Genomic DNA, 142,784 nt, shown 5'->3' on the forward strand with positions numbered 1-142,784 from the left:
CCATCGAGGTTTTCGACCTGGCGGAGAACCAGGACATGATGTCTCCTGAGGACATGGACCCCGAGAAGCTGGCCCACAAATTCAAGGAGGTACAAATATGAGTACATATATTTTGCCAGGTTTAGTCATTAAGGAACAGATTCATGAGCTCTGCTGACTTTTTAGTTATTTTATTCATTCATTCCACTTGTAGTTTAATGGTCACTGACTTCTATCTGGGATTTATCCCCCCCCCCCGTCTGCAGCTCCAGATTAAACATGCAGTAACGCAGGCGGAGCTCCAGCTGCTGAAGAGGAAGGTAAGAACCCTCAAACATGCAGCTTCTCTTGCAGAGGAGAATGTGCACGAGCATGACGTCAGTTCTTTTTGTGTTTGAACGATGACTTACCACTCGCTCTCCCTCCCACGCACCTCCCCCTCCCTCCCACGCTGACTCCCCCTCTCCTCCAGCTGGCTCACGCGGAGCAGGACAAGTTGCGTTGGCGGATGGAGCGAGCTCAGCTGGAGCAGAACATCCGGGACAGCAAAGAGAGGATGGAGAAGCTGGAGGGCTACTGGATGGAGGCTCAGTCCCTGTGCAAGGTAACTTGTGAGCTTCATGGAAGAGTTTGGTTTGGAAAAGCACAACTAATAAATTAATTGTTTACTTTCACTGACCGTGTGTGTTTGTGTGTTTGTGTGTTCTCAGGCAGTGGATGAACACCTAAAGGAAACCCAGTCTCAGTACCAAACCCTAGAGAGGAAGTACAGCAAAGCCAAGAGGCTGATCAAAGAGTACCAGCAGAAGTACGGACGGACAAAACAATAAAGCTTTGAGAAGTGTAAATGAAACCAAAACTCAAGTGTGTGTCTGTGTGTGTCTGTGTGTTGCAGGGAGATTGAGCACCTGAAGAAGGAGACAGCTCAGCGTCGGGCAGAAGAAGAGAGCGATGCGACGCACAAAGAAGAGACGGACAACCTGCAGGACAAGGTCAATGTCCCTCTGTGTTTCATAAAGATCCAGTTCTTCACATTAATCTTTATTTACATGTTTTTAACTCGGATCCTGAGCTGGTGTCTCTCTGGATCATAAATACTGCAGCAGTCTTTTTAAAATCTTTTTAATAACCCGAACGCTGACTTGTGCATTTTCCCTGAGGCTTCATCACTTCTCGTTTTAACGGTGCCTCTTCACTCTTGGCAGTGACGTCCTCTTCCTCCTCTTCCTCCTCTTCCTCCTCTCCCTCCTCTTCCTCCTCTTCCTCCTCCGTACGCTGCAGTTCCTCTGCAGGAGCTCATTTAAAACATGTTCAATATAGTTTTCGTCCACATCTATGAGATTATTGTCTTCTTTTTATTATTAATATTATTATTATTATTAAAACTTTAAAGATTCTTAAGTCCCTGACAGACAGAAGATGGAGTATATCTCAGTCCAGGCATCACAGAGGGAAAATAAACATTCCTCATCTATTAATATTGATAATTTAACAAGATCTGCAACTTTAAACAGACTGACTCATCCTCCACTTTGTTGCTGTTCCAGATTTCAGACTTGGAGACCAAAGTGGACGCTCTGAAGACGCCGCCCAAAACCTCCTAAGCTGCTGCTGCTCGCTGCCTCCTTCCTGTGAGGAAGAGGAGGGTTCTGCCTTCATCACGACCAGGACTGTATTTCATTCCAATCAACCATTTACTGCACAGACAGGGAACGACGGGGGGGGGATTAAATGATGACAACTGTAAGAGAGGAAGAGGAGGGCGACGCACGAAGAGGAAAGAGCTTCTCATCTGTCAGTAACCAAATCCCTGAACGCACCAATCGGTATTACCCACAATCCTCCTTGTGTGTCCACCTGGCGACCGGCTTGACCATCAACACAGAAAACCACATTCAGCAGCTTGTACTTAACTTGTGGATGATTTGCTTTTCTTTCACGTCCTCTCATCTCAACGGACTCCAGCTCAATTTATTTTAAAAAAGCGCTTTTAATAACCAGGCTTGTCACAAAGTGCTTTACACAGCGGGCGAGCACGTGAGTCAGAAGAAGAGGACGGAAGAGGTCGAAGGTCGCGTGGTGGTCGTCGTGCTGCTTGGGAACCGGACTGAAGATTCTCCTGAAGATTCTCCTGAAGATTCTCCTGAAGATTCTCCTGAAGAGGACACGAGTGTTGTTTCATAACTGCGAGGACAAGTGACCCCCTCATTTTTAAAAACTCTCATCCTGGGGCGGAGCCTCTGTGGTCGGGATGACCCACGATGAAAACTCTTTAAAGGAAAAAGCCACCACCGAGGAACTGAGGAGCAGAACAACCGATGTGTTTCTGATCGGTGACCAACTGGGAAGCGACAGAACTTAGTTTTTCTATTTCTCTGGGAGCGATGGAAGGAAGCAGGCAGGACTGTGAACTGGTGGCGTTCTGTTTGTACATATTCTATACGTGTATTTAAAAGTGTTTAAACGGCTAAAGCAATTGATCGGGTGTGAGGTGGAGCTGTGAGCGAATGGGCACGTTGCAGAAGGTTCAGTGCGTTTCATCTCTTTCCATCCACACGAGGGCCGACAGGGTGTGAAAAGTCTCATATGTGCTTCTAGAGCTTCTGTATATTAGTTGGTGTTTCTCTGTGGGTTTACATGCACTCCAGCGTCCTGAGCTCCACCATCGCCCTGCACCACATTCCTGAGATGTCGCAGGAAAACATCGATTTCTCTTGAAAGAGCAGAATCCGTTGGGTCTGTTGTTCTGAGGCCACGTCCCGAGCTCAGGTTCCAGGGTCGATGGAGAACATCCACTGAACTCCCACAGTCAGAGAACTCCTCCGAGTCAACTGTTCAAACGTTTACCGAGGCAGAACAACTCTCATTGGTTGAGGTAAACGTAAGTGGGCGGGGCCAAATGTTCCTAACCAATAGTGTTTCTGAGTCAGATATTGATCATCAGACTTCTGATAACAATATAATTAACAGTATTCTCTTTTTCACTTTAATATGCTGCAGGAAACAAAATGAAATGTCATTATGATAGATCTTGTCAGTGTTGTCTTCATGACCTCAAACATTAGTGTTTCTGTTTCCTTTTACTAATATTACGGAAATGAATTAATACGCATATTAACTCATAATAGCAACCAGGTATTTGTGGACATTGGACGCTTGAATTATTTTGAACCTTAAAATAAACAAATCAAGTGAAATCAAGTTTTTGCCAGCACACCACATTCAGTCTGACAGTCAAATATGATATCCTATTTTGCGTCTCTACATTTTGTGGTATTTCAATTTTAATATTCAGATGTTGTCAAATGTCAAAAGTATGTTTTCCCTTATTCATAAAGTTTAAATGAAGTTGAAATGCAGGCGATCAGAAGCTGACGTAAATCAACTAGAATATTATTCCAGTATTTGACCTGGTTACACAGAACATGTATTTATCTGTGATATTTCATCCTAACGGCCGGAAGCATCAAATTCAATTGTCATGAAAGAAAGTATTAAAGAAAATATTTGACACTAACAATCAGTATTTGTACATAAATGACATAGAGAGTAGAGATTACAGTAGATTCTGACCCTTTGTAGATGTCACATGTTTCACTGAGTTAAATGTGATGATTGAACCCGACATATATTTTAAATTATTGAAAAACAATGAGTACAATCAACTTAAAGAAATATCTACACTAAACTTCACATATATTTTAAGATCTAGATCAAATTTATTTTGTGCAACCACTCAATGATAAATTGAAGAAGTGTAGTAGATTCCACATCGTTCCTCACGTGTCGTCCTTTGATCCACAGAACCAGTTTCCCCACAACAGAATGGAAGATGGACCAGTAGGGGTCCAGTTGTGCTCCTGTGGTGACAGTAGTTTAAATATTTTATCCAGTGGTTGATGAGGTTCCCAGTTGTGTGTCGATGGTAAATGGTGCCTAGTCCGTCAGTGTGTGTAACTTACACAAAGTTCTGAAGAGGCCAGTTGTGTGTAGATGGTAAATGGTGCCTAGTCCGACAGTGTGTGTAACTTACACACAGCTCTGAAGGGGCCAGTTGTGTGTAGATGTTAAATGGTGCCTAGTCCGACAGTGTGTGTAACTTACACACAGTCCCGAAAGGGGCCAGTTGTGTGTAGATGGTAAATGGTGCCTAGTCCGACAGTGTGTGTAACTTACACACAGTTCTGAAGGGACCAGTTGTGTGTAGATGTTAAATGGTGCCTAGTCCGACAGTGTGTGTAACTTACACACAGTCCCGAAAGGGGCCAGTTGTGTGTTTTGCTGCTGTGTCGTGTCGTTGTGATTCTGAGCTCACATCCTGTGACGGCGAGTCGACTTCTAGAACTTCTCCAGCTTCGTGCTCTTCACAGAAACCTGATGTTTCACAGTGTGTGTTATTTGTCGAGCTTGTGACTCGGTCCAAACTGAAATATCACAAGTGTTGACGGGGCACAGATGTGAATGACTCCAGATCTTTTGTGTTCATGAACACTCCAGTGGACGTCTGTCAGTATTGTTTGTTTCATGTCTTCATGCTGAAGGAGAACACGGTGAACTTGAAACCTGCTGATCGTCTTCATTTCCTGCTTCAGCGTCAACCTCAAAGATCAGAGCAGTTCACTTCCTCTACACTCTGTCCCGGTGGAAACCTAACATCTGAATATCCTGCAAACACAAAATAACTCCAGAATATGCTGACAGCAGATCATGTTATTGAAATAAATTTAAATTGTGTAATTTGAAAGCTTGAAATTGTACAAATTTTTCAAAGCTGCATTGACCGATCCGTCCGGCCTCCAGCCTCGAGCCTCGAGACCTCGAGCTGCAGAGTCTGAAGCGATTCTCTGAACTGACGTGAATCCAGGCGTCAAGGAGGTTCACGTCTTTCTCTGCATGTCCGTGTTTCCTCCAGGTTCCTCGGATGGGAACGAGGGGCGTCCAGAGCGAGAGGACGTTTTTTAAAGGAATGAAAATCAGCCATAAGTATTTGTTTTACTTCTGTTGCAGTTTTATCTCTTTTAAACCTGTGAGCTGTATAGTTGCTGTTTCTCTGGCTTTACGATCTGACCTCGGTGACCCCTCTGCCTCCTTGTGGTGACCTTAGTTAGTTAACTTGCTGCTTTTGCCTTTTTCAAAGCCTTCAGACGTGTGTGTGTGTGTGTTTGTGTGTAGCTGTCGCTGACCGTCACAGTTGTGATCCATCGCTCATAGCTGCATGAAACACACAATGAGGGTGTGGCGTGTTCAAGGAGCTTCCCGGTGATCACAGACAGACGACTGACAGATTGTAGCACTGCAGCAGTTCACTGCTACAGACTGAAGACGGGTCGATGCTTGTGACACGTCCCCCCCCCCCCTCATGTTTGAATTATTTATTAAATTCCACTCCTTCCCTTGCTTTGCATTCTGGGAGCTGTCTTTTCGAAGTGAGAGGGTTTAGTGCCTTGCTTAAGGGTTAAGGATAATGATTGTCGTGAGCAGCCTGTCCCCCGGGTTCCACTGTCAGCTCCTCATTAGCTGGTGTTGATGAGCCTCCTGGTCAGAAGTGCATCGAGGTGATTGGTTCTTTTCTCCTGGTTGAAGCTCAGAGTGGAAGACGAACTGGGGAGGATGCTGGTTCTGACCTGTGACCACTGGTGACCAGTCTAAACACTTCAGAGCCAGTAGAGCAGACGCCTGTGACAAGCACCAAGTAAAGAGTCATGTGACGTGTTACACAGCTACATTTAATAACCTGGAAAACTGGGAGAACGTTTCAAAATGCAGAAAATCACTAAAGGAAACTTGGAATGTTTTTTTAATGAATTTTGTTTGTTAGAATTTTAGCATTTGCATCATTTTATTAGATCAAATACACAAAGTCCATCTCATTTGAAACCTGAATGAGCAGCGAGCTGGAAACAGATTCTCCTCCTGGTCTTCTTCTTTGGTTGTCGCCGCCATGTTTGTCTGAACCGATACCCGTCTGTCTGTCAGCATTAATAAAATAAACATGAACAAGAGGAAACTTGATGCAAGAGTCCATTTGTGGTTCACCTCATTGGTGTGAATAGGAAAATGTTCTCGACCCACTATAGGAATCTGTCCAGTAGTTTTTACATAATCTTCATCACAAACAACCACGTGTGAGACATTTCAAATTAAAAACAAACTCCACAACACACAGATCTTTTCTTTCATAGATCATATTTATTCAGATTAAGTGCTAAAAATAAATACAAAACATTTTTTGGAACACATCTGGAGCAGTGACACGGACCTGCTTGTGTCAGGTCTCTGCTCCTCAGGGGAAAGGGGTTCGATTCTCTTCTGCAGATTGAGATTTTTCTTCAAGTGTAACATGTTTGAACCGATTTCAAGAGCAGCTGGAGAGTGAAGCTGCGACTGAAGGTTTGAAGAAACTAAATATAAATACAGATATGTGAGGTTGAAAGGGATGGCACACATTGTTATATGGATGACTCATATATATATATATATATTTCACAGGTGCACTGTTGTAACAGTCAATTCACTAGAATGAGAAAATAGTTCCCAAATTAATTCCAGTTCAACTTTAGCAATTGGGAGATTTGACACTAGATTAGCATTTAAGCGCTTTGGTAACCACTCACACGTTCAGCTAACTAATTGTGTTAGTAGCACATTCACACACAACTTAAAAAAAGGACACAAACTGAGGTTCGGGTTTAAACGTGCACTCGGATACACAAGTTAATTAGCTGCTATTAATTAGTAACGTTGGGCGTGATCATGACCCGTGTGTCCACCGTCCTGTAGGAGGCGCTGGCACTCAGCACAATCTCCTTCACTGGCTTCTATGAGACATTCAATGCCAACAAATATCAGCAGGGGGGGGGGGGGGGAGACGTGACTAAACAGAGGTAGTAGACCTACTCAGAAAGACCAGAGTAAAAAACTGAAATGTGATTGGCAGCAGTCGTCACGCAGACAGGCAGGAGTCCAGTGTGAGTTCCACCAGAACCGAGGAACCAATCAGCAGCTGAGCTCAGACTCAACCTTCACATGTGTCTTCAGTCGTCTCCTGTGTCGAGCTGCACTCAGAGGACTTTGTGTTTGTACTCTATGATACAATCAGGGCACTGGAGCTCATGTGTGGATGTGTTTATCATTCATCTGTGTGTCTGGAGACGTCATAAAGGCAAATGGGAGTGTGTGTGTGTGTTTGTGTGTGTCTGTGTGTGTGCGTTGTTCAGTCGTCCACTCCTATGTTTCGGAACAGGTAGGACATGGACTCTCCGTTGTGGATGCGGCGGATGGCCTCTGACAGGATTATGCTGATGTCCACAGTTTTGATTTTGGGACACTGGAGCTTCTGGAGCTCGTGGGGAATCGTGTTGGTCACCACCACCTGGAGAAGAAAGGACATCATGAGACGAGAAGACGAGAAGACGTGAAGACGAGCCTGGGCTCTGGTGAAGGTGAAACTCGCCTCGTCGATTACAGACTCCTCGATGAACCTGGGGGCGTCGGAGGAGAGGATGCCGTGCGTGGCCATCACGTAGATCTTGTACGCTCCTCGTTCCTTCAGCGTGTCGGCCGCCGCCACGAAGCTGCCCACGTCATCGATGATGTCATCCTGCAGGAACAACAGAGCCGTCTCAAACACCAATCAACACGTGAGGCTATAAGTGAAGTACAGTGCTACTCAGTGATGGTTGTTCATCGGGGGGGGGGTGTTTCCACAGACTGAAGGCGGATGAGCTCTCACCACGATGATGGCGATGCGTCCTCCTACATCCCCGACCACTGTGATGGGAGGTTTCTCTTTAGGGATCAACACTGGAGACAAAAAGAACACAAACATCTGGTTTAGTACTGACCTGTGTGGACTGAGCAACCTGTTGGAGTCTGTTTACTTTGGGCTTGTGTGTGTGTGTGTGTGTGCGTGTGCATTACATGGTATGTCCATGCTGGGGTGAATGGCTCCGGTGGACTTGACGGTGGGTGGAGAGTGTCGCCCGTCCACCTGGTCGGATTCTGCATCCTGAGCTTCACCGTGGATCACGGCCAGACCCAGACGCAGTCGCTCTGCAAACGACTGAGCCCTGCTCACAGAGAGATGGAAACACAATGAGTGTCAATACAAACGTACTGAGCTCCTTTGAGAAGAGGAAACCGTGCATCAGGGACAATCATCTCAGTCTGGTGGGAGAGGGAACAACAGTTGAAACGATTGAGGATGAGTTCATCAGATCAACGTGTGCAGAGAACCGACCTTTTGGCGGAAGACGGGGATTTGGCCACAATCACAGCATTTCTGTAGTCGGGGATCTGGAGGTTCGTGGGAAACAGACACACACATGAAGGTTCAGATATGTGCACAGACACGTTGGCTAGGTCCTCTTTGAAAACCTTAATATCACACAGCAGTAAGTTAACGAGAGGCAAATGTACAGTGACTTTTAAAGTCGTGTTCTACCGGTGAAGGTTGCGTTTCTCCCAACACAATTAAAAGGTAAGAAAACAGTTGTATCGTGGTGGTTGTGTTGTGCAGGAAGTTGTGTGTCTCTACCTCCTCCTGAATGTACTGCAGCAGGAAGGGCGACGCTCTCAGATTGTCCACTGGGATTTCAAAGAAGCCCTGGATCTCTTTCTGATGCAGGTCCATGGTGATCAGGTGGGTGAGACCTACACCAACAGAACTCACGTTTACAGACAACACATTTCCACATGCGATGGACACACACACTCTCACACTCACACTCACCAGCTTTACACATCATAGAGGCCATGAGCTTGGAGACGATGGAGCCCCTCTTCCTCATCTTACACTGCTTGCTGTAGGGGAAGTAGGGGAGGACTCCCGTGATGCTTCTGGCACAGGACGTCCTGCAGGCGTACACCATGATCAGCAGCTCCATGATGGTGGTGTTCACGTCCCTGGTCCGGCAGAGGCAGGGAGAGACGGTGTCAACAGAACATGTGACAGGAGACGATTCAGAGGAGAACTGGGGAAACTGGGAAACGTCTTACTTGGACACTGTCTGGATCACAAACACGTCTTTGCCTCGCACCGACTCCTGGATCTGAACCCGTGTTTCTGTGGAAGCAGACGGAGACGACAGATAAAACATTTCCACGAGTAAACAGAGATTCATCACAGGGTCCAACCTATGGACTTTAGTTTCTATTTATTTATCGCAAGCAAGTAAATCTGCTCCACGTGCACATAGTTGCTTGTATAAACTAAGTATAAATTATTTTTGTTCTTAAATATTGGAGTAATAGTGATTTTAAAAATCTATAAGTCTTTGAAAACTCGATCTCAGTGAGATTCCATAAAGGATTCATATAAGTATATCATGAAGTCATGAATAAGAACTTGATTCTTGTGGGACATGGTCTCACCTCTGTTGGCTTCCTGGTACACCTGCACCTTCCCAAGCTCCACCCCTAACCGCCTGAGAGAGAGAGAGAGAGATGGAGGGGAAGAAGAGAGAGAACTTTAAAAACAGAAATAAATGTTGACGCTGCAAGTTTAACGTTTGAGCCTGTTGCTGTTACTACAGAGAGAAGGAATGCTAACAGATATATCGTTTTAACTCTAAATAAATGTACACTGTGTCGTGTATACACAGATTTGTTGTATTTGTTTATTCTTCCCTTCCTTTATTGAAAGTTATATTAACATGCTGTGTTTTGCTCTTTCCATTTTCTCACACCCGTGCAGACAGAGCCTGGAATTCAGTGTGTGATAAGCGCGGCTGAATATTTGTTTTACAAACACGCACAGCCTCTCTGTCCTTGTGGAGTCCAGGACCGAGTGCATTGTGCGTCCTCCTCCACTCGGCTGTGCACTTCATGAATGTTGTGTTTACACATAACGTGAGGAATGGAAGTAGCAGCTCATGATTCACGTTATTTTCAGGATGCTACAGATTTAAAAGACCTTGCACGTGTGAGCAGCGCAGGAGTCTCAGTGTATTTCTATGATTCTTTCAGTTCCTCGTTTTGTTTAACTTTACAATTTGAGCATCATGAATTCCTAACGTCTCTTTGTCTCATTCCTCTTGTGGAGGGGACACGTCCAGTCGCAGGGTGAATGTGGTCGATGAGCCGGCCGCACGGCTCCATTGTTTTGAGTGGGTCCATGAAAAATAGCCACGTTTCCCATAAACACTCTTGTGAAGCACCAGCGTCCTTCACTTTGCTCACTCATCCTCTGAGTTCACTCTGGATGTGAAGATGTTTAGAGAAGCCCGAGGAGAATTAACCCTTCAACTACAAGGACCACAACAAACATGTTCTCAGTTCAATATATTTACAGACAAACTTTTAAATTTATGACATAGTTGGACTATTATCTGACTTAGAAAAATGTGTCTAAATTCACCAGGTCCATGAAGTAGGTGGTCTTAAGGTCACTTTATGTTTCCTCACATTAATAATAACTTAAATGAATAAATAGAAATATTCTGTCTGCCCTGCACAAGCAGAATTCTGTTTCACAGTCGGCTCTAAACTCTGCAGAACCAAAAGCTCCGATGGAAACACGGCACCACCAGACTTCTCTTTCAGGAAGTGTGAGTTAAAAGCTTTTGTTTTCTTTTTATCCTGCAACAGCTTCTTCTTCTTCTTCTTATCATATTTATTAAAAACAGACGGCAGCAGCCTCGTTCCCACATGGTTGTGTTCCCCCGGCATCACTGTGCAGACCTGCTGTGTCAGCGCTGCGTGTTTGAAATGTGAGCTACGCCTCTTGTACTCACTCTGCGATCCTCTTGCTCATTTCGCGGCTGGCGGGGTGCGAGTTGCCGGTGAAGATGACCAGGCCGCCCTTCCTGTGGTTCATGTCCCCTGGGCCTCGGCCACTGCTCTCCCCACACTCGGGCAGTGGGTCCCTGGGAACCCACGCTGCACTGAGACCTTCCTGCAGCGGAGAGGGAGGATCGGTTACTTCCTCTTAAAGGCTACAGTCAACTTTCATTTCTCCAGCAGCCGAGGAAACAGGAAACATCACGGCTCCTCTTAGAAAACGAGCAAGAAGCCACGGATACAACCAAGAACAAAGGAACCAGTCTCAGAGCTGTGGCAGCTGCTGAGAAGGCTGTGATGTGTGATGGCTTTACTGGTGTCATTTATTACATTACATGTCATTTAGCTGAAGCTTTTGTCCATTTTAAGTACACTCAACATTTATGAGGGGCCATTCAGGGGTTCAGTATCTTGCCAAGGACACTTCGGCATGCAGATGGGGAAGAGTGGGGATTGAACCGGCAACCTTCATGTTTGAGAACGCCCACGCTACCCCCTAGGCCACACCGCCCCATACACTTGGCCCTTTTGTCTTTCAAAGGAATTGTATTTCACTTCTGGGGCTTCCTCAGGGCTTAGCCGTAATCAAATTCTCACCAAAGTATTATTATAATAACAATTATTATATCAAAATACTAAACTTAAATGGAGAAAAATGAAACTAAACCAAACGTATTGTGCAAAAGGTAAAGTGTGTTTTTTAATGTTGATTTTTAAACAATAATAAAAACCAAACGTGATAGAAGCAGTAACAACAACATCACATGTCGTCTGCAGCCATGTGCAGCCACAGGGGACCCGCTCCCCCCCCCCCACTCCCCGGAGCTACACCGTCAAATATTCATGTTATTATTATTGTTATTAAACACGGATTAGAAATGTGTGTTTTCTTCCATTTGACCGATTAATGAACAAACTCTTGGTTTTAATAAACAGAAGAAACTGGTTGAGCGTCGTTAGCTTCTTCACGTTGCTAAGCTAACGACGCAACAGCAGCTGCGTGCTTCACTTAAGTGCGTGTGTCTGTGTGTAAGTGCGTGTGTGTGTGTGTCAGTGAGTGTAACGTGTGTTAACATATTATTACATAATAGTATATATTATATATTATATAAAAACGCTTGTGCTGATTTAAACTAGCTCGTATCAGCTGTCACGAGCTAACGGACCAGGCGACAGTCAGAAATAATCCCGGGATGCGTGAGTCGCCTCCCCGACACAACACAAGGCTTTTAGAAAACACAACAACGAGAGTTTAACACAAACTAAAGGGATTCGAACACACGCTCACCAGTTTGGATGTCGGGTTCGGTTACAAGACGTAACCAACACAATTAAAGAGAATTAAACGGAACTGAACTCCGCCTCGTCTCAACCTGCTCCGCGCGACCTGCTCCCACTTCCGTGTCAAGCTGTGATGGACGTGCGAGTCAGCCACTCAGAGGCCAGTATATGCTAACAGGGAGGGACTGAGACGCGTTCACGTGTCCGTTACGAGCTCGTAAATATCAGACTTTTATTTTGTTTTAATTGGACATGGGCAGACAAACAACAACAGCATGGAAAAGTTCCTCAAAAACAACAGAGCTCATTAATCATTAGGAACAAATCCATATTTGATTATTGCTGTTCATTGCAGTTGAAAAGTGATGAAACATATTAGGACTGAGGGAAATACGATCAAGGAATAAAATAATACAAAAGGAAAAACATAAAAACGAATGAAGACCTATAAAAATCACTGTTATTCACATTATTTGTGCAAAATCCCGTCCTTCTTCTTCTCCTCTCCTTACCTGGCCACTTCCTACTCGGGCTCCTCCTAGCGGAAGTTATACAGGAAGTCACCAGTTCCCACCTCTGAACACACAAGGCTGAACTCATGGTGATGGCCCCCTTCCTTAAGCACTACTATATTCAATGTGAGTTTGCCTCGTTTGATTAGTGTTGTTGTTTTTTATGTTTGAGTCATGTAGATAGAAAGATAGCTAGCTAGATAGATAGATTTATAGTTAGATAGATAGATCGATTTATAGTTAGATAGATAGATTTATAGTTAGATAGATAGATAGATAGATAGATAGATAGATAGATAGATAGATAGATAGATAGATTTATAGTTAGATAGATAGATGGATGGATGGATAGATAGATATTTAGATTTATAGATAGATAGATAGATAGACAGATAGATAGATAGATAGATAGATAGATAGATAGATAGATAGATAGATAGATAGATAGATGTATAGTTAGATAGATAGATATCTATCTAGTTTATTATGTATTCAAATGGGCACAACATGTCTCTTTGCATGTTCTCTGTGACCTTCTCATTTGAACAAACAACAACGATGGTAAACACAACGAGCACTCGTGGGACTTGTAGTCTGTGTGACTCTCCACTGGGGGGCAGTGTTTTTTAGTGCATGCTTCAGCCTCACTAGAAATCTTGACCAATGCAGTTGACGTTCAAGTTTAAAATAAGCCTGGTTGATGAGAACATTCCAGGAACCAGTTTGCTTTTTAATATGTTTATGATACAAACAAATCTTTGATAGTTATGATAAAGTAACATTAGTTCAGCAACCACCATCCATTAAATATGGATCTGAGAAGTCATTCCCCTGCTGCTGCTGCTTCTTCTTCTTCTTCTTCTTCTTCTTCTTCTTCTTCTTCTTCTTCTCCTCCTCCTCCTCCTCCTCCTCCTTCTTCTTCTTCTTCTTCTCCCGTTTCCTATATCAAACATTTTCAACAAGGCCTCTTCTCCTAAAACTGAAGGTCCTGGTGGTGGCTCCACATCCATCAGTCCCTGTCTTGTTTGTTTGATTGAGCGTGTGATGAAAGGGTGTGTCTGCCATGCTGTTAAAGAATTCCATTCCCCCCCATCACCAGTACACAAGCATTAAAACTCACACACACACACACACACACACACAGAGAGAGAGAACAGACCTCTCTTTGATGCAGATGGGTTTGACTAAGTGCCTCATGAATCTACAGTTTCCTCCCTCAGACATATATACTGAATCCTGTCTCAAACCCAGTGTTCCTGTCTCACAGCAGAGACACAGAGACAGGTGGGGGGGGGGGGCTGTAGAACAACATGTATGTGTAGTGACAATATCAAACTTCAGTGTTGTTACAGCTCCAAGTTCAGTGATCCTGCTCCTGCGTGAACACACACAGATTTATTATTATACTCCCGGTACCATATGGGTTACTTTCTATTGTCGTTACATAACTCGGTGGATATGTGGAGGAGGCAGAGAGCAGCTTCCAAGTACTGATACTGCCCACACAAAAACACACACACACACACACACACACACCATGGAGGGGAGAGTGGTGGTAAAACTCTGGAGGAGGTTGGACAGAGACGATGTTGTCAAACTCAGTGATATGTGTTTGTCTCTAATTGTATTTATGATCAGAACAAACTGTGCATCAGCGTCAGGCTCATGTGTGAAATCTACAGGTTCATAGAGAAACTGAGGAAATCACCACCTGGCCAAAGAGTTTCTCACTGATCACTGAAGAGCTTGTTGTATAGTGGGACAGTGTTCATAATTGTCTATGAGATTGTTGATATGGATTTGAATCATTACGTTTTTAATTAAGTAAATGTTATAATTCTAATCTTTAAAATGTGTAATTACATTTAACCCTTAGATGTTCACAACCTGGTGCTTCAGTCAATCGAGTCCAACAAGTGATTGAAGGAAAACAACAAGACGAGTAAATAAAGCTACATTTTACATTTGTTATCGATATCTCAGAATTTGGATATTAAATATTCCTGCTAACTGTTACTGGTAAAGTACATCTCCCACAAAGCTTTGGGAAGAGAGAGGGGGGATATATATATATATAGAGAGAGAGAGAGGGGGGGGGGTAGAGCGAGAGAGATAGAGAGAAAGAGAGACAGAGCTGGAGAGAGAGAGGGGGGGTGAATAGAGCGAGACAGAGCTGGAGAGAGGGAGAGAGAGAGAGACGGGGAGTGAATAGAGAGAAATTGAGAGAGAGAGCGGGAATGAGAGAGGGGAGGGGGGTGAATAGAGAGAGAGAGAGGGGGGGGGTGAATAGAGAGAGAGACAGAGCTGGAGAGAGAGAGAGAGAGAGAGAGGCGGGGGGAGCACCACGCTCTCGTTCCGCCCCCGAGTTGCAGAACGAGCCATTTATCTGTAAGAGCCGTGCCAGCTGTAGAGCGCGCGGGCGCGTGAACGTGCCCCCCCTCTCACGCGGAGGATCCTACCAAACAGACCCTGAGCGCACGCGGGGATGTGATGGCCGCTGCACATCTGGATCGTGTTTACGACGCTGCGCACGAGAGCGGAACAACCTCCGGAGAGACGCACACTGCGCGCACTCGATTTTTCTCTCACACGCACAATGATGTGCGCGCACTGAGCTCGCGAGTCTCCGTTTGACGCTCGTGCTCTGGATCTGTCTCTGGCTCGGTCGGTGCGCAGCTGCGGGAAGAGACGAGCCTCCGGGAGGAACCGACACCGTCCATCCCGCAACCGAACACCACGCACGCCCCGCCAGCGCGCTCCCACTGGAGTCTGCAAGGGCCCAGTATCCTCCGCTCCCATCCCCATCCAGCGGCGCCGCGCACGGGGGATACCCGAGAGCATCCCTCCCTCTCCCAGCCGCACTCACCCCCATCATATGGTCGAGCCCCCAGAAGGCTCGGATCCAGTGGGGGAGGCGGAGGGAGGATGCTGCGCGAGTAGCGCGGCTCGCAGAGGAAGATGGGGAAGGACCAGGAGCTGCTGCAGGCGGTGAAGACCGAGGACCTGCTCACCGTGCAGAAGCTGCTGCAGAGGCCCCGGCCCGGGAAAGCAAGTAAGACCCCCCCCCCCCCCCCCCCCCATCTCCCACATACCACCACTGACTGATGCTACCGTGTGTGCGTGTGTGTGTGGAGTGGGAGGATGCATTGAGGTGTATCACTGGAGATTAGCGGTGTGATTGGAGACTGACAGCCCGGCTCAAGACCCGTGTCTGAGTGTACTGCAGCAGAGAGAGAGGGAGAGAGGGAGGGAGTGGGGTGAGAGAGTGTGTGTGTGTCTGTGTGTCTGTGTGTGTGTGTGTGTGGAATTAGAGCTGATGCCCCTGGCCTTGTGATGGTTAAAACACACACACAGAGAGAGAGAGAGGGGTATGCATGGCTGCTTGGGAGTAGAAGCTCTCCAGTCTCCTCTGCTGTGTGGCTGCTCCTCTAATGGTTTGAGTTCTGCAGGCCATGTTGCCCTTCAACATCCCAGTGTTCCTCTCCCACTCTAACGTGTGGGCAGAGCTGCAGAGAGATGACTGTGTCGAGGCCGGCCGCTGCCTCACACTGATTTATGCACTGATATATATATATATATATATATACATTTAACTGGCTGATGTGGTGATCAACACACAGGGAGGGACTCTGTGGAGGCTGGAGGACGGATATGACCCGAGCCCCCGGACATCTCTCTGTCTCTCTGGTTATCACTCACAGTGTTTGAGAGAGAAAGGGATGAACATCTTATCTTCCTGAAATATGTTGGAAAACAGCAGAAGAATGAATCAGTCGTTTTCAAATTTGTAGCAGAAAATGTTCTCCTGAGAAAACGCGTCCTTCTGCTGGAGTCTTGTATTTAAATAGATTTCAAGATTAAACTGTCAATCTGTCTTTCTGTGACACATTTACTGGTGGAGCCGGTTATTGCATCTGACAGGATGTGGGAAGGGGGGGGGGGATTTCTGCATATGTCCACGTGCTGTTATTCAGGTGAACTTCTCCGTGGCCGTGCCCCTGATGGCAGAGCTCCCTGTGCCGGGCCTCAGAGCCTCGGCCTCAGATCAGTTTGTGGGAGCCGGTGGGCACCGGTGCAGACTCTGAACGCCGGGGCCGAGCACAGGAAAGCCCTCGGATTAAACCCAGTCTGGAGAATGTCTGCTGCAAAGAACACTCAGGCTTCCTTTGACCAGAGGAGAGGAGAGTACAGCTGCTGTCACTGTACTAGAGCTGCTACTGACATCACAGACAGGGACCAGGGAGACGGGCTCCAGCACATAGTCCGATCCGGTCCCAGCAGAAGTGATTCTCTCTTTGATAGCATGGGAACCAGACCTTTATTCTGTCAATCTCAAGGGACTTTGAGGGCCTCTAGGGGCCCCCGTGCTAAAGGGACCCCTGCAGTAGTGAAGTAAAGTAGTAAAGTTTAACTACATCCCCACTCCAGGTACACACACACACACACACACACACACACACACACACACACACACACTCATCCTTAACAGAACTTGTAAAATGACTAAGCAGGAGCTGGAGCTGGAGTCACATGATGGGGCCTCGTTAGGGGCTTTTCAACCTCCTGTAAAAGATGATCAGTGAAGTCCTGACGCTGTGGACTGATGTAATGACCCCCCCCCCCAGTACCACAGTACTTTACATTGTGTTACCTGTAACGTAGGGAAATGATATAAATATATGTATTTCCCTTGCTGTAGGATTAGATAACATCTCTCTGTGCTGCACCGCTGGATTTCACCTGGAGCGCCAGCGGCTGACGGCTCATCGTCGTTTCTCTGTGAGAGTTGTTTGAAAACCTTGTGGGAGTCGACAATCGCATCTAAAAACGCACACACACACAGTTCCGTTTTATCACTGTCTTTCCATCGCTGCACTGACTCTGATGATCAGGCTGCGAAGGAGCTGGAGGTTTGGGTTTGGGAGGTCTGGAGGGGGGCTACCTGCAGGACACTGATATTACATGAGGCGACCTGTGCCCCCCCCCCTCTCAGGAAAAAACAAAACACAAACAAACTTGGCCGAGGGAGTGTAATGACAGAGAGGAGCTGAGAGACCCAGACAAACAGCAGGGGACTCTCACGTCAGGCTGATGTTAACACAGACCTGTTTGTCATCTAGCACAGCTGTGTGTGTGTCTGTGTGTGTGTGTGTGTGTGGGTGGGTGAGTGTGTGTGTGTGGGTGGGTGGTTTGTGGTGATCATGTGGTCGAAGTGTGTTCACAGAGGTGTTTACTGTATGTGTGTGAAGGAGAAGCTAAAATTGTGTGTCCATGTGTGCCTGTGTGTGTCTCTGTGTCTGTTTTTGCGTGTGTGTGTGTGTAAGTAATGGGTCTGGCAGAGGCTCTGCCCTGCTGCAACTCATTTACTCCCACTCAGGCCAGACTCAGAGTCTGCAAATATTCACCTGCATCACACACACAGACACACACACAGACACACACACACACACGCACACACTTTTGCAGACACATCTGGCACCATCTGGAGAGCCATCATCAGTTTGCTGTCACTCGCCTTCAGCACATGGCAGGAGACAAGGTCATAAACGTGTGTGTGTGTCTGTGTGTGTCTGTGTGTGTGTTTGTTTGTACACAGTGCATGGAGCAGACCTTGAGTGTGACCTGAGGTCTGTGTTTGTTAACTGACCGTTTCAGTGTGTGTGTGTCAAGGCGGGTGCTGTAATCTGTATCGATGGTTGTTTATTGTCTCATTAGAGGGTTTGTGTGTGTGTGTGTGTGTGTGTGTGTGTCTGTGTGCATGTGTGAGTGTGTGTCAACTCTTTCCCCTCTTCCTTCTTACATCACAACACTACCTGTCTCCCTCCATTTCTGTCTTTGAAGCTGCAAAAGATGCTTACGCTCACACATACCTCCCCCCCTCTCTCTCTCTCTCTCTCTCTCTCTCTCTCTCTCTCTCTCTCTCTCTCTCTCTCTCGCTCTCTCTGAGTTGATGGCAGAGCACAGTTTCTGATGATTGTGTCCACACCACTGCACACTCACAAAGGAGCAGCAGAGAGGAAGCTTCACAGACTGTCAGAGTCCTCACACTGTAACACTGAGCCTCACTGACAGAAACACAGTGTGGAGAAGCTCCTCTCATCATTTCTATCACCCATGTGTATGTAGCACACATTTTGTAATTATAATTCACAGTACAAATGATCTTATGTGTTATTATCTGCTTAAAAAGCTCCTGTAGCTTCCATTTATCTGGTTGTATTTGTGTTTTCTGTCTAATTATAGTTTTAATTGCAGTTATTTATAACAACGGTTATAATACAGCTGTAAAATATCTGGTAGAAAAGCTGCAATAATATTAATTGCCATTTAAAAAAAAATATATTCTTTGTAAATCTGTAAATTGATCAGATTTTGATTCAAACCTGGATGAGTGAATCTTTGTTATCACTTGGGGGAAACAAGCAGAAATTAATATGGAAATGAAATATCTCTTATTAGATTGATGTGGTGAACTTGTTATCATCAGTTGCCTATTTACACATAATACAGACCAACATTAGCTTTAGCATCTGGATGTTAAGGCACTACACTTAAAAGCTGCTAGTGCACAGTTTGTTGTATGATAGTGTTTTGACACACTTCTTCTTCTTTGAATAATGTTTGGGTCTTTCCAGCCGGTTTTATAGCAGAATAAACTTTCTTGTTTATAATAATAAACAGTTCTATAAACTGCAGAAGCCGAAAGACTGTGACAGTTTGATAAGTTCTGAGTCTCATCTTGAAAAGTGGATTAGAGAATGATTCAGTCCCGGTGAGAGGACGGAGGATTGTCTGGATGAGTTCACTGCATTTTCCTCCAAAACATCATCACTCACTGCTGCTGCTGCTGCTGCTGCTCCGTGATTGAATTACAGGACAGATGGAGAGACAGAGGGAGAGAGGGAGAGAAGGAGAGAGGGAGAGAGGGAGAGAGGTAGATTGATGTTTTTGCTTGGAGGAAAACAGGGACTGGCAGGAGGAGTTGTGGACAGAAAAGAAAGAGGAAGATGGAATGATACGTGGTGGTCAGAGGAGGAGGAAGAGGAGGAGGAGGAGGAGGAAGAGGAGGAGGAGGAGGAGGAGGATATGTTGTGACGAAGAGGGAAAAGTGATAATAGGCTGAAAATGATAAAGGCGATAACGAGGGAACAAGGTGATGAAACGAAGAGATGGCTGAACTGCATCATTTCCACTTCTATTCCATTTGACAACACACCAAGCATCTCACACACACACACACACACACACAAACAAACACACACACTTACACACACACACACACACACACACACACACACTTACTCATCTGCATGATGCACTGCACCAAAACTAACAATCACAGTTTAATGGGTCAGTGGCAGGTTCAGGCCGGAGAAGAAGGAGAAGAGACGAGGAGGAAAGAAAGAGAGGAAAGTAAACATGGAGGAAATGAAAAGCAATTTCCTCCATGTTAGAATTAAACAAATAGAATTAAACAAGTGGAAATTTTAAACAAAAAAAAGAAGAAAGGGAAGGAAAGAGAATGAATAAAGGTGAATAAAGGAAAGTAGAAAGTGAAGACAGGAAATGTGAAGGTGGGTTCCAGGTCCCCTGTTCTAATCTGTTCTGTTGAGACCACCCGCAAAATCAGAAGGACAGAGGTGTGAGACCACCCCCGTTCATCAGCCCCGGTTATAAGGGGGGGGGGGGTATTACCCACTTACTGCACACACACACTAACACACACACTAACACACACACCATCATACGACTGGCACAGAGACGTACAAGGCTGGAATGTGACACAGTTGACTGTCACGGTAAGAAAAAGAAAACACAGCTGAGATTTTCTATGTAACTCATACAGTAGTTGTGTGCATGCGTAGGTGTGTGTGTGTGTGTGTGTGTGTCGTGAAGCGCTGCTGCAGAGTGCGACGTTTCCTCTCTCGCCCTGGATTCGTACCGTCGGCTGTTCTCTCTCTGCTCCAGATAGATTCATGTGTGATTCAGGAAATTGTGCTTTTTTCAGGGAGAACTTAAACCAACAGGATCCAGACATGGTTTCACTGCACCCCCCCCCCCCCCCCCCCCCCCTCCACACACACACACACACACACACACATGTCAACGTGAACACATTCTGCGTCGCTCTGGACTTTTCTGAATCAATGCTCTCGCTGTGTGAGCGTCCCGGGACGGAGTCTGGGTGTGTCTTGGGAAAATGTGTCGCACACTACCACACACCCTCAGGACTGTGTGAGAGTATCTGGTTGTGTTACAGATGTGATCAACAACCCTGTGTTATTAAGAAAGAAAGGATTATGGGTAATGTCATGGTACAGACTCAGTAGGGTCCCCATCAGGTAACACAATCCCAGCCTCACCGTCCACAACACGTGTGCGTTCGGCCTCGTGCAGGAGGCAGCGATCTGAGCACACAACAGGACAGATGGTGAGTCTGGCCTTGTGTGTGCGTGTGTGTGTGTGTGTGTGCGTGTGTGTCTGTATGGACTGTGGGCTGGTACATGTGTGATCCAGCAGCTGGACAGATGTTCGATGCTGGATCGCTTCCCACACAGCTGCAGATCTGCTATAGATTCCATATACCTGACCTCTGATACATGCACTTAAGGTTTGTGTGTGTGTGTGTGTGATGTCATCTGACGTGGGCGTGTTGTCAGCTGGGGGGGGGGGGGGGGGGGGGGGGGGGCCTTTCTGTTCGAATGGAGGAAATGAATGAAGCCCTTCATTTGGTTGCGATGGCAACACCATGATGGCATCAGCATCTTCAGGCGCAGTACTCCACAGTACTACAATACTACAGTACTACAGACAAATATCTTACTATACTTTATTCTAGTATTTGTGTCTCTTTTGTAAACTAATGTTTAATTAGCTGTGAAGCTCGTTTGCTATTGGCTGCATTGTCTTTCTGTAGGAAATGTGTTCTTTTGTCATGAAACTGTGAAGGTGACTTTATTTGTGTGAATCCTTTTTTAGCTGTAACACATGATGTAATGAACATGTTAACACAAACCTCTGATAGTAAAGAGCTGTGAAGCCGGAGGCCCCCCCTTCACCTGACTCACTAACACTGGATTGGGCTGCGTGGAGTTCTCTCCGGTGATGGAGTCAGACCCTCAGAGCCTCAGATCCTCAGAGCCTCAGATCCTCAGACTCTCAGAGCCTCAGAGCCTCAGAGCCTCAGACCCTCAAAGCCTCAGATCCTCAGATCCTCAGATCCTCAGATCCTCAGACCCTCAGAGCCTCAGAGCCTCAGAGCCTCAGAGCCTCAGACCCTAAGAGCCTCAGACCCTCAGAGCCTCAGACCCTCAAAGCCTCAGATCCTCAGAGCCTCAGACCCTCAGACCCTCAGACCCTCAGAGCCTCAGAGCCTCAGAGCCTCAGAGCCTCAGACCCTAAGAGCCTCAGACCCTCAGACCCTCAGACCCTCAGAGCCTCAGAGCCTCAGAGCCTCAGAGCCTCAGACCCTAAGAGCCTCAGACCCTCAGAGCCTCAGAGCCTCAGACCCTCAGACCCTCAGAGCCTCAGAGCCTCAGACCCTCAGATCCTCAGAGCCTCAGAGCCTCAGACCCTCAGAGCCTCAGATCCTCAGACCCTCAGACCCTCAGAGCCTCAGAGCCTCAGAGCGAGTTCCCTGGAAGACGCTTCGTGAAGGAAGGAGATGAAACCTGAGAGTGAATCTTGACCTCAGGGATTTCAGTGTCACACTTCTGTCTCTGAACTGAAACGTCTCTGTTTGCTAGATCACCACCGACCTCATGCTCAAACATGTGATGCAGCCGACACACACACACACACACACACACACACACACACACACACACACACACACAAACACACACACACATACACACACACAGTGATTGATCGCAGCGTACTTATTCCAATCTCATAAGGTTCTGGGATTGATTTCTTCCACTGCAGCCATTTAATTTTCCACAGTCGCTGCAGAGTGAGAATTATTTTCTTCTTCTGCTCGTCAGCCTGGCTCCGCCCTCGTTCACACGCAGGGCTGTGACCGCGATGCTTATGGTCACATGCTGGTGGTGAACATGCCTCGAACCCCCGACACAGACTCGACATAGAGATGGAGGACATGACAGCTCCGTGCAGCTGAGAAGACAGAAGCAGGTGTTTCTGTCCCTGGGTCCTGAATGGTCTGAAAAGCACCAGCTAACATCTGGAATTCTCTCTGCAGTAAGCTTATTTGGCAACACGGTGAGGTGAGGCAGCGACTCAGATGTCGGTCTGGACCTTGAAGTTAAGGCAAGATTTAAAAGATATTTGAGCAAAGACGAGAAGACGAAGCCCACATGACAAAAAGCTACGTGATGAAGTGCACGTTCTGTCTTCCAGGGACGGATCTACTGCCTCATGTGCGTCTCTGTTTCCCCGTGTCTCGCCCTTCACGTCTGCCCAGTGAACGAGTCTGTCCGATTAGTCATGGTGAACTGGGCCAGGATCTGGATGTCCCGACGTGACAGCAGGAGAGATGGATCCTGGAAGATTCCACCAGAGCAACAGCTGCCTCCTTCTCTTCTTCTTCTTCTTCTTCTTCTTCTTCTTCTTCTTCTTCTTCTTCTTCTTCTTCTTCTTCTTCTTCTTCTTCTTCTTCTTCTTCTTCTTTGTCCACACCAGCCTCGATGATCCCGTCACATCTGCTTCATCTACTGAAGGAGAATGTGTTTGTGAGTTCTGAGAACATGTGACTTTGATTTACTGATCATGTGGTTGGGTTCAGAACTGTGCTGTTACGCACATTTGTTTACAAGTCGGTCTCACAATCTACACACATGAACATTTGCTTAGATGTGTGTGTTTTTATTGGCGAGACTTCAGGGACGGCATCGAACCACCGTTCTGGTTTAGACTCATTTTCATTTGACTGTAACAGAAGCACAGAAAAAAGCAAAAAGACTTAATAACATTTTCATTTTTATATTTAGAAATCACCACAAAATAACACAATGGATAATAATGAATACTTGTGAGCACACATGAGCACATGCGTGTGTTTATTTTGTAACATCCGTGTGCGGTGAGCTCGTTTCCTTTGATCCCTCTCATGCAGGAGGTGTGTGTTACTCCGGGCCAATCAGGCGGTTGTTTTGCAGCCTGTCAGCCAATGATGGAGCAGTAGTGGCGTCTCTGAGCCAATGAGCACTGTTGTTTGTATGTTCTGGCTTATTGGGCCGGTTGTATGCAGCTGTGCAACACATGCAGAACATGTGGTTTGGTGTGTGTGTGTGTGTGTGTGTGTTTGTGTATTTTTGTGTTATTGGTGCCAAATCAAGTGGTGGCCCCGCCTGGTTCTGGTCTCAGTTTTCGTTCACTTTATTTTCCATACCTCCCCCTGTCTTCCTCTCTCTCTCTCTCTCTCTCTCTCTCTCTCTCTCTCTCTCTCTCTCTCTCTCTCTCTCTCTGTCTCTCTCTCTCTTCCTCTTTCTGGAACAGTCTCCATGGCAACAAGCATGCAGGGCCAGCCAGGACATTTCTGGATCAACAGTTATTCTGGTTCAGCTCAGCTCTGTGTGTGTGTGTCTGTGTGTGTCTGTGTGTGTGTGTGTGTGTGTGTGGCTGTGTGTGTAGGATTACATTTTAATCTGACAATACAAATAGGGACCTCCTGGCCCACTGGCTATTATACATTCATAATCCCTTCTCTCTTTCTTTTTCCAGTTTTCATTCTCTCACTCTGAGATCATCGTTATCCCTCCATCTCTGTTTCCTCTCTCTTCTCTTCATTCATCCCCTTCTGTTGTTCCTGGGCCTCTCCCGCCCTCCATCCCTCCCTCCCTCCATCCCTCCTTCCACCTCTCCTTCCCTGAAATCAATGCTTTTCATCTCTGCATTCATCATTCATCCTTTTCATCCCTCCCTCCTTCCCTTCCATCCTGATCTCTCTGTATGTATCCCTCATCCTTTGCTCGGCTCATTTGTCTTTTCCAGTTTGACTTTTCTCATCCCGACGTTTCTCCCGCTGTCTTCCCCTCCCTCCTCCATACCTCACTCCTCTCCTCTCTCATTCATCAGAATCTCTCTCTCGACTCTCGTGGGATCAGATATAAGAAATTTCGTCTTTGATGTCGAAGACTTGTATCTTACTTTGCATCATTTCTCTTTCCATGTGTCTCTCCTCTCTCCCTCTCTTTTCGTCTCACCCGACCCGGTGGGGGAACCCTCGGCCTCCTCTGCGTGCCACTCTGGCTGCAGGGCCCAGTGCCAGGATGGGGGGGGGGGGGGGGCTGTCGGTTGAGTTCAATCGAGTGCAGTTGTAGATCAGGACAGTAAATTCTGCTCATTCTCCCTCCCGTTGATTAATTGGTTCCTTTTGCTGAGTTTGCTCATGACGCAGCAAAACTGCTCCAACGCACACACAGATTTCAATGCTGCAGAAAAACTTCCTGTCACTCTTTGGAGAAGAAACAATTATTCTGATATCACGACATGGATTATGTGAAGCTTTAATAACTTTAAAGTTAATAAAGCAAAGTGCTGTTGGATTTCTCTTTCGTTTTTAGGTCCTATAATGTTAAAATTGAATTGAATACCTTTTATTCATTAGTTTTTTTGTCATGTATTTTGTGAAGTGCTTCGAAACCCTGTTTAGATAAGTGCTACACAAATAAAGCTGTTATTATTATTATTATTTTATGTATGTTTATGTTTATGTAAGAAACATCTCATCACAGAAGTAAAAGATTCAGAGAGGAAGAGATAAATCAGCTCAGTGCACAGACACAGACAGAAGCTGAGGACACAGGTACAATAGGGCTGTTGTTTTCCATGTAACTCTACCCCCCCCCCCCCCACACAAACACACACAAACACACACAAACACACACAAACACACACACACACACACACACACCTCGACCTCATAGTCTCTCTCTCTCCTTACCTCCTCGTCATATTCACACACTCTCTCACATAGAAGCTTTGAATCTTGTTTCTAAACTTGTAAAATGACATCGGTGCTCTCAGTGCACTGAGAGAACTGGGACAGACACACACACAAACAAACACACACACACACACACACAAACACACACACACACACACTGTGTCACTGAATCAGTCCGGAGCTTTCCATTGGTTAGAGCGTATGAATAGGCGAGATACAAAGAGACATTTAATAGGTTGACAATTCAGAGTGAGGGAGAGAGAAAGAAAGAAAGAAAGAGAGAGAGAAAGAAAGAGAGCAGTCTGCTTTCAGCTCAGCTCTTTAAAGACTCAAGTTTGAAGCTACTTTATCTTTTAGTGCCACAAAAGTCCCATAAGAAAGTCTGTGTACCTAAACTCTGTCTTTAAACTAATAAGTTATTTGTGTTTATAAAAGAAAATACTGATGATAATCACATCATCAAGTTAAATGGCTCAACTTTGAAATTCAAGTTTGCTAAATTTGGAAGGTCTTCATCATCGACGTTCAGGTCATTAACCCGCCCTCCTCCACGTTATTGGATGGGACATAGACCAAACTGAAGAGTCCCACAGAACCAGTGTGCAGATCCTGACCAGTTCAGTGGGACCAGAGAGGTCGGCCCCTCTGGAGCTGGATCCATCTTTCACCGTCTCCTCGTCCGATGGTTAATCAATAGCACTGAATCAGTGAATCATTGAATCAGTGAATCAGTGAATCAGTGAATCAATGAATCAGTGAATCAGTGAATCAGTGAATCATTGAATCAGTGAATCATTGAATCAGTGAATCAGTGAATCAATGAATCAGGGAATCAGTGAATCAATGAATCAGTGAATCAGTGAATCAGTGAATCAATGAATCAATGAATCAATGAATCAATGAATCAGTGAATCAATGAATCAGTGAATAAGTGAATCAATGAATCAGTGAATCAATGAATCAGTGAATCAGTGAATCAGTGAATCAATGAATCAGTGAATCAGTGAATCAGTGAATCAATGAATCAATGAATCAGTGAATCAATGAATCAGTGAATCAGTGAATCAGTGAATCAATGAATCAGTGAATCAGTGAATCAGTGAATCAATGAATCAATGAATCAGTGAATCAGTGAGCTGCTGCTGCTGACGCTGCGTGATATCAGCTCATCACACGCTCCAGTGGACTCACAGTTAGTTCAGAGCCTGTCACCTCCTCCTCCCCCCCGAACCAACCAATCAGAGACCTCGTGCTTATTCACCGATTTCCATCTGATAATGGTCGGGCCAATCAAAAGCTTTTATTTAGGATGACATTGACCCTTAATGGCGTCCAGTTCTATTTCACAAATAGACGTGAAAGTAATGTTGTTATAAAACTGCAGAACAAGAATTTAACAATTAGAGCTCAAACTGAAGAAAAACCTTGAAGGTGTTCATTTGATTTAAAGCTTTGTGACAAATACTTATTTATTATATGAATTTATAATAAATCTAATTAATTGATGAAGTATTAATTTAAGAAACAGTCTCTCCATCAACCTTTTTTCAACACAGCAACCTCTACACTTCTTTCCACCTCTCTCTCTTTTCAGCCTCCCCTGCACAACCCCGCCCCCCCCCCCCCCCCCCCCCCCTTCCTGACCTCATTTTAGTTCTGAGGCTCTGGCCGAGTTTTGGCCTCAGCTGATATTTTTAGGTATAAATATCATCACATTCATTTTTACTGTAGAACGTCACGTTCCAGCAGAGCGACGGTTCGATTCCCTGGAACCGGAGCAAACGTCTCCAAACGCTGGTGCTGATGATTTATTGATGTTTTTAAATGCAACATGTAGCGGCTTCAATAAAAGATCAATGTTGAGCTGATCTGTCTTTAATCTCCTCTTCCTCTTCTTCTTCATTCCCTCTTTTCATTCATCCACTTCTTCATCCCTCCATCATTTCTCCTTTTCCCTCATTACTCATCTCAACATTCGTGTCCTTGTTTCCCAGCAGTGAGACAGAAATAGTTCTCTACCGAGTACCAGTAGTCAACTGGAATAGATCCATACCAGGACCTCAGTGTGTGTGTGTTTGTGTATGTGTGTGTGTGTGTGTGTCTCTGGGCGTTCTCTGTTAGAAACCTGACATTTACACTCGCAGGAGGAGGATGCACCATCTTGCACATCTAACCCATCCTAAACTTCTCCTGCTCTCTCTCTCGCTCCCACACTTTCATTTTAATACCAGACTATTTTAAGTTGAGTTATTTTTGTATTAGAATATGCAGGTCAGTTGTGTTTTGATTCACTCTTTATATATCACCCTGTCTTTATATATCACCCTTTTATATATTACACTGTCTTTATATATCAGCCGGTCTGCACAATCTAAGCTTTAGAGGGGAAAGGCCTTAGCACTTTAACTTTTATGTATTTATCAATATATATGTCTCAGTGAAAGGTGTATAGAGCTTTATATATCTTTATTTCAGTCTTTAGTTTAGTTTATTTCACACAACATGAACACAAAACACATGAATTAATATTTAAATACATGTGGATGTGGAAGAAACCAGTAATAGCTTCTATGAAAACCCAAATACAACAAAAACATGAAATACAATCTATAGGAAATCTTCAACACAGACTATAAAAAAGAAAAGTGGACATATTTTAGTTTAACAGAAATATTTCTGTATCCAACCGTAATTAAAAGATTTCCAAAATGATGTCATGCGCGGTGAGGTCATAGGATTCAGGTCCACACCCTCATCACCAGATTCTTCAGATCACATTGAAAACTTCTCATAATGACTAACGTGTACTGAAATGTGTTTTATTGTTTGATGCTTCAGGAATTAATACGCAAAGACACACGCCTGCTCAAACACACTCTTTGTTAATTATGTGAGTATAGTGGCTGGGTAATTTTCTGCTGGGTAATTGATCTGCACAATGATCAGAGGTACACACACACACCTGCTACACACCCACACACACACACAGATCCAGTGTTGAATCAGTGCAGCCTGGTTTATGAGCTAAATTAAGAGTCACATCTGAGTCTCTCTGCAGAATTGGACGCTCTGATTGTTCCGGGACCGCTGATGTCACTGTCACGTGTAATATGTGTTGTTTGTGTGTGTGTGTGTTTGTGTGCAAGTTATTACATTTTCCCAATTGAGTGTTACCCTGAACAGCAATTATCTAACTCTAATGCTCAGTCAGGCTTTGGATTTCCGCTAATGTTGAAGTGTTGTTCATGGAGCTGGAGAGAGACACTCCACATTTAAATAGAAGGCGTATTTTTATTTAACTGTTTCAACACAAAAAGAAGGAGAGTGTTGTTAGAGGTGTGTTGGTCCGGTGCTGGTGTTGGTCCGGTGCTGGTTTTGGTCCGGTGCTGGTGTTGGTCCGGTGATGGTGTTGGTCCGGTGCTGCTGTTGGTCCGGTGCTGGTGTTGGTCCGGTGCTCGTGGAACCACAGTTCAGAGAGAGCAGAAACGCTTGAACATTAGAAAATGCTCCTTCACAAGTACAATTTGAATGCTTGAGAATTTTGAGACAAAATAAACGCCATACAATTTGAGCAAAGATAATTCCTCCAGTAAATTAGTTTGTAGTTTTTGGTCGAGACGTCTTCAGGCAGGATTTCATATCTGCAGGACATTTGAGCTTCACTTCTGGACGGTGGGAGGAAGTGGAGACACATCGTCTCTCTTTATTTACAGTAGACGCTTAACGATCGATTCCTTGTGTTTGCCTCTTCGTGAACATGCATTGTTGGTTTATTGTGTGCATCGCGTGTGTGTCTGTGTCTGTGTGTGAGTGGGGAAGGGGTTAACTTAGCGCTGGCGGTTTTCCAGAGCCTGAGAGTGGGAGATAACAGGGAGCTGCTCGGAAAGGGAGTAAGAGGATGACAGAGAGAGGCACTGGAAAAGTAGCCAGGAGAGAAAAAGGAAACTGCAGTTTGCAGGCCAACCCGGTGTGATGGTGTGAGAAGATGAGGGAGAGAGAGACGAGAGAAGAATGTGAAAGAGAGAGAGTACGGGAAGAGGAGGAGGAGGAGGAGGAGGGAAGAGAGGATTAGAAAAGGGAGAAGAGGTAGAGATGAGAGCAGCGGAGGATGGGAAGAGGAGAACCCTCGACAGAAGAGGGAGGAGGAGAAGTGTGGATCTGGAGGAGGGTGTTTGTCGTGACTCATGCCCAGGAAAGCTGCCCGCTGCTGGGGGAACCGCTCACTGAGAGTCCCAGGCTTCTAAAGGCCTCCTGGAGGTGTGTGAGGTCAGCGGGGAGAAGAGGGACAGACAGACGGACGGACAGAGGTCAAAGTGAAACTGGGACACAACTGTCCTCTTCCTCTCCTCCTCCTCCTCCTCCCTTTTTCTTCCTCTCCTCTTGTCTCGTTCCTCTCAAATCCCTTGTTTCTACTCCTCTTCCTCTCCTCTTTCTTCCTCCTCCCATCTCATCTCTTGGCTTTCCTTTTGTCTCCTCTCTCTCGTCCTCTCCTCTTCCTCTTCTCTTCCTCTCCTTTTTCTTCCTCTCCTTCCCTCCTCTCATCTCATCTCTTGGCTTTCCTTTTGTCTCCTCTCTCTCGTCCTCTCATTTCCTCTCCTCATCCTCTTCATCTACTTTCCTCTTCCTCTTCTATTCCTCTCCTCTTTCTTCCTCTCCTTCCCTCCTCCCATCTCGTCTCTTGGCGTTCCTTTTGTCTCCTCTCTCTCGTCCTCTCATCTTCTCTACTCTCCTCTCCTCTCCTCCTCCTCTTCTCTTACTCTCCTCTTCCTTTTCTCTTACTCTCCTCTTCCTCTTCTCTTACTATCCTCTTGTTCCTCTCGTTTCCCCTTGTTTCTACTCCTCTTCCGCCCCTCTTTCTTCCTCTCCTTGCCTCCTTCCCTCCTCCCATCTCCCGTCCTCTCATCTCCTCTCCTCTCCTCTTCTTTTTCTTCTACTCTCCTCTTCCTCTTCTCTTCCTCTGCTCTTCTTCTCGTCTCCTCTCGTCTCCTCTCGTTCCTCTCGTTTCCCCTTGTTTCTACTCCTCTTCCACTCCTCTTTCTTCCTCTCCTTGCCGCCTTCCCTCCTTCCATCTCTCTCGTCCTCTCATCTCCTCTCCTCTTCCTCTCCTCTTTCTCTTCTCTTACTATACTCTCGTTCCTCTCGTTTCCCCTTGTTTCTACTCCTCTTCCACTCCTCTTTCTTCCTCGCCTTGCCTCCTTCCCTCCTCCCATCTCTCTCATCCTCTCATCTCCTCTCCTCTCTCAGTAAAGCCTTACACACACACACATTTGTTCGGCTTTATTAATATCCCGGGGCTAACGAGCATTACGTGAAAGGTTGTACACGTTTTTATTTTTTACATCTCACTCCATCTCTATTTTGGTCTTTCCATCTCACTCACTCTCTCCATTTCACCTCCCCCTCTCCTCGCCCTCTCCTCCTCTCACAGTCTAAATGTGGTGAACAGTCACGATACTCCACAACCGCGCGAGCCCACGCTGGTCGCTCATCGGAGAGAAGAGGGGATGGAAGGAGGGAGGAGAAAGAGGAGATATCCACAGTGGATGGGAGGAAGCTGAGAGGAGGAGGAAACCAGCAGGAGGAGGTGGACTTGTTGTTGTTGTGTTTCCAGCTTGCAGCTCGGAGTCTGTTCTCTAATCCAGCGCCGGCTTATTCTCGGCCTTGTGCTGAATTTGTCACCTCCTTCCCCCATCTCACTTCTACTCCTCCCCGCTCAGCCTCCAGCGTATTCTCCTCCTTCTCCTCCTCTTCTCCTCCTCTTCTCCTCCTCTTCTCTTCTGTGCTGTGCTTCAGGAACATTTACACACCTTCGTCTATTTGCTTTTTATCTGGCAGCAAACTGGGGATTTGAGTGAATAGAGTGAACATTAGCATTTAGACCAAAGTACCACTGGGCTTGATTGTAGTGTGTTTCCACTCAGTGAGTGTGTCTGTGTGTGTCTCTTGTTTACTAGACAACACACACAAACATTACAATCAATGCAATTCTCATTAACACACTTTAAAGCACAATTAAGGCCTAAAAATCAGATGATTAAATTCTAGACTGAGTAGAAACTCTGCTGTAAGGAGGATTGACCTCGTGACCCCTTGACCTTTCACCTCAGGTGGAAATGTCTCCTGCAGCAATTCTTCATTTTAAAAAGCAGCTGCTTGAATTCTCCTGTAGTTTTATAAGAAATGGGACGTTGCTGTAGGACAACACGTGATCTCTGTTTATCTGTCTGTGTTGTTTAACATCACTTCAGTACAACAGAGTCGCTGCCTTCAGCTTCTCCTGCGATGATCAGAGCAGAGGGGACAACACTTACAGCTGTACACACACACACACACACACACACACACACACACACACACACACACACAGATAGATACACAACCCCCCCAATCCAGGCAATTACCCTGTTCGGCTGCTTAAAACGTTGTGTGAAAGGTCGGAGGCCTATCTGTGCAGCTCAGGGCCTGATGCTGTCAGTAGCAGATTCACACAACAACAACAACAATAACAACAACATGTGACCCTGGCTTTTAGTTTGACAGCAGCGGTGATCAACACACTGTGACAGAAGTGTAGCTGCGTGTGCGTAGATTGTGAGACTAAACAAACGCCTTCATGCTTTGAAATCAACGAATCAAAGAGATTAACTTACTTCACCGTGACGGCCTCTCGTCCTCGGGGGGGGGAACATGGCGTCTCTCACTTGGACTCTCCAGGTCCTCAGCTGCCAGCGTCCGTCCCAGACGTCTTCACTGAGCCGACAGGACGACTCGATGGAGTGGAATCATCTGAGCCCAGAGAGCAGCTGGACATCGAGGAGCGACTGACCAACTAAACATCCCCACGAAGAAGTGATGGTTTTAAACTACAGACCCGTTGTACAACAAGCATCTGGAAAGACATGATCCATAATATTCCTGATAGATTTATCGATAAGCAAACAGGCGCTGGACCCTTCACTTCATTTGGGCTCAGGACCCAGATGAATTATTGCACTGGATGATTCAGACAGTATATCAGGTTTCTGAGGACAGGAGCTGACGGAGCAGGAAATCTTCCCTCCTCATCCCGGTGAATGAATTACTGAGAAATGCAGCTTCAGCATCCTCCTCTGGATGGGTTAGAACAAACTGACCCAGATCTACTGTCAACTGCACATCTCACACAAAGTCAGGTTTTCAAGTTAGAAACACGACAACGTCTACGCAACCCTGAACCTGTGGAAGCAGGTTTGTGTTCTCTTCTTATTTCATCATCATTCAGGGTTTTGTGCTGTTTTTTATTCATGAATCCCATTTTTTGAATAAATCTGGTTTGAACTGATCTCTGTGGTAGAAGAGATGGTGGCACGGTGGTGCGGTGGTTAGCCCAGCAAGACGGTTTGAATCCCAGAGGATAAGAGGTTCAGATGATGGACTCACAGTTTCTAGTCTGAGTCCAAGAGGGTCTGGACATCTTTGATTCTTCATTCCCGACCCAGAGAGAACAAACGGGGACTAGTCAGAGGATCTCAGGCTCTGACGGTAGAAGTGGAGAGTTAGTGATTAGAATCTGTTAATTGAAGATCAGGTCTGAGGAGACAGAGACGTCATTCAAGAGGAGCAGCTGAGAATCAAGGAGAATGGAGCAGAACCACTGAGAGTGAAAACCAGACAAGAGAGAAAAGAGCAGCAGTGAAAACAGAGCGACAGGCGGAGGACGCTCTCTCTCTACAGCAGACACATGCTCCCTATTGATCACTGAGACATGTGACTGTCCCCGGGGTCGCAGGGTCTCCTGTAAGCCCCCCCCCCCCGGCTGCCAGCATGCTCTTCTGTCTGCGTGGGCGCCGTCACGCCGTCTGTGTGTCTCAGTGCGTTAAGCATTCAGGGATCGGATGTGTTGCTGTGACTGCACCTCGTTGTGTTGAAGTGTTTTTCAGGCTAAACAAGGTCAGATGTGAAATGACAATCACGCTGAAGTGTGTTTGTGTATGTGTGTGTGTGTGTGTGTGGAGGGGGGGGATTTCATTATATGTTACAAAATCATAAATGGCTTCAACAGGCTGTCAAGGTTTTCCTCCGGGTCTTCACAGAAGCACAGGGACACTTATTTTTGAAGCACAGCTAAATAGAATTACTCTCAATCTGTCTGTTCCGGGCCAGGATATTTGAACAACCACTAATCAAATATAATGATATATATATAATATAATATAATATAATATGAGATTTCTCTTTGCACAATCATCTTCCTCATGATTTCAGCTTCTAAATCGAATCAAACCTGAAGTGGAGAAACGTCTCCATTCAGTCCCGTGTCCTCGACTCCACGTTAATCAGAAACGTTGAATGTCAATTTCCAGTTCAGGACGTTGCATCATCGGGGGATTTTTTACCACAACATCAAATCACACAAACCATCTACACACTCGACTTGTGTTTGTCGTCCGGGAGATGACCTTGATAACCGGCGTGGAAGCGGTTGCTAGGTAACTGTCGGTGTATCTACGTGTGTGGCGGTTAAAACGCCGCCGGCACAAAAAGTCTCACGAGCAAAGATAATCAATTCCTGCAAAACATATTTCATCTCCTCAGCAGCAGGGTCCACCTGGAAGCGTCCTGCTGCTGCTGCTGCTGCTGGTGGAGGTGGAGCTGAGCCTCCACCAGCTCAGAGGTGGAGCTTCATAATGAGACCTCTGTTGGATTAGAATCAGTTTGAGGTAGAACACGATGAAGGAGAACGTCAAGAACTTTAATGTGTAAATAATGATGCTCGGGTCGGATGACAGTCGAAAACACGTCTCTGGTTTCAGGACGACTTCAGCTGCATTCAGACGAGAGACACGATTGGCTGATAGAACATTACATCATATTTCCTTTGACATGATAAAGAGCAAAGTCTAAAGCATCATTACGTCCACTTTGATTTATGTGAGATAGATAAGCTGCTCATTGTCTCTGGGTTCTTATTTATCCTCAAGACGAGGACGAGGACGAGGAAGAGGAACCAAACCCCCCTCGTCCTCTTGTCCCTCCCCCTCTCTGCTGTAATGATGGTCAGTTCAAACACATCAAGGTCAACAAGACGCCGTGTGTGACCTCCCAGCTCTGTTCAGCTCATCTCACTGCTCCATTCTGAAGAAGTGAGCGTCTCTGGTGGTGAAGTTTCAGAGTTGTCTCGATGAGTTCAGATCCCCGTCCTGCTCCTGAATCCATGGAGACAGGCTCCCCTGGTGGTTGAGTGTGTGTGGTCAGCGCCGGGGTTAGAGTTTCATGTGTTAAAAAATAGCAGCTTATAATGGAAAGAGACCCACTGTTCTGGTAAAGGTCTTCACCGCACCACAGGCCGCTGCTGCCACCACCACAACACACTCATCTGCTTCCCTGTCCTTCCACTTTAGACACTTTGGCTCCAAAAGAAGAATAAATAGAGACGTGGACGGGTTCGACTTGAAGGAGGTCAAGTGTCTAGAGCCTGAAGGGAAGATGGAGCGTCTGTGTTCTCACTGTTTTATAACAATGTCCAAAGTGAAGTCACTGTTTTTCAGTGTCTCTGATTGGATGGTTCCATCTCTAGATTGTGAATCAAACAGGTGATCAGCGAAGGAGGATGAGTCATCTTCACAAATCTAAAAACACACAGCTGAATAACATACGTATTAAAACACCCTCAAATATTATCATGCACATGAATTTAGACTCAGTTTTTCTCTTGAAAGGTTGAAAATATCAGACACTGGTGAAAACCTTGGTGCAGATCATGATATAGTTTAGCAGCAGTGATGCGTCTCAGTCTGCTGCACTGATTGGTTTGTCTCGTCCTCATTTCCTGTGTCCGTGTCTCTTCCTGTCCCAGCGTCTCTGTCTCTTTCCCTCTGACGCTCCTCAATCCATTTGGAAACTTTCTCCGGTCTAATTCAATCACCGCACATCCTGTTAACCTGCTTCTGAAGTCACATGTGTGTGTGTCTGTGTGTTAGTGTGATTGTGTGTGTGTGTCTCTGTGTCTCTGTGTGTGTGTGTGTGTTCAGCTGAGCAAATATGGATCGGCAGCTCGGAGCTAATCACTACTCGTCATCCTGTTCCGTGCACTTTGCCAACTGCTGTGCACACAAACACACAAACACACACACAACAACACTGTGAACCTGCAGGCTGTTGCAACATCTACACACAAAGTGGCTGTAACTTGGTTTGAAACATGGATTTAAGATATAAGATGACTTGTTTGTACATTCATATCTAAGAGTTGAATATAACAACAATAGTGCTCCTGCTCTTTCACATCCATTAAGGAAATGAAAGTGCACGACACGATGAAATGGAACGGTGTTCATTTATTGACCCTTTTCTGAAACTCGGGCTCTTTCACTGCTGCTGCTGTGTTTTATTCAGATAAGTGCACGTTGCCTCACATTAGTCTTTCTCACTGGATTCAAATGGAAGCTCTTCATTTAGCCACAGAAGTGAACAGAGCAACATTAAGACTTCCACTTGTAACCCAGAGCTGCTTATTCATTTACTGGGATTACAGAGTTCAACACAATGGTTCCACAAGTTTAAATCCCATTTCTAAAAAAGAGATTCTGATTATCAGCCATAATGTTTTAACCATCCTAGTAGATTCACCACAAGCTACCAGATTGTAAACCATTCTGTTTGATCTACTGCATTTCAATGTACTGGGGAGGAACCACACTACCCACAATCCTCAGGTGTAATAGAGGCGGCTGTGATTAGTGCAGCTCGCTGTTACCTTTTCCTTTATTCTGTTTTCAAATATTAGTTTTAGCTCGATTCATCTCGAAGCTGCTCGGCCTGGTTCCGGGTTTTAAACTCTTCTATCAGGATTTATGGAAACGACAACAGAGAAACTGGAGAAAGGAGAAATTTACTCCCTGAATCCAGAGCTGCTCTAAAAGTGGCTGCTCACTGTGACGCTCTGTAGTTACTCTGGAAAGACGAGCCTGCAGGACATTAGGTCAAATCTGCGAGTCGACTCTGTTTCACTTCCTGATTCCTGACGTGTGCAGGCAACGTGACCGCACATGACCCAAACTCTCACATGGACAGGAAGGGAGAGACAAAAGGGAAGGAAAGGCAGCACTGTAGGGAGGAGAGGAAAAGAGGAAGGGAGGAAGGATGTAAGGAGAGAGGAGAGGAAGAGGAGGAGAATCAGAGAGGAAAGGAGGCAGATATGGAAGAGAGGAAGAAAAAACGGGATTCATTGATCATGCAGGTATAATGGAAGAAGAAAGATGGGTCGCTCTGTTGGCTTCATCAGTTAGTCACACACAAACACACACACACACACACACACACACACACACACACACACACACACACACACACACACACACACACACACACACACACACACACACACACACTCCCACTTCCTTCATCCTGTGTTTTCTTTCCGTGCACTCTGATCCTCCCTTCTCTGTCGGAGGCCTCAGAAACAGATGTGCCAGGATCACACGTGTGAGGGAGCACAGAAGTGTCTCAGTGTTTGTGTGCGTGTGTGTATGTGTGTGTGTGCATGTGCGTGTGTGTGTTGGGTGTGTGTGGGTGTGTGTGTGTGTGTGTGAGCTAGCCAGGGTGTATGTATTTATAGTAAATGAATTCAGCTTGCTGCACCTCTGACTTCCTGTGGCACGCTCTGAACAATGCTCATCTGTGTGTGCGAGTGTGTGTGCATGCTTGTGTGTGTGTGTGTGTGTGTGTGTGTGTGTGTGTTGGCTACGTGCACTCTTTGTTGTCACATGTGTTTATGATGTTGTTGTGTTGACATTCCAAGTATGTGTTTACGTGTTGCGATGCGTCCATCATGTGACGTCATCCAGTCTGACAGAATGCAATTATTGACCTGTCTCTTTCCCATGATGCACCTGTCAATCAATGGAATGGTCTGGGATCAGTTAACGAGCAGAGGAGAAGACGTGTGTTCTGATCGCTCGCTCATCGGTTTTTAAAAATTACTGAATGTTTCTAAACTTTGTCTGAAACGATTTTTGGGCCGATGCTGAAACACTGATTTGATTTTCAACATTTCAACATTGGGCAAACTTTAACACTGATGCTAATATGTTCATAATTTGTATACGTATCTGATTAATAAAGTCAGCTTCATGTTCTCTAACCTTTCATTTGGGAGCTGTGCATTGAAACTATCTGAGACCTGATGAGTTCAGACAGATTCCACCTCGTCCACTGGACAGCGACACGTCAGAGACACAGTTATTATGAAATGAACATTCTGTGATTTCTATTAATCAAAAGTAATTAATGATTGAACAGTAACTGAGCTCAGCTGATCTGGGACCAGGTGCCGGCTGAACGTCTCCATCACGACTCTTGTTCACTCACAGTCACTCTGGAAGAAGCAGATGTTGCACACACACACACACACACACACAAGCACAAACACACACACACACACACACACTGTCACTACTGTCACTACACTAATGTGACTCTCTCTCTCTCTCTCTCTCTCTCTCTCTCTCTCTATCCGTGTGTGTGTGTGTGAACATTTGTGTCCCTGCATGTGATTCATCTTTGTGTTACGTTGTGTGTACAACACACTACTCCATGTGTAGGCAGAGCAGGAGGATGCTTGTTGCCTGGCAACCATCTCTACGCAACCCATTGGTCCTTTGTGCGCTTGTGTGCGAGTGTGTGTGTGTGTGTGTGTGTGTGTGCTTGTGGGTGTGTGTGTGTGTGTGTTATGCTGCAGGCTGAGGTTTTGCAGCAACATCATGAAATCAGTATTTTCCCAGAGTTCTGCTGCGGCAGGCTACAAAATAGTGAAGTGATTCGGTGTGTGTGTGTGTGTGTGTGTGTGTGTGTGTGTGTGTGTGTGTCTCTGTTTAGGTGAAGGCTTCACTCAGTTGCTTTGAATTTGGATTCATTGTGATATTGGATCCATCATCTATATTTGAAAAAAGAATATATATATCATGTCATGGATTTCAGGTCGAATCCCCCCCCCCCCCCGATCTGTTTCTGTCTGAGCGGTTCTTACTGGGAAGGAAGCAGCAGCAGATGTGGAGCCAACCCCAGAATGACTCCCAGTTCCTGCTGCTACACACCATCCCTGCCTGCTCTCACTATTTGGCAGGACGCTGGACTTCCAGCTGTGCTGCACATTTGATCTGTGAACGTTTGATTCTCTCTGGATGCAAAGTGCTTGTTTAGTTTGAAACAGAGTCCAGTGTTCAGCTTGTAAAGCAGCGTCAGATTTAAAAGAGAAGCAGGAGGTGTGAGTGTGTAAACATGTTGTTGAGTGTATGCTCAGTTTATGAGCATTTTAATGACAAAGGGTCTGTGAGCGTGTGTGTGTGTCTGTGTGTGTCTGTGTGTGAGCCAGGAGCAGATGGTGTGTGTGTGCGCTACCTGCTCAGAGAGCTTTGAGCAGGAAGAGTTGAGGAAGCCGAGAGGGTCAATGGAGATCAAACAGCTCCTGCAGCTCCCATGTTCACACTGACACACACGTACGCACACGTACGCACACACACACACAGACACACACAGACACACACTCGCAGGTCATCCGTCTGGTTGTATTTACATGCAAACTGATTATTATTGCTAATTATTTATATTGAGACATCAGAGCTACAGACTGCAGTGCATGTGTGTTTGGTTTGGTCACTGTGTGTGTGTGTATGTGTATGTGTGTGTGTGTGTGAGTGTGAGTGTGAGTGTGTGTGTGTGTGCATACATCTGGCAGGCAGAGCATGATGTTGGCAGAGCTCCTCTTCTTACCCGCTCTGTCCTTATATGATGTCTTTTACAAAGCCTCTGTCCTTATTTGATGGCAGGGGGGGGGGGGGGGGGGGGGGGTGCAGCTCTGTATTTTAATGATGTCAGAAAAGAGGGGGGGGGGTGTCCAAAGCAAAACAAGACGCTCGAGCAGACATGAGCACACAGGCAGGAGGAAGAGAGATGAATGCAACAGGCGTCCAATCACAGAGCTTGAAATCTCAAACCGGAGCCTCACGTGAAGCATTCAGACTTTTAGATGAATTTCTGAAACTGATTCATGGTTTCAAGCAGATGAAACAGAGAACCTTATGAGAGGTTAAACCAACAGGAGGTTCTGGTTAAAAGCCTTTCTGACTTCTGCTGGGTGAACAGGGAGTCAGCCTGAATAAAGCAGGAGGAGGTTTAAACACGGCTCCTGCTACAACTGCTGCCAGAGTCGGTTCAGGGCGTCAGTCGAGGAAGGAAACGACTTCACTGAAGAGAAGGTGAAGAGGAAGAGAGGGAGCGGGGAGAGAGGAGGGGAGGTGGGGACAGATCGATCAGAGCCAAGACAACAGGTCCACTTTCAAAAAGCTCTCCAGAGTCCTGTGCACGGTTTTCCATCCTCACTGCCAGAGAGAGAGAGAGAGAGAGAGAGAGAGAGAGAGAGAGAGAGAGAGAGAGAGAGGGAGAGAGGGGAAGGATCCTCTCCTCTCCTCTCCTCTCCTCTCCTCCTCCTGTAGAAGTCGTCTTCACTCTCGTCTCGATTGTCCCCAGGAGAGACATCACATGACAGTGAAGCTTATCATGAAAAGCCTGGATGTTGTTTTCTTCTTCTCCCGTGAGGAGCAGATCAGTCCATATTTGCAGAGCGTAGAAAAACAAGATAATCTTCAAGAAATGTTCCCCTCAAACAACTCATCCTCTCTGGTGTTTAAGATATGAACATCTCTGACATTTTTAAACATGCGCTGCTGCCATTAAAGAGCCCCCCCCCCCTCACCTCTGACATTCAGCGGGCTGTGGTGACCGGCAGCGATCGATCCCCCGTCAGGAGAACAGAGCAGAGTGAACTGTGCTGTTGAACTCTCTCTGGGTCGGTGGTTCCGGTACCTCTCACACACACACACTCTGAAATGTCACCTACATAAATTGGGAGCCAACCTGTAAAGAGAAACTCGGACATGTGTAATAATGCAGGGGTCAACAGGTCGGCTCACTCTGGTGAAAACCTTCCTGCTGCATGAAATGTCAGATCTCTGGTTGTTCCTGAAATCTGCAGCTCCAGGCCGGAGGCACTGTGGATTTATTTTGACATGAATGTGTTAATTCATGTCCCCAGTATCTTGTGTTTACCCTGTGTGTATCTGGTGAGTGTGTGTGTGTGTGTGTGGGTGTGTACCGTTGGAGTGTGTGAAGAAGTGTGTCCTCAGCTGACTGTCCTCGTCCAATAACCATGGCTTCACTGTTTGTTGTGTCTGTTCTGCTGCTGCCCAGCGTCACCGAGCAGCACTGACGCAATAGAACAGACTTGTGTACCAGGTGTGTGTGTTTGTGTGTGTGTGTGCATAACCTTTGAATAGGGTAATATTACATATTTATGAACTACTAATTTTACTGATGTACTTACCTGTGTAGAAACATTAATGATTCACCATATGTGACTCACTCTGAGTTTAAACTCTTTACATTTAAGAAACTCATTCCAGTATTACACAATCTCTTACTTTGCATATATTAAAATCATTTAGATCATAAAGCTCCACAGACGCAGCCGTTGTCTTAGCGAGCTTCAAGTTCACGGAGTTCAGGGACGTTCCCTCTGAAGTACAGAGGTGCATTGTGGGACACGTGTGATGTTACAACGTTCCAGACGAGGCAGCCGGAGCAGAGAAGAGGATCCAAGGTGGAGTCTTCCTGTGACTCGTGAAAACCAGATGTGCCGACTGGAAAGTTTTACTCCCACTGGCTCGTGGTGAAGACACCATTAGAGTGAACCAGTGGATTTCTGTCCCGTTGTCCCGTTGTCCCGTTGTCCCGTGACAGACCAGGGTCACAGAGAGGCAGGGGTCACATCTGATGACGTCATGGGGTCAAGAGGTCAAGAGGTCAGGGCCGGCTCCTGCTGGACAGATGTGGACGACCCTAAACAAAGACGGGTCTGTGGGTGGGTTGTCTTCTCTGGGAGGGAAACGTTTGATGGAGCTTATCAACCCGTCTCCAGACATGAGCTCCTGGAGAAGGTCCTCACAGCTCACACGTGAAGAACACACACATCACTGGGCAGGAGAACCTCTGGAGAACCTCTGGAGAACCTCAGGAGAACCTCTGGAGAACCTCTGGAGACTCTGACTCTGACATTTGTGTCCTCGCCCCTCGGAGATTGTGTGGATTTCAGTGCAGCTTCAGCTTCCGTCTCTTTTCTCTCATCACAAGGACGTCACATTTGAACTCTACACACATGAGTGTAGCTGCAGTGTGTGTGTGTGTCAGTGGATGCAGATCAGGTTGTGTTGGCGTTGGGAGTGAGTCCCTGGATCCAGTGGCCAGAAATAGTCTGTTAGGAAATCAATGTTTCTCTGAGTGGCGCTGGGAGCTGTCTCCTCCACAATAGAGGGACTGTCCTGTTCCCTGCACCCTGGAGGGAGTGAGTGTGTGTGTGTGTGTGTGTGTGTGTGTGTGTGTGTGTGTGTGTGTGTGTGTGTGTGTGTGTGTCTGTGTGTGTGTCTGTGTGTGTGTGTGTGTGTGTGTCTGTGTGTGTGTGTGTGTGTGTGTCTGTGTGTGTGTGGAAAGAGAGAGAGTGCAGGCTCACAGTTCACAGTCCTCAGTTCTGCATCATCAGGAGACATAAAAACTGAAAACGACAACTGTGTGTGTGTCGTTGTGTTGATGAACATGATACAAACATCTTGTACTTTCTGACGTCGTCTCTCTGTGAGAACATCGAAGCTGAGCTCTGAGGCTTCGTCATGTCAAACCTGAAGTGTCACATCATGTCAAAGTCAGATTGAGATTGTTCACCAGGCGAGTGAGTGGATCTGTGAGAGAGAGAGAGAGAGAGAGAGAGAGAGAGAGAGAGAGAGAGAGAGAGAGAGAGAGAGGAGAGAGAGAGAGAGAGAGTGGGAGAGAGAGAGACATTCAAACCTTCATGTTAGTCCTGTTATTTAAAGCTAAACTACCATCTGCTCTCTGTGTGTACGTCTGATTAAAGTTTACATTTATTTAAATAATAATTAAGAGAACAAGGGGGATTTATCAAACAGGTTTTCAGTCCCAGTGCTGGTGAGTGATTGTGCACACGACAACATATCATAGGAAGATTTTGACATGCAAAAATAAATACATATTTATGTGCTGATATCTGTGAGTGTGGAATTTGCTGCAGCTTCACTGAATTCAAGGAAACTGTTGTCATGGGGGAAATATCTCGTTTTTTATCTTGAGACAAAATGTACAATGAAGGTATTCAGCTCTTTTTTCTTTATTTGGTGTTTCCAGTCCCATTCATGTTAAAGGACTCTAACCAGTAAACCCAGTAGCAGGCAGGCTCTGAGTGATGTCACTCTGAATGACACACATTATCACCACGGGAGCCTGAAGTCGAGGAAACGAAACTCCTTCCTCCAAACAGCAGGCGAGGAAACACGACACCGACATGCGTGTTTCATTCAGAGGAGAAAGAACGAGTGACAGATGTCGCCTCACGTCCTCGAAGACAGATTCTCAACATAAACAATAAACTGTGTTATATCATAAAAAAAGACATCGACCTGGACGTGTCGCCCCCCCCCCCCCATCCCCGAGAAAAATCCATTCACGTTCCTCTGTGTTTGTGTTTCAGAACTTCTCGGTTCTGCAAAGAAAGTCAACGTCAACTTCCAGGACACAGACGGGTGAGTTACCGTCTCTTACTCCTCCCACGTCACCTGTCAATCATTTCCATCGCTGTGTGTGGGTTGTCTCTGTGTACCACCCCCCCCCCACCCTCCTCTTCAACATCCACCCTCCCACTCTCTCCCAGACCCGCTCACATAGAATCGGTCTTATCAGGGATGTTTCACACTGCTCTACTCACATGTGTGTGTCTGTGTGTGTGTGTGTGTGCACAGTGTTAATGATATGATTTTATGACATCAATATTTGATTAATATCTCGTTGTGACCTCTTGCGTCACATTTGTTATTAAAAGCTTTTAAAATGACAGAACGTTAAAGTGAAGATCTGTGGCTCACACTCGTCAATCTGTTTTCACAAAGAGCTTTAGAGAGGGTGGCGTCCACAGATCCATCTCCAGCGGGGGGGAACTCAGGCCAAAGTTATAATTGTTGTGCCCCTGTTGTTTGGACAGAATCATCATCACAACACTTTTTCTTGAAATTGTATAAATGTGAGAACAAAAACGTCCGAGTCAGTTTCCAGAGTTCGAGTTTGAAACCAGCTTCAGAAGAATCCATGACACTGACTCTGTCCCACGTGCTCCTGGTGCACGTCCCTACTCCCCCCCCCCCCATTAATCCTGCACTTTGTCGTGTCCTCATCCATGATCCACGAGTGTTTGCACGACTAAAAGACAGACACACAAAACTGCTTCCACCAGCCCTCACACGAACAACTCAACCTGAGCTGAAAGAATCCAAACGCTGCAGAGAGAAGAGGTTTGTGTGAAGATGAAGATCAGAGAAGATCAGAGAAGATCCTCACAGAGCGGCTCAGTTTAATCTGATTAGTGTGTTTGCTGTTATTGCTTCTTTGCCTCTTAATTCCTCACCACAGAATCAACAGCTTCATGTGGCTGCTCGTGTTCATCCGCTGCACAAACAGATGGTGAAAACTGTTTGTGAAGGAAAACGCATGGATCATGTTAAACGTTAATCCATAACGAGCGTTTTCATTTCAGATTAATTTACTCCTCCTGTAAATCACTGGTAATGAAATCACTCTTTAGAACCAGCTCTGTAATTGGGATGTGTGTGTTTGTGTGTGTGTGTGTGTACTAAATAGAAATACTTAGGTAAGTGGTGTCAATCATGCGTTTTCGCAGAGTCATAAAAAAGCAGGTTATTAACAAAAGCTGGTCAGCATTTTAATGTTGTTAAGATAATTAGAAACCAGTCGTAGTAGTGGGAGAGTTGGTGGAGGGAGGGAGGTGATGGAGAGAGTAAATATGAAAGTAAACATCCACCTCCTCGTTCACTACACAACAGAAATGATACTGGTTCTCAATTAAACATGATAAAAACAGTAATAGTGATTTTACTAAACTTGCTCTTTGTTTTACAGAACGTGATATGAGACGTGACGAGCCGTCCTTTATATGAGATTACACCAAATAAGAAATAATGTGGTTAAACAAACAGGAAACAAACAGTTATACAATAAAATGTAATAGTCTGCACTTTATATCAGATTAGACAAAACAAGATATGAAAGACTGCAGACTCCAGATACATAAAATGGCGGCGATTGTATAATAATCTCAATAAATAGCAGATCAACAAAGAGGTGATTTAAAAAGAAAAGTTTTTCCTCTGTGCTCATCTGATGAGATGCTGTCAGCTGAGGGGGTTGTTCTTCCTCCTTCATCTTCTTCTTCACCACCAACGCGCTTCACATCAGTGTGACTCATCTTAACACACGGCTCAGGAAAGGTTTTATTATTAATGTGTGTGTGTGTGTGTGTGTGTGTGTCTGTGTGTGTGTGTGTGTTTTATGACCTGAAGAAACCTGGAGAGACACACATGTGCACAGGCTGACTGACAGACACTGATTAGCAAACAAAAGACATGTGATATATGAGCCACACACACAAACACACACGCACACACACACACACACACACACACAGACACACACGCACACAGAGGCTTATCTGAAGTGCACACCAGCAGATGGGAGAGAAGAGACATCGACTGTCTTCCTTCCTGTCCAGTGTGCGATTGTCGGAGCTGTGTGTTTCGTAAAGAATCTCTCATTACTGAAGATAGGTGTGTGTGTGTGTGTCTGTGTGTGTGGTAGATATGTGTGTGACAGTTGAAAGAGACTGGTGTAAAGATTTCTTACATGGTAATCATGCGGCAACAAAGCAGCGGACTGTGTGTGTTCGTGTGTGCGTGTGTGCGTGTGTGTGCGTGTGTGTGTGTGTGTGTGTGTGTGTCTGTGTGTGTGTATGTGTGTGTTACCTCCATCGCTCTCCCTGCATTTCCTGTCTGCAGTGAATCTACTGTAAGTTTAGAACAAAGGAAAGACGCCAAAGAAGAAGTATCACATCTGATTGTATACAGTATCTCACACCTTTTCTTACATTAAAGACACACATGTGATAAATGAAGAGAAATGAGAAATGAGGGGCGAGTGGGTAAGAGGAGAAGGAGGCTGGAGGAGAGAGAGGATGGAGCAGTGGAGGGAGGAGAAGAGAGGGATCTGGAGGGAGATGGAGAGACAGAGATGTGGAGGAGAAGTGGAGGGAGGAGAAGAGAGGGATCTGGAGGGAGATGGAGAGACAGAGATGTGGAGGAGAAGCGGAGGTATAAATATTGAATAGCAGGTTTTACTACTTGGCAAATGCGAGGGCTTCCCTGCCCCTCCCCCATACATGTACCCCACTGACACACTCTGCAGTGCTGTATTATTCAGGCCTGTGTAACTGTATCCCTGGTTAACCCTGCTGGGAGAGCGGGGGGGGCGGGGGGGGGGGGGGGCGTGAAGAAGTCATGAGATGCACAATTCAAACGAGAGATTAAAATCCCTGTTTCCTCTTCCTGTGATTCCTGGACATATTTTTGAAATGATTCCGATCAAATGTGATTTGTGTTGACAAGCGGAAAAACCAAACTCGACCTTTAGGAAATCAGTATCACGGTTTGTGCGGTCGGATTCTCTACACACACATACACAACACAAAACTGAAACTGATATTTCAGACCCATGGTGACCCAAGTACAACATTATAGAAACTTTATTTTACAGTGCTCTGAACAAGCTGTACTTTCTATCAAACTGCAAATAAAGTCTTTTAATAGACGGGAAACAAACACAGCTCTGCTCCAATACGATGTAAGAGAGGAACCTTCCAAACCAGAGGAGCCGGGGATCGAACTACCGACCCTCTGCTCGGTGGACGACCAGCTCCACCTCCTGAGCCACAGACGCCCACAAGCAATCTGTAGTGAATGAACCAGAGCATGTCACTGTGGGATACTGCACTGTTTAGTATGCTGCTCCACACACACACACACACACACACACACACACACACACACACACACCACACACACACACACACTCAGTTTCCTTTACATAAAATAACTCTTTTCATCTCCCCTCACCCCAACTTTGTCGCCTGCTCTTTTCCAGAAGATCCACATCAGACGTTTGGTTTTAATCCTCTGCTTCTAAAGCTCTTCGTCATGTTAAGCTTTTACATTATAACACGACATCACCACATGACACGCGTGTGTGTGCGTGTTTGTTTTTTATTGTGTGGTCTAGTTTTTACACGATTCTTTGGTCCAAACCTATCTTGAGTCTGGAGGCTTGGCATCTTAGAAAGGATGGTTAATAAGTAAATTCACAAATGTAACCCCAACGTGTGTGTGTGTTTGTGTGTGTCTTTGTGTGTGTGTGTGTGTGTGTGTGTGTGTTTGTGTGTGTCTTTGTGTGTGTGTGTGTGTGTGTGTGTGTGTGTGTGTGTGTGTACTGCAGGTTTTCTCCGCTGCATCATGCAGCCCTCAATGGGAACCTGGAGCTCATCTCTCTGCTGCTGGAGTCTCAGGCTGCTGTCGACATCAGAGACCAGAAAGGTGAGAGGGTAACACACCCCCATGCACCCCCAACACACACACACACACACACACACACACACATTTAAACACAGATAAAGTGTGTGTTCATGTGTGTGTCTGTGCAGGTATGCGGCCTCTGCATTACGCAGCCTGGCAGGGGAAGGCGGAGCCCATGAAGATGCTGCTGAAATCTGGTTCGTCCGTCAACGGCCAATCAGATGAAGGACAGATCCCTCTGCACCTGTCAGCGCAGCACGGCCACTACGACGTGGTGAGTGGCAGCGACAGAGAGACAGAGCGAGAGAGAGACAGAGAGACAGAGAGACAGAGAGACAGAGAGACAGAGAGACAGAGAGACAGAGAGACAGAGCGACAGAGAGACAGAGAGACAGAGAGTCAGAGAGACAGAGAGACAGAGCGACAGGGCGACAGGGCGACAGAGAGACAGAGAGACAGAGAGACAGAGAGACAGAGAGACAGAGAGACAGAGAGACAGAGAGACAGAGCGTCAGAGAGACAGAGAGACAGAGAGACAGAGAGACAGAGAGACAGAGAGACAGAGAGACAGAGCGTCAGAGAGACAGAGAGACAGAGCGTCAGAGAGACAGAGAGACAGAGCGTCAGAGAGACAGAGAGACAGAGCGTCAGAGAGACAGAGAGACAGAGAGACAGAGCGTCAGAGAGACAGAGAGACAGAGCGTCAGAGAGACAGAGAGACAGAGAGTCAGAGAGAAAGAGAGACAGAGAGACAGAGAGACAGAGCGACAGAGAGACAGAGAGACAGAGAGTCAGAGAGACAGAGAGACAGAGCGACAGAGCGACAGGGCGACAGAGAGACGGAGAGACAGAGAGACAGAGAGACAGAGCGACAGAGAGACAGAGAGACAGAGAGACAGAGAGACAGAGAGACAGAGCGTCAGAGAGACAGAGAGACAGAGAGACAGAGCGTCAGAGAGACAGAGAGACAGAGCGACAGAGAGACAGAGAGACAGAGAGACAGAGCGTCAGAGAGACAGAGAGACAGAGCGACAGAGCGACAGAGCGACAGAGAGACAGAGCGACAGAGCGACAGAGCGACAGAGAGACAGAGAGACAGAGCGTCAGAGAGACAGAGAGACAGAGCGACAGAGAGACAGAGAGACAGAGAGACAGAGAGACAGAGCGTCAGAGAGACAGAGAGACAGAGAGACAGAGCGACAGAGTGACAGCGACAGAGAGACAGAGAGACAGAGCGACAGAGCGTCAGAGAGACAGAGAGACAGAGCGTCAGAGAGACAGAGCGACAGAGTGACAGAGAGACAGAGAGACAGAGCGACAGAGCGACAGAGCGACAGAGAGACAGAGAGTCAGAGAGAAAGAGAGACAGAGAGACAGAGAGACAGAGCGACAGAGAGACAGAGAGACAGAGAGTCAGAGAGACAGAGAGACAGAGCGACAGAGAGACAGAGAGACAGAGCGACAGAGCGTCAGAGAGACAGAGAGACAGAGCATCAGAGAGACAGAGAGACAGAGAGACAGAGCGACAGAGCGACAGAGCGACAGAGCGACAGAGCGACAAAGTGACAGCGACAGAGCGACAGAGAGACAGGGAGACAGAGAGACAGGGTGTCAAAGAGACAGAGAGACAGAGAGACAGAGCGGCAGAGAGACAGAGAGACATAGAGAAAGAGCGTGTGCCACTCACAGATTCAGATCATCATCCATAATATTTTAACCATCCATGGCAGACTCACCACAGGCTATGAGGTGTTTCAGTCACGATGTGACACTACCCACAATCCTCAGGTGTAATAGCCATGTCCCTGATTGGTGGAGCTCGCTGTGACCATGAGAATCTTCACCTCAATCGTTTTGAGCATCTTCTAGCTCGTTGTTTCAGTTGTGTGTGTTTTTAAATACGCCATTGTGTTGTTTCCAGTTGCAGCGATTCTCAGTGAGTCTTAACTGTGCAGCTTCACCAGAGAAACAACAACACAACAGAGTCACCACAGCAGTGAACTGAACCCGGGGGGGGGGGGACTCACAGGCTCAATGCTGAAGAAGCTTCGACCAGATTAAATAACTGTGTGTTAAACTGGGGCTTAACTTCTAATCCACAGTGTTCAGCTGCAGATTAAAACAAAATGACAGTGAAACCGACTGCAGACTAAAACATGAATCATTTAACGTAGAGCAAACAGTATTTGAGGGTTTCTATCCGAGACGAAGGAATCTCATTAAGAGTCTTCTTCTCATTCGTTCCATTTTTAATGTACATTAAAAAAAAAGCTAAAAGCACGATGAATGAATTCCTCTTTGAGGACGTTAAGCTTTTCCTTGATTTTCACGGTCGTGCGTTTCCACAGAGAAGAATTCTCTTTAACTCACAAACTACACAATTTAATGTAAACATGTAAACACACTCTGAGGAAATGCACCAGCAAACATTAGAAGCCCGTTTCTGTAGATGCAAAGCTGAACAGCTTATTAATACAGGTCTATTAGCATGTTCCTGCAGAACCCGACATAAAGATGTCCTCTGATCAAGTGTGTGTGTGTCTTTGAAAGCGCACGTTAGATAAAGACTTCCTTGTCTTCCTGTGTCACCAGTCTGAGATGCTGCTGCAGCACCAGTCCAACCCGTGCATCGTGGACAATGCAGGGAAAACCCCTCTGGACCTGGCCTGCGAGTTCGGCCGAGTCGGGGTGAGAACCTTTCATGCTTCTTTCATATCAAAACATTTTAAAGATTTTAAATGTTTTTCTATTTGCTTTTATTAATGTTCTAATTTATGTTAAATTTTAAAACAACTTCCGTCTATGCAAGTGTTGTTGGTTCGAATCAGAGATAATCTTGTATGTGTGTGTGTTTGTGTGTGTGTGTGTAGGTGGTCCAGTTGTTGCTCTCCAGTAACATGTGTGCTGCTTTGCTGGAGCCCAAAAAAGGAGACACCACCGACCCCAATGGGACGTCTCCTCTCCACCTGGCCGCCAAGAACGGACACATAGACATTATCAGGTACAGACACACACACACAGACTCTGAATAATGGACTCTGAGTTTCTGAGACTCTGAGACTCTGAGACTCTGAGACATTGAGACTCTGAGACTCTGAGACTCTGAGACTCTGAGACTCTGAGACTCTGAGACTCTGAGTTTCTGAGACGCTGAGACGCTGAGACACTGAGACTCTGAGACTCTGAGACTCTGAGACTCTGAGACTCTGAGACTCTGAGTTTCTGAGACTCTGAGTCTCTGAGACTCTGAGACTCTGAGACTCTGAGACTCTGAGACTCTGAGACTCTGAGACTCTGAGACTCTGAGACTCTGAGACGCTGAGACGCTGAGACACTGAGACTCTGAGACTCTGAGACTCTGAGACTCTGAGACTCTGAGACTCTGAGACTCTGAGTTTCTGAGACTCTGAGTCTCTGAGACTCTGAGACTCTGAGACTCTGAGACTCTGAGTCTCTGAGACTCTGAGACAGACGAGAGACGAATGTAACCAAGTGAAGAAAAGAGAGGATTTCAAAACTCCAGAGCGAGAGCCTGAAGTCGACAGAGCAGAGTGTTCCCCTCCAGAGGTGACAGTGATAAATGAGGCTCATTAGTGTTCTGGAACACTCACACTCACATAGACACACAACCACTGACACACACTGACACCAACCAGAACACGTGATATTCTATATTCACTGTATCATGAAAACACACAAACAATTAACGTCCTGTTGTGTGTTTACTGGATTCTGTGACATTGACATACGACGACGCAGGATCTGTAAACACGAGGCCAAAATAATGAGTTGATCTTTGCTTTTCTAAAATTACACTTTACAAATACACTGTAGCGGCGTGCATTAAACTATTTAAGGTTCCATCCATCATCGGTTTCTGTTTATCTGGGCTCTGGTCGCGGAGGAAGCCGGGCAGGTGGGGTCTCGCCCAGAAGCCCCTCTGCTTAGCCAGCAGCTCTTTGTCCAGAGGGACACGGGTTCGCCTCTCGGTTTCCTGACGGTCCAGGATGAGACCTGACGAAACCAAACCTCCGTGACGGAGCTTGCTGCCTCTCTGGGACCTTCAGCGCTGTGGAGACTGGTTTGTACTCGCTCCCAGAAGAAGCCTGGAAGCAATTTGTTTGCAGAGGTTCTCATCAAATGTGCATTAATCTCCAAATATGCACTGTTGATTCCAGTTTGAGTGACGTTTGCCAAACTCCTCAGGAAATGAGACATTTCAGTGAAGAGTGAAACTGTATTTTAAAGACTGACTCTTCAGAGCAGGAACAGATTGACTCAGAGTCACAGACAGAGTCACAGACAGAGTCACAGACAGAGTCACAGACAGAGTCACAGACAGGAGGCAGACGTCTGAATCAACTGCTTGGTAGGTTCAGGTTTCTGTGTCTTCATCTGTGTTTCCTCTGACACGTCTCACCCCCTCCTCCCCTCCTCCCCTCCTGCTCTCTGCTTCATCTCCACCTCCACCTCCACCTCCCCTCCCTGACTCCCCCCCCCCCCTCCAGACTGCTGATCCAGGCAGGTATCGACATCAACCGACAGACCAAAGCTGGCACTGCTCTGCATGAAGCTGCTCTCTGCGGCAAGACGGATGCCGTGAGACTCCTGCTGGACGTGAGTGTAACTGAGCTGATGAACCACATGACACGGATCCAGTTCAGCTAGAGGCCAAGTCCCGTCTGAGGGGGGAAGATCCAGCCTGATGCTTTTATACCAGCAGCAGTGTTCTCAGTCAGGGCTGCTCGGGAAACGATTTGAATAATCTGGTGTTGACGTGTTCTGGGTCGTATGAAAGCCAGCGAGACAAGAAACTAACTCTGTCCTTCAGATCCCGGGCCTGTGAAAGGTTACCAGTCTTTGCCCTGAAGCGTCTTCAGGCTGAACTCAGACCTCAAGGAGGCGACTCGCCTGAAAATAAAAACCTGGGGAGGTTGTAATTAGAGGCAGAGCAGCCGGGGCCGAGCGAGCTCAGATTCTTCTCTGTGACGCCCTGAGGTGTTTGATTAGCGTGAGGGGACTCTGATCTCTGAGGAGCTGGATAGAGAGTTTTCTTTTTATTAATAGTTCCAAGAAATGGTGCTAACGTAAATTGACAATTACCAGTAACAGGTCAGAAATTTGAACCCTTGTCTTAAAATGATAATAATAATAATTTCCCCCCCACAGAGCGGCATCAACGCGGCAGTGAGGAACACGTACAGCCAGACGGCGCTGGATATCGTTTACCAGTTCAGTGCCACGCAAGCCAGCAGAGAGATCAAGCAGCTGCTGAGAGGTTGGATTGAAGGATGGATGATGGAAGGATGGATGGATGGATGGATGATGGATGGATGGATAATGTTGAAGGTATAATTCAGTGTCCCTCTGTCCCTCAGATGCGTCCGCGGCTCTTCAAGTTCGAGCTCTGAAAGATTACTGCAACAACTACGACCTGACCAGCCTGAATATCAAAGCAGGAGACGTTATTACGGTAACACAAACACACACACACACACACAGACACACACACACATACACACACAAACAAATGGCAATTCTCAACATCAAAAACAAAATACAAACAGTTGTTTTCTTGGTCGTTATTACTCTGTCTTGTTGAGCATTAAGATCAGAGGATTCTATTAACTTCAGGTTTATTTGCATAGCGTCAAATCATAATATACTTTATCTTCTGGCACTTTACATAAAAGGTCAGAGCTTAAACCTTAAAAGGTTGTTGCACCTTGTTAAACTCCATGAGGCAGATTGTGATTTATGGTTATGAGCCGTAGAAATCTTAATAAGTCAGTCCAGGCTTCAGGAGGTTGTGATATTGATACGCTGTCACAGGTAGATATGAATTTATATGACATGCAGGTCATGTGCAGTAAATGTTTGAACCTCCTGGAGTAAATCACGGCCCCTCGTCCTGTAAGTTCTCTTCCCTGCCTCTAGGAGGAGCTACAGGCTGCGTTCAGTGGGACTCAGTCCAGATTGTGTGATGGTTCAGTTCCCTCTGTCTCTGCTGGGAGGAGATATGTTTTTACAGCTGTGGTATTCTGTCGTCCACTCATGAATGTTCATGATTATCACATTATCACATTCATAAAGATATTTACAGAAGGTTCCCTCCTTCAGGGCCGGAACTTATCATTCCTCTGTTCTTCTCTCAGCCTTAGTTTTACAATTCAGTTTTTACTTTGCTTAAAAATAATATTATTCAGTTTGAGACATAATTTAGACACAGTATTTATACATTAAAACGTTAATTTAAATGTAAAGATTAAGCTCCTCCCCCTCACAGGTTCTGGAGCAGCACCCCGATGGACGCTGGAAAGGCTGCATCCATGACAACCGGACAGGAAATGATCGGGTGGGCTACTTCCCGTCCACCATGGTGGAGGTCATCAGCAAACGCACAGGTGTGTGTACCCTCCTGTGTGCGTGTGTGTGTGTGTGTGTGGGTGTGAGTGTGTGTGAGAGTTTGAGATGTCTTCACGGGGAACACACCACACATATTTGGATTCAACACAGAAGAGGAGTGGAACCAGTGCAGTGGAGAGAAGGGGTTTGAGCTGATGAACCTGCTGTAGTGAAGATCACAGCCTCATGATCGTGAACCATCTCAGCTTCACCTCCACCACAACATGAACGTCTCTGTGCCTGAACCTCAGTGAGAGCAAAGAGCTTCGAGCAGTTTGATGAAAGAGTGAATTCACCTGTTAAGAGATGAGAAAACAGACAAAATGATCCGCGTGTGAATCGGAGCAGTGGCTTTTTACTAATTTACTAAGATCTATTAAAAAGGGACAGTTTACATTAATTGATTCAGTCTCTATGATTAATGTTCATGTTGACGTTAAAAAGAGAAGAGACAAACAAAGAGACAGTGAAAGACAACAAACTTTTATTTACTTTTACATAAAAAACAACAACATACACTTGTTGCACTAACAGGCCCATAGTATTAATATCTTTCTACATGTAGTAATTCTCAAAACAAAGCTTCACAAATAACAACGAAAGGGAAAATACATTAAAACAATTAAAAACACAGGAAATGTGGTTACCACCATGTTGATTCTCCTCATTTAGATCTGGATCTGGGACAGTTTTATTTCTAATCCTCTTTGGTTTTAATAATCAATTAATTTCAGAATCATGTAGCCAAGGTCTCAGTCTCATACTTGATTCTGTGTCTCAGTTCAGCAGCTGAGTCCTTCAGAGGACACGTCCACAAAGTCCGTCTCTTCCTTCGGCCGCGTAGATCCGCTCACGCAACTCGTGTCGCTGCTGAATAGGCGCCATTACCTCTTTGTCACTGAAGTGAAATGAATTCTGGGATATGTTTGGCCCGAAAGGATCCACTCGTTGGAGGCTTCGTTTCTCAGAGATGAGAGGAGGCATTAGCAGGAGCTTTCAAAAGGAAGCAGACTAATGCAGATGCTGAATTTAGATGCACCTTATATATATATTTATATTTTAATCTTTAAACCAAGCCGGTAATAAAGTCAATGATCGACAGAGATACAAATAAATCTGTGTTTCATAACTTAACAGGCTAGAGAAGAGCCGCCGGTATCAAGGCTCCACCTCCATCCTCCATCTTAGAGCAACACAATGAGCTAAATGTCTTTGTGGAGACGCACATGAACATCATCACCGCCACACACAGCCTCACATGTTCCTAACTGGTGTGTGTGTGTGTGTGAGTGTGTAGATCTAGTTGTTCTGACCATCTGTCTGTCTCTCTGTAGAAACCTGTCTGCTGGTCTCGTCTCTCTGTAACTGTCCGCTTCACAAAACTCTCATTATCTGTCCTCGCGTCCGTCCTCGTCATCATTCTCTCTGCGTCCTGTTGGATCCGTCCACCGGCTCCACGGCCGAGTCGTCCTCACGTTCAGATCCTCGCTGAAGAAGCACAATCAGCCTCAGTGGTGAATCTGTGAACTCATACACCGGCTGCTCTAGAGCCAGGTTTCCTCTACTCAGCTGTTTTTCATCCATTTTGAATTATTGTTCTCTCCCATCGTTCCTCCTCAGTCGCTCGTCGTGCAGCCGTCATCACAGTCAGAGCAGGAAACCACCCGGAGGCTTTTCATTTTAAAATCCAGCTCATAAACTACGATGAGTTAGTGACAATAACAGTTTGAAGGTGAAAGAGAAAGAACAAACAACCACAGGGCAATAAAGAGGCATCTGCTTCACTATTATGATTTATTTAATCATTCTCTACGATTAATTTATTCTTGTTAATGTCCAACTTTTATCTCTCTTAGAATTATGACTTTATTCACGTTATATTACAACTTCATTCTCGTACAGTTCCTCAAGCTTCACGTTCCTGCTCAGCATCTGTCTCTTCAGAAAAAACGTGTTCTTAAAGTTATTGAACAACAGTTGGTGATAGCATTTCAATGAAAGTGTAATTCATCCATTTGAACACTTTAAAACGCACAGAAATAAATATTATATGAACGTGCCTTATGAAAGCTCAGCTCATGTTGATCCGATTCTTCATCTTCACGTCCATCTCATTATCGGTGGCCATGTTTGTTCTTCTTCTCGTCCTCTAAACGTTCTTCACCACTTTTGATTCTTTTGTTTAATTTTGTGACTTCAGCCTTTGTTTTTAATTTTGTGTTTTCCCCCTTTTTCTTCTTCTGTGTAACTCTGTGTTCTGTTGTGTGTTTGTGTTCCGTGGTGCTGGTTCACCGTCGGCTGGCTGGCTGGCTGTGTGCGTGTGTGTGTGTGTGTCTGTGTGTGTGTGTGTGTCGGTGTTTGGTCAGCACAGTCATTTGCACTCAACAGTTTCAAAAGATACCGCTGGTTCCCCCGGCGACGGTTGCCCCGGCGACCAGCGCGGTAGTCAACGGCAACGACACCACGTTCCATCAGATCCATATCCTGCCTCCGCCCCCCCCACCGCCGCCGCCGCCACATTCCCATCAGCCACTGCTTCCACTTTTCACTTCCTTTGGCTATAGCAGGTCGCCCGTGACAAGCCCACAGGGAGACACACCCACTTTCCCAGGTACACGCCCCCTTTTCATTATTATTATTATTATTATTATTATTATTATTATTATTATTATTAAAACTTCAAGGGATGCTTTCCGCTGGAGTTTCTTTTATAACGTGTCCGTGAGGATAAAACATTTCCATTGGTCACGTCAGATTCTAATCGGTGTTGTAAATGTCGGAGGCATCCATTAAAGTTTTATTGTTATGGATCATTATTTATGTGATTTATGTGTTGCTCATACTGTTTAACTTTTGTTTTTCTGTTGTTGCTGTTGTCGTCTTCATTAAAACGAGAGCCAGGGGCAGATTTCAGATCAGATTCTAACGTCTGTAGGACACTTGTTAGTTTTTGGCTTCATATCTTTGTAGCTGATGATCAGATATGAAGGAGAAATGTGTTTTTATAGTTGACACTTGAGGTCACACAGCACAGAAAGGTCAAACTTTTTATGCAGTTGACATTTAATACGCTAACACTTATCTTCTGTAATTACTTCTCCACGTAGTCGTTTTTATTCTTAGCCTTAGAGTTTTTACTATCATGTTAATCAGCTTATAATAGAGCCACAGTCAACCAATGTCTGTCAGTAGGAGAAGATATATATATAAAATACAGTATTGTATTATAGGGCCATCAAAAAGATATCTGAGATGTAAAGAATAAAGTAAAAGTTTTACATGAATAAAGTTGTAATATCACAATAATAAAGTCATGATTTTACAAGAAAAAAGTTCCATTTGGACTTGGTTCCAGATTCCACATCCAGAAGGAACCTCCAGATAGTTCTGGTTCTCCTTCCTCATGTTATGAAAGATTTTGTCTTTTAATTACGACTTTATTTTTGTAATATTACGAATTTATCCTGCTAACATCAGAACATTATTCTTTTCTATCTGTGATAGAGCCGTGATGTGTCGTAGAGCACCGTGTTGTAGGAGGAAGCTTCTCAGTTGATAAAGTAACGTTGTTCAGTTCATTAGTGATAAACAGATTTCAGGATTTGAAAGGGGGGGGGGGTGATTTTAAAGAACAGATTTCAGGATTTTATTTTCAGGATTTTACCTCAAATCCTCATTTCACCTGAGTTGAGCTTCAGTTATTCGTCTTGGATCAGTTTATTTTGTATCCCTTCTTTCCTTTGTTTGTTTCCTTTGTTTGTTCCTTCCTTCCTTCCTTCCTTCCTTCCTTCCATCCTTCCTTCCTTCCATCCTTCCTTCCTACACGCTCACAAACCCAACACACAACTTTCCCACCGGACAGTGTCCTCTGTTCTGTCCTTGTCCCGCGTGTTACTGTCATGTCTGATCATTTTAATGCCACTTCACCACCGTGCACTTTAACCTTCAGTGTGTGACAGAGTGTGTGTGTGTGTGTGTGTGTGTGTGTGTGTGTCTTTCTATGGTTGTTGGGACATTTCTTCAGACCTCAGGTTTCAGGGTGAGGTTGACCTGAGGGTCGGGTTGAGCAGACATCCAGCTGTGATGGGTAGAGTTAGGGTAAGGGGCTAGGGAATGTCCTCACAGCAATAGAAAGACAAAGATGTGAATTGGTTCAGGTTAGGGTTGTGTGTGTGTGTGTGTCTGCGTGTGTGCGGTTCTGGTGAAGGGCGGGAATAACTGAATGAAACTTTGTGCTTTAAAAGGTGAAAATGTCTTTAACGATCATGAGTTTGTTGAAACAAAGAGTTTCTGACATGAACGGGTGATATTTCCTGTAACACTTATATTTCTAATGAGAATATTCTCATTAGAAATAACTTCTGAAATGATGCATTTACAATATCAGGAGTCAAATCTCGAGCTTAATTGTGTAAAAGACACAGATGTGTTGTGAGGAAATGTCACCCTGAGTGTGTTGCAGGTAAGGTCCTGAACTCTGAACTCCGGGAACCTTCACTCGAGGCCATTTTGTCTCCTCCAGGAGATTCACACTAATTTTCCTGTCGCACAATTCGTCTAGAAACACAAATGTTGCAGAAGGAAAATAAAACGACTGACAAATTCAGTTCTTTGATTTAAGTCGAATCAGAGGAGGTTAAAACAAAGGGGTCACCTGGAGGGATATGCAAAATGGCCACAAGAAGGCGCTGTGAAACAAATGGAGTATTTTTTATATATGTGTGTGTTTCTCCAGAGCTCTGTTGGTCACTCCTATAAACCATTCATATACCCTTGTTAAGGTTATAATGGTTTATGACACTCTCCAAATGCACTACAGCAGCTCCATTCAAGGCTTGACATATATAATCACACACTAACGGATGCATTATATATGTATGTGTATGTAAACAGATATTCATGTTATGGATTTATTTATGTACTATGAGTATATAAATGTTTTCATATATCTATACACAGTATATGCTGTATTATTTCTGTGTGTTTGTGTGTGTGTGTGTGTTTGTGTGAGTATGAAAGTGTGTGAGTATGAAAGTGTGTGTGAGTGTGAATCTCCTTTAAAAGGCGTCTCCTCCTCCGTCAGCTCCTCCTCTTTCGGCCCCTTTGTGTTTTCAATCAAACTTAATTTACCCTCGACTTCCTAAAAAGTTTTTTCATAAAAATAAGTTTGAGTTGGAGCATCACGTCCATGATTCTCAAATCTTAAATATAAATGTAACCGTCGAGGCATCGGAGTCAGATTTATGGATACGTGATGTACGACTATTGGACGAATATTATTATATATATTATATATATATATTATTATGGCCGAGGACATTCTGCGATAATCTTTATATTTATTTGAAGAATGGATCAAATGGAGAATGGTCTCTAGGATTTAACTCTCAGCTCCACTGAGCTTTAGCCTCTTTTAGCTTCTTTTCGGTTTCAGTCCCCGTCGCTTCAGAGTGAGATCGTTAACCTCATCTCATCCCAGCTGGCGTCGGGCGAGAGGCGGGGGGGCACTCGTGGTCGTACAGAGACAAACAACCAATCACGGTAGATCTAGAGTCTCCAGTTAAAACGATGCATGTCTGACTTGGGGGAGGAAGTTGCAGAAAACCCCATGCAAACACAGAGGGACCCCGGCCGAACTGGGATTCGAACCCACACAATAACGATCACGAATGGCAGCAGCGTCAACATAAGACTTAATGTCCCCAGGAGACAGGGACGCTGGTTTTGCACTGTGTCTCCTGGACGCTCACCAACACACTGTCATTTAGCTGAAGAAGAGGATGAGATGTTTCTGTTAAGTTTTTTCCGTTGCCCCGAAGTGGGTTTGACCAAACGACAGATCTGCTTCCTGGGCCAGTTCAGGGTCGCTGGTGGCTAACACTGGTGTTCTGTGTTGAAGGTTGTCGCGGTTCAGAGGCAAGTCCTCACAGCTCCCCCACGCCGTCCGGCGGGCCCCACGGAGGCTCCAATGAAGAGATCTGGGTGCTGCGCAAGCCAGTGGCAGGTAACAAGGCCGCGCTGCGCTGAGCCCTCCTGACCCCCCGACGCTCGAGCAGCGGTCAAACAGTATCTGACATCCAATCAAAAACCTTCTGACTGGCTCCGCCTCTCACGGGTCTGCGGCTCCTCACGATCAGAATCCATCCGTTTGTCTGTGGGGACGTGTGAAGGCTTTCAGATACTCTTTGACCTTTGACCTGCTCCTGACAGTCCCATGCTTATCCCTCCATCTGAACTCAGCTCAACTCAGAGGCCTCAGTGTGTAGGACTGCAGCTATCTGCATTGGTCGACAGTCTGTGTGTGTGTGTGTGTAACTGGACGTGTGGAGAGAGAGTGTGTGTCTGTGTGTGTGTGTGTGTCTGTTAAAGTAAAAAGTTGAGTCTTGGTTACGCCTCTTCTGTTTGTCCTCCAGTCGTCCTCCAGTCTGTCCATCGAGTCCATCAACACATGCTGCCCAGTGCATTTCAGTGGAGAGTCACACATGTTACCACGTTGCTTTGGATGTTAGCTAAACCACTGTGTGTGTGTGTGTGTGTGTGTGTGTGTGTGTGTTTGTGTGCGAGCGTCCATTCATTTGTTGCACGTGTGCATTTGTAAACACAAAATCAATACATATTGTTTGGGCGGTTGCATGCGTGTGTGAATGCATGTTTGTATGTTATCTGTGTGTGTGTGTGTGTGTGTGTGTGTGTGTGTGCATGCATGTGTGTATGTTTGTGTGTGTGTGTGTTGCAGGTGGCGACCGCAGCAGTGTGGGCAGCTCTGGCAGTGTCACGAGCGTGAGGTCATCAGGCAGCGGTCAGAGCGCCAGCAGCACCTCACACAACCTCCACCCACAGGCTGAAGGGGTTAAGGTATAACACACACACACACACACACACACACATACACACACACACACACACACACACACACACACATCTATGTATACACAACCCAGGAGCCCTGACGTTGTTAGTCTGAAGCTTCTGTTTGACATGTTCCACCTGGATCCTGTTAAGAAGCTGCAGGAGAAGCAGTTTTTTGAAAAGACTAAAACATCGACGCAGCAGAATCAGAGCTCAGTGCAGCTCAGTGTGTCTCCGAGCATCTGTCTCCTCTGTCTCCTCTATCTCCTCTGTCTTCTCTGTCTCCTCTGTCTCCTCTATCTCTTCTGTCTCCTCTGTCTTCTCTGTCTCCTCTGTCTCCTCTGTCTCCTCTGTCTCCTCTGTCTCCTCTGTCTCCTCTGTCTTCTCTGTCTCCTCTGTCTCCTCTGTCTCCTCTGTCTCCTCTGTCTCATCTGTCTTCTCTGTCTCCTCTGTCTCCTCTGTCTCCTCTGTCTTCTCTGTCTCCTCTATCTCTTCTGTCTCCTCTATCTCTTCTGTCTCCTCTGTCTCCTCTGTCTCCTCTGTCTCCTCTGTCTCCTCTGTCTCCTCTGTCTCCTCTGTCTTCTCTGTCTCCTCTGTCTCCTCTGTCTCCTCTGTCTCCTCTGTCTCCTCTGTCTTCTCTGTCCCTTCTTTCACTTCTCATCACCTGAGTGTCATTTCTATCGCAGCTCTCTCCCTGGAAGCTTCAGAACTGAATATGAAACATCAAGCCGGCGTCACATTGTTTAGCTAAACTCATAAATAACCACATAAAATCAATGTTTCTGAAGCAAACACAACAAGTTCCAAACCAATTCCTTTCCCGGACGAGGGAACTTTCTTACGTGAGGACATCGATGTTCTCTGGGAGCGACTGCAGCTGATTAATTGTATATGAACAGGTGTTCTGAGTTTCCTGCTGACCGAAGACTAAATAATAAATGAGGCTACATCGTGATTTACTGGAGATTGAAACAGCCTGAAAGGAAAATCATTTAGTGATCATTTAGTGATGTGTCGTGTTAAAGTCAAACAAGGTCAATAACACATTTATTCTCTAATAAATAAAAAAGTAGAATCAAATGTAATCAGCCTCGAGTGCAGCTTAACTTAGAAGCTTTTGTTTAGTTATTTTACAGTTTAGTTATGAAGTTCGGTTAATTTATGGTTCTTGTATATATATATATTGTCCAAGACGTCTCACACAAGTGCATTTACAGAATAATACAAATGTAAAAGCTGCAACACAAAGATATTTTCAGGAGCTCGAGTCAAATTCTTTACATTTTCAGTTTCTCCAGGATACGTTCATATATATCGTAGTGTTTGTGTGTTTACAGGTTGTTGTACTGAGTGTTAATAGAGTTTGTGTGTCTCTGCAGCTTCTCGCCACCGTCTTGTCCCAGTCGGCCAAAGCTAAGGAGCATCTCCTGGATCAGTCCAAGTCCGTGGACCAACCTGCAGGTAGGACGGCTTCATGGCGACCAGACTTTAACACAGAGGACGGATGAAACCAGTGAGAGAACTGGGTTAGAAAAACAAGAGTCACGACTTTAAAGATGTCCTCAACACACACACACACACACACACACACACACACACACACACACACGCATCCTGGCTGCTTTAACAGACAGATGGCCGAGGCAGGGCCTGTAGGAGGGATTGTAGACGGGAGTGATTGGTTGAGAAGATGTATTATATCTTGGAGAGTGAAAACTGACCAGAGACCAGTTCCTCGATGACTGAACCCATCTGTTGATCAACGCCTCGTTGGTCACATCTTGAAACGGGCCAATCGTATTTCTCCCAGCAGGTTCTGCCAGCTCCTCTCGGACATCGAGCCAATCGGGGTGTCCGCTCCACGAGGCGCCGCCTTACGACGCCACGGCCACCAGGAAGGGGGAGGGGCCAGTCGAGGGGAAGGTAGGACAGTCCAAAGAAATCCTCAAAGAACCAGTGAGGAGAAACTCACCAGCATGAACCTCACCACTCTGTAACTGCAGCGTGACGACAATGTAGCTCCTTAGTCACTGACACAGCGACGCTCTCCCACTTGCACATGCACACACAGACACACACAGACACACACAGACACACACCAAGATGTCCCAGTGGTTTCTATCGCAACTGGCCTCGTCCGTGCTGCGAGTGTTCGGATGCAGCCACGATACGGTGAGTGTGAGCGGGGGGGATCCTTGTCTGTGACCGAGGACTCTTCTGTGTGTGTGTGTGTGTGTGTGAGATAATCCTGTCCTTCTTCTCGTTTATCTACGACCTGCTCTCCATCATTATTCAATCCTTTTAGTTGCAGCTTTTCTTCTTCCATCGCAGAGTTTTTCTTCATTTGCTGAAATAAATATTCTCAGATTCAAACGTTGCTCTATGCACCTCAGGCAACTCAGCGTGTGTGTGTGTGTGTGTGTGTGTGTGTGTTGGCTGGCAGGTGCCCAGCAGTAAACATAGCGTGTGTGTAGTTGGCAAATCGGAGCTCACACCATGTACAGTAATCTGTACAGGAGCGTGTGTGTTTTATATGTGTGGAGACATTTATGTTCATGTCTCGTTGTGTTAAATCAAGAAGCATTTTTCAATAGCAGGTGGTTGTTGTAGTTTTGTGTGAATCGCTTGCGCTTGTGTGTGTCTGTGTGTGTGAGTGTGATGTAAGCCATGTTCTCATGGCCATCTGTTAGCTACAGTCGTGGTTCCTCAGCTTCCTAATATTCCTGTCGTCAGGCTAAAGAGGACGAAAGAGGAGATGCAGAGTCCTTCAGCTTCTAGGGACAAGGTGTCAAAAGGAGAAATGAGGAGAAAGAGAGAAGGAGAATGAAAAGAATGAAAGCGTCAGGAGGAATGTGGGAGTCATGTCGAGGTTTTACCAGCGTCAGCATTAAGAGCAAAACGTTGTTATCATACCAAGCACATGTGAAACATCTGCTCTCAGAGTCCTCTTCGGTTCTTGAACCTTTTTATGCAACGAGATTGTCAAAAATTCAAAATGAAACCTTGTATCTTATGGGAACAGAACCAAAAACAAGGGCGGGGCAACTGCATTTGTCAACACTACACCGGATATTCTATTGGTCGGGGATTTGGACGGACTAGTTGCACAGAAGAATCCAAGAGCAGACAAGACCAGATGTTTCACCTGATAAGAGCTGAAGCTGGAGCTCAGGTTATCTAAAGACAAGCAGAGGATATTTGAGTGCAAGCGCAGTGTAGAGCGAGAGCAAACTTAATGTGAACTGACTAAATGCCCGAAGCAGCTAATGCTAGTTACTACACCTGACAGTCCTACGCTGCTCGGCCCTGTTGAGGAAGCAGACACCGAGCCAGTGACCCCACCCCCCTGTCTTCTCTCCCGTAGAGCTCAGAGGCCGTTGTCCAATGGCTGAGCGACTTTCAGCTGCAGGTCTACGCTTCGAACTTCGTGGGCGCTGGGTATGACTTGCCCACCATTAGCCGAATGACCCCAGAGGTAAGGCCACTGAACCCTGACCCCCTGAACCTCAGAGAGGTCGCAGCCACCTCCAAAGACCCCAATGGAAAGATTTGGATTTGTGCTGTCCTCGATGTTTTCAGGATGCATGTGACCACTCAGACAAACTCCCTCAGCTGTTGTGTCCCTGCCTCCTGCCCCGGTTGACCCTGGTGTTCACCGTCTGACCCCGTGTGCCCTTGAACCTGTCGTCACTGCACCGGTAGTCGAAAGAAACCTGATCCAGATCAACACATTTAAAAGCTTGAGAGCTGTTGTTGAAGCTTCTTGACATTTTGAAAGTTGAATTCTAATATGAAGCTCTGCCCATCACAAAGAAATAGCTTAATATCTCATTGACAGTGTCGTTTAACTCTTCACCAGAATCCAGAACTTTGTCTTTTCTAAATCCTCAATCTGATGTTTAACAGCCCAACAAAACAAAAATTCTTACAAAGTGAAATCAATGAAAAGTAAATTTAGGTTTCAGGTATGAACTTGATGTTTTCAGTTCCAGGCTTTCTTCAGTTGAGTCTCTCACTGGCCTCACGATATATTATGAGATTTACAAAATGAGTGACAGTAGATAAAAGCTGAGCATTAGCATTAGCTCTAAAATATGAATATATATGAAATATAAGCTGCTTTAAACAAGTAAACCGTATCTGACAGGTTGTGTTACTGCAGGTCGTGAGTTCATGCAGCTTGTGGAACTGTGACACCTGTCTGCTTCATGAAAAGATAAATAAAGTTATATATATAAATATATAAACTTTGACCCCCCCCACCACCACCCCCACCTCTACCCTACAGCCCTTCGAGGGACGAGATCGACCCTGTCACACTCACCTCCTAACAAATAATTTATAGCCTTTATAAATTATTTATCTGGTTGTAGTATTGCATGGTGAAGAGTTCATGGCTGAGCTGACCTAAAAATAAGCTTTGTTATTGGACAGTAAAATCCTCGTCCCTCCCACTGTGTGTGTGTGTGTGTCACATCTGTATCTTATCTATGAGTAATGCAGCTGTGTAAGTGTGTGTGTCTGTGTGTAACGGGTGTTGACTGTTCTTAGTGTCTGTTTTCTTGTGTGTCCACCACAGCTACCACTGAATTACAACAAACAAACTGAAATCATCAGGAAGATGCAGTTCACTAGTTTCCGATGTCGTACAGCGTCTCATTCTCTTAGTTTGAATCTAGACGACATCGTGGAGATTTGATTTCTTCTTCTTCCTTTTCGCTGAAACATTTTTCCTTTGCTTCCTTCGCTTCTCTGCTACATTTACATTTCTGCCCAGTAGCTTCCATTAGACGTCACTGGTTTCTCTGTGTTCAGGGTTTTTCTCTGTGTGTTTGTGTGTTGATGATTGAGTGAGAGACATGTGTGCTGGAGTGTTGGAGACACTTTGCTCCTCATGTCACTTGTGTGTCTGCGGTTCTTCTCATGTGTGTGTGTTTATGTGTGTTCAGGATCTGACTGCGATTGGAATCACAAAACCAGGTCACAGGAAGAAAATGACCTCAGAGATAAACAAGCTGAGTGTCACAGAGTGGCTTCCTGATCAGAAACCTGTGAGTAGAACACAACCCACACACACACACACACACACACACACACACACACACACAAACACACTCTAACGACCAGAGACCTTTCCCTGGTATAGTGACGCACTAATTAGGTTAGATCGTAGCCTGTGAGTAAAGAATAACGACCACTATCCAGAAGAGATCATTCTGGAGTTGTTGTACCAGTTGGTGGAGAAGGAGTTAGTAGAAGACTTACTTGTCTTTTTAAAGATAAAGGACGACCGGACATAGACTGTGAATAAAGATGGACAACGCGTCTTCACTTCCTCCTACGATACAGAAACGAAGCCAAATTATCGGAATGGGTGCAGTGGTGATCGGTATGCAGGTCTCACTGGTTTATGACCTTTACTGCAGCCAGCCATTGGGGGGGGGGGGGGGGGGGGGGAATCAAGACACTTCATGTTTTGGGAGCAGTCATGTCGCTCATCTTTGTTTACAGTCTATGATTTATATAATACTTCTAATGCTAGATGTGTCCATTGGTTGTAAGTCCGATCCCTGTGTCAGTGATTGGTTTACTGCTGCCTCGTCTGGTGACCAGTCATATTTCTGGTGTTCCTATAGGCCAATCTAGGAGAGTGGCTGTCTGCCATTGGTCTGAACCAGTACCACCAGGTGTTAGTGCAGAACGGCTACGAGAACATCGACTTCATCACTGACATCACTTGGGAGGACCTGCAGGAAATAGGCGTCACCAAACTGGGTAAGTCGTACAGTTGTACTGCATTTTTTACTTTGGAGTATATAGTCATCTTGATAGTTACAGTAATTCCTGCGAAGCATTAGAATCTCATCACGACTCGACTAACAAACGATTAATACAAAGATTATCAGACAAGTCAAAAATACTATGGGAAAAATAGAATTCTTTGGTGTCTGTGAAATGCTACGTAGCATTAGCTAGCTCAATATGGGAGCAATGTTCCAACCCTCGAAGGTCGAAATGGGTTTTCTCCATTGGATGAGAAGTTCAGACATCAAGAATTGTTTATATTCCACTTTTCTGAATTAAAAAGACCGTAACTCCGATCTGTTGATGATGAAGGTCACCAGAAGAAGCTGATGCTGGCGGTGAAGCGACTGGCGGAGATGCAGCGTGGATCAGAAGGACGGGGCTCCCTCCGAAAGAAGCCCCCACCAATCACACAGCAGCAGGAAGTCATGTCCATCGAGAGCCCGCCTCCAGAGGGTAAGCAGCAGACGATAGTTTAAATTTGAGCAACTTTTAAATGAGATCTAAACTTCTGTATCGATGAGATCATCAAACTTCCCTCTCCGTCTCTTTAGAGCTCATGTCCCCAAAGATGAGCACCTTCCAGGACAGCGAGTTGAGCAGCGAGCTGCAGAGTGCGATGACGCAGCCAGGTCAGGAGGTCAAAGCTCAACGGACACGCAGCGTCAGTAAGGACCATGATGAGGTGACGGCAGGAGGTGGGGGAGGAGGTACTGGCCCACCTAAGAAGGAGGCACGGACTATGAGGCAGCAGAGTAGCCAGGGAAGCACCTCCTCCCACAGGGGCAGCGTCTCCTCTCAAGGCAAACACCGTCACTCCCACTCCCAGCCGGCCCCTCCCTACACGCCGCCTCACACGCCTACCAAGTCTAGAACCTCATCGTCCTCCTCCACTTCCTCCGTCCAGAGCACAGCTTCCTCGCAGTCCAAAAGCAAACCTCAGTACATCCATGGAGAGAGACCTCATTCGCCGCGCTCTCACCCCCCTCAATCTCCGACCCACCGTGGTGCTCCAGGTCCTCAGCCTCAGCAGCAGCAGCAACCTGCAGTCCAGCCGCCGCACCAGGCACAACCTCAACCTCAACCTCAACCTCAGCCTCAGCCGCAGATGCAGGGGATGGAGGTCAGGGAGAACCAACAACCACAGGTCCCTCTCCTCTGCCTCCCGCCAGAGGCGGAGCTGGCTGAGGGAGAAGGAGCAGAACCCTCGGAGCTCCAGAAGAAACGTGCTCACAGTCTCAACCGGTACGCCGTGTCAGACGGCGAGTGTGACGACCGGGCGGCACGAGGAGGAGGCGAAGGAGAAGCGGAGGTGATTGTAAGTCAGAGCTCAAAGGTCATCAGAGCGGAAGGAGTTAAATATGCTACGGTGACCCCCCGCGTCAGCCGCAGCCACTCCGTCCGCAACCAGGACAAGAACGGCAACCGCAACCACTCGCAGACCCTGGCTCTGCGTCAGAAGAAGAAAGGCCCGCCCCCTCCCCCCCCCAAACGCTCCAGCTCAGCCATCTCCAGCTCCAACTCCAACCTGTCAGACACCAACGCACAGCCGGCCACACTCACCACGACAGGGGGGATGCTGGACGTGCCTTACCTCCAACAGCGGCGAGCCAGCGACCTCGGGGTGTCTGTGGACGCCGGTGTTGTGGAGACCAACAGCATGGGCAGTGTGAGGAGCATCGCGGCCATGTTGGAAATGTCTTCTATAGGGGGAGGAGCCAAAGGGATGGCGATTCAGAAGAATTTCCTGCAGGTATTTAAGAACACTTTGTTGTCTCATTGTTGGTGACCATGTAATGTCAAGTCAACATGTTTATCTATGTTGTGTATTCATGTGTGGTTGTGTGTTCATCAGGTGGGAAAGACCTCACGTGAGACCATCGGTCTGGACGGTGAAGTGGTGAATCGACGGCGAACCATCAGTGGCCCCGTCACCGAGCTGGTGGCGGCTGCCAGGCGCCACCAGCCGACTCCCTCCGCTCTGCCATGTCCCGACGTACAACCGGAACCTGAAACCACCGCTCCCGCTGTGAACTCGTCCTCACCACACCCCCCGTCCTCCCCCCATCCGAGCTCTGGAGGCAGCGGCAGCTCGTCAGAGAATCTTCCATTTGCAGAGGAGGGAAGTCTCACCATCCGGCGCCAGGGACGAGGAGAAGGAGAAGGACAGGTAGCTATCTATATATATATGTTTGTCAAATCTATCTATCTATCCTTCTATCTATCTATCCTTCTATCTATCTATCTATCTATCTATCTATCTATCTATCTATCTATCTATCTATCTATCTATCTATCTATCTATCTATCTATCTATCCTTCTATCTATCTATCTATCTATCTATCTATCTATCTATCCTTCTATCTATATATCTATCGTTCTATCTATCGGTCTATCGTTCTATCCTTCTATCCTTCTATCCTTCTATCTATCTATCTGTCTATCGTTCTATCTATCTATCTATCCTTCTATCTATCTATCTATTGTTCTATCTATCTATCTATCTATCTATCTATCTATCTATCTATCCTTCTATCCTTCTATCGTTCTATCCTTCTATCTATCTATCTATCTATCTATCTATCTATCTATCTATCGTTCTATCGTCTATCCTTCTATCCTTCTATCCTTCTATCTTTTCTATCGTTCTATCTATCTATCTATCTATCTATCTATACTTCTATCGTTCTATCGTTCTATCGTTCTATCATTCTATCCTTCTATCCTTCTATCTATCTATCTATCTATCTATTGTTCTATCTATCTATCTATCTATCTATCTATCTATCCTTCTATCCTTCTATCGTTCTATCCTTCTATCTATCTATCTATCTATCGTTCTATCGTCTATCCTTCTATCCTTCTATCCTTCTATCTTTTCTATCGTTCTATCTATCTATCCTTCTATCTATCTATCTATCTGTCTATCTATTGATTGAATGTGCTAACGTGCTAAATAGCGTGATCTAATGTGCTTCCTGTAACGTTGTGTTAGTTTTATCGATGTTTTCCATTTATCAATGTTTTTGTGTATTTGTGCAACAATCACCCCTTGCCACGAATATATGAATTTTCCGTTAGTGTGTATTTTGTGTTTGTCTGCAGGGCGACGGCGAGGGGGGTCCCCAGGGAGACGGTGGCTACGCCCAGGAGGACGTCGCCGGCGTTGAGGCCACGGCGACTTTCAAGCGCCGGCCGCGCGGCTCCAAGCCCCCCCACCCCAACGGCTCGGACTTCACCCTCCAGGAGTCGTCCACCGTCAAGCGGAGACCGAAGAGCCGCGACAAGGAGCCCGAAGGCTACGCAGAGCTGGCTGCCGCTAACGGAGAGCCGGTGGAAGCTGGGTCGCCGAACACCTCGCAGCCGGTGCCTTACCAGAACGGCACTGCCACCATGAAGCGCCGCCCGGTTCCCGGTGGCCAGGATGCTGGAGTGACGGAGCAACCCCAACCCCATCCTCAACCCCAACCCAACCATCAACCTCAACCGCATCATCAACCCCATCATCAACCCCATCATCAACCGCAGCCTCAACCCAACCATCAACCTCAACCTCAACCGCAAAATCAGCCCCAACCTCAACCCCAGCCGCCGGTGACGGCTGCTCCTCGCAGGGACAGTGTGGACCAAGCAGCTCCATTGGTCAATGAAGTCGTTCTGCAGAGGAAACCCAAGCCGCCGGTTTCCCCTAAGCCTGTAGTGGGTCAGATGAAGAGAGGACCACAGACGCCCCCCCAGCCTACCAACAAGAGGGTTCCGCTGCCAGGCCCTGGCACACCAGGAAGCCCAGGTACGTACAGAGTGTTATTGTGTGTCTGCGTCAGGTGTGGGTGAGAACACCGGGGGGGGGGGATCGTCAGGGGGAAGCTCTGGTAACTCTTTGTCTCTTTCTCTCTCTCTCTCTCTTTAGTGGAAGGGAAGAAGATTCCTCCACCGGTCTCGCCGAAACCAGTGCCCCCGCCCACGGCGCCCAAACCGTCCAAGCTCATCCACTCCATGACCAGCCCCCCCTCCCCGACCCCAATCCCAGCCCCATTCAAGCAGCACTCTGTGGTGACCCGGCAGACCAGCTCGCCCCCGTCCTTCCTCCCCTCCAACACCCCCAGTCCCCCGAACGCCAAACCCACAAGCCCGTTATGCCAGAGCCCCCACACGCCGCAGACCCCCACCACGCCACTGACCCCCCTGACGCCCCAGACGCCCCAGACTCCGGCTACTCCCAGCCCCACCCCGCCGCCCGTCAAGCCCCCTCGGTCCTCCATCGGGGGGGTGTCTGTGGACAGTGGGATGGTCGGCGGTGGGGTGACGGCGCCGGCGGCTGCGACATCACCGGACTTCTGTGTGGATTCTCTGGTGCATCAGAAGCTGGAGGAGACCAGTGCGTCGCTGGCCGCGGCTCTGCGGGCGGTGGAGGATAAGATACTGCGGCAAGAAGAGTAAGTAACACACACACACACACACACATATACACACAACACACTACACAAATAGTCCTGCATCCTCACAGGGTGAAGACATGTAGCTTTAGCATCATATCCTTTGTTTAGGCTTCAAGATTTGTTGTTCTTATTTTGTATTTTCTTTTATTTAGTATTCACAGCGACGTCAGTTTGCTACAAATGAGAAGCAACGTGTGTTTGAAACAAGTGATTAATTATTTTAGCAGGATTATTCGAAAACTACTTATTGAATAGAAATATGGACGATCAGCCTCAACGATGGTAAATCTGCTATTGGTGTTAACTAGATATGAACAGCAACAAACAGTGAGCAGTGTGAGATGACAAACCCAGATCTTAAGGTTGTGTGTGTGTGTGTGTGTGTGTGTGTGTGTGTGTGTAGCTCTGTGGCTGAGCAGAAGACCACAGTCAGTATCCTGGACGACATCGGCAGCATGTTCGATGACCTGGCCGACCAGCTGGACGCCATGTTGGAGTAACCACAGACACCGGTCAGCAAGTCTCCACCGCAACGCTGCAGCACCGACGAAAAGCCTCTCTCTCTCTCTCTCTCTCTCTCTCTCTCTTTCTCTCTCTCTCTCTCTCTCTCTCTCTCTCTCTTTCTCTCTCTCTTTCTCTCTCTCCTTCTGTTCATCCACTCTCCCCTGCAGTCGTCCATCCCTCGCTGCTCTGGAATAACCTCGTTCATCCTCCTCTTCCTCTCGTCTCGGTGCAACCGGCCTGGACGGTACGTGGCAGCGAGAGAGAGAGAGAGAGAGACACTTAAAGAGAGCAGGTTAAAAAAAAGACCAAAAAACGACTAATGGGGGAGAGAAAATAAAAAAAATGGAGAGACAAAGAAGAAGAAAATGGCGGAGACTGCGTTTATGAACTCCTCCGCGTGGACTCGAACAAACAAACTAAACTAATAGTGATTGAAAAACCAACTGTGTAATGAATCATAGTGTGGTATGTGTACATTCTAAGCATGGAGAGTTTATATCTACTGAAAAAGTCCTGCATTAGCACACTAATATATAATATACCGATAAATATGAATCTCTAGCTCTTTGATTTGATGTCTTGGTTCTGTGTGAAATGGTGACCTCTGGTGTTGTGACGATGTAAATGAATTGGTGGATTTTTTTTTTATCTGTGACCAAAATGAGACTATTCAGCTCCCAAAGTGTGCGTGTTTGTGTGTGTGTGAGTGTGTGCGCGCGTGTGCATGCATGTGTGTGTGTGTGTGTGATGGGGATTGTTTAAAATGTGTTGAGTTTGTGGGTCGTCAGAATTTCATGATTTCAGAATCCAGTTTCCTGTCCTGGCTGCGTCCATCGTCATCGTCACCTTCAACACACTCACTCACACACAGAAGAAGCACAATGACCCATGCAGCCAGCTCGCACACACACACAGACACACACAGTTGCACACACAGGAGCCTGCACAATATAAACTCTAACGAGAGACGAGAGGAAACAGCAGGATGTCCTGGAAAGCAGATGTTACGTGTTGTAGATAAACCTCTGGAAATGGTTTCAGGATGCAGTTGAAAGAGTTTTTAGTAAAACGAGGCTGAGGCTCGGGGTCAAAGGTCAGATCAGGCTCAGTCGGTCCGAACTCCCCCCCCCCGCACAAAACAAACACAAGCACCAGAGGCCGAGACGAGGCCGACGAGCCCAGACTCACTGGAAAAAAAACACACAACAAGGGCAAAGCAACAAACTTCAGGTTCCAACATCCCACATTCACATTATTTTTTAAAAGCCTTATCATTCCAGAATTAGTGATTCTAACATGTGAGTTAAAAATCCAAATGATTTCCAAATATCCTTTAAGCAGGGATGCACTGATACAATTCAATGTGTCTTTAAAAAAAAATGTCAGTTTGTGTCTTTTCCACAAAATATTAAATTATCATGTGAAGAATTAGAACGAAAACATCGTGGCCCTCGTTAGAAAAATCTGAATCCGTCAGATTCTTCAGGCTTCATAGATTAGTAACATCTGGAAATGTACGTGATGCTTTCAAATGATATTTTATGAAAGGAAGCATAAATAAAAAGAACCCGCCCCAGAGCAGAACCTTGTGGAACTCCATGACTAACTTTTGCGTGATTAAACAGAAGCAAAAATACAGAATTTTCCACTGATTCTGTTCCAGGATGTACTCCGTCCTCGAACCAGCTGTTAACATCTGCATCAGTGTTAACATCTGTATCAGGCTCACATCAGTGCATCTCTTCTTTCAGACTCTGCATCAAATCATAACTTTCACAGAAACAAGTGTTCGATTCCTGATTTCATTTCATTTCTCCAGGATGTAAAAGAAAGAAAAAAAATACACACTGGCCGAAACCCTTCCTGACACATCAGCTGACACCCCCCCCCTCCCCCCACTCTCTCTCCACCGCCCAGCCCCTGCTGCCATGACAATCTACATCCCCCCCCCCCCCACCCACCATCCTCTTCAGGCATCACCATGGTTACTCCAGTGTAAAAAAGAACCCGGTGTTAAGATGGAGCGAGCGGCGGGATGTGTGTTCGCCCCCCCCGCCCCCCCGCCCGTTAACGAGATCTCAGCTTCACAGTCCCACAGCGGCAACACTCCGTATATTAACGATTACGACTTCAGAGAATAGCTGTGGTATTTAAATTATGATCAAATAGAGATTATATATATATGGATATTTGCAAAAAAACGGTGTATTTATGATGTGTGTGTCCTCCTGAAGACTATTTTTCAAAGTAAACAATCTAATCTGAGTGTTGAATCCGTTCGCTTCTCCATGCGTCAGTGGTTCCACGCCGACAAGTCGCCGCAGGAAGTCGGGATATTTCCAGGAAGCTTTTTTTATTGTCATTAATATTTTTTGTTATGTTTTGTTCCCTCTGCCTACGTGTGTACGTGTGTCCAGCCGGATGTGGCAAAGTGTAAAATGCAAGCGATTCTTGTTGTATAATTTTGGAGTTGTTTTTCAAATGCAACATTCTGTTTTTCTTTGAAACATGTGCCTTGCTTTGTGATTTTGGTCTGACTAAAATACAGTAGATGGGTATGTACAACATGTGGGGTCCTTCTCTGTGTTACTTCATTCTTTAAAAGTCATGAAACGAGAGTCAGCGCCCCGGAGTCGAACCAACGACCGGTCACATCGTGGGAAATGTGGTCTCCATCTTTGTTTCGGAGTTATTGAGTTGAATAATGAACACAGTGAAGCTGACCTTTGACCTCTTAGATATAAAACACCTTCACATAGCTAGCTTGTTCCCGATGTAATGAGAATCCCTGCAGACGTTCCTGAGAGGTCGCAGTAACCTTGACCTCTGACCTTTCCCGGAAAAGCTCAACTCATCCTCAGGTCTGCGTGAACGCTTCAGCTCGATTTAAAGACTTTCCTGAAATATCACGTTATAATCTCTCAGCTGTCATCTGTGCAGAACAGGACACTTTCAAATCAGTTATTTAAACAAACCCAATAATCTACAGCGACACATTGTCCCCCACTAAGACCAGTGACCAGACACAGACCTGTACAGAGTCTCCTCCAGTGGATTGGACCTGGACCAGTCGGCTGCTTCTCTCATGTCTCACTCGGTAAACACCACAGACTGTAAATGAAGATGGACGACGAGTCTTCACTTCCTTCACTCTACAAATATGACTTTTCATCCTGGTTTTATATAATACCAGTTTAAGTTAGCAGTGAACAAGTGATCATATTTCCCCAGATATCGATTTATGTCTAATAATTGAAATTAAATTGATTAAAACATCCTTTAATACTAAACATCTAATTCCTCTTATGATGTTTGAAATTTAACTGACGCAAATCAGGACAATTCTGACTTTAAAGGTCAAATTTCATTGGTGTTTTAAAAAATTCTGGCCTCAAAATATTCACAGATTTGCCAAATAATCCACAAAGTTTAAGTTTATCTTGTTTTTGGTGCATGAGTCACCATGACTCAATTAAATCAACAAGTCGTCTCTTCTCCTGCTTCCTGTTCTCAACGAGGACGCCTCTCCTGCTGCAGGCGTTATTTAGAAGTGTGTCTGTGTGTGTCTGTGTGTGTGTGGTGTGTGCGTTGGTGGGGGGTCATGTCAGGTGAAACCGACAGATGGTGAAAAGACACAGATGGTCAAACACGTTGTGGAGCAAAAAGTGGTTCATGTGTTTTATTTAAATGGACGGTGTGTGAGTGTTCCAGAAGCCGAGTGTGTTACGTGTTGCTCTGCTGCTGACTGTGTGAAGCCTGTGTGTGTCTGTGTGTGTGTGGACTGTGGTGTGCATGCAGTGAATGCATCTTATGGCCGTCTGCTCTGAATAAATAAATGTTATATACAAACTGTTGTTGCGTTGTGACATCTGATGGAATCACGACAGTTCTCACAGCTACGTGTCAGTGACCAGCGACTTGAGGCCCTGCAGCCTGACATCATCTCTACAGTCAATATGAATATTAATCGTTCATGTCACACTTCAATATTTCATATTTTAAAATAGAAAACAGGATGAATCAACAACAAAGAGACAACTGGATAAAACTCTTTTGTCTGCTTCTTAAAAAGTAAACTCTACTTTTGTATACCTCCGACCACCAGTGCAGTTCTCATCTCTATAACTTTGTTTTCATTGCGACCTTTGACCTCCGACCTCTGAAACACCATTCAGCATAAGAAGCAGCTGAAGTTGAACCGGTGAAATAAATCAGATCAACACTGATCAAAGTGTACAACAGTTTTATTGATCAATGACCAACTCAGGCTTAACATGGTTACAAGTTTACAAGAAATCACTGACACTGACCAGTGAGTGAACTCTCTCTCTTCCCTCCCCCCCGCCCCCCATCTCCCAGGCTACAGGAAGTGGCGTCCAGATGTGTGTTGAAATGAAAACATAATACTCCTGAACATCTGTAATCACCGGCGGCCTTCACCTCGTCGAGCGCTACAGTCCGAACGCGTCCGGGGAGATCCGGGAGATCCGGGAGAGAAATATGAATCGTTACAGTCTCTCTTAGCTTCTCATCCACACGTATGGCACTCATTGAAACACACACACACCCATGTACACAACAACAGACACATACATGCACACTAACTCCTCCTCCTCACCGCCGGTCTCTCTGGTGACTCATTCTGGTGACGGGCACATGTCCAGACTCGGCACGTTACCTTTACACAACTGTACAAGTGTCGCGTGGCTCTGGATACAGAGCTGCTCTGGATACAGCTCTATCATGGCACTAATATAAAACTCAGTAAATCTATAGATCTGTCATTCTCTCTAAAGTCTTCGCTTATTATTCAAAGGAGTTTTGGTAAAGGCTGGTTTCACAAAACTGAACTGGGCGACGGAAATATTGATATGGAAGAGAAAAGTGAAGTGAAGAGACAAACAGTGTTTCTCTGGAAAGGACTCGATGCTTGTTATTAAAGCTCCAGCTGCTCTGCTCTGAACCAACAGAGGACAAATCACTTCACATCTGTCAGATACAAACTTACACATCTGTACTTTTTGAGTTCTGCTCTGTTTACGTTTCGCACAATGAGATTTCACACAAAGTCAAAGCAGAGGTGTGAACAGATGTGAAGTTTGCATCAGTTGAACCAGGCGGCACAAATCACGACCGGGTCTCAAATCCCTGTGACATCATCACACAGCGCCACAGGCTGAGAGGTCAGAGTCAGGTGAGTGACAGCGGGGGTTACTGCTGACTCGTCTGTTTCCCTCCGGCGATGAATAAAAACTTTAATTAAAAATAATGACAAGCAGAAAGAAACGGGAACAAAAGGATTTTGTCTTTTACGTTTAATATTAATATTAAAGTGAGAGCAGCTGGCGACCGAGATTCAGTCCTACAATCACTGGCTGACCTGTATACGTGTTGTCTAATACAGGACTTTGAAGCAGGCACCTTTGAGCCCCCCATCCCCCCCCGTCTAGGGTCCTTCAGATTGTCTGGGTCGGGGTCGATCACCCCCGACACATTAAGTCACTGTTCACTTTAATTTCAGCATAAAACTGCTGCTACTTCATTTGCATCAAATAACCTGGTCACAGCTCGGATGGCGTCTGTGAACTCGTCAGTGAACTCGTCTGTGAACTCGTCTGTGAACTCGTCTGTGAACTCGTCTGTGATTGGGCGGCGACGCTCTGTGTTTGTGAAACCAGCCGTTACACGCGTGTGGATAGTTTACATTAGGCATCGTCAGTACAGTTCTTAAATGGCAGGTGTATCTGCAGGAAGCAGACAGGACCGACTGCTACCCACAATCCTCTCTGCTTCCTGCTCTGATTACAGCGCTCATTCAGATTTGGCGCAGTGCGTTGCAACCGTTAAGGCAGCTCCTCTTGTTTTGCCCCATAATGCACCAGGGTCACAGAGAGCGTGAGCTGCGATCCTGAAGGTCGGGGGTCGACGCGTGGGACTGTTTGACGTTTTAAAAGCAACACTTAGTAAAATAGTTCCAATGCAGCTTGGTGGTGGTGGGGGGGGGGGGGGTACTGTTGGTCTGCGGCTGTTAAATCACAATCAAAGAAACGGGCGTGGACGAGGAAACCTCACGGAAACTTTGATGGGATGTGAAGTCTGAGCTCAGCTGTGGAGCCAGATGTTCATCTAGCAGGTCCACACCTGAGAGGGACACACAGAGGAGAGTCCAGTTTACAGATCCAGCAGAATGGAAACTCATCAACACAACTCATCACAAAGTAAAAGCATTCAAACTTACAATCACACACTTTTAAGGGATATTAATGTGTTTCTACGTGCTTTTATTGTGAAATATTATAACACTAAGAGGGTCTGTTTCTGTTTTAAAACAACAAAATGTTAAATGGATGTTTATTTGACGGGTGGGTGTGAAGAACGGGACAGTGAACGTGGAGACGACAACAGGAAACAGACACACAACAATCTGTCGCACCTTGACGGTGCTGTCGACGGCTCCGGAGAAGAGGCGCCCCCTGGAGACAGCCAGAGCCGTTACACTGCCCTGGTGCCTGAGCAGAGTCTGGGTGCAGATCATGTTATCCATGCTCCACACCTACACAACACGGAAACAACAGCTTAGTATACACAATCGTACAAACTTCTTTCCTTTGCATTCCAGCACACATATCTGGATGAATAAAACTTTGCTCTGTAAACATGAATACAAATGGAATATTAACAGCACAATTGACTTGTGTGGATATTGTGTGTGTCTGTCCTCACCCTGAGGGAACGATCATAGGAGGCGCTGAACACTTTGGTCTGGTCGGGGGTGGCGATGACAGCGAGAGCATAAACAGTTCCCACGTGACCTGTGAGGGTCCGCACCTGCTCTTTAGACTCAATGTCCCAGACCTGGAGAGGAGAGAGACGCACCTTCATCATCATCATCATCAAGTTCAAACGAGGAGAGGGCAGGTGTGTGTGTGTGTGTCCTCCATGTCTCTTACGTGGATGAGGTTTTCGTAGGTTCCACAGACGATGTGGTGGTTGGTGACGGCGATGGAGTAGACACTGCCCCCGCTGGTCTGGAGGACGTGGACACACTCCAGAGAGCGGATGTCCCAGATCTGAGAGAGAGACGGAAAGAGGAGGACGGTGAAAACCACGTTTCAGTGTCCATTGCCTGAGCAACAGTTTCCAGAAGTTTCAACTGGCCAATCACAAGGTAGCAACGAGACGTCATCAACCCGACCAAACCCGACCCGTCCTTCCTGTCTCTCTTTATTTAGACGGTTCAACAAATGCAAAATTAACTAATTTACAGAACCAACAATCTATGAGAAGCATTCAAACACTAATCAAACTTGTTAATAATTGAAAATACCAAATTAGAGAAGTTAATTTCTTCTGTATCCAAGGACTGAACCGTCCTCCAGGAGCTGTGGACGAGCTCTGTGTTGAAGTTACATAATTGCTGAAATATTCTAAGGGACATTTTTCACTGAATATTGGCAGCAGTTGTCACAGTCATTTCTGTGGCAAATCATTTTCTAAACGCCTCCTCTCCACTAACGGCTGACTGGAGACCGACTGAGTCGCTTATAGGCCTCATAACAAAAAGAGCTCAGAAGAATTCATCTTCGCTTTCATCTCAGAGTCGTCCACAGACGTCCCTCGTTCCCACAGCCCGACCCGCTCTCCATCTCGCTAGAGCGTCCCTGAGGTGCTCATTAGTACCCAGCTCCAGACGGACACACACACCGACACAGACACAAAGACACACACACAGACGGACACAAAGAGTCTCTCTACAACGAGACGGTACGAAGATGGTGAAACTCAGACAGAGACAAAATGACATTTTTATGAAGAGAAACAAATTACTGGCCATAATAGATGCAATGAGTTTCAACTGCTCACACACACACGCACACGCACACAGAATATGACGAATAACAATTGGTTTGGAAATGTAACACACGACTGGTTCCAGTTGCTGCAACGCAAACTTCCCCAAAACCAAATAAAGAAATGTCCGAGCTTCCACTGTGATCTAAACTCTGTATTACTAACAGCATGAAAGGTCCACTCACCTTGATGGTTTGGTATGAGCCGCTGTACAAGTGGTTCTGGGAGGCCACCAGTGCTCTGACCCAGTGATTCAGACCAGTTAGTTCCTTCTTCAGTTTCAGCTCTGTGCCCACGATGTCCCACACCTGTAGACAGCAATAACGTTCATCACAAGTTTGTGACTTTGACTCACAAACTCTTATCAGTTCATCTTTGACTTTAAGTAAATGTTTGTTTTCAAGTTAAAGTTCTTCTTGAAACCTTTTCAACACTTGACTCATAAAGTGTGTTGCAGTAACTCACCACAATCATGAAATCACAATGTAAGATAAAATAGGAAGCTATACTTTTCAACAATTGCACAATCATGGAAAGACACAAAGATGCGCACACACACTGCACAGAGCTGAGCTGGAGCGGAAACACAACAGTTCATAATGTCACTGAGCAGATGGTAGAAGGGGGGGGCCCCGTGTGAGAGAGAACTGACAACACACAGCATCATAATCGTCCTCACTCACTCGTGTGTACCCATGGTCACAAAGAAGAGGCTCCAGCCGTCCCTCCTCCGGCTGGAGACACAATTACACTTATCTTCTAACTCAATATTCATTTTCCTGGAGGTCACTGCTGATCAGGGGTCAGGGTTGAAGATGTGGCCAGTTCTCTTGCCATAGTTTTTAATGTTTTTATGATCGTTGGTGCAGAATAAGCCGGTGTTCATCCAAAAAGCTTTGAAAACGAAGAAACAACACAACACACACTCGGTGCTGCATCATGTGATCTGTACCTTAATGGCCTTGAGGGAGCCGCTGAACAACATGTTGTGGGAGGAGACAAGTGTACACACTGGGTTGTCATGGGCCCGGATAGTGTTGACTTTCTGCAGGGTCTGGATGTCCCACACCTACGAGAGACACGCAGCCGTGAGACCAGAAACCACACAAGACAAAACCATTCTCAACATCTCAAAGAAGAAGGAGAAGTGGACGTTACTCACGATGATGGTGCAGTCCGCAGAGCCACTGTACAGACGGTTTCTATCGAGACAGAAAACAGCAGAGTCATGCTTTGAAGAGGGGGCGTCGCTATTCTCAGTCGATGTGAATTATACAATCAAAGTTTGAGTGTGTTGTTGTGCATGTGTGTATTTTATTTACCCCTGGATACACAGAGCCAACACAATGCCATCGTGGCCCTCAAGGGTTTTCTGACACTTGTAGGTGGTGCATGTGTCCCACACCTGAGGGGACGAGGACATTCAGTCATTTTGTGTTCTACTAACACTTGCGTATGTACAATATAAATAAATTAGTATTTCTAATACAGGGTTGTGGGCAGGAGTAATCAGAATCATTCAGGATGTGGGCGGGTGACAATGAGTTGGGACTGAAAATAGCACTGCTTCATAGAACAAACAAAGACACACACACACACACACACACACACACACACACACACACACACACACACACACACACACACACACACACACACACACACACACACACACACACACACACACACACACACACACACACACACACACACACACACACACACACACACACATTTAGTGTTTGGAAATGATTCTTTAAATTAAAACCTTCAGTTTTAATCTCTGTACATACTAAGACGCCTGAAAACACATATCATGTGACCACTCACGTACACTGGGTGTTCATGAAATAATCAAGAAATATTAGTTTTTATTGTAACTGCCAGTCAAACCATGACATTGTGTGCGTTTGTGTTACCTTGATGGTCTTATCTGAGGATCCAGAAAAGAGCAAGTCCCCAGTGGAGTAAACACAAAGGCACCACACGGGACCCTGGTGGCCCACAAACGTCCCCTTGCACTTGAAGATCTGCTGGGGGTCATATGCTACACAGGGGCACAGAGATGGGAAAGATTGATTCATTGGAAACTACAGGATGGTCGAGGATGTGAAGTACAGAGGAGGGAGAGTGGGGTGGGTGAGGAACAGCCAGGGGAGACAGTCAGAGTCAAATCAGCACAACTACGATGTTGAAATCAAGTTTCTTCAGGTTCTTGGCCAGAATCAACCAAACGTCTTCCTCCACTGAGGTGAAGAGAGATCAGGACCGACGAGCAGATACTTACAGCCCAGGATTCCCATGTTGAGCCGGGCGTTGATGTGAGACAACTCATCCTGCAAAGACACAGAAGAACAATCTGAAGTATTTCCTTCACACACATCTGTACACATTTGGTTTCCTGATTCAGATTTTACTGTCGCATATACACACATTTATCCCCCTTACGTTGAGCATGGAGGCATCTCTACGAAACTCCATCAGGTCCTCGCTCAGCTTACTCTGGTTCTCATCCAACACATCTGAAAAACACACAGGGAAAGAAAAATGATTCAATATTTGTATTCATAAAGCAAAATGTGTAGTGCTCTGTCAAGATGAGTTGATGTTTGAGTGATTGTGAATAGAGAGAATATTTCCTCTGTCATTCCTGAAAGAAGAGGTCCAGCCGGTCTCTACTTGAAAACCACTAAATCACTACAACAGAATGAATCACCACGTGTGGCTGCAGGGGGCGCTGTTGCTCAGTGAACGTTATAGTTTATAGTGTTGCTTTAAAGTCTGACCATGAACAGACCATCAACACGACATAACAACCTGTCCCTATCATTCAAGACATCTCTTCTAGAGTGAGTATGAATTGATTGGGTGAAATATAAATTTGATATTAAAGAAACGAGAACCCACATAATTAAGAAAACATTTATATACACAAGTAACTGCAACTTGTTTAAGAAGGTAAAACAAAGATTGAATCTTACCAAACTTGAGCTCCATGTTCTTCTCCAGCTGATCTAACTTCTCCGATAGTTTGCCCAGCATGGAGCGCAGGAAAGCAATGTCCTGGTCCTTCTGGGACAGAGTCAGCTGCATCTCGTGGAACCTAACAGGGTCAAAGGTGGGAGATCGAATACAGATCAGAGATTCTCAGTTCTTCAGATACAAATACAGTGTAAAGTGTTTATCACAACCAATAGCTTCAGGTCTCCTCACCTGTCGTCAGTTTGCTGCAGGAACTCTTTCAGCCCCTCAAATTTACACACCTCCAGATGTGTTTCATACGTGTCCTGGTTACCGATGAACGTACAGCTGTCCCAGACGAGGAGAGTCAAATTAGTGAAAAGTAGAAGAGGGGAAACAAAAAACAATTTCTACCAAGTGGTGACTTACCCATATTTGGAGTGTGGACATTTGATGTGCTCACATTCTTTGAGGTGAGCCTCCAGGTTCATGGTGAGCAGCGGGGGGCAGGAGGGGTTGTTGGGACAGCGGACTGGCCTGTAGTCACAACTGGCCTCATGTTCTCTGTAGAGACACAGAGAGTTAGGATGGAGGGAATAAGGGTCAGTAAAAGCATTGCAAATAGTTTCTTCAGCCATTCTGCATTCATAGGAAAGCAGCAGGGATCCATCATCCTCAGTTCTTACTTCCGTGTGGTCAGTTTAATGGTGAAGGGGCATCCCAGTGGGTCCACTTCATACGGGCCAGGCTTCCCGGCCACTGTGGGATTGGAGGCCGTGGCCCCCCCTGCTCCGCTTGCTGTGGCCCTGCAGCCGTATTTACAGTGGATGAAGAGTTCTCCTATCTGCTCGGCCACTGCAATGTTGTTTACCACCACTGTGAGCTTAGCTGCGTCCACTGGGCACTTGTCTGTGAGGGGAACCAACACGAGGGTGAGTTTTCAATACACAACACTTCTACGTATTAAAGTTATTCATGTCACATGTCTCTCACCTGAAGTCAAGGCACATCGTCTGCAGAAGGTGTGCTGAGGAAGGAGGGAAAACAGGCGGAGTGTCTTTTTTAAATAATATTTTGTTGTCCTTATTAATAAGAATAACTTGATTTACTTAACTTACCCCACACGTTGTGATGACTGGGTCTTTAAAGACACTGCAGCAGAGCTGACAGCACAGTTTCACTGACGGCTGTTCAGCAAACACCTGGGACTCCTGCACAGACACACAAATGTGTTACTATAATCAGTTTGTTGTGTGTGTGTGTGTGTGTGTCTTCATACATTCATTAATGTGATAGTGGGCATATGTTTATGATGACTGTCATATACAAAAGTCTCAGACTTTATGTTGTACTGTCTACAAAATGTTTGCACCGGGTGAGATACCGTGTCGTCCTCCTCTTCGTGAAGAGAGAATGTGGAGCGCAGGGACATGTTGGACTCGGAATGGAGAGACCGGATTGAGATGGCTGAATCAGACCGCCGAGGAGTTCCGATGAGAGGCTGAGGGGACGGGAGGAGGCAGTAGAAAGAAGAAGAGGTTCAACAATAAATACACAAAAGGAATAAGTGCTTACACCCCCAGCTCATCTAAATGTATCAGCTTGAGTTTGCAAAGGTATTAGGACGGAGTGGAAAAACATAAAATCCTAAATGTATGTACCATTCCATCGTCATCATCGCGAGGGGAGTAGGTGAGAGTGCTGGAGGAGGAGGGCGTTCTTCTGTGCTGTGCTGAAAACAGGAAGGCAAGTTCACCAGCGTGAATTACAGAATTATGTCTCTTAGGCAAACACAGAAAAAATGAAATCCCGAGGACCAAAGAGCTTTGAGAAGAGAGAGGACGATGGCGTGTCACCTTTCGCTCCAGCAGCCACGGCTGAGAAGGTCGGGCCAAACGACGCCTCCATCCTGCTGCGACGGAACGAGGGACCGGCAAGAGAAAGATCATGGAGTTAAACTAAAAACAGTTTTTGACAATATTAGAAATTGCACAAGAAATATGACACACGTCAAACGTTTAGTATGGTTTTATTGAAAGTCTCTCTCCTGTCAACAAGATTGTCTCTCACCACGCTGCTGCAGTCTGCGGGGGGGTAGAAGGGCTGCCGGGGCTGGCTGCTGTGAAGGCAGCTGCTACTGCTGCTTCTTCTTCTTCTCTGGAGTATTGATTGTAGTGAGACGTCTTCCAACCCAGAGCATGCACACGTTCACGAGGAATCACTAGCAGCCAGTTGAACAGCTATGCCTGGTAAGAGCAAAGAGGAATGAAGGCATTAGTGACGACAAAAGTCAACTACAACTATTTAGATTCTCCTCTGAGCAACACAGCTGGAGCCTGAAAGAAAACAGGTTGAACACATTATGTTCTCCGTATGTCGGGTTTATGTATTAACAGAGAAAAACACACACCCACACACATGGCCAAAGAATTATTGGCAAACGTCAGCAGGGACAATGCAGCTCAAAGCCTCGATGATAAGAATCAATGCAGTGAGAAATAAGTGCCTTGTGGAGATTTCACAGTTGAGTGACTCTTATTGAATGAAGGTTTGACCCACTTCACTGGCTGCAGGTTCAACAACACAATCAAACATCATGTCTCCCCAGAACTTGCTGCAAAGGAGAAAAGTCTTCTTGAAGGATTTTCGTGGTATCTGGTTTTTATCAAAGTCTAAATCTTTGGTATCATGACAACGGCACAACACACCGATGCTTTCAGCCAAGTTAATCCTCCAGAGACAAGAACACAGCTGGAACAGCCAGAGAGAAACACTCAACAGCTGTGAGTGTGAGGAGAGCAGCCCGCTCTCATCAACGTGATTCAAGTGACCAACAGCTGCAGATGGAAGGAGCTTATCCAGAGCTCACTACGGGTCTTTCCTAACTCCTTACTGCCTCTTCTTCACTTCTTTCCTTGACCTTGTGATGTCATCCCACATGGGTCAAGGAATAGCGGTGAAAAAATAAGGAGATTATTTGGACTTTTCCACCACAGATTAAACACTGATGTAAACACAAAGGTATGCGGACTGTCAGCTCATATTGTAACAGGCTGTGAAACTATCCAGGATCACTAATCTGCTCCGAGCAGCGTCCCTGTGATGGGGTGATGACTCTCGCTCCTCTGCCCCTCTCACCAGGGCCTTCATGTTGTTTTTAATCTGTACGAATGTCTTCCTGTGTCATTTCAATCCCAGTACTCTCGCCATGTTTTGGTTAATGATAGTTTTTATCTCCGCTTCGCTTAATGCTTCTTGTATGTCGATTACCGATCGTGTTAATGACTGCTCAGCAAATAAATCTGCCTCCTCGTTGCTTCCTACTCCCACGTGAGCAGGAAGCCAGAAGAAGGAGATAGTCAACCGTCTCTGATGTAATCGGAGGAGCAGATGAAACATTTCTTAGATAACATTTTGTCCGCCTGAGGATTCTATTGACTTAAAGGGATTGTTCACAGAAAAATGAAAATGCACTCATCATCTACTCGCCACTACGATGAAGAGGTGGGTGAAGTGTTTGAGTCCAGTAGAACACTTCTGGGGTTTCAGGGGTAAACAGCGTTGCACCCAATACAACTGCTTCTGTGGTGTCATCCAAGTGTCCAGCAGCCCCGACATTCCAGTTCTTCCAAATGGCCGCTGCCGGAACTAGAGAGGCTACCGTGCACGCCCTTTGGCGAGGGCTTGTGTGCCGGTGAACGCGGTGCTGAGGAGGATATCAGAGGACATCAAGGCTAAGAACCTGGTGTGAATGAAGCCACTTCGAGTCTAATTGGACTGTCGGGGCTAACGACCGCTCAGCTGACACCACAGGAGTATTTCGTTTTTCTTTCTGTTGTTTTTTAGCGTTTGAAGAATTGGTCACTGTACTTGGCTGCAACGCTGTTCACCCCCGAGACTCCATTGGCACAGTGGTGATTAGTTATTGAGAGTGTTTTCATTTTGGGGTGGAACTATCCCTTTAAGAGTGGCGATTGCTGACACGCTGTCGGATGAGATGATGATGACCTCACTAACCTGGTCACAGGCAACAGCACGGACACACATACAGTTGTGTAAACTGACAGGAGGTCTGTGACTCGTCCTGTCAGTGTTGTGTCGGTCTACGTCCCTGTCTGTGCTCACAGGGGATATTCCCGTAAAGAGGAGCCAGAAGAGGGGGGCGGGACACACACACACACAACACACACACACACGGAAACACACAACACACACACACACACACACACACACAACACACAGAGAAACACACAAAGTTTCACACTGACAGCTCGATGGCTTAGCGTTCAAACATGCTAACGCGGAAGCCTTGACACGTTAGCCGCTGTCAACGCTAACATGCTAACGACAGCGCTTCCTGTCAGTCGTGTCAACAACCGGTCAGAACTGCGGTAACTAGCAAGCTAAAGTAGCGGCTATGCTAGCTGAAGTTAGCCGCTCGTTAGCTGTTGTGTTGGCGGTCGCAGCTCCTCGCGGCCCCCCGCCCCGCAGCGGCGGATCCTCCCCGGGGATCCTCGTCCACCGACCCCACAGGTTTCAGCTCAGTTTCGGACTCACCATTATTTTTTGTGCGACAGCGCAGCTCCACCGCTGCGGACGAATTCCTCAAATCTCCCCTTCGCTCTGGCTCTGCCGCGGTGCACTTTGGGTACTGCAGTAGAGAGCGCGCGGCTGTCCGTGTGAGGACCCCCGGCGAGGGACTACGCTACCCACAATGCACCGCGTCGCCGTTAGTAAACACCGCAAAACGACTGCGGAACGCGCGATTCACGAACGGGTCCACGTCCTCCACGCTGCCGCGCCGGTATTGGCTCTTGCAGCCACCGGAGACCTCACGCGACCATCACCGTCACGTTTGTACGGTGAACGCACGTGCACGGTGGTGTGATGGAGAGAGACACCTGCAGAGAGAGAGAGATAGAGAGACAGACAGAGAGACAGATAGAGAGAGAGATACAGAGAGAGACACAGACAGACAGACAGACAGACAGACAGACAGACAGATAGAGAAAGAGAGAGAGAGAGAGAGATAGAGAGAGAAAGAGAGAGAAAGATACAGAGAGAGACAGAGCCAGACAGAGCCAGACAGACAGACAGACAGACAGACAGAAAGACAGAGACAGATAGAGAAAGAGAGAGAGAGAGAGATACAGAGAGAGACAGAGCCAGACAGAGACAGACAGACAGACAGACAGAAAGACAGAGACAGATAGAGAAAGAGAGAGAGAGAGAGAGAGAGAGATACAGAGAGAGACAGAGCTAGACAGACACACAGACAGACAGAGAGACACTGAGAGACAGATAGACAGACAGAGAGCGAGAGAGGCAGAGAGACAGAGGGACGGAGGGAGACAGACAGAGAGGGAGAGAGAGAGAGAGGGCGGAGAGACAGACAGAGAGGGAGAGAGAGAGGGACAGACAGACAGACAGAAAGACACTGAGAGACAGATAGACAGACAGAGAGCGAGAGAGAGAGACAGACAGTCAGACAGACAGAGGGATGGAGAGAGACACCTGCAGAGAGAGAGAGGCTGAGACAGACAGACAGACAGAGAGCGAGAGAGGGCGGAGAGACAGAGGGACGGAGGGAGACAGACAGACAGAGAGACAGAGAGAGACAGAGAGAGACAGAGAGACAGACAGTCAGACAGACAGAGGGATGGAGAGAGAGAGAGAGCGAGATAGGCTGAGACAGACAGACAGACAGAGAGCGAGAGGGCAGAGAGACAGAGAGGGAGAGAGACAGAGACAGAGACAGAGAGACATAATAATAATATAACAACTGCCTTTTCTAGAAGAAATAAGACAGTATGTGATATTAGGTGTTGATCTTAATAAACATCTGGATCTGGTGGATTCATATGAGGTTTCATAAGAGAACTGTTGGGTCTTGGTGGAGGTGTACCAGGTATCAGCTGAAACAATAATAATACTTATTATTTATAATCCTATTAAGCCTGGACTGATATCAGCGAATGACGAGAATAGTGTGAAGGTGTGTGTGTGTGTGTGCAAGTATCAAGGAGCTGTCTGAAAGAAAAACTTCTAAGAAGGATCCAACAACCTGCTTCGAACAAAATAGAACAGAATATGATTGAGTAGAGCTTTACTGTCCAACAAAGAACAACAACATGAGGTCAGAGAATCATCAAAACAACAACGACAGACACAGAGTCATAGAAACAACCAACAACATAAAACAACATCAAATAAAACAATGGAACATGTGAGAGTAAATACACTTTTGTGTTCTTTTGTGCGACACCTTGCTGTCACCAGAAGAGGGCGCTGCCTATCTAGATGTAGTCAGAAACACCGTCCTCCTCTGATAGCTGGAGAAAAGGGCTTAAAATGATATAAATATTTATCTATAATAAATTAAAATGCATCAACTAACACAGCTAATAGATCATGTGATGGACCTGCTGGTGATTTCACAGTTCAGTGATTTGCATGTGTCACAATTGGAGAATCACAGGTGTAATTTTTCATTTTACATATAAAGTGTCAAACTACAGCAGTAGAGTAAAAGTACTGACTGAAACAATCCATGTTAGATAAACACCACATTTAGATCCTCGTGCACGTTAATGAAGCCCTGGAGACGTGAGTGGGAACCTGGTTTTCTCAGCAGTGTGATGTACAGTGTGTGTGTGTGTGTGGGGGGGGGGGGGGGGGTGGATCTTTTATCACCACACATGGAGCTGGTACGTGAACAGATGCCCACATGCAAGAGAGAGGGAGCTGGAAATAGAAAGACAGGAATACCAGTAATGCTGTAATGCAGCCATGAATAAGAGATGGTTTCAATGCAGCTTTGTTGGCGTGTGCACACAAACACACAAACGCACACACACAAGCACACACACAGCTCCATTAAAGGAAGCGCAGGCCATTAGTAGTTTTATCTTCTTTGTATGGGACAGCGCTGAAATAGAGTCCCATCTCCATCCACCCCAGGACACACTCAGACGCACACAGGCAGACACACAACCTCCTCTTGTGCGACGCTGATGTTTTGGACGACACACTGTTGACATGTTTGTTCGGATGTCGATCACAACAGAGAGGGATTCAGCTTCATTTTTCATTTAGAAAAAGTCTTGGTGCTAATTCGACCTCTCCAACATCTTACGGTGTGTGTGTGTGTGTGTGTGTGTGTGTGTGTGTTGGTGTGTGGGGGAGTGTTTGTGTAAGTGTCCTTGAATGTGTCGTTACCAAATGTTTAATTTTGTCACCTCGAGTCTTCATTCACAAAACCTCTGTGCAGACGAGCCTGCCTGTAACAGCTGACAGCCACAGAGCTTTGTCCTCCTGTCTCTCAGTGTCTCTACTGTCTTATCGGGACCAACTGCGTGGACTCTGTGGATGAACTCTGAGATTTAAGTGATTTGATGTTTTCTGTTTTTATGAGAACACAAAGCTCGGAGCAAGATGAACATTAACTGGATTAACTTTAGAATCTGAAAGAGGAATCTTCCTCCTCCACTCAAAGTATAAGGTTAAAATGTGCTACAATATATTATGAAAAGATAGATAGAATATCTATTCATGTCAGCGAGCAGTAAACAAATATAAAAAAATAATTGAAAACTATTTGAAAATCAAACAAATTGAATATTAGTTGTTGCATCCAAATACCTAAATACTTGTGTTACTACACTGGTGCGTGACTGTCACCAAGCACAAGTGAAAACAAAGAATACACACAACCAACACACACACAAACACACACACACATATATGCACACACTTGACCTGGATAGAGACAACAGGGTGCCCCCCCCCCCCCCCCCCCGCTCCATTGACTCGGTCCATTAGGGGCCAAAGTACAGCTGAGCCACAAAGAGACGCACACTGGATTACACAGAGACAGCACAGGCACATATAAAGGAGTCTGTGTGTGTCTGTGTGTGTCTGTGAGTGTCTGTGTGTTGGGAGTGGGGGGGTGGAGGGGAGGTAAAGACAGCAGGATTTAATCAATTTTCATACAGGTTACATTTGTGTAAATACATTAAGAGCTGGATTCTATCTCATCTGGTCATATTTTTAGAAACGTAAAGCTGAGGTTTCTGATCCGAGCTTCCATCTGAGATCTGCGTTATGAATTAATGATCAGTGCTGAGTAAGACCCCGTCTCTAAGTGCTGCTCACATCCCCATCCCCGCTGCCCCATCCGTGTGTGTCTGTCTGTGTGTGTGTGTGTGTGTGTGTGTGTGTGTGTGTGTGTGTGTGTGTGTGCTTTCTGGTGTTAAATACGCTCCACCTTTCTGCACGCGAGCTGAGGCGATTAATCCTGCGCCGGCCGAGGATTGATGGTTAAATCTGAGCTGCAACCTTTTCCCAGCGGTTATAGAAACAAAGTGGTTCCGCTGACGTTGAAGCTCTGAAAAAAAAAAACAAGTGGAGGCTGAGACGGGATCCAGATGAAAACACGTGAAGCTTCTTTGGGAATTTCAAGAGAACGGCTCTGAGGATTTGATCAAAGCCAATCGCTCTCCCAACACAGTTACACAACAATGATTCATCTCATTGGAAGTGAGAAGCAGAAAGAGGAAGAGATGTTTAATTAGGCAGCGTCGGAACCAACAAGGGAAAAGAAAACTTCAGCTCCATTGACAATCCAGTGAAAACATTAAGCTCCTTATAACCCAAAGAGAGTAAGACTCCAACTTTCCTCTTAAAGGAAAGGTTTCATATCTTTAAAATATACAAAAGGTAACATGTAAATATGAAGACTTGAAATCTTATGTAAAGATGGACGACATGACAGCTCCAAAAAGTGAAGCCAGAGCATCTCTCGCAGAATAACTCACACATCCCGCCTCCTCCATGTTAGTGGATGGGACATGGACCTAAATAATCAAGGCAAAATACCCACTAAACAAACTGACGCATTTCTACAGATACAAATCTACATCTATCTATAAATCCCTCTGTAGATCCCTCTGGTGGCTCTCCAGATCTCTAACCCAGCGTTAGCACATCTGTTCTGTCCATGGTTTCTGAATTTAGATCAGAATCAGGACCCTGAACTTTGGTGCCCAAGGAAAAACAGGCATACAGAGCCTCATGTGTGTCTGCTCTGTTGTGTAGTAGAAGTGTGCGTCCAATCACACTGGTGTAGACATTGTTCTACCCCTGCATCATGTCAGAGGAAAAGACCCTAAATAATGAATGGATGTTTGAGGCTACCTTCTATCTGATGGAGCCTCAGTCGTCCACTCCCACCACATCACGTCCATGATGTCGTTACGTGCAATCTCTGGCCACATTCACACAGAGAGCTGTAATCTAATCTAATCCGGACCCTCTTTACTGTGAGAGTTCATCAAACACATCACAACATAAACGACATCAGAGTAATGGGGGGGGGGGGGGGGGGAATTCCTGGATTTAAAACCTGACAGCTCGTCAGAAGCCTCACGACAGAAGGTGTTTCCAGAACCTTCTGGCGTGAAAACAACCCCCCCCCCCAACTGGCGTTAGTACATGTGTATGTTTTACATACACATGTACATGTACATGTCTTCTCTCTCAGTTATTTTGATCAATTAACACGGAGTTTATCTGTATGAACTCGATGTGTCAACACTTTCCAGTCTCTGCACGTCTTGAAGGTTTTTTTCCAGGACAGCTGAACAGCCAATTTCCCGGTGAGTTCACACCTTCTTTGTAGGGGGGGGGGGGGGGTGGACCGCTTCTGCTCCCAGCATGCACTCTGGCTCCGGGAGCAAAGTGATAGCAGGTTCAGGGATTCACCATCCAATGGAAAACGTCTATTTCTCCCCGGGGGGACTTCGAAGAATGTCGGAGCGTGACCCGGAGACGTGGAGACGACCGAGTCCCCGTCCAGCCAGCGTCCTGGTGTCTCCACTGTCTGAGACACTCACAGCTCTGGAGTCTGTGAAGAGGAGAGAGGAAGGTAACTGCTTCCTCAGCTCTTCAGTGAAACGTGTCCAGCTTTAACCTCTGGACATTAATATACAGATTTTAATTCATTTGATCTTGTCTTCACATCTCCCAGTCCTGTTTCAGCATCTTCTATTTATTGTGATTATATTCAAGTCTTCTGAGTCCAGGACATCTCGTCACATCCAGAGACTTCAGATCTGAGACCTGTTTTCTGTCTTATATTACACAACAACTGCTGACAGCTGCTGAACACAAATCAGTTGTCTGGACTCGTGTCTGAGCAGCAGTGAGCTGATGGTCAGGAGACGATACCAGAGGAACTACTGCTGTGCTCTGAATGAAAATATGAAGACAGGAAAGATGCAGCCGCCTCTGAAGTCGTTTCTCTTTCTCTATTTAAAGGAATAATCCATGTGATCAGGGTTCTTAAAAGTGTAACTCCTGAAATTAATTTTTTTGTGTTTCTTTCCTCTCGTGTGTTATTAATTTTATTGTGAATGAAAAAGTTCTGCAACTTTAAATAGGCCAAAGTCACAGAAAACACTTAAGCTCCAGAAACATCTCGTCAGTCGTCCAGACCAGCTTCTGCATCATACACATCTTAATCTTCATATTGCCCTAGAAACTGCCTTCTATATAGTATGTCTATTGTTATGCTATTAAGGGCCCGAGCACTGTAGATCAAGCGCAACAGGAAGAGGAAGTGCAAACCTGCTCAAACTGAGCAGCCAATCAGCAGCCAGACTGACCCCACTCCTCATGTGAAGACCTCAGTCACAGAGGAGGAAGAGGAGAAGCTACCTGAGGAGACTGATGAAGCTGTGTCCACCCAGAATACTAACAAGGAGACGCAGCCAATCAGCAGCCAGACTGACCCAACTACCGATGTCCTGCAGGGGGGGAATAATAGAGATATCTTCCAGGGTGATGGAGGACAGGAGCCAATCGTTTGCAAGATCAAGTGCAAAAGAAATCCCTTCTCTGCTTGGTCACATCATTAATCCAGCTATGAGGATAATAGAAGGAAACCTATGAAGGGTATATAGGATCTAGAATTTTACATCACAACAGTATCTTCGGTACCAATATTTCCATAGACATGAAAAAACCTCAATTATTGCCTCGACTCTGGTTCTCCTTGAATCTGTTTCTATTCATATTTATATTTTTTACTACATTTCCCCTTCTAAGTGATTTAGAATTCCCTCAACGGGTCAATGAAGCTAAATCTTATCTTATCTTATCTTAACTCAAAACACATTGTATACAATCCCTCAGATCCTTAAACACAGAGGTTGCACAAGCTGGTTATTAGCAATCAAAAATCCAACCATCTAAACAAACTGTGTTCACATCATGTATGATCGAACCAGGCCTCGCTCGCCCTTTGTGCTCTCTCTCTCTCTCTCTCTCGCTCTCTCTCTCGCTCTGATGCAGAATCTCTCATATGTGGAATCAAAACAACACAAATATGTTTCTTTTCCTCTCAGTGGAACCAGATGGAGCTTTAAGTGGCCATATTAGGGCAGAAATCCAGAGTCTGGCAATCGGGGCAGGAAAGGGTCAAACACACAGACACACACACACACACACACACACACACACACGGGGAACCGTAGATCTCAATCTGTCCTGACACATGCACACTCCAGGACTTCAGAGGACAATACATTGACTCACAATCATTTAAATTAAGATATTACTATTTCCTGGAGACTAACTCTAACTTGACTTGTCTTACCCTGTAACCTAAACCTTAAACACAACTCTAACACAACCCTAACACAACCCTAACACGTGTCTTCAGCTGAACATGCAGTGATTTGCGTAATCGACCCCCCCCCCCCCCCCCCCCCCCCCGATTTGTGGCTCAGTAGCAAGTTGTGGAATGTCCTATCTTTATCTTTAAGAAAATATAACTTAAAGACCCACATGTTCAAAAAGACGTGCCAGTGATTTGTGTGTCTGTTTATACACTTTACAATCTGTTGTTCATATAATCATCATTTTCACTGTGTGTGTTTGTTTTTTCTGTTTTCACATTTGTATGGTGTGACTCGGTTTTTAAATTATTCGGCCCTGAAAAGTACTTTGTGACTCTTGTAAATAAAACTTGTAAACATGTGCACATACTACATTTTGTATTATTATTTTATTATTTGTTTAACTCACTAAACATGTATAAGTATTGTGAGACTGCGATAAGAGGGAACACAAGCATATGTCAAACTGTGAGAACTCTGCCACTCCTACAATAAAGTCTCTCTCTCTCACACAGACACACACACGCGCACACACTCTCGCTCACACACACACACACACACACAAACACATATATAGGAGGATCCCAGCTGAGAGCACCGTCAGTGCACAGCGGAGCGCGCGCCGGAGCAGCTCGTTGACTTGTCCACTTCGCTGCTTTGCGCCACCTCATCCTCCTCCACATCTTCATCCTCCTCCACATCTTCACCCTCCTCTTCCTCCGCTGCATCGCCCCGGACCGCGGCTCCGCTCGCTGCTCGTCACCGGCTCCTTGACTCTGGAGACACTGCGGATTTTACCCCTCATCTCGTTTTCTTCCAGTGGACACAGGAGGTGCTCAGTGAGCCGGAGCCGCTGCTGGATCTCAGAGCCCGGGTTAATACAGAGCCTCTGTCCGTGCGTCGCTGCAGCTGCACCGGCCCGACTTGGGAAGAGCAACAGCCTCCACCGGAGCATCAGTGAGGTAAGAGCTGCAAACACTGCCAACACCCAGCTCCCAGCACCCAGCTCCCAGCACCCATCACCCAACACCAAACACCCATCACCCAACACCAAACACCCAGCACCCAGCACCCAGCACCCAACACCCAGCACCCAGCACCCAACACCCAGCACCCAGCACCCAACACCCAGCACCCAGCACCCAACACCCAGCTCCCAGCACCCAGCACCCAGCACCCAGCACCCAGCTCCCAGCACCCAGCTCCCAGCACCCAGCACCCAGCACCCAGCACCCAGCACCCAGCTCCCAGCACCCAGCACCCAGCACCCAGCACCCAGCACCCAGCTCCCAGCACCCAGCACCCAGCACCCAGCACCCAACACCCAGCTCCCAGCACCCAGCACCCAGCTCCCAGCACCCAGCACCCAGCTCCCAGCACCCAGTACCCAGTACCCAGTTAATATATGCAGAAATCATCAGTTTTAGATTGTACATACATGCAGGTGTGTAGTTTATTTTTAAGTCCATAAAGTATCCACCTCCAGCTCAACACTAGCCAATGGGAACCCAGGAATATTACATAAATCATACATTTCTCCTCTGCACCTTCTCTTCTCCTTCTCTCCTCCTTCTCTCCTCCTTCTCTCCTCCTTCTCTCCTCCTTCTCTCTCCCTTCTCTTGTGGCCTCACCTGACCCTGTGTTCAGGTGTTTCCACTGTTTGCCTGTTTTTAAGAAGGGCTGTAATAACCTTTATAGTCATAATGTTTATAGCTGATAAATTACACTGACAAATGAAAATAATCTAAATGTCCGACCACAAAGTGGTTGTGTGTCTCATTGTGGCTGTGTTGTCGCACTGTGGTTGTTCTGAACCCTTCCTGGTGGTTTGTGCTTATATTTGTATTTGTTAAACATCTATCTGTTGTTGTGTATGTCTGTTTGTTGTTGTTTTGTGTCTCTCTGGTTGTTTTCTGAATCTTTGCAGCTGTTTTGTGTCCGTTGCAGTTGTTTTCTCGATCTCAGTGATCACACACAACCACACAACCACACAATGAGCTCTTTACACTGAAGGGGAAAGTGGAGCTGTCTCCTGTGTGTCCTGACTGATGCAAACATTGATCCCACCCAATCCAGTTCAGGCCGATATTGATCCTATGTGATCGAGTGCAGCCAGGCAGGGTCGTGCTGGTGGTGTACTGGAGCTGAACTGGTCCCAGTGGCCTCAGAGCTGGTTGAAGTGGTGAAACACGTGGTCTGGTTGTTAAAGCTCAATCATCATCTGTCGGTTATTATCCTCACGTCTTCGTCCGTTTAGCTGCAGGTGCCTCGTCTTCCTCCTCGCCTCTCAGAGGAGCGCTGCCTGCTCCTTTCTATTTTTAGTCTCTATTTACAATGCAGCAGCTCCAGAGGCGAGAAGAGTCCCTCACTCTGTTTCCCCTCCTCTCTCTCTCCACCTCTTATTTATCCTTGTCTGTCGCATCGTCCTCGACTCATCACTTTCTCGGACTTTCACTCGTTCACGTTCCTCTCAGAGTTTGTTTTTTTTACCATTTTAACCTTCAGCGAGTCTCCCAGAATACAGAGGGAGCAATTCAACACATTTACCACTGGTAGCACACACACACACACACACACACACACACAGACACACACAGAGACGTGCACACATTGCTGTTAGAGGCTGGTAAAGACAGCAGAGGAGACAGGGGCTAGAGGTTAATCTCTGGATGCTTTTGACCCAAATCACAATGTGACCTACAAACCTTCCCTTAAACACACCCCCCCCACCCCCACCCCCAGCTGCACACACCCATTAAAACTGTATCTTAACAAAGGCAGCACACAAACACACAACAGCCTTTTAAGCTTCATAAATACAACTATGTTTGAATATTTCAAATTAAAACGATCTCTGTCCATGCAAGCCTTTTGGTTCCATATCAGTTTTAATCCTCGTCCATATTAACACGCCTGGAAACACAGATCACGTGACCACTCACATACACCTGCCGTGTGCATGTGCATTTGGTTAAGCTGCAGAATTTTGCTTCAATAACTTCTCGTCTCCTCTACATCGTACTAGTCGTATCATTATAAAAGGCAGAAGACAACAGGGCCTGCATCACTTGTAGTCGATTCTCCATGTTGTGTTCTCCTCTGGTGGCCGAGGCTGATGCTGGATGTTGTCCTCAAGAAGGGGGTCATGTGATAAGAGCCTGACGAATCAGAGAAGGCTACGTTGTGACTGAATAGGCCCGACCAGCAAGAGGTTGTGAGCATCTACGTCATGGACCAGTAACGTTTCCAAACTTCCCAGTCTCTAAAACTCTGGAGTTGTGTGCACGTCAGACGTGAAGTGTCGTCTGTTCTCAGACTTGATTGAATTAAATTAAAATGTAAATGTTTGATTAGAAGTTGTCAAAAAAATACAGTTAAAAAAGAGAAGGTAATTAACTTCGACATCTTTTATGACACTTGAGTTTAATCCTGAGGCAAACAGCTTCATGGAAAGTGTCCCAGTTTAAACTCCCAGCTCCTCATCCACCGCAGTATCCACTGCAGGCACACCCAGACCAGCCAGCACCACCCACTGCTGTCCTGAATCTTCATTACAGACACTGACGCTGACGCTGGGCCTGAATTAGATTCTGTTTTGATCACATTTATCTCACATTTCATTACCTTTCATTGCTCTGGTTTGAGGGGAAAACAGTTTACATCTGTTAAATATTAATATGAAGTATGAATTCTGCTAAAACTGAGACCGCTGAAGACTTCAGCCTTCAACTGCCTCTGCAGGGTTTAATAAATAGCTGGGTCCTGAACAGATTTGATGATGACTCAGGTGGAAAAGCACAGATGTCTGTTTCTGTAAATGAAGACACATTATGGACAGAACTGTCCGTCTCAAGCTGTTGTGGAGTTCATCAGGGACTTAAACATCCAGGCATGAATCAACAAGAACGTCTTAATGTCCCGTTTGTTATCGAAGTGCATTGAATCCTGGGACATGTTGAGAAGGATCCACCCCCTGGTGCCTTTGTTTCACGTGGACGCATTTGAAGGAGCTTTCTAAACGCCATCTTGTAATTGAAAGCAGTACGACATCATAAAACCATTACAGCGTATTACTACATATATCTTTCTAAATCTTCATGTACAGAAAATGCATTGTGAGGAGGTCAAAGGTCGACAGACTCCAGCTGATACACATCCTCGACCACATCCTGTGGGAGCAAGAGGAAGAGATTCTCATGTCTTTCAATGGCCGATGCTTGTGAGAGAAACTTTGAGGAAGCCGAGGTCGACCCAGTGACAGCGAGCAGACTGGGCTTTATGAGACTGGTTTATGGTGGTTTCAGCCACTGGTTACAGTCCATTTGTCAGGGATATATTTGTGTTTGAATATACTTCACTGCCACCTGTGAACCTGATGGCTGGTTTAAGTATAATATGTCATTTAGGACGGTTTTATCAGCAGTGACCTCCACCGGCAACAGAGAGAGAGAGAAGAGACGATTGCTCACAAATGGACGCGGAGCACTTAGCGAGGAGACATCTGTGTGAGACAGCGGGAGACGGACAGGAAGCAGATATCAGCGCAGTGAGAGGAAGAGACAAGAGGGGAAACACATCTCTGTGATTCAAGTCTTTCCATGAGTCCATTTAAAGAAAGTAGAAGTGTTTATTCTCTGTTTTGAATCAGCTGCTGGCAGAGACGCAGAAGACAAACAGAGGAGTGATACGTGTGCACGTGTTGAGCAAATAACAGGACGTGTAACATGAGAGGAGGAGGGAGCCATTAAAATGAAAAAGGTGAATGATGAATGGGGAGGACAGAATGGAGAGTGGCAGGTGCAGTCAATAGAGCCGAGATGGAGGAGGGACAGCTTCACTTCAAACAGGATTCTAATAAATGGTTTGCACATTAATCACATACGCCCACTTTCCAGAGTCAATGTTCTAAAAGCAGACGAATAATTACATGAATAGAACCTGTCAGTTAATAACGGAGGCTTCCACTCCTACTCTTTGGAGTATTGTAGTACTGTAGGGTACTGTGGAGTGCTGTGGACTACTGTAGTACTGTAGTACTGTGGAGTACTGAGCCTGAAGGTGTTGCTAGTGACAAGTTGCTTTTACATGAAATTAATCTGAAGTGTTTATCCACTTGGTTTTAAGAGCTCTGACATGTGGACAGTGGTTTATGAAGACATCAGGTCTCGTTGTCTCGCACCTAAAGACAGCCAGCCCCCCCACCCCCCCCCGAAATATGATGCAGCGCTCATTGGAAAAGAATGAGAGAGAGAGAAAGTTGAGAAAATGAATTGATAGGCAAACAGACACTGGCAGAGCAGAAGGAGACGCAGAGAGGAAGGAGACAAGGACACAGAGAGGAAGGAGACAAGGACGCAGAGAGGAAGGAGACAAGGACGCAGAGAGGAAGGAGACAAATAGACGAGAACCTGGAAAAAGAGGCTGGAGGTGAAAACAGGGATGAGCGATGGAGAAAGAAAGAGGAGAAACATCCAATCCTCCCGTCGTCTCTGGAGAACGCTGCTGAAACCTGATCTCAATCTGTCGCCCTGCCTCTTCCAATACTGGACACACACACACACACACACACGCACACACACACACACACACACACAGACACACAAACACAGACGTACTCAAGGACACACGTATGAACCCCCACTCGTAAAAATGATATATTTTCATCTCTCAGTCTTTTTTATTGCCGTCTCAGTTTTGCGTTTTCTTGTCTCTCTTCCTGAATCAGAGTTTTTTAATAGAAACCAGTTATGCAGCTTCGCCTCCTCCACAGACTCCTCCCCGTTTTGCACCTCCATGTTTCTTCAGCGGCCCAGGACGGACACACACCGGCTCCAGAACCGCTCACTGTGGAACCCAAAATATATATAAAGAATGTTGGAGAAATGAAATGGCGAGCTGCGTTTCAACCTCCCACAGCCCACAGTGCGTTCAGTTAAAAATAGCAGGAGAGAGCTTGAGAGACATTCAAACATAAAAACACAGCTCACAGTCTTTGTAGTGCACCACACAGTCGAGTGGTTTTCAAATTCAGAGCTGCTTTCTCCTGCCTCAACCCCCCCCCCCCTCACACAAACACACACACACTCACTAAACTGTCATAAAGGAAAAACTGCAGAACATCAAGTGCTATTGAATGTCCCTTAAAACACCAGTGTTGTCTCTGTGCTGAAGCACCTCGATGAGATCAATCCTGAGTGCAGGCTAGACAAGCACTCAGCTCGCCTGCATCCTCAGGTGACACACACAGACTCACACACACAACCACACAACCACACACACAGGGGTACACAAACACACGTATCCGCACCAGCGAGGACGAGTGTCACTGACAGTGAATGAGAGCGTGGGTGTGGAGTGTGAGAGAGAGAGAGAGAGAGAGAGAGAGAGAGAGAGAGAGGAGGAAGCAACAGAAAAAGAACCAAGAGAACGTTGCTGCAGGGAGTCGACCTCACGCTTGTTGGGCCTCAAATCCCACGATCAATTATTCACATGTTTTCTGAACATATGTTTTAAACACATTTCATTTTCCTGTTATCCTGCCGTTCTAAAACTGGGCGCTTGCTTTTATGTGTTATACGGACCTTCTCCAGAAAGAAACGTTATTATCATGACCACATATTCTTACATCCACTACATATTCTTATATATTTAGATATATATATTTTCCTGCTGTTTTTATATCCATACATTTTATATTTTATTGTACTATCCAATCCCTTTACTGGCTATACTAGCCCCATGCAAAGACTTTACCACTACATATTGTTATATATTTAGATATAATTTTTTTTGTTGCTGTTTTTATATATATATACATTTTATATTTTATTGTACTATCCACTCCAGCAGCACAAGAACACTTTCCTACTGGACACTGACACAATCACATCATCGCATTCCTGTATCCGTAAATATGTTCTCTGTATGTGATTTATGTATTTATGTATGTATGTCAGTGATGTGTGTTACGTGTACAAGCTACTGGATGATCTGAATTCCCACGGGATTATAAAGTGTCCATCCCTCCATCCATCCATCCATCTATCTATCTATCTATCTATCTATCTATCTATCTATCTATCTATCTATCTATCTATCTATCTATCTATCTATCTATCTATCTATCTATCTATCTATCTATCTATCTATCTATCTATCTATCTATCTATCTATCTATCTATCTATCTATCTATCTATCTATCAATCTATCTACCTATCTATCTATCTATCTATCTATCTATCAATCTATCAATCTATCTATCTATCTATCTATCTATCTATCTATCTATCTACCTATCTATCAATCTATCAATCTATCAATCTATCTATCTATCTATCTATCTATCTATCTATCTATCTATCTATCTATCTATCTATCTATCTACCTACCTACCTATCTATCTATCTATCTATCTATCTATCTATCTATCTATCTATCTATCTATCTATCTATCAATCTATCTACCTATCTATCTATCTATCTATCTATCTATCTATCTATCTATCAATCTATCTATCTATCTATCTATCTATCTATCTATCTATCTATCTATCTATCTATCTATCTATCTATCTATCTATCTATCTATCAATCTATCAATCTATCTATCTATCTATCTATCTATCTATCTATCTATCTATCTATCAATCTATCTATCTATCTATCTATCTATCTATCTATTTATCTATCTATCTATCTATCTATCTATCTATCTATCTATCTATCTATCTATCTATCTATCTATCTATCTATCTATCTATCTATCTATCTATCTATCTATCAATCTATCTACCTATCTATCTATCTATCTATCTATCTATCTATCTATCAATCTATCTATCTATCTATCTATCTATCTATCTATCTATCTATCTATCTATCTATCTATCTATCTATCTATCTATCTATCTATCTATCTATCAATCTATCAATCTATCTATCTATCTATCTATCTATCTATCTATCTATCTATCTATCTATCAATCTATCTATCTATCTATCTATCTATCTATCTATTTATCTATCTATCTATCTATCTATCTATCTATCTATCTATCTATCTATCTATCTATCTATCAATCTATCTATCTATCTATCTATCTATCTATCTATTTATCTATCTATCTATCTATCTATCTATCTATCTATCTATTTATCTATCTATCTATCTATCTATCTATCTATCTATCAATCTAACTCTGTCCTCCTCTTGCTGTGCACAGGTAGAGAAGCCCGACAACAAAGTGCAGCCATGGATGAGATGGACCTGCCCCAGATGAAGAAGGAGGTGGAGAGCCTGAAGTACCAGCTGGCCTTCAAGAGAGAGAAGTCGTCCAAAACAGTGACCGAGTGCGTAACGTTCACCATGCATCTGCAAACATCTGCACATCTGTTCATAGCTCAGGGTAAAGCAAACGAGTAAAGATCATAAGATCCTTTCTGTCTCTGTGTGTCCCTCAGTCTGGTGAAGTGGATAGAGGACGGCGTCCCGGAGGATCCCTTCCTGAACCCCGAGCTGATGAAGAGCAACCCGTGGGTGGAGAAAGGAAAATGCATCCTCCTCTAGAAGAGGCCACGCCCCCCCCCCCCCCCCCTGCCATGACCTCACATCTTCAACCACGCTGACCAACACACACCCGCAGATGACCCCTGACCCCGACCCCCTCCGGCCTGCGGAGGCCATGGCAGGACAGCGCCCCCTAACCTCTCACCGCGAATGTACAACAGCTGACCCCCCCCCCTCTCTCGAACACGCACTGACAGACACACACATAGGATTTCCCCCTGACTGCCACACAGGCCACGGCCACGCATCACTCTTATGATATGATGATGATCAATACTCTCACTACTCGTCTCTCTGTGGACACGTGAAGGTTTCTTTATGCAGCTGCCAGTCACAAGCTTCCTCTTCTCTTTCATTCTTTATTCAGAGCAGTTTTTATTCCATTTGTTTTGTAATAAACTGTAGAGACAGATTCCCACCCACCGACTGACTGGAGGTCATCTAGGGGCGATTCTGTTCTCCAGTTTGAAAACTTCATAAAACAAGTTTTTGGTATTTTTTTACATTGCCAATCAACCGATTTTAATCTGTTACATGAAGGTTATTAACACTTCATAAGATCTAATCTGAAATCTCCATCATTTCTAGTCTGTTACCCATCAAGGATTTGCTTATGTTGGTTTTACAGGCTCTGACATGTGAGACCTGCATATATGACTTTATCACATATTGATTAAAGGTCTTCATATGTCTCAACCCTTTAAGACCGGGTGAGACGTTTGAGTGCTTCTCCCTTTAGAGATGTCATCGTTTTCTAGACATGTGACGAATGGAAAACATCGTGATTCGCTGAGATACTCTGAAAGAACCTGTCATCAGAGAAATGCAAGAAAACCAACGTCTGAAAATATCATGAGACTAAATTTACTAAAGTTAATCTCGCTAAACAAAAATGGAGCTTTTACATGGATGAACAACACGAGAAGAGTTTTCAGTTTTCAAATCGGTCCTCCCAGTGTGAGTCACTGGGTTCTCATAGGTCTTGGTTTGCACACATCTTTGAAAGTCTGGATATCAAGTGTATGATCTGCAGCGGGACTCGATCCTCCTCGGTGTCGGGGGGGTCAGACTCGCTCTGTTTGTGTTGCTGGAGCAGAATGAAGGTGTGGGTCTCTGGAGGAGGTGTGAGTTTTCTGTTCCCTCTCCTCCTTAGCTACAGGCCCCAAGGCAACACACAAACACACAAACACACACACGCAAGACATGCACGCAAACCACACACACATACACACGCACAGAATCCATCTGCACACATGTACAGACAGACCCCTTTAACTTATTAACTTATTTATCAAGACTTGGTTTATTTATTTATTTATTGATGAGAACTTTCTCTCACGTTTAGATTTTGTTGGTTTTCCGTACGTCTGCACTCGCTCCTTCCTCAACTTGAAACAAAACGACAAAACACCGTCTACTGTACGCCTGCCTTGTACACAGTTTCCTTAATATAAGAATGTAAATATGTGGCATGAGGTTTGGACACTGACCCCCGCACCGCTCTGTGTGTGTCTGTGTGTGTGTGTGTATTTTCAAGAAAAGAGAAACTAAATTCGGACACCAGGCTCCCATGTGGCTTCTGATGCTTGTGCATGCAGCTGCATCGCACAAACACACAACTTATACTTCTATCTTAGTGAGGACACTCGTTGGTGTAATGCTTTCCTTTGTCCTGAGCAGCCGGGCGACACAGGATGTGTGAGTCTTCAGAGTCAAGGTCTCAACTTTTCACAGTTCACAGAAATATGAACAGATTCGATGTCTAGATCCGTCAAATACGTCTCAAAACACAAGTATTGGCAACACTTCCTGTACTTGTTTCAAAGTAAAAGCACTATAATTGTTATCGTGACATATTTGCAGGACCAGCAGATGCATGGCTTCCTACCAGAGAGTCCTGGCATTGAGTTGAGAACATAGACCTTCTTTTATTAGAGGAAATACAGAAGTCATAACCTCAAATAGCAGACGTCACCTTAACCATCACGACTCAAAGCCCGATCCGGACCTGGACCTAATTCTTAACCCTCAAACAGCCGTTTAAAAGTGGGTAAGAAAGTGCAGACCAGCCAATATCACTCTGTAAGATCCTCACAAAGATCTCTGTAGAACACACACGCATGCAGGTCGCTCAGTGGGAATGTGCACGAGGAGTGAGGAGGCTTCTCTGAAGGACCTGGGGTCAGTGGAGCCTCCCATCGTCTCAGTACTGTAACGAGTCTGGAACCTTTTCTTCTACACGACCCCGGTTCCCTGACGGCGACTCAGCGCTCCGAGGACTTCGGGTCCTTTGTAAATGCAAATATTACATTTTCCTCTTAAAAAACCTTGCAACCGACTTTGCACTCTCATGGTGCTCTGATAACTGTCGGCCATTATTCTCGTTGCTTGCTCGTACCTTGTGAAGCTTGACACACCGACATGTTTCACGACTTCTAATGTAAAAACCCCTCTGCCTGTAGTGAGGCCGGTGAATGTAAGACGTCCAGAGCGACCCTCAGCGTAGAAGCGTCCAACGAGAGGCTTTAGGGTTCATCAGCTTTTTTTAATTATTCTTTTTATTCTGATAGTTTAGGTGTATGTTAGCTTATAGATAGGCGAGTGAAGGAAGATTCCATCCACATATAATCTGTTTGTTGATTTATTCCCTGAAAATGTTCCGATCTGATTCTCACGTCACCGTCATCATCACCACCGGAGAACGAGGAACACAAACTGAGACCCATGTTTTTCTGTTTTTCTTTCGGTCTGGCTGCTGTAACTTGTTTGGTTTGTTTTTATATAATCAGAACATGCGTGTATGTGTGTATGTTACTACTATAATAACGACAGCATAAAAACGTGTCTAAATATCTAGCGACATATTCCTCGTGAGAGTGCTTTGGAAAAACTTATTATGCATCAGATCAAGTCCTAGTGTAAAGATGACAATGAGCAATAAATTAAAGATCATTTTTTATTGAATGTTTTACAGAAACATTTATGTTCTTGAATAAAGTAGAAGATTTTTAGACAGCTTGGTTGTCGTATTCCTTTTTGTTCATATTCACATTCACTCTATTCAAAACCTGCTTATTGATGTAATCATCCAATCAGGATCAATCTGGTGCAGCAAAGTGTGAAAACCCTGCACGAGCAGATCTGGAGCCAGAGAACGAGGGAATAAAGAAGAAGAGGTTCAGGAGAAAAGACAGGAAGCTGCTGCTCCTCCTTCCTCTTCACTGCGTCTCCTCACTCATGAATAATAGAAAGCAGGAGCTGCAGGAGGGATCTCTCTCTCTCTCTCTCCTCCGTGTCAGAGCCTCTCGCTCGCTCACTTTCTGTCTCTGTCTCTTGATGCGACTCGCTGCAGAAGCTGATCTCTAGAAACAGATACTGTCTGAGAAGGAAGTTCTAGATCATGTTCACCAGATCGATCTCAGCTTCGATTTGTTCAAGTCTTGGCTTTAATCTCGTGGTTGAAAATGAAGCTTTGACCCAAACGCATCTGGAATCATCTCCAGCTTGTGGTGCATTGAATAGACGTGATGGTGGAGCACTTGCTCCCTGACGGACTCCGATGGGAGAACTCGCCCCGGCAGCCGACAGACTAAAGCTGCTTTCAGACTGAACTCCTGCTAATCTCCTGAGAGTATCTCTGCAGGGGCCGGGTGTGAGAACGCAAACATCCAAATCAGCTGCTCGCTAACAAAAACTCTGGATAAAGTCCTGGTGAGCCGGAGAGAGAGCACAGCAGGAGACTCTCCAGAGGACTCAGAGGTTTGTTGACGACATGTGAGAGACGCACAAACAAAGACAATACAGATATTAATATGAACTGAGGAAACACAGATTAGAAACACTGTGAGATTCAAGAGCGTTTGATTTATCAACAGTGAAATGGATCTAGAGAATCACTCAGGACGAGGATGATGAAGTGTGTTGTGACTGGTGGGACGACGGGACACCGACTCCTGCTCAGTGTGTGTCTGTCTGCTGTTTGTGGGTCAGCTCCCCTCAATCCCTTCGACGCACACTGACACACATGGACTCACTAATGCACTCAATCCCCCTCGCTGGTAAATCCTCACCCCCATTGTCCATTTCCCCCTGAAATCCTCAAACCATCAGCTCTCCTCCGTGCACGCACACACACACACACTCACACACACACTCACACACACACACACACACACACACACACACTCCTCAGTCTGTCTGCAGTCGGGGCTAATGCACTGGTTAATGGCCCCTCTAACCCCCATTCGCTCTCAGATTACTCTCTCAAGCACACAAACACAAACACACACACACACACGTGCATACCAGTGCATCTCAATATGAAGTTACACAATGACTTACTAACACACACACACCCACATACACACACCGGTTACATATGGACGTCTTCATATACTCCCACTCAAACACACATTGACGCACAAACACAAAAAAAGAGGCTAATGGCCTGTTGGTTCACAGCGTGTACACTCACGAGTGGATTAAGATTAACAATCCACCCACAACACAACTACACTCACACACACACACACACAGAGAGATACAAAGAGAACCAGAACCAATCTCTAATGCACATTCTGCTAGTGGTGGTAATCTCTCTCTCTCTTTCTCACACACACACACACACACACACTAACACACCCACACACACTGCAGACTGCTCTCTCTGCTGCTGAGGTCACCAGATGCCTTCTAATCTGAGAGCTTTAATCCAGTCTTTCAGGGACCGTCTCTCTCTCGTGCACGTCTCTGTGTTTAAATGGTTTGAACGCTCTGAGCAGGAAGTGACATCACAGATCATTTCACTCTGGATTTCATCTGTCACATAAAACCTCTGAAGAAGAAACATAATCCAAAACTAACTGTTGACAGGTCAGGGCCTCAGACACCAGAGCAGAACACAACATGGAGAATCAACCCCTGACCCTGTTGTAGAGTTAAATTCAATAATTAAGATGTTTACATGTGTAGGAGATATTGTGCGTCTTCAGGTGTGTGTCTGTGGAAGAGGATGATGACACTTCAGCTGGTAGAGCGATCCACTAAATGATCTTCCTCTACTCTATGTTTTCGTGAGTCCTCTGCTCAGGACCAGCTGTGGAGGCCGCCTGGCGAGTCACTGCTCCAGAGAAGCAGAGTCACAGAGAGCAGTTTGTTTCTCTCTCTCAGATCTGAGGCTATTTTCAGCATTTGAACACATTCTGTGTCTCCCCTGCTGCAGCTCCCTCCTCTCAACATGTTACCCGTCTGATTCTAAAGGGACACGACCTCTTAGGACGCCATCGCCGCTCATCACCGCAGGAAGGGTTAATCCACCGAGCTGCAGACACTCACATGACACTCTGCTGGATCCAGATGGAGCCGTCAAGACACCCTGTGCTCTCGCCTCAGCTGTTCTGAGGTGTCAAACCTTCTCAGGCACATTTAATATCCTCATTTCTCAGGACAGAGAAAAGCAGAGCGACTTGTACAACAGCTGAATCTACTGTTAGTGAGATTTAAAGTAGTTTAAGGAGCAGTAATGTATTTATTCATTAAATTACAAAGTGAAAACAAAGGGACAACATGACAGGTGTTGCTACAGGTGATGAAACCACAAAGCTCCAAGCACCCCCCCCCCTGCCTTCCGGAGCTTTTTAATGAGTTTCCGATCTGGACCACAACTCTACTGTTATATATATATATAGCAATGAACAACTCGGCTCCACTTCCTCCCACTACACAGAGATTGAGCCAAAACATCCCAGATACAAACGCTGCCATCTTGCCCTGAAGATAACATCCGACTGGGGGATGGAGCCACGTGAAGCTGATTTGAGTTGAGAGAATAATACTGTGAGATATGAGATATGTAGCCCACCTCAAGTATTTCTAACTCTCTGGGTCGTTTCTACGTTTAGAAAATAACATCTTACGATAAAAAGGTTCAAAATAAGAAACTAATTTATGATTCAGACACAAAAATCCCTTAAAATTACAATAGTTTTGATATTTGAATTGGTGGAAGTATTTTGTATTTTTTACTTAAAAAATGAAGAAATCAAGAAAAATATCAGACGGTTCAGATAATCACTGCTTAACGAGCCCCTGAGAAATCTCAAAGCCTCTTAGCGACATGTGCTGCTCCACATGTAGAGCGTACAAGTTAAATATTGTAATATTCAAAGCTCCATCAGCAGCACATCCATTAACTGAGCACTAATCCAGACCCAGAGCTGCGAGATCAATAATAACCGAGCACACAACCCACTCGCTCGATAGGACACGTAACCCAGCCAGATCAACTGGGAGGTGGGGGGGGGGTGCGCTCAAATGGTCATATGAAGCTCGGGAGAGTTGCAAAGCTGAACACGTTCTAAACACTGTCAGAAATCTATCATTATGATTATTATTTGGGCCATAAGGGATATAAAGGATTTAATTTACAATACAGAGCAGTTAAACCCAACGCCTGTTGCATTAAGACCGATTCATTACGCTTGAATGCAGACGGGGAACACAGAGCTACACAGAGCTTCCTGCTCAGGGTTTATCTAGAGCGTCTTCATTTAGAGAAGCACTCACGTTTGAAACCTCAACTTAAAGGAACAGATCTAAACTGTGGCCAGGAGACTCAGACTGGACTAAATGTATCAGTGACATCTCCTCTCAGCTGCTTTTCTAACTCACTTCCTTTCTGCCGCTCTGCAGATATTCAGCTGCTCCTTGAAGCGGCGGTGGAAGAAGAACGAGGACGATTCCATCGAGTGAAAGGACGAAATTCAACAGATACAGAAATGCAATCAGTGGAATTTACTCAAAAGGGAAAAGAAGTCGGATGCTAAGTTAATTAATTATAACTGGTGGTTAATACATACGCGTCAATGTGATACCAACATAATAAACTGTTGGAACCATTGCATCTTGCTCCCAGTATGTCTGCAGTGGTGCAGAAACTATATACTAATATTTCCAGAAGATGCATTTTTGCACGAAGCAGAAAAACGTCTTATAACAGAACCGCAGTCAGTCACACAGAGCACACAATCATTTTACACAGACGCCAAACTTATGAGGAAAATCCATCTTTCCAGTTTTTATGCATTTGACCTGCAGGTAAGAATGTTGCTGTAGAGCCGAGATAATCCTGAGAACTTTCCACGAGCATTCCTCTCGTGCCCTTTACCAAGTATGATCATCTGTGTGCTGCAGAGGAATCAGTGCGGCTTGTGTAACATCACAAATTGCACAGTTTGAGTGTGGTTGTGTTACAATGGCTTTTTGTTTCCTGGTTTCCTTGAAGCAGATCAGAGTCTTTCATCTTTCTCCTCTGTGACATCTCTCCGCTGAAGACGTCAAATCAAACAACCTGGAGTTAATGTTTCATGCAGAGCTGAACTGGTGTGAAGCATTGACACACACAGTTTGTTGTAATACAGGAACACACACCCACTGCAGCAGTGGAGCTCTACTGGAATGGAATCACGAGACAGATGTGAAGATGAGGCCGGCTGCCGTGGCAGGACAGAGCTGTCAGTGGAATCCTGCTGCGGTGTGTCCATGGCTGTATATGGAGCTGGTACCGAGGATCTGGTTCATTAAGACGTATGCACTGAGCCGTGGACCACGTGGACCCCCTGACCTCTGGAGCTCTGGAGAGGGCCTTACAAGGACATGTCCAACTCTGACTGCTCATCTCTCGTCTCTCTGGGCCTTCCTGTCCGTCTCCCTGTCTCCCGTCTCTTTGCTTCATCTCCTGTTCCCCGGTGGATGCATGAATTCAAACATATGGTTCTTAAACATCTTTTCCATCTCTCTCTCCCTTCGTCCTTCTCTCTCTCTCTCTCTCTCCCTTGCCTCCCGGGGGGGGGGGGGGGGGGGAGATACGGGTCACTCGGGGGGCAAACTTCATTTCCGTAAATTAGGACAGAAATGGAAACCCTGACACACTGGTTGGTTAACGGCACACTGCCCCTCTCTCACCCCAACACACACACACACGCCGGGCGAGCTGAGACCTGTTTGTGGAGCTAATTATCATCGGCTCTGTACGTGTGCGAGTGTGTGTCCGTGTGCGAGTGTGTGTGTGCGTGAGTGTGAGGAGGAGCTGGGACAGGGCCGTGCTCCGTGGCCCAGTTCCTGATGAATACGAGGGAGTACAGTACGGCTGAGGAAGAGCAGGGGTGAGAGAGGACAAATATAGATAGGAGTGAGAAAACGAGAGGGGGGGGGGGGGGGGGGGGGGGTTGTTAACGACTGAAGCAGCCGAGTCCCCGGTGAGTTTCCTGTGTGTGTTATCCTTCAAACGTGTGAGTGCGTGTTAGCGCCCCGGTCTGTGTGTTTTCTTTCCTCTGCGGTGTCATTACCGTTTGTGCTGCTCCCCGGGGGGGGGCCCGTGTTTACCCAGCATGCTCTCTGAGCTGTCACCGCAGGAGTCGAGCATCCGCTGTCGCCGTGGCAACCCCCCCCCCCCCCGGCCTTGACGTCGACTACACACCAAACGTTACACACGTTAGACACACAAGCTTGACTTCTCAACACAAACTGAGGAGACGACACCTTCCACGGGTTCAACTCAGTCGAGTCGTATTCACACAAACAACAACCGGCCCCTGAGGAGGATGCAGCATTCAGTGACATTCAGGTGGACATGGACTCAGTGTCTTCATCTATCTGACTGTAGGTGGAGTGGAGAGCAACAACTTTACACAAACACAACACAATCACTCACTTAAGGTCACAAACAAACTGATGCTTCTTGTCTTCTCCTGCAAAGTGCATTGTTGAACATTGATAATGTGTGTGTTTGTGTGTGCGTGTTTAGGGTCTCTTAGGTCTCATGTTAACGAGAACCCCTGTGGGTTGCGACCATCACCCGCTCATTGCACTGGTGACAGCTCCACCATGCACACACACAGACACACACAGTGTGACATATCATAGCTATGCAGATGATATGCAGTCCTCTCTCTGAGGACAAGAACAGAGGAGGAAGAGGAAGAGGAAGAGGAGGAGGAGGAGGAGGAGGAGGAGGAGGAGTGACCCACTCGGTGGTTCCTCTGCCAGCTACATTTTGTATTTGCATATTTGTATTCGTCCATGAAGTGTTGGTGTTTACGAAGTTAAAACTAAAATCTGCATGGCATCACTATATGGAATTGTTGTATAAACTTGAGAAGTGTGTGTGAGAAGGAGAGAGAGCAGGAGGAGAGTGTGTCAAAGTGATTACCTCATTAAGGAGGTTGCGTTGTCACTGCTCTTTGTTTGTGTGTCTGCAGGATCAAAAACAAAAACTAATGAGCCGTAGAGGAAGAACATGGGCAGAGGAAAAACATCCACAGTTTCCCTGGAGAATATTGTGTAGCTCCAAATGTCTTTAACATGTAGTCCTCACATTGTCCTGCATGAAACAACCTGATGGACCAATTGTGATGTCCAGTGTTGTCTCCAGTGAACTGAAGCAGGTTGAGGTTTGACTGCATCGCAGCACGGCCGGGGAAAACCATGCAACAGTCACGACATGTCTCTTAAGAGAAGATGGTCCCTTTGTCTGGGTAAGAGAGACGCCTGAGGAAAAACACACACACACACAAACACAAACAACAACGCAAACACACACACACACATTTAAGTAGGTCTGTGTTTAGAGCCATATGCCCACGAATTCAGCCCGTCTCAATAAAACATGGTTGGTTGTTAAAGTTTAATAGTTCTGTCCTTGAGAATTAACCCAAATGAACACACATGTAGGGCATTACCCCCTCATACACACACACACACACACACAATGTCTCTTGCTCTTCATTCTCAGTCTCTCTCTCCTTCCTGATGATCATCCATCAGCGTTCTGCCCGCTCCTCTCTCCTTCACGGTCCTCTGGTCGTTGTGTCCTCGTCCTTCCTCTCCTCCCAGTCGTCTCCACAGTCACCAGATTTCACCTCAGTTCACCAGACGAGAGGATCCTCTTTAGAAAACAGGGAATCCGATGAATGAATAAAAGGAGGTGTGGGAGAGAGGATGAGGATGAGGAGTAATAGGAAGGTGAGAAGCGAGAGGCGGTAATTCGATCAAATATTTATGTCGCAATGCCTGCTGGGAGGTTTGACTGGTGGCCACTGCCAGTGCAATGTGTCGATACTCAATTTGGTGATGACAACAAAACTGAATCACACACGTACCGTACATGAAATCAGATTGTCTGTGCTGCTCCTGCAAACGGGATCATGTATGTTCGGCATGTGAGTGGCCGGAGCTATTCTCGTATTCCCCGTCTCTCGACAGGAAGAGTTGCATAAGTTTGAGTGAACTCATTCACCCACCATCCATCTGTGATATAATATCATCAATGGGGAAGGGATGGAGCCCTCGACCCTCGGGAAAGGGTCCAGCCAAACAAATAAAGCACCAACTTCCCTAAGAGAAGACACAACATGTTGGTTTTCATTATATAAAACATTTTAAAATGTTGTTCCTGCTGCTCCCTCTCAGCTCGGCTCTGTGCTGCAGTGCTGCTGATCGGTGAGATGTCACGACACTGCCCCCTGCTGCCCACATCGGAAACATGCAGCGAGAACCTGTGAGTGAGGAAGTTCAGATTAACAGGATCCAAACACATTCAGCTGAGGAGGAGATATGTAAAATAACTCACCTGACACTAGACAAGGAAATACAGATTCACAAAGTAAAGATTAATACAAACATGAGCAAACACCATCAGACGTTAATGTCATTTTAATAAAATAATGTGTAAATCAACAACCCCCCCCCCCCTCCCAGCCTCTCTGCAATCTATACACTTTGTTTATACACCCAATAGTATCTGGGCCCATGTGGCTGTGTGGTTAATCAATTAAACACTAATCAATTAGGAATATGTATTGTATGAAGTACCAAACACATCTCACACATCTGGTCCTGCACAGACATTAAATCTGTGCTGTCAGGCTGCCTGTGTGTGTGTGTCTGTGTGTGTGTGTGTGTGTGTGTGTGTGTGTGTGTGGAAACAACCTGGACGAGTCCTGTTTTTTATGAGTTTTACTATTTGAACTGAGCAGTTGATACTTTTTCATCCAGATGTTCATTTCTGTCAAAGTCACTGGGCGTCTTCTTCATATAAGCTCCTGGAAGTCAGCTGACACATCAGCTCCTCCTTGTGGCCAGACAGCAGACATCATCTGAACAAGTTTAATCATTTGTTATAAAGTTATCTATACCACTGAATGAACTCTTTAAAAATACTTTTAATAAAACATTATGCCATAATGTTAAGATTAATGTCACAAATCTAAAAGAAGATAATCTTGTAACTTAGACAGTAACAAACTGACGCCTGTTGCATCAGATTTATTGTTTAAATTAATAAAATACATGTTTCATGTTTCTATTAACTCAATAAACAGTGTTTGTAAGGCACAGAGATTGAATCAGGGCTTGTACTCGAGTTATTCTTGAACACATGTACCTGTACTTTTATACTTTTGAGCACATTTCAGAACCTGTACTTTTATACTTTGAGTACAGAGGTTGAATCAGCGCTTTTACTTTTACATTTTTACTTGAGTACATAGGTTGAATCAGCGATTGTACTTTAACTTTAGTCATTTTGAGCACATGTACCTGTACTTTAATACTTGTGAGTACAGACCTTGAATCAGTGCTTGTACTTTTACACTTTTACTTGATTACAGAGGCTGAATCAGGGCTTGAACTTTTACTCACGTCATTTTGAACACGTCTACCTGTACTTATATACTTTTACTTGAGTACAGAGGTTGATAAGTGCTTGTACATTTACTCTAATCAGTACTTCTACTTGAGTACAGAGGTTGACTTGAGTCCTATTGAACACATGTACCTGTACTTTTATACTTTTGAGTACATTTCAGAACTTGTACTTTAATACTTTTGAGTACAGACCTTGAATCAGTGCTTGTACTTTTACTCACGTCATTTTGAACACGTCTACCTGTACTTGTATACTTTTACTTGAGTACAGAGGTTGATAAGTGCTAGTACTTTTACTCAAGTCAGTACTTCTACTTGTGTACAGAGGTTGACTTGAGTCCTATTGAACACGTGTACCTGTACTTCTACTACTCAGTGTGTGTACAGTGTGTGTACTCACCGTAGTCTCGTCGCTCGGAACGAGATCTCGCAGCTTCCAGCGTTTCTCGCCTGAACAGCAACTGGTCACCAAAGATGGCGATTTGCTGAGTGCTCATGGATGTACACATTTCTCGGCTAGTTGCGATCTGACCCGAAACAACGAGCTCCCAGAGGAACTAGCCGCCCGGCGAGGTCCCGCGTGTCCCCCCCCGGAGGGAAGCCCACCCTGCCGCCGCCATGCAGATCACCCTGAAGACCCTGCAGCAGCAGACGATCCAGATCGAGATAGACCCCGAGCAAACGGTGAGCGGCTACATAGCTAGCGTGCTAACTGTAGCTAACAATGCTAGCTGCGGAGTCTGGTGCTTTTTTTTAACTTGTCGCGGTGACTCCGCAGTTTCGCTCGGTGTCGATAAACGGAGAACAACGCGTGCGCGGGGGGGGGGGGGGGGCGTGTGTTACCGTGTAGCTTCAGGCTCACAGAATTAAGATAAACACACGAAAATAAGACGGAACACACCGCGAAACCCTCACTTAGTAGCATACGTTAGCATGCTAGCTAGCCTGCTAACAAAGTCATCGCGACAGACTCGTTCTTCGTCGGTTCCGGTTCGTGTCGTGGTTGTTTTTCCTGCTTCGGCTCCTCGGCGACAACCGACGAGTGAACGGATGCGCCGCCGCCACTTTTATACGCGGAATCGAACCTGCCCACCTGGCTAATGCTAACGCGCACAACAATTACGCTTAGCATTGTGTGAGGAGAAGCTAGCTAAGTTTGTTAGCATGCTCACACACTTCTCCTGCAGCCAGCAAAGGCAACCGTTGTATAAACAGTAAAGTTTTGTTGGTCCGTGTGTTGCTGACACGTTGTTTGTATCCCACGTTGTGAAGATGGTGCATTTTTGTTGTGTAGTCTACACAATAAAGTACATGATGTGTGAACTACTGTGTCATGCTGTGTGACACTGCACAGCACAGTCATGACACTGTCAAGGATCCGTCCAGACAGTTTACATGTACTTCCACAATAATTAATAATCTGTTAGTTCAAACAGGAGAAGATGAACAGAACCTGGATTATTAATATACAAAGCATGATGTTTGTTTAACAGAGTGATTCCTCCTCCTCCTCTTCATCAGGTGAAGGCGTTGAAAGAGAAGATAGAGGCAGAAAGAGGTAAAGACAACTTCCCCGTGTCCGGCCAGAAGCTGATCTACGCCGGGAAGATCCTGCAGGACGACACGCCCATCAAGGACTACAAGATCGATGAGAAGAACTTTGTGGTGGTGATGGTGTCCAAGGTGAGAGCGGATCAGACGTACAGGGTTTAATCCCCAAGTCACAGATAATAAAATACCTCAGCTGTTTGCTGCGGTGGCTGAGAGACCTCAACACACGTTAAAAGAAATAACACGTGCAAATTAATAAAACAACAATCAATTTGACAACAGCAACACGCTGGAAGAAAACAACAATGGAAATGTTTTCCAGGGGAAGTTATTGAATCCTGATACTCATCATTTGTGAAGAAACTTCATTGAACTACAACTAACCTGGAAACATTTATTGTTATTTCCAACAACTCCTGTACTTGCATGTGTCGTCCAATTGTCAAAGTTGTTATCTCATTTCACACGTGTTTTTCCTATTTGCATGTGTTAATTACTCGTCACTATTAAGTTGTTAGTCTAACGACACCTTCCTCTGAACCGACTGAAGGCCAAGCCTGCAGCTGCCGCCTCGCCCCCGGCCTCAGAAGCTCCCAAGCCCCCAGTGCAGGACTCTGGCTCCACGTCAACAGCTGTGCCGGCCACAACCCCGGTCCCGGCGCCAACCCCAGCAGCTGCCCCCATCCCCCCCGAGGAGGCCAAAGAGGAGCCAAGTGCCGCAGAGACAGAACCACAACAACCGGCCAGGTAGACGCGGTGGATCACGTAGTGAGCTGCAGTAAAAGATTTAAGTAGTTGACTTATGAGAAGAAGAACAAAGATTTTAATCTTAATCATAATTAAAAGTAGATAAAACTAAATATGTCTATTACTTATTATATTTTGTGGAACAGATGTTCTCTATCTGTAATGTGCATCATGGTCTTTGATGGAGCAGTGAGTCATTGTGAATTGTGGTTGTGCAGATGAATTTTAACAGAGCGTGAAACAACAGTGGTTTAAAGTATTTGTTGAACATGAGTCATTCGAGGGTCTGGATTAAATCCAGTTATACTAATTTTCTTTTATATTTAAGATCAGCACTTTTCAATTCAACCACCAGTGATCTGGAGTAGATGTTGGTTTATTCTTCAGTTGTTGAACATGTTTGTGTTCCACAGACGCTCTGTGTAGTCTGTCTCATTCTTCTCCTTCTTGCTTTGCAGCTCCAGCGGTGGGAGCCAGGGCTTGGATGCCGCCTCAGCACTGGGTAGGTAACGGAAGGGCCTCTGCCAGACTTACCTCATTCACACACACTCTAACAGCCTCAGTGCCAAGTCCCTCAGTGTTGTTAAATGTAAATTGTACGATTTGAGACAATCAGCAGTGTTATTGTTGTGTTAATGTCACACCAGCACATTTCTTGTGTAGAAACTGAGGTTAATCTTGCTCTGCCAGAAATGGTTCCTGCTGTGCGTCAGGGACTTTACAGGCTGCAGTGAAATACATGCTGCTCCTATATTTAGGCTGTGACAAACGTAAGCCATCGCTTATTGTGGTACAACAGAGTGTGTGTGTGTGTGTGTGTGTGGGGGGGGGGCTCCAGTTTGTTCCACTTATAGATGCTGTACATAGAAAATGTAAAAGAAGGGGACTTGCTACTTTTGAATTCCATATTTCATGTAGTACATTTGAAGATTGAGTTGTTTATACGTATAGAAAGATTTGTTGTCCAGTTATTTGAATCCTGAGAACCGACCTGAATAAAGTTAGATAATGATTTGAGCCGCGCTGACGAGTTGGTGCCTGTTGCATTATTAAAGAAATACTGTCTGAACGTCTGTGTTTAGAATCTGATTCTCCTCCTGTTCAGCCTGAAAGCTTTCTCTCTAAGAGATTTTCTCTTTGCTCCTCAGCTACTTGAAGATGCTTCTTAGAGGAGGAGGAGGAGGAGCAGTTGTTGAAACATTCCTGACGCTGTGTTTGTGTGTCTGTGTGTGTTTTCAGTGACTGGGGCCGAGTACGAGGCGATGCTGACGGAGATCATGTCTATGGGCTATGAAAGGGAGCGAGTGGTGGCTGCACTACGGGCCAGTTTCAACAACCCCCACAGAGCTGTAGAATACCTCCTCACTGTGCGTCACACACACACACACACACACACACACACACACACACACACACACACACACACACACACACACACACACACACACATTAAATCATTCTTACCGTGCAGCACCCTCCTTCTGCAAGTCTGGCTACTAATCACACTTGTTGTTTGTTAGTGTTGTGTTTGTAAACGTGTGTGATTTATAGTTGTGTGGTTGTGTGTCCAGGGTATCCCCAGCAGCCCGGTCCAGGAGAGTAATCCCCCGGTGCCGGCCCCTGTATCTGGACCCACGTCTGAAGCCCCGTCTCTAGCAGAGGGTGAGGAGTGAAGCTCAGTTTGATCAGAAGATATCTGCAGCTAAGCTCTGTGTGTGTGTCTGCAGTGTAAAAATAAACTCTGGTACTGGTGGGGTGTTAATAACAGTAGTCACAAGCGTCACCTCCTCCTCCCACCGTTCAGATATTAAGCTTGTGTATCATTCGAATGCCACGTTCTCTCCAGCGGTGGAGCCAGAGCTTATTAAACCAGTGGATCAAGCTTTGCCCCCGCACCGCTCACAGATGTTTTACTGTGTTTTTCCTCCAGGAGAAAATCCACTTGCATTCCTGCGGACCCAGCCCCAGTTTCAGCACATGAGACAGGCCATCCAGCAGAACCCTGCTCTGCTGCCTCAACTGCTGCAGCAGCTAGGAAGAGAAAACCCTCAACTCCTGCAGGTAACACACCCAGACACCCCGAGGGATCATGACCCCTGTAAACACTCCTGGTCGAATCCCACTTCCCTTTCACATCAATGTCATTCGTTGACACTTTACAGTTCTTTTAGTAACAGTTGATTTAATGGAAATTAGTAATTATCCTGTTTCAGGTGTTCAGACTCTAACTTCGTCTCCTTTGTGTTTCTTCTGCAGCAAATCAGTCAATATCAGGAGCTGTTCATCCAGATGTTGAACGAGCCAGCGGGGGAGGGAGGAGACTCACCAGAGGTTGGAGAGATGGGGGCGGCGGGGGAGGAGGGCGCGCCCGTCAACTACATCCAGGTTACACCTCAGGAGAAGGAAGCCATCGAAAGGGTGAGTAGCAGAAGATTTAAGTGTTATATAATCAGGTCTCAGGTGAGGAGCTCCATGTGGTTGAGCCCGTCTCCTCGTTGTTTCCTCTCCAGTTAAAAGCGCTGGGCTTCCCCGAGCCGCTGGTGATCCAGGCCTTCTTCGCCTGCGAGAAGAACGAGAACCTGGCGGCCAACTTTCTCCTCAACCAGGGAATGGAGGATGACTGAACACAGATCACTGCCTTCCTGCTCCTCCCTCCGAACCTCCTTCCCCTCTTCGGCTCATTATAAAGACGGCACCACCCCCCCCAATTTTACTGTACAGCTACCAACCTACGCTCGGCCCACCAGGAGAGGAGGAGAGGGGGGAGAGCCAGCAGGGGTGTGGGGGGTTGGAGGGGCAGCGGGATGGGAAGGGGAAACGGGGTGGGTTAGGTTATATATATGGGGGGGGGGTTACATGCTTAAAGTACACAACGTGGAGGCGGTGTGCAGGAAGGTCAGAAGTGGATTATCAGTGGTCGGGGGGGGGGGCAGAATGTTTGGAAGAATTATAAAATCCACGTGAATTCCAATGGAATGTGTGAGTTTGTCTAAGGGAGATCTATAATTTGATTTTAGACGCGCTTTGTGAACATTAGGGGGGGGGGGGGGGGGGGGGGGTCAGAGTGCGTGGTTGTGTGTGTGAGTGCGTCTGTGTTCCTGTGCAGACGGATGTGATACAGTTACGCCGGAAAAAAATTTAATCCCGATTTCTTTTTTTGATTATGTTTTTTTTTTGTTGCATTCTCTAAGTTTTGTTTGTGCTGTAGCCGGATTGTATGGAAGCACATTCTACGACAACATTATCAGTGTGTGTAACCTGCTTGTGTGTGTGTGTGTGTGTGTGTGTTAGCCTCGTGTGCGTAACGTCTGAGGCTGCAGTGGAGCGCCGCCCTCGCCGTGATGTCGCTGCGAGAGAAGGAAACTGACAAACGGCGAATCGGGTTCCTCCGCTCACTTTGTCCCACCCCCTCGTCTGTTCTCAGCCAATCAGAAGCCCTGCAAATGCTGTGCCTGCCTGTTTCGGTTACTCAAATGTGTGGAAGTATTTTGTCTATGCTGATTGCTTCTGGTGCTAATTAACACTAACGCCCCACTTTCTGCTATTCTGATTTAACGACGCAGTAGAAGGACGTTTAGGTTTTATTCCTCGTAGACGCAACTAAAAAATCAATTTGAAATTTAACGGTGGTGGGAATGTTCTCTGGAGTTTCCTGATTTAAACAGAAAATATCTTTTCCCCAGTTTCACCAAACTCAACAGTTGGCTCTCTTTAACTGTTGGTTTTGGTTTGGAAACGTCTCTTTGCATCAATCAACTACAAAAACCACATTTATCTCCTGAGATGCATTCTTCTCTGTGGAGTCTGTGGGTCGTGCCCACGAGGAGCAAATCATCTGCATGTGCTTTGATCGGTGATCAGTATTAACGCGTCCTAAGAGATTTCCCCCCCTCGCACCTTCTGCCACCGGGTCCCCAGAAGTATTTGCTTTGTAACGCATCTTTCAGACACGAAGAAAAATCAACTTAAGGGAAACAACGGAACCAAATCGATCTGTACTTTTTTTCTGTCAGATAAAACTGTACCTTCATCTCTCTAACCTGAGGCAAGTGGTATTTTAAACCTTTTCATTTGAGTCTAAGTTGTGATAAAGCTTAGATTGAATTCTGAATAAAAGAAAATGACAGTAAATTAACTTCTCTGTGACTGTCCACATTTTCATTTTCAACTTCAAATTATGTTTTGTTATAATCTTTGGAGCCAGAGGTGGATAATCAGCTGCATGGATGGATTAGTGAGAACCGAGCCAGCAGCCTCTCTACAGAAATACTTATAATTATAATGTGGAATCAAACAAATGAGCACAGACGTGGAAAAAGAAATGCAAACAACAATTAAAGAGCTGACTATTGGATTCATATTTTAACTCCAGTTCTGAATGTTCCACCTCTTAAACTCAAAACCTCCGACCCAACCTCCCCCGTCTGTTCCTAACTCTCGACTTCTCATCCGTGGGTGACGGCTCCTTTCTGCACATCGAGGTTCATCTACGCACAACACAACGATTGAGATGACTGTTCTGTCCAAAAGTCACAATGTGTCCTCGACAAATCTCTGTATGACGAAGCTTGTGTCGCTCTCTGCTGCCTGGATGTGAGAGTGTGTGTGTGTGGGGGGGGGGGCGTGAGGAGATGGAACAAAGTGCGGTGTGATTGTGTTAGAGTGACGGCAGCTCTACTGTCCGACAGCATCAACATGATCTTAGACTGTGCTACATTAAATATCAGCAGTCTTTCATGCCTCTGACTCTTTGTGCCTCTTCATCGCTCTTCATCACTCTTTCAAACACTCACCTGCTCAGGAAGAACCTCAGAGGTGTGACAGCTCAGATCCACTGAATATCACATGTTTGTTTACTCTTGTATTCTTAGTTAATTGAGTCATTACATCCAGTTACATCTACTAACACTGACTGAGAATATTTGTATCAATAAATAAATCAAAACAAAATTGACATTTCATATATATTCAGAAAGATAGGTTTTTAAATCTAAATTAGTCAAAACAGTGGAACCACCCAAGCTTTTATTTTGGTGCTTCCCCTGCCCAGAGTGAATTTGTATATAAGACAAATATTTAATGAGTGAAATTTAGATGTAACATTAGGTTTAACTTTAATATTTATATTTAACATGGACATTTAGTTACAAACAAGATCTTCACACATGAATCGCCAAAGTTTTCTGAGATGAATGTTAAAGGTTCAGTGTGGGATCTAGTGGCATCTAGTGGTGAAACTGCAAATTGCAACTAATTCAATACCACAGGACCCCTTTAAACCCTACACACTGGACCTTTGAGACAGGTTCGTACCTTTAATCATTTATATCCATATATATTTAATATTTTTATGTATGGACTGAGTACTTGAACACTTTAGAGTATTTGTGAAAAATTCTATTCCACATTTCATTGTAGAAAAATATAACTTTTACTTTTTCGAAAGACACAACTTGTGTAAACATATAACGTCTAATGCACCGTGAGTGTTTTTCTCTTTTTCAAACCACTGAGAATGTTGTGACCTGAGATCTATAACAACATGGTCTCCACACGGGGATGAATCCTGGTTTCAGGTTTCTCCTCCAGCTGGATGTCAATGAGTTCTCACCTGTGATCAAAGTGTTTGATCCAGGAGAGCGTCACAGGAATAATCACATAGACAGGATACAGTCAGGAACATCCTTTTATTCAATCAAGTAAAGGTGTTGCTCTCTTCAAACTGTGTTTTTAATCATTATTATGGAAAAGAAACTGTAATTAACACATGCATTTCACCAGGGGCTCTGGGAGGTGTGTCTGAGGAGGAGGAGGAGGAGGAGGGCGGGAGGTCGTTTGGGAGACGAAGGGCTGAGGCTGACCGGGGGCCTCGGCCTACTCGAGGGTCAACTGGGCCCCACGCATCCTACACAACGCATCCTACACAACTAGTTAACAACAAACCAAGGAAACGAAAGAGAAATAAAGGGCGGAAGGTTCTGCCACTGGGTCGGACTGGGCTCGGCCCACTCTAACCACTAACTCTGATATGGCTTCTCAACTGTGGCGCGTTCACTGGTCAGGGCTGGATTGATAATACTGCTGCTGGCTTCATTTGATTGATGGAGAAGAAATATTACATATACTTTTCGCAGGACATTTCAATTTAAAGGTGCTTCCTCTACAAGTCACCAGTGGAACCATGACCCTTTGGTCAATGGTGCTGGATCATCTCTACTGGTTGTGCTGAGCCGCTCAGTCTCCGTGCTGTGGAACCAGTCCGCTGATATAAGGTGCTTCGAGTTATTTTTTCATTTTTAAATTTTTAAATAGCTGGTCTCACTCGACCACTAGAAAGGTGCTTAACTGACGGGCGTCTTCCTGCCGCCTCATAACCGCAGTAACAACGATAAACCAATAAAAAGAAAAACGCAAAATCCAAATTCAATTATAAAAAAATAAATAGATAGAAACGCAGGGAACAAACAAGCAGTCCTACAGGTCTCCCCCTCGCCAACGTCCAAACCAGAGAGTTCCCATGAGCCCTCTCTCCCCTCGTCCATGTTCTCGCTCCCAGGGATGGGGGGGGGGGGAGACGTGTGGGCCCCCCCGACCCAGCGGCCCCTGTCCTCAGCACAGCCCAGAGCCCCGTGGTGTAATTTGTTCACTTACATTAGCTGTTGAATGGAGAAGCTGAAGAAGATGGGTATGGTAATACAATGTGAAGCGTACAGACAAGAATAACATGTGAGCTAACTGCATTCTGCTCAGACAAAAAAAATCTTTGCGTATTTCTTGTTTTTGTGTTTTTTTTTTGTTGTCGTTTTTTTTTTTTTTTTTTTTTAAACCCCGCCGTTCGGAGAAAGGGAGAAAAGGAGGGAGGGGGGGGGATGGAGGAGAAGTTTACGCAGCTACAGACTACTCCAGTGTCCAAGAGAGACAGAAGACAAGATACAGAGGAAGAGAAGAAGCAAGACAGAAAATATCTTTTTGTGTTTTTTTTTGTCTTTTTTTTCAGCTTTTCTTAATTATTCAACAATAAAAAGAGAAACTAAATCACACCAATTTCCTTTAGTACTATGTATACTGCTTTAAAAAGCTCGAAGAAGAAGAGGAGGAGAGATACAGGAGCGTGGAGGAGGGGACTTTTCTTTTTCTTTTTGAAATGGGCACTCAGGATTACAAGATGGAGTCTGTGAACAAAAGGCACTTTTTAGGGACAACCTTTAAGATGCTCTGAGTCTAAAACACTACGTCACCAAACAAATATTTATAGTCATTTACAGCGGGGGGGGGGGGGGGGGGGGGGAGTCAGAGGGGGGAGGGGTGGCGTGTGTGGGTGTGAGGGGGGGGGGGGGGGGGGGTCACAATCTGAGTTTTCCTTTCAGAGCCAATGGCAGCGTCCCTCTGAGGTCGCCGGTTTCCCGCTCGATGAACCAACCAGACGTGGACACCAAATTTAAAATAGAATAAAAACGTCCCCAGAACTCGTCTTCATCACTTGTGTTGGACACAAGATGAAGACGTCCGGAGGAAGATGGAACTTCCTGTGCTGTGGTGTAAAGGTTGGGGGGGGGGGGGAATGCCTTTTGTCACAACAACCTTTTCACACATTGAACCCCTCCCCCCTTTTGTAGATACAAAAAAAAAGGAAATAGAATAATGCATGTTTTTCCTAAAAATTTGCTTTTTATGATAACACTTAATTTGTTTATTATTATTTATGTATAATAGAGATTGAATGTACTTTATTCTTTACGAAAGCACCAGTTTTCATAGTGATATATATTTTACGAGTTGCAAAATTGTTCCTTCAGCCCTCCCACATTTTTGAAAAAAAGCAAATCATGAGAAATTTCTTTAAAAAGTGATATAAGGAGAAAAAATAACAATAATAAAACAGAAATTAAAAAACAGTTTTTCCCAAAACCTACTTACAAAGACTGGGATAATTTTTTTCTCGCCATATTTAGAGTCCCAGAGCGCGAGGACTTTAGAAACAAACCAAAAAATAAAAGACGTAGAGGGTTTGACCTCTTTTCTCGTGACACCCTCGAACAATCGCTAACAAACGAACAAACACAATTCCTCTACCAAGGCATTGCACATGGCTCAATCAACATACATCATTTAGTTTCAAGAACAACACTTCCCATCAAAACAAGAGAAAAACAACAAAACCTAATCTGATCCTCTTTTTGTTTAATCCTCGACTACATTATCGTCCATGTTTCTATTCTCGTGATTTCGGTGGATTTTCCTTTTTTCTCTAACGTCACTGAACGTGCGTGTGGGTAAAGAGACTTCAGCATGACTCAGCAGTTTTTGAGATGCCTCCTATGACTGTGCGACGTGCGCCATGCTTCAAAAAATAACTAGACTGCCACAGAGCTTATCTTGCAAATGAAAAAAAAAGTATATATCTATAAATATATATGTGTATTATATATAAAGATGCTTGCGATTATCTAGTGAGCTGTCACCTCCCCTGACATAGATTTTTCACCCTTCACTATAGCTTATATGTGAGAAAAAGAACCTGAATTCATGTTTGACAAATTGCATAATGGGAATACAGAGGCACTTCCATAGATTAGAAAAGAAATCACCTTAGCCATAGTCTCACTCAGCGGAGCTCGTTCTCTCTGTGGAGCTGAGATGTTTCCCTGCAGTGAAGCACGTGGCCAGGCAGTCCAGTTATTTTGTGAGGTCGGATGGATGGTTAGAATTCAAAACACGGGAAATAACTTAAATGGGTGTGAATGTGTGCGGGCTCGTGGCGGAACGTGATTCAAAAGCATAAAGGCCTCCTCCTCCTCCGATTGTCTGGATTAAGACTTCCCTTTGATTCAGGCGGGCGCCGGGGACGTGTTCTAGTCGTGAGTGTGTGTCTGTACGAGTGTGTTTTGGGGGGAACGTGGCGCTCTGTGCTCTCACACGCCAGCGACACACGTGCACTGACCTGGAATACTAACGTGGTGGGCGACCTCACGGGAAATAACAAACTCACAATGTTGGCTGGCATGATTGTTTTAGTGCAGTTTTGATCTTTAAGGGCTCATCGACTCGTGTGGGGGGGGAGGGGGGGGGGGTGGGGTAGGGGGAGAGTGCTGGTGTGTTGTGTTTGGGGGGGGGAGGGGGTACCCTAGCATCCCAAATCCTTTAAACCTGACCCTGTGCACCTGAAGAAAACAAAAAGGGGGGGGGGGGCCCTCGGGGAAAGGAACAGCCGGATATGTCACATATTTCATTTTGCTCCTCAGTGTGGCTCGCGCTGCTCTTGGAGCGGCGGCCCGTCTGGGAGTGTAAACAACAGGGTAAACTTTAGGGAGACAGAAGGAAGAGCTACTCTCTCTCTTTTCACTCTGGGTCCCGTCCTCAGCAACCTTCCCTTCCTCGGGTTACACCACCACCACCACCACCACCACCACCACCAGCACCACCAGCACCACCAGCACCAGCGGGCAGCAGCCGGACCTGGACTCGGGCAGAAGGAGACCTGTACGGTTCAGCGGGTCAGGCAGAGCGGCCCCGGACGACAGAGCGTCCTGTGATTGTCGAAACCCTGCAGAGCAGCAAGTGGCGAGTGGGTTCATCTGGCACCGAGCACTGAACCACGTTCAGAGTTTGGCACTTTGGAAAATACGCTAGTTCGATTCCTTTTACTGAAGAAGAGCGACGCCGCTGTTGTGTATTCGCTCGGCACAAAGTCTGGAGACGATGACAACAACACAACCGTGATGCAGTGTCGCCTGGGAACACGCACACAGACACACACAGCGTTGTGTTTGAGACGTTTACCTCGTCAACTTTAACTGAGTCAAATCTTTTCCCGAAGTTTGATAAACTACCAAATGCAAACTTTAAAAAATCCTAATGCAACAACTTTGTGTGTTTTCGGCTGCTCCACCAACTTCTGTCTAACTTCTAAGTATTTCCCAAACTGTCAAGCGCCTTCCCATCGAGCTGAGCTCCCTCTCTGTGGTTCTCTGTAAGGTGCTGTCATTCAAATATAAAACAGTTTATAAAATAGTACAAATCCAAAAAGGAATAAATTCAAAAAAGAGAACACACAAGAGAACAAAAGTCATTCATCTGCATTACAAGAGGGCAAGGGGGGGGGGGGGGGGTCATAGCTGCTTGTCTAAAGTTCGTCGGTAATGATGCGCAGACACACACACACCGGTGTGTGTGTGTGTGTCCTTTTTTTGGGGGATATCTAATCAAATAGGTAGAGAGAGTTCACCGGGATTCACTATATGTTGTATATAGAAAGAAAATATGATAACACAACACCACCACCTCTAAATACTACGATCTAAAAGGTGAGACTGGGCAACTGTGTGTTTGCGTGTGTGCGTTTTCAATTGTTGATGCATGCTGTGGTCATGGCACAGATTGTTGTGTGTGTGTGTTGTGTTGTGTTGTGCGGGGACATGTGAGAATGAGCGGAGGCCAGTGATTGGTCGAACTGATGGATGGGGTCGAGGACACGTGACCTTTTCCTCTTTGAAACTCGGGACAGGCTGGTTGACCTCCCATGCCTCGTGGGTAAATAGTGCACATCGTTAAGATTAGTGTTAATTGATTCGGCTTCTTGTAGTGCAACCCTTAAATCAAGAAATGTTTTGGCATGCTCTCTCTCTGGTTAGTAGTAAACAGGGGCGTTATAGAGTCAATCGTTCAGAGAGAGAGAGAGAGAGAGAGAGACGGAGAGAGAGTTAATTGGTTTTTGTTTTGGGTGAGGACAGGAGCTCGTTAAGCCCTCGTCTGAAACCGAATCGTCTTTTTCTTTGACCTGTAGATTCACGGTGGGCGGAGCTTTGTGGGTTAAAATGCTGCTTCTGGAAAAGTCTTGATTGAGTGGGACGGTGGAAACGTCCACGTGAAGAAGCAGAAGACGTCTTCGTCCTCCTGCTTTGTGCTGGTTGGGTGGTTGTTTTCTTTTGTCGTCTTCAGGAGAGACGCCTGTTTGTTGTCGTGTCCCTCTCTCCTTCCTGCGTCCTGGCGTCCCCGGTTCCATCCTTTCATCCTTTCATCCTTTCATCCTTTCATCCTTCCATCTTTCCATCTTTCCGTCGGTGCTCAGAACAGGTCCTCCCTCTGACTGGGTTAATAAGTACAGAGTTCCTCGGCTGCATTCTCCTGTGTGGTTTGATTTAGAATCAGTTGAGACGTTCTGTCAGGGCTGGTGGGGGGGGCGGGCGGTGGGGGGGTTGGAGGACAATTAATCATCCTGCGGGTTGTTTCTCTGTTTGCTTTTTCCGATTGTAAAGAAAGAATACTAGTTGCTGGTTTGTGCACAGATCTTGTCAGAGGAACCAAGACTGAAAAAGAAAAACAGAAAACGTCCATTAATGTCAAAACCAGTGAATATGGTGGAGGAGAAGACAAAACACCTTTTAACTGAACCACCAGAGACAAAGGGACAGAGCAGAGCTTGGATGGACAATGAACTGCTGAATCAGTTAATGAGATGCGTCACTTCATCAGGATCTCCCGTTAGATGGAGCCAATACATGTATCACACATGTACTGTAGAATGACGATGTGTATAATACTTATCAGCAGTAAAAGTACATACATATCATAGTAAATTAAATAAATATGAACAAAAATCTGCGAAACTTTCTTTATCAACCTTAGGTTCTTTGATTAAAAAGGTTAAGAGGACGTAGAAGTTGTTCATGTTAGAATCTGGAGAAAGTCCAGTTCTCTTGTCCTGTGAGGTTTCTCATTATGTCCTTGAATTTGACCTTTGACCTTCAGACGTCTCTTGAAGACAGTGAGGGTCAGAACAGTGGTCTGGGTCGTCCCCGTCCATTCTGCCTGTTTCTGGACTGAACCAGCGAGCGGCTGCTAATGGCCGAGCGGCGGCAGGCGGGTTTCGGTCTGGCGCTCGGCGTCACTTGTGCCGCCCTCACGTCGGTCCCCCCCCGCTCAGTGTGAGCAGGGGGTCACGGGCGGGTCACCGGCCTGCAGGCTCTCGCACCGCCGGCCCGTGTGCCAACATTCTACGAGTCGAAGCCTTGGAAACTGCTCGCCGCCTCCGGGGACGAGGCCTTTTGTTTTGTTTGACTCGATCAGGTCACATGAATCCCCCCCACCCCCACCCCCCCTGCTCCCCCGGTCACTGTCCCAGAAGGCCGAGGGGCATTGTAACTTCTCCCTTCTTGGTTACTCTCCCTCTGTACACACACACACACACACACACACACACCATCCATCTATCTCCCCTGAACACTCCCTCTAAACCCTTGGCAGCAGACAGTGACCGGCCTCCCCCCCCCCCAAAGCAAACCCCTTCTCAAATTCAAGATCAACTGGCTATGACATCATGTCTGGTTGCTGGGGGTGACGAGACAGCTGGGACGAGACTTCTATAAGGCCCCCCCCCCCCCCCCACCCGTCTCTGTACCCTCTGTATCTCGTTTCCCCGCTGCTCTGCCTGCACTGCCCCACATTGACCACTAGAGGGCGCATGGAGCCCAGCCCAGTTCTCCCTCTTCTCACTTCTGACCTGTTCTCTGTTTTCTGATCCCTCTTCTCTTCAGTGGATCGTTAATCTCTCTCGTTCTGACACGTGACAACAATCAGTGTCGTGTGTTTGGAGAAGTCAAACTTCAGAGTCCGACCGGGAAACTGAACATCACTAAGAAAAAACGTACGAAGAAACGCTGCACGGCCAAAAGTACGTAGATACCTTCGTACATGTGCTTTTATTTACGTGATATCTGGTATCTGGGGGGGGGGGGGGGGGGGGGCATAAGGCTGCAGCGTGTAATGATATTTCAGACGATGTGGTGTTTCCTGTCTCCACATGACAACTCTCCTGTGGGAACAGAACCAGGTCCATTAAGAAATGATTCACCCGTCATCTTAAATTACCCAGAATCCTCAGGGCCCGGCCACGTGTTTAACATTCACCTATGGATGTTCTGTCCACGTACTTTTGAGCAAGCTGTGTATAAAGTATCGGGGGTAAACGTTGGTAGGTTGCAGCGAATGAAGAGTTTAATGAGCATCAGGAGCGAGGGAAAGGGAAAGGGAGGAGAAGCGAGAGAACGGAGGGCAGGGAAACAAGGGAGGGGATCAGCCGAGCGGCTTCAGATGGTTTCCATGTGTCGAGGAGCGGAGCTGGCTCCAGGCGGGTGTGGTCGGACACTAATGAGAAAAGTACTGGTGGTAATGGAGGAGGCGTATGAACGAGGCGCAGAGCGGTGAAAGGGAAGGAGAAAGTAAAAGGCGGTGAGGAGGGAAGAAGAAGGAGGGAGGGAGGGGGGGGTAGAAAGTGGGAAAGGAAAGGCAGCAAGGAGAGGAAGCGAGGGAAGGAGGCGAGGGAGGAGCCTTGTTGCCTGAAGGGGTCGGCTCCATATGTCCCAGATAAACAGTTCAGCTCAAATGGTGAACCGCACACATCCAGTGAAATACAGAAACGCACTGTGGGATCGAGGGGGGGGGGGACTTGGAGAACTTCCACACAGTTAACACGTTTCCTGGGATTGAGCAGCAGTCATCGACCCGGACTCGTACCTGCGTCTGCTGCGGGATGTTCAGAAAGTTGTTGTCCCGTGATCCGATGCCGACAAACCTGTTGGGAGCTGTGGCGCCTGACGTGGAGTATGCTACGGAAACAACAAGAGGACAAAACAGACGTCAGTGAACACAGATCTGTGAAGAGGAACGCCACCACTTTGCACATTTGGAGCCAGAGTCTGCAGATCAGCGATCGGGGGGGGGGGAGGGGTGGAGCCACAGTAACAAGGTCCAGCTGATACACGCTCTCGACCAATCAGGAGTCAGTCTCAGCTGTCAATCAGGATGTTTCCCCTTGTTTTTATATCATCAAACACTTGAACAAACATCAAGCATCATGTTTAGGGAGCAGTCATGTCCTCCATCTTTATTTAAGACCATGGTGCTGGCAGGTTTAGCTTCTCCGCCTGAATGCTGTCTTTATGCTAAGCTAAGCTAAGCTAAGCTAATCAGCTGCTGGCTGTGGTATCAATCTTCTCATCAAACTTTGGGGAAGAAAGTAAACAAGAGTATTTTCCCAAAAATGTGGAACTACAGTTTTAACATGTATCCAGTTAACCCACAGAATCGTTAGAGATGATTCATATACGTGAATATGGATTTTTAGGTCACCACAACTCCACAGTGAAGTTTGCCAAAGTCTGGGAAGCAAACAAAGTTCTCCCTGAGCGATTCAGCACCGTTGATCAACTCAGCTGGAGGAGCTGGAGCACAGGACATGGAGTTTCAGTCGGGGACATTTAAAACCCACTGGCATCAAAGTCTCTGACAAATTTAGGGCAGTTTGAGGAAGACACCCTCCGGACTCCAGAGCAGGAGGCTGAGGGATCCAGGATGCAGAGAGGGAGAGAGGACAGGAAGAGGAGCGAGACAGACACAGAGCGAGAGAACTGGGACATTCATGAGTGTGGACGACCAGTACACTGTATATATATTTATATTTATGTGTTTCTGAGGATAACATACATAAGACATAGAAGACTCTGAGACGCCGACTGGGGGGTAAAACAAAAACACTAAGTTTGGACGAAAGCTAAGAAACAGAAAAGTGCTCCATCCAGTGCCCCCCCCCCCCCCCCCTCACAGGTGAGGAAGACAGATGTGTGGTGAGACCGCTATCACTCCTTCACATTAAACACACACAACCCTGGACTGCTCCACAAACATCGGACTAAAAACAATCCCATCAAGATGTTAAAATCAGCTCAATCAATGTCCCAGTTAATACTCGAATGTTTATGAGTCCATGTAAATCAACTGCCCTAAATTTGTGCCTCTTCATGTGACAGAATAAATTAATAATCAAAGTCTTCTCAGGTTTTTTCCGCAGGGTTTGCTGATAAGTCGAGCAGGAGAGCTGGGGCGGGGGTGCACCTTCCACTCCAGACCAAAGAGCCATGGGGCCTGATACAGAACCCTGAGGAGCACCACATCACTGAACCTCTACTCTACTGAGCTCCACTGTTTACTCTGCTCTGGCTCCTGTGGCCGTCCCAGGGTTATGGGAGGTGGGGGGGGGGGGGGGGGGGGTGTTGGACACACAGGAACAGTGATGGCACGAAGTCGGAGGAGGAACAGTGGCGGGGGTCTTTTCTCTTTGGGATGTTCAGATTCTGTTTTGCTGCTGGTTTAGTTTTGACACTGGTCTCTGGAGGGTCACTTACACGGAGATGCGGGCGAGTGGAGTCCGCCGTCAGGGGGCGTGCTGTTGGGTTTAGAGTCGGGCATGGGGAGGGGCACTGGGCGGGCCACTGGGGGAGGTGGAGGCAGCAAGAAGGAGCCCGGCATTTTGCTCTGGCCGCTCCCGTTTGGCTGCAGACAATACAAATAGGGTCAGGAGGGCGACATGCGACAAGCCGCAGACACGGGAATGAAAAAAGAGGATGTAGCTCGAGTCCCAAAAAATATCCATGACGGAAGGGGGGTGGGGGGGATGGTGGGAGAGGAGGTGGTGGGAAACAACAACCAAAGGAATGATACATGTGGACGGCATCTTTTTATGGAGGTGTGAAAAATAATAATCACCACAGGCACTGATAGGAGTGGGAGCTGAAGGTGAGCGGCTCCACGAGGGAGGTCCGTGGTGGGTGGAGGAGGAGTGGAGGAGGAGTGAGCAAATCATTTTGACGGGGGGGGGGGGGGTCGTCCGGAGGGATGGCAAGAAATCAAAAACCATGGGAGAACAACTCGTCTACACAATCACAACACAACCACCAACGACAGCAGCACCAAACAACACAACTCCAAACTCAAACCAGCTAGAAGATGAGGACACATGATGACACAACACAGGCCGGGGGGGGGATGCGTTGACTGAGAGTGTGCACCGTGACGGATTCACTCTCATGGTTGTAACGTCGGGGGGGGAACGGGTGGAGCAGAAGGAACAGTTCAAAACAAAAAGTGTGGGGGGGGTGAGAACATCAGGGACTGAAATAGCAAACAGCAAAATGACACAGACAAGACAATACACAGATTTGTCGACCAGCTGATTTAACACACTTGTGTTGCTGTTGTGTATTTGTTTATATTGTAGTTGCATATACACAGAACAATAGGTTTTGGATATGCACTGTTTCTTTAACCCATTTAGACCTGAAGCCACTTCTGCGTGTGTGTACACCTTTAAGGCCGGGAGATGTTTGTTTGTTTGTTCTCAGCTCGAAGAGGAAGAAGAAGAGGAAGAGGAGGAAGAGGAAAAAGAGGAGGAAGAGGAAGAGAGGATCCCGGCGAGATTTCCATCTTTATTGCTTTTTAAAGAATAATCCGTTTAGTTAAAAAGTCAACAATTTAAGACGAAAGCCAAATATTTGTCTCTTTCTGCTTCAGAGGCTGAGACATTATAATGTTTTTGTAAATCTTGTCTCCTCAGTGTTAAGTGGCTTATTAGGTCTTAATGGGTTAAACCAATGCTGTTCACATATTTACAGTAAAAGTTGAATATCTCAAAATGTGTGATCAATTCAGTTGCATTTCAATCAGGTCTTTCTTTGCTTCTGCACACATCCTGTTCTTCTGTAAGTTGTTCTGTCAGTATGTTTTATTCAAGCTACACACTTCTATAAGCTTCATCTGTTCTTCATCTGGAATTGAAAAGTAAAAAGCCTTCCTCCCCCCCCGGCTTACCTGTCCAGCGGCCTGCCCCGAACCGTCAGCACAGACGAACTGCACAAACTCCTTCAGGGGGTCCTGTCCCGGGTGGTGGTGGTAGCGGATGGTCGGGTGGGTGAAGTAGGGGCTGGACTGCTGGATGATGGAGGGAGAGGGGAAGTGCAGGGCCGAGGCCGACGCACGGGGACTCCCTGCAAACACAGAACCTGACGTCAGAGCGGCACACGAAGGGAAACCGGTCCCAGAGCGACAGGAAGTCACGACACTTTGATTTCCTGCAGACGGACGAGATGCACCGGGTCGCTAATGAGTGACGGCAAGAACAACAACATCACAACTGGAAACCATCAAGTTCAAATCTGGAACATGAAAGGAACGCTGTCGTTTCCAAGAAAGCAGATTTTGAGTTAATAGCCATTACGGAGCATTTGCTCATAATGTTTTATGATCGGGGCAGTAAATCTATGCAGCTTCACAGGGGAGGGGGGATATTTACACACATTGCCTTCATATGAGCACACTTACACAATATAACAACCAGTCAGACCTACACACAGACACACACCTCAGAGGGAACAGATTCAGCAGAGAGAGGTGTGAGATCCAAAGAGATGGAAAGAAAGAAAGAGATCATTGAACGTCTTGATGCTGCTCGCTGGTCTGAGGAAGTGATTCATGATTCATGACGTCAGTGGAGCTGTTTCTGATTCCGTACAATCTGGGTTAGGGTTAATGTATAAATACTTTATGTGTATATATATATATGTTGTGTGTAGAGGAGCAGAGTTGTGTAACTGTCTGAGTACTTGTGTGACTGACTGGAGGTGTGAGAGGAGCAGTTGGTCGAGCCTCCAACACAAAGCCCACTCTGTTCGACCTGTATCACTAAATGTCCTTGATTTGTATTAGAAGCCTGTTCTCCTCTTGTGCCAGTTTGACAACCCCCCCCTCCAACCCACCAACCCCCCCCCCCCCCCCAACCCATCCTATCCCATCGAGGCCCCCCAGCTGCCCGAGTTGAGCTGCCAACACTCTTTGGTGCTCGCATCTCACACATTGTGCGTTTGTGTAAGTGAGTGTGTGTACTTCACGAAGAGTGCCAACCCTACTGCATTACCCCCCCCCCCCCCCCCCAATCCAACAGGGGCCTATGCCTCAGAGCCCAGCGACACCTTGCTCCCATGCCAGGCTGCCTGCTCCCCCAGTGCAGCGTCTCCCTGCTCCTATAGTCTAATCCCATTAGAGACTGGGTGGAGGCCAAAGGGTGTGGGGGGGTGGGGCGGGGTGGGATAGGGTCGGGTGGTGGTGATGGTGGCGGGGGAGACGGGATCAGAGGGAATTCCTCCACCCTCTTCCTTCTCTCCTCTTCCTCAGTGGTCCCCTCATTCTGTCAGATGAACTCATGACACATCCGACATATTCCCGACGTCTTGATTCACGTTTTCAGACGTAAACTCCACAGAACGTCCGGAGGACCATCATCAACGGGTCGACTCCCTCACGGTGAGCCCTCCGGAGAATCTCCTGCAGAGTTTTTACAAGGGAGAAACTCTGCAGAAGGTCTGGAGCTCCTCACTTCTCAGCCCGTCCGGACAAGGTCAGGAGATTAACCCAAAACCTGATGCAGTCGGTGACACAAGTGCAATAAATCATCTGTATTACAGAACCGTCAGTGATTCAGTCTCTTGGGTCAAGTTCACATTTGCACCACCGAAGAGACAAATTCACCGAAACCACGATGCCCGCCGTGCCCAGCGCCAACACACTCCTTCATCCCTCGGCTCCAAACCCGTAATCCCCTCGGAGCTCGTCTTCCACGCAGAACAACAACAGCGCTGACGATGTGGTGAGCACGTTCTCAGGGTTTGTGTAAAAAGAAACAAATCACAAAATCACTACTGCAGGCCACAGTGAGGATGGGATCTGCTGTGTGTGTCTGTGTGTGTCTGAGTGTGTGTGTGTGTGTGGAGGTTTGCTGCAGCTACAGGATCAGGGTCTTGTCAACAACCATGGAGGAGGGTTTAATGACACGGCGGTCAACCTCATGGCTTCACATCTGCTCGGTGGCTGAGGAGGCGTTTGATGTAGCCTCACTACAGAACCAGAGCACATGGGCCGATTATCTCCAGTGAACTCCTTCACCGGGTGAGTTCACAAACGTGCACGATGAAAAGAAAAAGGAGTGAGAAAGAAAAAGGGGGCATCTCTCTCGCGATCTGCGCCGCAGTGATAGAATGGAGAGCGTGGCGGTTGAACGCCGGAGGCCCCACGGTCGCGTTTGATTTCTGATGTTATCACGAGCTGCCAGTTTTATTCGGCCTTGTGGAGGATCAGCTGGTTTGGAGCCTGAGACACGTTCACCCACGAAGACGCAGGAAATCTGAGTTCCCACAAAAAAAGAGACAGAACACTAAAGTTGGAGTAAAAGAAATAAAGGAATGGAAAAGACCCACAGATGGATCAGCCTGCCTGGGGGGGGGGGGGCAAAGACGAGTGAGGCTCTGGGGCCATTAACCCCCCGAGGAAATATGTATTCACTATGTTTTTCCGGAATAACACTGTTTATTATTTGAATGGATATTTATATGTCTGGATATAATATGAAACATGTCAGCTCATGATCCGCTCACTTTGAAGATGAAGCTCTCGTCACGCTTCACCTCCCAGTTTGAGCTTCACCTCCCAGTTTGAGTTTGGCTCTGAAGTCTGTGGAAAAGTGTTGGAAGGGACTAATGAAAGAAATGCATTGTGGGAAATGTGGGATCAGTGAGTTTTGTTGCTTCAGTCAGAATGTGTCGTCATGTCGTGTGTTTACTTTAGTCTAAACTTCCACACAGTGAACCAGGGGCGTGGGGGGGGGGGGTTGAAAGTTATTAACACTTCAAGAACTATGAATGAATCTATTTTATCAGAGGTTTATTATTTTGAGGTCATTTAAAAATTAGACATCATTTTATTTTAAAACGTGGAGTTCACGTAACAAACAAACCAACAAACACACACACACACACACACACACACGCACACGCACACACACACGCACACTCCTCAGGAACTGCAACTACAAAATATATATATGCCTCATTCTAGTATCTGTATATTCTTATTAATGTTAATATTTGTTTATGTTCTAGTCAAGTTATTGTTGTTATTGTTTTTAACTGTTTTTCTTTCCATGCTTCTATTATTCCATATGTTTACACTTTACAGTCAATATCTATATAGATATAGATATTGACTGTAAAGAGAAGCCTCCTACTTTCCATTGTGCATGAGAATTAAATGAAGATCTTTGAATCCTGCTGATCAGGGATCAGTAAACTCTTTTTCCTGAAACAAACACTTGATTCAATGAATAAATTACACTGAGTTTAAAACAGTTTTCATACAAATCAAAATTCCGCAGTAAGAGGAAGTGTAGCCGTGCGACCACCTGATCACCACTGTGACCAGCAGCCTCCACCACCAGGCTCAGAAACATCACCACCACCCAGACCCCTGCTCCACCTCAGAGGTCAGAGGTCAGCGCACGCTACACGTCTACCTGTCGACCACGCCCCTCTCCCAAAGACAACGCTCCCACGTCTGAACCACGGGGGGGGGGGAGGAGGAGGGGGCCGTGAAGAAGTGAGGGGAGGTCGGGGGAGAGGGGGGGGGGGAGAGGAGAGGGTGAGGGGGCGATCGGGGTGGGGGGGGTTCTGGAGCTGGGTTGGTCTCACCTGGTCTCACTCCCGCCAGCATGGGCAGTGGGTGGTGGGAGAACGCCATGCGGGGGGGCCTCGTCTGGGAGGACAGGGCGCTGAAATCGAATTTCCCCGGCTTCTTAAGAGAACCAGGCGATGACAGTCCTGATGAAGAGGATCAACAGAGACCAGGGTTTAATCAAACATGGCTGCGCTGCTTACTTCCACTGAACTCTTAAAACTTATCAACTCTTTAAACTGGACCAATCAAAATGGTTTATGATCGAGTGAAATCAATGGATCCATCGATTGGTTTGATTGGTTTAACATACAGATGGGTCCTCACACTGTCTGTCTCTACCTTCTCCTTCAGGGAGCGGGGGTGGGGGGAGCGGCCATGTTTTGAAGGAGGGGGGGCTCAGACTGAGGGGGGGGGGAGACAGGTGGAAGGGGTTGGGGGGTCGGGGGCACAGCCACGTCTTTAACCCACAGGACAAAACCACTGCAGATCAATTCAAACTGATCCCAGAACCACCGGAGCCTGGTGCAGCTCCACAGAGCGACAGACAGCAACCGACCGACCAATCACTGAGCTCGTCTGTAGAGCAAATCCTGCACGTCACCGCAGAGGAGCCAGACACACACACTGCACATCAATGACTCCTCTGATGTAGAGCCCTTCTGCGTGGCTGTCAGGTATTTTATGTTACTGCCTTAAGGCATATAGTATTTCATAAAGAACACACACACACACACACACACACACACACACACAGACACACACACTCAGTCACAAGCTGTTCAGGCCGAGCGGCGAGCACCGGGCAAACCGCCAGTGAAGACAGGATGGGAGAGCGGCAGAGAGATGGAGGGAGTGAGGCAGGAGAGGAGGAGTGGTGACGGCACCAAACACAAACGTATTAAAGTCGTCCCCCCCCCCCCCCCCCCCCCCCCCCCCCCCCCCCCCGTCTATAAATGTCCACGAGGCCGGAGGACGGCAGGAAGCTTCCCTCGGTTTGGTGAAGACGGGAACGCTAACTACAGGCCCGGCTCACCAGCGACCAGAAACACGACCAGAAGTGTGAGAGCTGCAGATGAAAGAGGTTCGAGTCCTCGTGCGGCCGGGCACAACTTCTGACTCTCAGGGTTTTGAGGAGCTGCATCAAACTCTGAATTCACGACTTGGAATATGAGCCGAGGTAAAAAGTGTGGAAAGAAGAATCCATAAACCAGAGGACGATGTAGAAAGGAACATGAGCAGACCTCGTTACTTCCTCTCTGGAACAAACCGAGCTCGGATTCGGTTGAAAGAATAAAGTGATAAACAACGTTGGCAGGAGAAAGTCCCATAAACGACCAAACAACACAATATTCACACAAATAAAACAAACACACTCAAATAAAGACGTGGGTAATTTCGCCATGGCCCAGAGAGATGTGGAAATAGATTTTATGAGCTGAGCAAATAAAGTCTAACGGAGCAGATTTCTGAAAAGCTCTCTCTTTAATGCTACACTGGGAAATGTTTTATCGCTATTTACCCACAATGCTCAGAGGCAGCATGGGCGCAGCTGTGTCTGTGTGGGCACCGACAAGTATAGAATGAGGTGGGCGTCGGCACGTATGCTCAGATCATGTGACTGCAGGTGGGCGGAGCTGAGACACTGAACAGGATGAGAGGACGCTATTCACTGAGGGGATTATGGGTAAATAAATAATAAATCTAAAGCAAACACAGGAGGCCAATTAGGAAGAGAGAGAAACTCATGAGAGCTGCTCCATGAGGTTCTGGTTTCAGTGATTTTCTTAGTTGAAATATACTTTTAATGTTTTTTTATATTTGCTTCAGAGAAACCCCCCCGGGGCGAGAGCGTGGGTGACAGAGCTGCAGGTCGCTGGTGATCAGAGTCAAACGCCCAGTGAAAAATCATAATAAAAACAAAGTGGAGTGGAGAGCAGCTGAACGCTCTAAAACAAAAAGCCTTCGTGAAAAGTTACAAGATGATAAAAAGTATAAGAGCGTTTTCTCCAGTCAGCAGAGCGTCAGCTGCGTGGACTCGTCTTCCATCTGGAGCCGATATCTCACTTCATCACGAGCAGCTTCCTCTTCTGTGGAGGAGCTGTGTGTCATCACCGGGAGAATCCTGGGGCTCAGATCACCGTGCGTTCGTTAGAGTCGGGTTTCATAACTCGATTCAAAATGACATGAACTCTGGGAAATATCTGCTCACGTGGGTTTCGGGACTTTCTCCGGGGTTTGACTTTCACATGATGAAAAACACGGGAACACAAGATGGCAGCGTTCACATCCATGATGGCTTCATGTCCCGAGGAAGAGGAGACGTGTCCGTCCTTGTGTGGTCTTTGTCTACACTGCTTGGATTCTGCTCTTTATGAATGGTGTGTATTCATAAAGCATCGATAACACACTGTCAGGAGCAATTCACGATTCTGTATCTTGTCCCAGTTCACTTCCACCTGCATAATGGGGGAGACCGGGATCGAACCGCCGACCTTCTGGTTAGAGGACAACCCGCTCCACATTACAAATTGCACTGCATTGCAACCACAGACTTCCTGTGTGTTGTGAGTCCTCCAGCTTATTGGAGTGGAACATGATACTACATTTAATACTACAGCCACTTGAGGTTATTCCTTAATTAATGTGTATTAATATCTGGTGTGTATGTAAATCACATGTATTTATATATAGTGAAGTACTGCGTCTGAAATGTGGTTTATTAACATGAAGTTGAATTATTCTTGTAGTATTTTTGTATATTTTGTGACATTTAATCATTTGTGGCTCATGAGCTGCTGATGGAGTCAGAGCAACATCCACCATTTCAACATTTGGATTCCTGTCTCCAGCCCCTTTGTGGGACGACTGGGAACCAGCACATCCCAACTTCAATCACACACACAGCTTAGAACTGCCTTAAATTATACATTTAGGTTTTAGTCTCTGTGATATTTCACTAATTAGTTCGTATCTCACTGAAATATCTGCTGGTGACGAGCAGCTAACGAGGCCCAGATGCCCAATGAAAGCTTTGTCTGATAAAGAAACAGAAGTTACTCTGATCTCTCGCTTAATCTGTGTGTGGTGTGTGTGTGTGTGTGTGTGTGCATGTGTAAGTGAGTCTGCACACACACACACACACACTTGCTTGTTCTACATTATTTCTGTGTCCTGGCACTGTATGAGCAGACTGGCAGCCAATTGCTCCCATGACCCTCTAGTCTTGCCACACTAACAAGCTGGCGACCACACAACCCCCCTCTCTCTCCGCTAGTGTGCACACACACTCACAGACACACACACACACAAACACACACAATGAAAAGAGAAACACACACTTGTCAATCAGGTAAGAAACAATGAACATTATCAGAGATGTGTCCGTCAACGTGAGGACATCTCACAACAATAAGACACACACACACACACACACACACACACACACACACACACACACACACACACACACACACACACATACATCACCAGGAAATAAGCAGGGATTCTACGTCAGTATCAAAATGCTAAGTAGCCTCCCCACCCCCCCTGACTGAGGCAGGTCTTCCCACCACGGAGCAGGAGGAGCAGGAGGAGCAGGAGGAGCAGGAGGAGCAGGAGGAGCAGGAGGAGGAGGAGGAGGAGGAGGAGGAGCAGGAGGAGGAGGAGGAGAGAGACTCAGACTTAATGATGAATCACATGATCACCTGTTAAGCCTCAGAGCTTTTCACTCAGGTAGAGAATCACCTCCAGAGCAGGGGGCGGAGGCGGAGGCCCTCCCCTTCCCTCCTCCCCCCTCCACCTCCCTCCACCCGTCCTCCTCTCCTCCTCTCCTCATCCCTCACTCCCAACACCATCACCACCATCACCAGAACAGATGTCTGCTGTAACCCAGTAGCTCCCTTCGCTGTAGACACATGGAGGCGCCATCTGGACCGGAACGCTGCTCCACTCCAGATTGAGGAGTGAGTGCACGTGTGTGTGTGTGTGTGTGTGTGTTTGTGTGTGAGAATGTAAATCAGAGTGCGTTTCAGTATAGTTGTGCATGTGTGTGTGCGTGTGCCTGCCAGTTGTGTGTGTTAGTGAGTAAGCAGGTCTCGCAGACAGACGGTGCAGTGTGCGTTCACGACACACCTGAGTGCCTTGAGTTGTGTGTTATATTGTGGAGTCAGGTGTGCGGCAGGTGGGACGTCCCGGCTCCGTCTCAACAACCGGCTGCAGACGCTGCTGCTACACAAACCCCCCCCCCATGTGCATCGCCGCTCGACAACAACATCACAACACCCGGAGCACTTAGCCCACAAATTCACAACGTCTCAGAAAACTCACAACAATGTGTTTTCTGGGATATGATAATGCACATAATCACACAATTAAAATGCAGTGTGTTGTGAGTCAGGCAGTGTGCAGCAGTGTTGCGGATGTTCTGAACGCACCAGGGAGGTTTTCATTCTGCTAAATATCTGATCTCAGATCAGATTTACAACAGCGTCTCTGAGGCAGACGGGCGGAGGATGTTATGGAGCTACCGGGCAACCAAAAGGCTTTGGTGAACCCACAATGGACAACAGCAGACATCTGGTAGAAACACAACCCCACCCAGCAGCAGCATGGAGGAGGAGAGGAGGAGAGGAGGAGAGGAGGAGAGGAGGAGAGGAGGAGAGGAGGAGAGGAGGAGGAGAGGAGGAGAGAGGAGGAGAGGAAAGGGAGGAAGAGGAGAGGAGAGGTAAACAGCTCACAGAAAGTGAAAACAGACTTGAATACATTGACAGACAAAGAGAGAGAGAGAGAGAGAGAGAGAGAGAGAGAGAGAGAGAGAGAGAAAGAGAGAGAGAGAGACACACACAAGTGGAGGACGGTGTGAGTGGAGCACGTTGACATGTACACACAGTATAATGTTTTAATGTTCTAACCATGGTAAGGAAACTGCACTCCATCGTTCTCATGCTTAATCTTCCTCTCCTGCACACTGGCCAAATGGTGCTGCACTGAAAGGCCAAACAGGGGAGAAGGGAAGAGTTAACAACGGAGGGAGAGAAACAGACAGAGAGAGAGAGAGGGAGAGAGAGAGAGAGAGAGAGAGAGAGAGAGGGGTGGTTAGATAATGGGCAATGGGGGATTTAAATGTTATGGTGTCTATTAAATAGTTACATCATTACTGTGTTAAAATGGCAGCATGTGAGTGGGAGCTGGAAATTTGGTGAATGCATGAGACTTTATTTAGTTGAGTCCCTGAGGTCAAGTCCTGAACCCGGGAGACACACAGGACGTCTCCTGTGAAGACATGGTGATGGTCAGACTGGGATTTAAGCAAATGGGTGAATGAAAACTGGGAAGTAACTGGTTCCACTGGTTCTGCTGAGAGAACTCAGAGGGATGTGGGGGGTGAGGTTATTCAAGACTTTTACATAAGAGCATTAACATCTGGCTGTGTATTAAGTTCATATATATATTATATTATTATTTAACCTGAGCAAACAGCTGGTTAGCTTAGCTTAGCACAAAGTGGACACTGGCTCCTCTGACGCTCAGTATTTAACTTCTTGTTTTTAAACGTTTCCCCCTCACTCAAAATCTAGCCTGCCTCTGATTGGCTGAGGTCAGGACAATGAGAGTGACGATTGGTTTGGGTAGAGTATCAAGGGCAGCCAATCAGAGGAAGGGTATGGGCGGGGCTTTGCTAATCTCAGGTGAGAAATAAAAATATGCGTAACTGCTAAAGCTAGTTGGTTGACCTTAGACTACACTGCACGTTTATAAAGATGGACGCCATGACGGCAGCAGTACAGGTTGTACATCCGGCCTCCTCCATATTAATGGATGGGACAAAATAGATTTAACTTTAATATCTGAATGGTCAAACCACAGCGGGCAACTGGGGATTTCCATGTGATTTGTGTGTGTGTGTGTGTGTGTTTGTGTGTTTGGGGGGGGGTCTTATCAGGTTTATCAGTGTTGCAGAGGTTGTGAATGGAGGAAGGAGATGATGATGAAGGGGGTCATGTGATGAAGGGGGAGGGTCCAGCTGGAAAGCAGAAGTGGTGGAAGGAGGTGAGCTGTGGCTTCTGGTCCATTTCAATTCAGAACTTAACAACTGAAAGTGTCTGTGTTCAAGTCCCGGTACAGTTTGTCTGGAGCCGGAGTCAATGTCATCGAGGTCACAAGGTCACGATGAAGACGTTCGGCTCAGTGTCGACACTTCAGTGACTTTCTCACAAGATTCAGTGAGTTTTTAAACTTTTTGTTGTGACCTTAACTCTCCTCCCTCGATGAGAGCGGCCGATACATCTCAGTTAATGAGCTCTCATGTGTCAGTGACTCTCTGGAGCCACTGTAGGGAGGGGGAGCGGGGGGGGGGCATCGTCAATCAGCAGCCGGCCAGCAGCGTAAATGAGCCGTGAACGTTTTGCACCTCCCGACTAATCGCTGAC

General features: G+C 46.1%; 7 protein-coding genes across 15 annotated transcripts in view; 4 read left to right on the forward strand and 3 right to left on the reverse strand.

The window, feature by feature from the left end:
* Positions 1 to 3,180, forward strand: part of LOC133970860 (neurabin-2-like) — a 16,266-nt gene extending 13,086 nt beyond the window's left edge. Inside the window, exons 10-15 of the mRNA XM_062407963.1 lie at positions 1 to 89; positions 246 to 299; positions 452 to 583; positions 690 to 787; positions 875 to 971; positions 1,527 to 3,180. The exon at positions 1 to 89 is cut by the window's left edge and continues 55 nt beyond it. Coding sequence (XP_062263947.1) covers positions 1 to 89; positions 246 to 299; positions 452 to 583; positions 690 to 787; positions 875 to 971; positions 1,527 to 1,583 — 527 coding nt within the window. The 3' untranslated portion in view covers positions 1,584 to 3,180. The remainder of the gene's footprint in view (positions 90 to 245; positions 300 to 451; positions 584 to 689; positions 788 to 874; positions 972 to 1,526) is intronic.
* Positions 3,181 to 6,148: 2,968 nt separating this feature from the next.
* LOC133971313 (phosphoribosyl pyrophosphate synthase-associated protein 2) lies at positions 6,149 to 12,185 on the reverse strand. Its single transcript, XM_062408609.1, has 11 exons — positions 12,047 to 12,185; positions 10,713 to 10,873; positions 9,352 to 9,404; positions 8,977 to 9,043; positions 8,711 to 8,883; positions 8,516 to 8,631; positions 8,219 to 8,274; positions 7,900 to 8,048; positions 7,712 to 7,782; positions 7,433 to 7,579; positions 6,149 to 7,351 (listed from the first exon to the last, which is right to left on the reverse strand). Exons 2-11 carry the CDS (start codon positions 10,793 to 10,795, stop codon positions 7,193 to 7,195), a joined length of 1,074 nt encoding a protein of 357 aa, XP_062264593.1. The 5' UTR covers positions 10,796 to 10,873; positions 12,047 to 12,185; the 3' UTR covers positions 6,149 to 7,192.
* A 2,787-nt stretch (positions 12,186 to 14,972) lies between these two features.
* caskin1 (CASK interacting protein 1) lies at positions 14,973 to 73,534 on the forward strand. 7 transcript variants are annotated; one of them, XM_062407526.1, is made up of 24 exons: positions 14,973 to 15,603; positions 43,028 to 43,079; positions 46,888 to 46,985; positions 47,093 to 47,238; positions 49,557 to 49,652; positions 49,835 to 49,965; positions 51,473 to 51,581; positions 52,134 to 52,242; positions 52,325 to 52,437; positions 53,251 to 53,368; positions 55,741 to 55,980; positions 59,269 to 59,373; positions 60,106 to 60,224; positions 61,598 to 61,679; positions 62,029 to 62,141; positions 63,583 to 63,693; positions 65,168 to 65,269; positions 65,855 to 65,993; positions 66,336 to 66,479; positions 66,578 to 67,776; positions 67,879 to 68,193; positions 69,106 to 69,814; positions 69,935 to 70,460; positions 70,867 to 73,534. In XM_062407526.1, exons 1-24 carry the CDS (start codon positions 15,510 to 15,512, stop codon positions 70,961 to 70,963), a joined length of 5,067 nt encoding a protein of 1,688 aa, XP_062263510.1. In that variant the 5' UTR covers positions 14,973 to 15,509; the 3' UTR covers positions 70,964 to 73,534. The 7 variants fall into 7 exon arrangements, with proteins under 7 accessions (XP_062263510.1, XP_062263513.1, XP_062263511.1 ...); XM_062407529.1 differs by having other exon boundaries at positions 69,130 to 69,814; XM_062407527.1 differs by having other exon boundaries at positions 62,032 to 62,141.
* Positions 73,535 to 75,193: 1,659 nt separating this feature from the next.
* On the reverse strand, positions 75,194 to 86,436 carry traf7 (TNF receptor-associated factor 7). 3 transcript variants are annotated; one of them, XM_062408058.1, is made up of 22 exons: positions 86,337 to 86,436; positions 83,850 to 84,025; positions 83,636 to 83,688; positions 83,441 to 83,511; positions 83,164 to 83,280; positions 82,898 to 82,990; positions 82,773 to 82,806; positions 82,466 to 82,688; positions 82,209 to 82,343; positions 82,032 to 82,127; positions 81,800 to 81,921; positions 81,252 to 81,340; positions 81,106 to 81,154; positions 80,738 to 80,865; positions 80,141 to 80,223; positions 79,981 to 80,020; positions 79,771 to 79,887; positions 79,004 to 79,126; positions 77,918 to 78,037; positions 77,691 to 77,822; positions 77,401 to 77,520; positions 75,194 to 77,108 (listed from the first exon to the last, which is right to left on the reverse strand). In XM_062408058.1, exons 3-22 carry the CDS (start codon positions 83,685 to 83,687, stop codon positions 77,094 to 77,096), a joined length of 1,959 nt encoding a protein of 652 aa, XP_062264042.1. In that variant the 5' UTR covers position 83,688; positions 83,850 to 84,025; positions 86,337 to 86,436; the 3' UTR covers positions 75,194 to 77,093. The 3 variants fall into 3 exon arrangements, with proteins under 3 accessions (XP_062264042.1, XP_062264043.1, XP_062264040.1); XM_062408059.1 differs by having other exon boundaries at positions 81,267 to 81,340; positions 83,636 to 83,691; XM_062408056.1 differs by having other exon boundaries at positions 83,636 to 83,691.
* A 7,638-nt stretch (positions 86,437 to 94,074) lies between these two features.
* On the forward strand, positions 94,075 to 105,040 carry gng13b (guanine nucleotide binding protein (G protein), gamma 13b). The gene is made up of 3 exons (XM_062408060.1): positions 94,075 to 94,419; positions 101,681 to 101,807; positions 101,919 to 105,040. The coding sequence occupies exons 2-3, from the start codon at positions 101,710 to 101,712 to the stop codon at positions 102,022 to 102,024; spliced, it is 204 nt and encodes a 67-aa protein (XP_062264044.1). The 5' UTR covers positions 94,075 to 94,419; positions 101,681 to 101,709; the 3' UTR covers positions 102,025 to 105,040.
* A 9,157-nt stretch (positions 105,041 to 114,197) lies between these two features.
* rad23aa (RAD23 homolog A, nucleotide excision repair protein a) lies at positions 114,198 to 118,808 on the forward strand. Its single transcript, XM_062407493.1, has 9 exons — positions 114,198 to 114,411; positions 115,249 to 115,410; positions 115,829 to 116,025; positions 116,484 to 116,527; positions 117,265 to 117,392; positions 117,597 to 117,687; positions 117,956 to 118,086; positions 118,282 to 118,443; positions 118,536 to 118,808. The coding sequence occupies exons 1-9, from the start codon at positions 114,346 to 114,348 to the stop codon at positions 118,647 to 118,649; spliced, it is 1,095 nt and encodes a 364-aa protein (XP_062263477.1). The 5' UTR covers positions 114,198 to 114,345; the 3' UTR covers positions 118,650 to 118,808.
* A 4,929-nt stretch (positions 118,809 to 123,737) lies between these two features.
* nfixb (nuclear factor I/Xb) overlaps positions 123,738 to 142,784 on the reverse strand; it is a 23,564-nt gene continuing 4,517 nt past the window's right edge. Inside the window, exons 7-12 of the mRNA XM_062408083.1 lie at positions 141,267 to 141,341; positions 136,371 to 136,499; positions 132,667 to 132,842; positions 131,205 to 131,352; positions 129,538 to 129,629; positions 123,738 to 127,331 (exon numbers count right to left, since the gene is read on the reverse strand). Of these exons, the coding sequence (XP_062264067.1) occupies positions 127,317 to 127,331; positions 129,538 to 129,629; positions 131,205 to 131,352; positions 132,667 to 132,842; positions 136,371 to 136,499; positions 141,267 to 141,341 (635 nt within the window). The 3' untranslated portion in view covers positions 123,738 to 127,316. The remainder of the gene's footprint in view (positions 127,332 to 129,537; positions 129,630 to 131,204; positions 131,353 to 132,666; positions 132,843 to 136,370; positions 136,500 to 141,266; positions 141,342 to 142,784) is intronic.

Source organism: Platichthys flesus, chromosome 16 (genome assembly GCF_949316205.1).
Source record: "Platichthys flesus chromosome 16, fPlaFle2.1, whole genome shotgun sequence".
NCBI classification, from domain to species: Eukaryota; Metazoa; Chordata; class Actinopteri; order Pleuronectiformes; family Pleuronectidae; genus Platichthys; species Platichthys flesus.

Bases quoted from the DNA above. Each gene is read 5' to 3' on its own strand.
- caskin1 (XM_062407526.1), top strand. From the start codon at position 15,510: ATGGGGAAGGACCAGGAGCTGCTGCAGGCGGTGAAGACCGAGGACCTG. The intron at 47,239-49,556 runs GTGAGTGGCAGC...CTGTGTCACCAG, and splicing joins AGCACGGCCACTACGACGTG to TCTGAGATGCTGCTGCAGCA. The intron at 65,270-65,854 runs GTGAGTAGAACA...GTGTTCCTATAG, and splicing joins GGCTTCCTGATCAGAAACCT to GCCAATCTAGGAGAGTGGCT.
- rad23aa (XM_062407493.1), top strand. From the start codon at position 114,346: ATGCAGATCACCCTGAAGACCCTGCAGCAGCAGACGATCCAGATCGAG. The intron at 116,528-117,264 runs GTAGGTAACGGA...GTGTGTTTTCAG, and splicing joins GGATGCCGCCTCAGCACTGG to TGACTGGGGCCGAGTACGAG. The intron at 117,688-117,955 runs GTGAGGAGTGAA...TTTTTCCTCCAG, and splicing joins AGCCCCGTCTCTAGCAGAGG to GAGAAAATCCACTTGCATTC.
- traf7 (XM_062408058.1), bottom strand. From the start codon at position 83,687: ATGGAGGCGTCGTTTGGCCCGACCTTCTCAGCCGTGGCTGCTGGAGCG. The intron at 79,127-79,770 runs GTACAGATCACA...TGCTGTCTACAG, and splicing joins GCTCCCTCAAGGCCATTAAG to GTGTGGGACATCGTGGGCAC. The intron at 77,521-77,690 runs GTGAGGACAGAC...CGTGTTGTGTAG, and splicing joins CCTATGATCGTTCCCTCAGG to GTGTGGAGCATGGATAACAT.
- gng13b (XM_062408060.1), top strand. From the start codon at position 101,710: ATGGATGAGATGGACCTGCCCCAGATGAAGAAGGAGGTGGAGAGCCTG. The intron at 101,808-101,918 runs GTGCGTAACGTT...TGTGTCCCTCAG, and splicing joins TCGTCCAAAACAGTGACCGA to TCTGGTGAAGTGGATAGAGG.
- LOC133971313 (XM_062408609.1), bottom strand. From the start codon at position 10,795: ATGAACCACAGGAAGGGCGGCCTGGTCATCTTCACCGGCAACTCGCAC. The intron at 7,783-7,899 runs GTAATGCACACG...TTTTGTCTCCAG, and splicing joins CCCCAGCATGGACATACCAT to TGTTGATCCCTAAAGAGAAA. The intron at 7,580-7,711 runs GTGAGAGCTCAT...TTGTTCCTGCAG, and splicing joins GACGCATCGCCATCATCGTG to GATGACATCATCGATGACGT.